Here is a 144,179-nt window from a genome sequence, read left to right as displayed (position 1 = left end):
AGCACTGTTGGGTTTTAATGATTTGAAATTGGGTGGAGGGAAACGCTCTTTCCGCCAGGGAAAATAGTCCTCAGGGAACTTTTGCTTTCTACAGCCAATTCTCAGTTCTGTGGTTTATGAATGGCAAAAACTTTGTTAGCTGCAGACGCAGAACATTATGAGGTGGCTGTTTCAACTGAATTTAGTATCGAGGGATTATGATTATATGTGGTGAAATGTTTAGCAGCCCCACATAATTTACAGAATGGCTTGTGGCAAAGTAAAATGTGGGGAAATATGTAGGAAACGGGCCAAACATTCAAAACCACTGCTGCGGTCCTTTTAAAGAGGCACCTGGAAAAGTATTTACTGACTCATTAGAATCAACAAAACAACCTGCAATTATATTATAGTCATTTTATGATGCAGGAACGTCTCCTGACTGGTAAGACATGGATAAGGTAAGGAGCATGCGCGATTCATCAGTGAGCCACGCCATGCAGGATTAATGCTGAAAGGTCACAAAGAGACGACATGTGATGTGTGAAAATGCACACGCTGTAATTCAACATCGATCCATTAGTTCTGCCTCCCCTGTGGATTCTCCCGAAGACGCTAAATACAAAGCTGCTTCTTTTGACAAGCCACTTCAACGGCATAAAACCCTCCCTTTCAAAATTGATGTGTCTCTTGTGATACAGAACGCCCACAGCTTAAGTTCCTCTCGCCAGAGGGTGGAGAAGCAGCAAGCCCCACTGCCTCCTGCAATTTGCCCTAATGGTTTTACATACCTCATTCGCTGAAACAGTCACTTTGATTTACCTGAGCGGCGCAGGCAGCTGGGAGGACATTGAAATTCCAGCGGATGGGTCCCGCGTACAACACCAATAAATAATCTAGAGGGTGTGTTTAACAGATAAATGGCTTTTTGCTTGAGTGCCATCCGTCCTGTGTAGACGGAGTGAGCGTGGTGGGCCTGAAGTTGTACCATCCTGTTCTGTCTACTGTTTATCTCACGCCTCACGCAGCTGAGCCTTAATGCTCAGCTGCTTTCCTCTATAGATCTTATAAGACTCTTACAACAAGCTCCTCATATCATCCTGTATTATGAAAGTCTGATTGCATCTCATAACAAAGCTCCTTTATTAGACAGGGGTGAGATCTATTACACAGTTTTCACAAATCTCAAAGCTGGAGTTTTCACTAGTTGCTGCTGTTTGGAAGTGTTTATTAAGGTTATTATATGTGATATTTTCATATAAATGCTTATTTTGCTACTACCGTATTATCTCCAACTATAATCATCCATTGATTCTGCAAGGAAGTTGTCATACACTAGTTTATACATTAGTCTACTTGTCATTTATTAAGCACATTTCCCCTCAAAGTAATTTCCTCAGGGATACAAATTTTGGCAAAGCACTGGAAGACAGGAAGTGATATGTGTTCCATTCTGGCAGCAGCAAAAGCACTTTGCTTGGAAAAAATACAAGAAGAAGTGTGTGGTTAGCATGGGCTGTCATATCCACAGCGGCTGAGCAGACGAATAAAACAGCGCCGCCTTCGGAAACTCAAACTTCATCGACAAAGAAGGAAAGGAAACAGACTTTCCCACACTGTTTGATTGGCAGGTGATCTCTCGGTGCTGCGGTGCAGAAACACCGAGGCCAGCCCGGTCACCAGGAAAAAAAAAACAGCCGGCATTTCATAATCAACAGGACTTTGCTTCTGCAGACCGGGGCCTGAGCTCTGCAGGAGCCATGTTCAGCTGACATTGTAACATTAACCATGACCTTTTCCTAAACTTAACCATGACCATTAACCTTTTCCCAACTTTACCCTACTTGTTTTGGTGGCTAACAATGACAACAAAGCACACAAAATGGGCTTAAGTACAGTGGTTCACCTTTCGCGGCCTTGCAGTTTCGCGTTTTTTTTAGTGCAATTTTGCATGTTTTTTTTTTTTTTTTTTACTGGACTTATTTTTCTACGAAGGTTTGAACTTTGAGAGTGTTTAAACAAGAGAGAAAAGTGAGAAAATGTTAACGCCTGTCTGAGAAAAGTGTATAAAGTGTGTAGTGAGGGGTTTTACAGCCTTAAAACATCTAGAATAATTGTAAAAAATAAAGCTGACTACTTTGCGGATTTTGCCTGTTGCGGGTTATTTTTAGAACGTAACTCCCACGATAAACGAGGGACCACTGTACACCAAACATGAAGAAATAAAATAAACAAAAAAATTGTTGAAGCTACAGATAGATTTGACCTGTTTGCCATGATTAATTTCTTGTGATACTGGCGGATAAAATCCACAGAAAGGAAGTGATGACTCAAAAGTTATGAGCAAAATATAAAACTCTCTCTTCAACAACAGCAAGCCAGCAGCCAAGCACTCCATCCAGACAGAGCTGGGCTCACCAGAGACGGCCCAGAGGACACTATTAGTTTCCCATACAGGGGTGAGGCGGGCAATGAGCTTCTTCAAACTTTCAGAAATTTAAACAGTTGACTTCCTGCCCTGTCGCCAAAAAATGACATTCTCCTGCAGCTAAACTGCATTCTCAGCTGCGTTTTTAGGGGAACGTATTTTGTTGCAGATTATGTTTGTAATTTATCAGAAGAACATTTGTGATCTCTTAATCTGAAGTGTGTGTGAGTTTGAGTCTTGTGCAAAGTGACAGTGGTGTTGTTGCAAACATGACATTATGTTACGTTATATTACTGTAAGCAGATCAAGAAGAGTCAAAGTCAGTCAACGTTTCTCTAACCTTAACCAAGTGCTTTTTACGGCTAAACCTAACCTTCCTCTAACTTTAACCAAGTGGCTTTGGTGGCTGAGGGTAATGAAACCTGCTAAAATACCACCTGACATGATATAAATGTTATGGTGATTAGAAATGTGTTTGTGATACATCAGAAACAAATGTAATCCGGGACAAAAATATGTTTCCCTGAAAACATAATTGAGAATGCAGTTTTGCTGTATAGGAACAAGATGCATCGATTAGAAACTTGTGATCAGGGGCGGATCTAGACAAATATTCATGGGGTGGCAAGAGGGTGGCATGGAGACTTTAAGGGGTGGCAGAAATATATATGCTGATTTAATACCAAACGATCACATATATCAGTATTTGCTTGGAAAACCCCCAAATGAGGATATTTTAACTCAAAAACATTCTATTATCGTGGTACATGAGTAAAGCATTGAATAGAAAACCAAAAGGTGGCATTAGAAATATTTATTTATTTATTTATTTATATATTTATTTATTTATCTATCTAACAACCCCTTAAATAGTGGGAGTGTCATCTTTTGCTGCATTTACTTGCACTTGGACATTTGAGTCTCGTAACAGCGAGTTTCCGAACAGCCACAATTAAAAAATAAATAAATAAACTGTCTGAAATTGGGGTGGCAACTAGGGTGGCAAGGCATTTTTCTAGGGTGGCAGCTGCCACCCCCTGCCACCTCCTAGAACCGCCTATGCTTGTGATACATCAGAAACAAATGGAATCTGGGATCAAAATGCGTTCCCCCTAATCATGATTAAGAATGCAGTTTATTTTAATGGGAATGTCATTTTTAGACGGGCTTGCACTTGGAGTGTTCAGTTAGCTGGTGGAGCTTTAAAGCAAAATTGATCTTTGGTAGAGTGTTGAGTATTATACTTACCTGGGCGTAATATGAGTCGTACCACGGTGAAATATCTCATGAGTTGCTGTTTGCTCTCCTGGACTGGTAATCCCTGTTCAGCAATCTCAAGCTGAGTGTTTATTCTGTGATGCTGAAGTGGGTGGAGAGATGCACCTGTCAGTGCACTGGGGAGGGGCTTTAATGGCTGTGTGTGTTCTGTTGAGATGCTTTTGTTTGAGCCATGCTGCCTCACCAGTGAGTTTGTTTGTACTGTTTCTGCCATTTATGCAGGTGATTTAGTTTATGGGCTTATATGTTACATGTTTTTTGAGTTTTACATGCCCCGAATCCTAATTCAATGTTGTTTTTGATTTCAGACCATGATTCCTTTTCTTTGGTGCTGTAATATCCTTGTTAAGAGTGAGCAGATTATATACTGAGCAGGAGCCATTTAGTCCAGCCCATGCCCATGGAAGAGTTGAAAACCTGTAAGTAAGGCTTCCTATTGAGATCTAAAGGTTAAGTGACTGTGTTTTGTTATATTATATTTACTGTTGTTTCCATAAATAGGATCCTGAAGACCTGAACTGATCTGAACCATTCCTAACTTTGTGGATGCATTAATAATGTAAGCTGAATTAGTTAGGCTATATTTAATTATCTTCTCAACATGTTTGGCAATGTATTGATTTCTCTATTTGTTTATTGTACAGAAATCATCCATCCATCCTTCCATTCATCTGCTCCACTTAATATATGTTTAAACGGCTCTTGGATCCTTGTGTTTAAATGTGCACACCAGTCAAAAGGTCTATGATTCAGCAGATATTACGGGTTTATTTTGCAGCACACACCAAGTTTAAGTTCTAAAGTCTTTTTTAACCCCAAATTATTGGATTCATATCTCTCCATTCACTTCCATAGTATAGCCAAACAGATCTCAAAGCAAAGTAAGACTTTTAGCACATAAATGAACACAAACAAAGCAGATTATTCCAATATATGCACCATTATATTGGCATTTATTTTATAAGTGTTACTTTTGGAGCTGTTTTGCTGTGGAAGTGAAAGTAGAAACAGAAATGCAGTATTATGGATTAGCAGACAAGGGAAGCACAGAGCAACTAATGAGGATAGTTCAGGTAACTATACAAGCCAGCATTGTACTGAAGTTCAAATTAGCTTTAAAGCTTAATTTTTTACTCTCATTTATTACATCCCACCATAAATGCTTGTAAAAATTTCAGGAAAGTTAGATGGGAGCAACAAAACAACACCAGAGGAGATAATTAATGTCAGTCTGACTGATGAGTGAGGCTGCGTATAGCCTGCAGGGGAAAGGTGATTGACATATTTAACTGATAATCGATGTATGAGAGATAGGATGAACATGAAAACATTAACGTGGCAGTCTTTTTGTGCTGCCTATGTGATTGACTTCATAAAAAAAAAAACTGTTGGAATCAGACTAACAGCGATAAATGGATTCTTGGGTCTTTTAATCACAGTCTCTTAAGAGTCCTAGGAATTAGGCCTGTGCTTTTCCAGACACAGTCTGGTCTTCTAAGCTATTAGGTTTCTCCTCTTTTAAGCAAAGCTCTGTCTAAACATATGAAATAATGCTCAGTGGATTTGCTTATTAAATGTTTCACAATGATTAGTTACATCTCTTGGTCTATGCGGAGGTAATCAATCCAAAGTAAAAAATAAACAGTCAAAGTCTAATGAGTGACTGCCGGGATAAAACAGATGATGCTGGAATGACATGTCCAAGTTTATCGGGGGTTTAAAGCCATAAAAAGCATTTATTGCAAGTGAGTGCTCGTTATTCTCCTACAAGTATGCTTGTGCTGTTTGGGCTCAGCTGCTGCAGAGGTTTTCCTCCGGAGAGCATAATAATGTCTCAGCAGGGTGGCACAGAGAGAAGGGAGAACCAGATTTGCAGAAGTGCAAGATAAAGTTATTACAAACTAATGAGGAAATGATTTGCGGCCATTTTTTTTTCATAAGAATATATAAAAAAATCATAATTTGGTCTGCCCTATTAGTGTTATGTGTTGAAGCCCAGTGAGAAGACACATCATCGTGCTAAAGCAGTTCAGTGAAGTTGTGCTGTTTGTGATTCTAAATGATGCCAGACAATGTTTTAATGAGCTCTGGGTTCAAGAATTTCAAACCTTATATTGTATTGTACTATACTGCCTTAAATTGGAATTGGAACTGTTAACCGGCAAATGACTAAGTATGCAAACACAGTTACTTCATTTCAGCCTTCATTTAATATGTAATATAGAAGTTTTCATGAGTGTTCATACGGAGCTTTTGTAAGCTTTGTTGATTTTGCAGTCAGCGGTTTTCCCCGACTACCAAAGCAATGCTTAAGATTAATTTGTTTTGCCTCTGGTAACAAGAGACCACAAAAGTAGATTGGACTTAAGAGCTGGAAAACCACTGAATATCAATACCTCTATTTCATACTTTTTCTAGGCTGTTCAATTTATATTAACATTCACTACTTTCCCTTGCAGTCAGTAATCAAGAGAAAAGAGGTCCTGCAGCACAGCTCCATATGAATCAGAAAAGATGGAAAAGGTGATTGCAGGAGCACCTCAAAATTTTGTGGGGCATAATGGGTCTTTTTTTCTGTCTATAAAAGTGGAGCTCATTTCAGTGTAAATGCAGCAACAAAAATAGTCAACAAAATTAGACACCCAGTCATTGTCAATGGCACAGCTCCAGGTTGTAAACATCACAAGATAAAGCTTTGGTTCTGTGATTTCATACCGCGGGGAAGAGTTGCTCATGTTTGATTGTTGTTCCATTGCATTTTTGCAGCACCTAATCAGACAAATACCATTTCTCAAGTTTGCCCGGTAGTCTTTGCAAGCAATTACCACAGTGGAACTATCTATGTTTTGAATAAGAAAAGAAAACAATCAGCAGCTCCCAGTGAAGCCTTGTGATGAGGCCAAAACACGCTGATGGAGAAACCATGTTCCATTCCAGAATGGCTTTATTAATATGTAAAGCCCGTGCAAATGCATGATCTGTCATTTGTCACTTGAGGGGGAGCGAGAGCACCTCAGCGGAGAGGCTTCTGCATCTGAGCTGCAGGAGCTCCTCTGCTGTGAGGGCTTTAGTTGGAGGGAACGAGACAGACAGAATTTTCCTGTTATCTGCTGGCACTGATATTATTTATTCCCCTCATTTAATTCTCACCTTCCCACTCATTATGAAAAAAACTAACACCCACGCATACAGAGTCCAAATGGATATAAACCAACCTTCAACCAAATTTAAGCAATTTGTGGCAAAACTGTAAGCACCAACAATTAGTTTTACTACACCAACTTTTTTTTCTGACCTAAGCCAAGACAATTTGCTCTTCCTATGACACAGCACAAGATTTATTTCCATCCAAAGCCACCAGCTGCCGATTAGCATTTAGGAAAGCACCACTGCTGGAACCCAGGCACCTATTGTGGGGAACAGTGACACTCACAACAGCAATTGTGCCTCCCAGCTTTGTCACCCGAACAACATAATGTTAATGCATAATGGAAAGGTATTATTCAGTCCTTCTGTATGGCTTATAAAGAGTAGTATGGTGGGTTTCCAGTATCATCTAAATTTATCGGGGAAGGACCATCAAAATTTAGCAAACAGAATGAAACATTAACCTGAGGCTGTTTTCACACCCGCCCTGTTTAGTCTGGTTGAATCAAGCTCCCTTGGTGCAGTTCATTTGAACAGATATGAAACCAGTCACACTCCAGTTTGGGCCAAGACCCTGATGAGGTGGTGGTCTTGGTGGTCTGGATTAGCCAAATGTGTTTGTACGATCAGGTGAGGGAGGGAAAACATCCTGGGAGTAAACCCTTCCTTTCTCTGCTTTTCAACTTAATGATATCTGTCTGCCTCTAACCAATCAGCAGGCTGACAGATCCACATGCCTTGTATTAATACATTTAGGTTCATTTTAAAGAGCCCATGAAATGGACTCTTACTTCCTTGATTTGATGTATTTCCTGTTGAAACAGGATGTTTCAACAGGACATAGTGCAGGGAAGAATCCTTCACAAGTGCAAACCAATAGGACATCAGTTTGGGAGAGAAACACTTTTATTGAAGGGACAGGTGAGTGAGAGATGTTTAAAGATTTGTGAAGGTTTTATTGGTTGAAATTTTAATTCACACCCCCTACTGCAGGATGATGTCACTATTTAGGATACTCTGTGTTACAAGAGGTTATGTGAGGTTGTTTCATGGAGACTTCAATTCTTTGCCTTATGATATGAAACCAAACCAAATGAACAATGCGACAAAGTATCACCTATTCCACTGATTCTAACCACAGTTAGTGGATTATGTGTGTGAAAATGCCCTGAGATATCTTTTGTCAGGAGCTGAGCCTTTATTGGATGGAAGTGGGCAAATCCCATGAAATCATTTGGGGAATCTAGCTATATAAGAAAGCACACAAAAAGTTAGTTATACTTTTTCATATCACCAACTCAAACGTGAATGTGGCAAGGAGGGGCAGGGAGTAGGGATTGGTTTGGAGGTAATGAAAGCCCAGGGCAGCCCCTCAGGGAAACAATGTTCTTCTGCCCCTGATAAACCTACATTCTATGTACTGTATGTATTTTTCCCAGTAGATGCTGGTTGACGAGTTTCTGGACTGACCCACAAACAGCCAATGGCCAGCGAAACGCCCACATGCAAGCATGGAAAGGTTAAGCGAAGGAGTTATTCCCAAATGGGCCAACATTAATTAAGGCACGAACTGGTGGGGTGTTATTTATGTTTTTATTTATTTATTTATTTATTTATTTTCCAGTTCTGGTGTCAGCTGCATGGCCGAACCAGAGGGCTGTTTCCTTCTTCTCACTGCCTGTTGAGTTGCCACAGGCATTATATATTTAACTTCATCCCAAGAGATTTACAGTTTCAATACACCCACAGTTGAAGGTTGCCACACATTGTGCATGTTAATGAAGGTTTTTGTTTTTTTTTATGTTTATTTTTTCCTTTTTTTTTTTTTTTTTACTGACATACTAAAAAAAAAAACAAAAAACATGAATTTCCACCCTTAAATCGAGCTCAGTTAAACTGAAAACCTGGTGTATGAAGTAGGCTATTTATGTGCATCATCTCACAGACTGAAAAACACTCTGATTGCATGCCCTCAAACATTATTCAAGAATAATTAAAAAACAAAAACAAAAACAAAACAAACAAAAACAAAAAAACAACAAAAAAAAAAACAAGATTCACAGCTTGAATATTCAAAAATGATCCAATGATTTGCAACACTTTGAGGGTAAAATGAAAATTGGACTCCAGAGAACTCTCAAGACCATTAGAACTTGCACAAAACCATGGCTGAATGGTTCTGCTCTTTCATAATGTCAAAGTTTCAGTCATGTGAAGGTTCTGAAGAGTCATTTTCCAATCTTAATGCCATAATGGTAAGTGTGAGAAATGGATGGTTAAATACAGATTATAGAGGAGCGGTGATAAATCCTGGAGCACCATTCACCTGGGAAGCTCTCACCTCCATGTGACCTGCACCTAAGTGTAGAACATTGATTCGCTATAAAGGGATCACATACTCACTGTGATTCTCTTTTCCCCTTGACCAGACTGCAACATGTGTAAGAAATTCTTTTTTCAGGTTCAGTGGAAACATTCACAGACATTTGACGGAGTCTGACTGCTCTTTATCTTGGAGGACAAAGAGGGAGACTTACTGCAGGTACCCTTTTTCTTTTTCTTTTTTCTTTTTTAAGATCCACTAGGTAACTTCACATATTGGCAGCCTCTAATTGCAGCAAGAGGCAACTGTTTGAATTCTGAGGACTTCAATACCCAGAAATCTGAGCCAGCCTTAAAGGAAATTTTAACTTCGGTCAAATGTTAGGGTCATAGTTAACTTTTTGAGTCCACATGGCGGTGAAATATCCTCATAAGCTGCTCCGTGCTCTTCTGAGCTGCTAATCCACAATACTGGATTTCTATTTCTCTATTCATTTCAACAGTGTAGCAAAACTGGCCAACTCAACACTTTTAGCTCATAAATGAACGTAAAGAAAAAAAAAAAACATGTTGAGTAGTATACCATATTATACCATATTATACCATTTTTTATTTTACTATCTGAGTTGGAAAGTAGATTCGGCAGGTAGCATCTGTGGAAAACGTCCACATAATAGCTTTGCACCAGGAAGGAACAACCTGATAGTTTTATAAGAAATAACTGTAATCACATGAGAAAAAAAAGTAGCAGGACATGCTGGTTTTTCTTTGCCGTAATCCACTTTGTTGCTGTTTGTTTCTGTGCTAATAGTGTTATTTTGGGGTCTGTTTTGCTATGGAAGTGAATGGAGTATCCATTCCAGTATCTAGTATTGTGGATTAGCAGCACAGGGTAGCACGGAGCAACTAATGAGGAGATTTCACCACCATGTGGACTCATATAGCACCCAGGGAACTACATAACCCAGCACTCTACCAAAAATCAATTTTGCGTTATTACGGCTGTTAATTTCATTATGTGGATTTTCTTAGTAATTGTGAAATATGACTACTGCAGCTTTAAGGGTCACGATAAAAACTAGTAAAAAACATGATCCAAACAAAAATGATTCAAACACACAAATGTCAGTGCTTTGTTTCAGTATACAGAATGAGAATTAGAAAAGTTTCTCCAAGTTGTGTCCTTTGAATATTTAATAGATCAGAACACTGCACCATGATTTGCTGGAACTTATGGTCAATGTGAGACACGTATTTGTGCAGATAGTATCTCCCTAAATACCTTCAACCTGTGGAAAACTGTAGCCCCTAAACTGCCCTAGAGAAGTTTCTTTTAGTGCTGTTCACTCTGAAACTCGTTTATGTGTTGTGTGCAATCAAATTGAACAATTTAATTGTGTCTTAAATAATGCAGATAAACTGCAGCCCATTCCTGTGTCGAGTAACATAACCCTTGGCTGTGGATAAAATGATTTGTTCAATTCTTTATGAGGGATGGGAGGGAAACAGGAGACATTGCTGGAGACTAGGCTTATGATAAATGAAGTAAGCTGAATGCATTTCCATTTAGAGTAGACAATATGTGCAAGGTTTCATACAGGCGATTCAATAAAACTGACCCTCAGAGACTGGACACACTCAAAATGAGTTCCCCATTAATAGCACAGGATAATATCCTTGAAGCAATTATAAGGAAACACAATTACAGCTGTCACGCCTAAGCATCATAATGCGATAAGGAGATGTGAAATATGCTGATATGATAGGAAATATATTTTCAAGGTTACCAGACAACATTAGGTGAAAGATTGAAGTGAGCATGAAAGGAGAATGTACCAAGTGGACTTCAAAGCAACCAAAGATTATCAAAGTAAGTCACTGCGCGGGGAGCAAAATATAATTGAATGTCATTAACATATACATTAGAGCCACGAAATAATCAAGCAACGTTGATATCTGAACTCTTCAGATATCGTGGGCCTTGTTTAATGGATCTTGTGGTACTGATAAAAATGTGTGTTTGTCTTGAAGAATTAATTACCACACACAGCTGAGAAAAGCATGCTGGATAACACTTCAGGAGGCTGCCGAACAAATGTATCCTCCATTATAGGAGGGTGTTGAGGATGCTTTCAAACAGCCACAGTTGAAACTCCCATCTAGGCATTGTCACATCAGTACTAAGTGCCTTACACAGGGAAGTAAGGTTCTTCACACATTAAGACAGTGGTTCTACATGGACCAGCTGCTGCCTCAAAAGAAACCTCCCACTGGTTAAAATACAGATATTGACATATCATAATAAAGAACCCAGCACTCCCTTCCAGGATACCTTCTGGCAGTCACCTATCAGCTCATCTGCCTGTCAGAGTCCATCATCCAGAGAACCAATCAGAGTATGTGCTTCCCACTCAGCTCGTTGTCTTTCTGTATTCTGTATGTTTATATATTTGTATTATATCTCATTCAGTTTGTTGTCAATGTTGTCATTCAGCTTTGGTTCATTCATATGCCCCAACACCTCCCCACCACCACCAATGTAAAGGCTCCAGCTGGGGGAATGTGAGGGGGTTGAATCCTAATTGCCACCCCCATGGGAGTCCTTCTCTCCACTTCTTTGAACAGCGTCAACGTCCAAAAAAATCTCTTCATGTCAATAAATGTTCATTTTATTCAGCAAACTCTAATTTTGTCACTTCATATAAGTCTCCCCTGATTGAACTGTTATTGTGCAACGCAACAGAACCGCATCGGGTTCTCTAGCATTTTCATGTCATGGCTCCCCGTAAATGACCATGAGCCCTCATTTGGTAAGATATGAGAAGGCTTTAAATTTGGGGAAATATATAACAGTGTGGAGAGTGAGATTGAGTTGAAAGTGAATCCTAGGATTAGAATAGCTATTCTTATGCAGTCTCTAATTGGCGTTTCTGGTGAAGAAAGTTACAGTGAAATTAAACGAGTTGCCGGAGGAACCTCCCCAAGGACCCGTAGAGGTCCCGGATTCAACTTCGAAAACCCCTGCTAGAGTGTGCAGAGCCAGAGTGCATCTTCATTTTTTATTTATTCACTTATTTATTATTTTACTGCAGCCAACGTCCGTCTGAATCGAACAGCAAGGTACATTACGGCCTCTCTGTAGAATAGTGATTAAAACATACGGTAAAAGCAAGTTGGTTATAGAGACACAGTCACCAGAGCAGCAGCAAACAAGGACACGGCAGCACAGAGGGCAAATCCCATTTGGCTGTTCCATAGCTCTGGGCCCAGGCGAACATCTGTTGAATGTATTAAGATCTAAAACTCAGCCAATTATCAGTGAGAAACACAGCCCCTGGTCAGTCTGTCCGCAGCCCATTTCTGGTTAGCTGCTGATGTCTGTAGTTTGCCTCCATCTTCCCCTCTCCTGCAGGCGTGGATGGCTGAGCCCGGGCCAAGGACAGGGATGTAGAAAGCTACAGTAGCAATAAAAAGACGACCTGGTTGACTCATGTTGTTTATAAAAGAATCTATGCGCCAGCACACAAGTGGGCGTGAGGAGGTGGACCTCTTTGTGTGTGTGTGTATATGTGTGTGTGTGTGTGCTTTTTGTTTAGTCTCTGGCAGCTATTTAACATAGATATATTCAAATTCAGATATGTGCTTTCCACCGCTGGGCTGTTTTTATGCTCTGTGCTCTGTATAGGTGGCTGGATCTGGAGAGGAGGATGCAATTATTTTTGATTGGACACAGATAAAAGGCTTTGCTAAATGGGTATCTAGCAGGTCTGTTCTGCACTGTAGCTGATGGTTCATTGGTGTTAACACTGGATTAAAATGACAACAGGACTTAATAACAGACCAGTCACATAGATGAGGAATATGCCAGTCACCAGATTTCAAAATGTGACATGGTTGCATTTGGTAATATATAAAAAAAAAATAAAGCAGCGGTCTGCATATATTTCCATACCACGGCCTCCAAATAGATAACATTTAATCCCAGGAACCTCTGTGGGTAGATTTTAGTTTCTGATAATTATACTAAAAGCATATGATTTGAAAAGTCAACCATACCCACTCCCTAGGAAAACGTCCTGTGAATAATAGTGAAATTAATCTATTCTAAAGTCAAATCTCCCAAGGAGTTTACCTTGAGAGCCTCTGAGGTGGAGCTCTTGAAAATCACAGGCAAATGCTTCAAAATTGCGCCCTGCACATTAATATTATTTTTCAGTATTATTTTTCAACCCAGGTGCTATTAAATGTCAATTCCTGTTGTCTATAATGGCACATAGCACAACCTCACCACTAGCTCACCACTTTGCCCCAGCTTCTTGCTAGCTCTCAGCACAGTCCAACAGAGCGCTTGTGTTCAGCCACTCAAAAATCACCAGAAATCAGAACACAATCATGTGCTGTTTTGAATTTTGCATTTATTGAGAACAAGTTTTGAACCATTTCTGTTCATTACAATTGGAAATACTTTTTACAACAGCCACACTACATCCAAAACATAGGTAAACTTCCACAGAGCACTACAGAGTTCACACAGTTCAGAAAGTTGTAGCAAACGTTAGCGTAACGTTAGCCGAGCCAATAGCACAATGCTATGGATTTCCTATTATAAATGCTGACTAAAACCTGTTAGAAGACACAGTTTGCAAATGTTTTTTCTCAGCGGACAATTTAAAAGACGTATTTGAATGTAGTGTGCATTTCCTATTTTAAAAAGTGACATTTAAAATGTTTTTTTTTTTTTTGAGAGACACAAAATGACTGAACTGTGTGGACAGTTAGCAAGAAGCTGCTCGTGGTACGTGTCGGGTCACTAAAGCTAGCACCGAGGCTGTGCTTTCAACAGGTACAAATGGCAGGAGTGTATGATTAAAAGTGCCGTCGGGGGGCCATATTGGAGGTGTGCATTTGGCCTTCTGGGCTGGGTGGTTCACTACCGCTGCTGCAGGGTTTTCTCTTCCAATTAGACTTGTTCTAAGCAGTGATAGTGTTTCCCTGCATCTACAACCCAGCAGACCTCCAGTCGTCTTCCCTCAGCGCCTCGCTCTATTTTAGGCTCCACAGGCTATTGTTCTGACACCTTGGGTTTCTGAAATGACAACATTGTCTCAGTTTGGCTCCAAAATTGGAAGAGTTTAAAAAAAAACAAAAAAAAAAACAGCAACCATGAAACATGTACTGTAGCCATTAGGAATACATGACCTGGCAGATGGTGGTTCCCTTGGTTTTCCATTACTGCCCAGCAAGGGTGGAGGCAACAAATTACATTTACTGTGTTGCTCTGCTTGGTGAGTGATGAGTTTTTTTTTTTTTTTTTTTTGTTATTTTTTTAAGTTGGTAATCTTATTTTTACTTGAGCGTGCTCTGCTTATTTTCCTTCCTTGTTTTAATGATATGCATATCAACCTACACCAGTATTTTTAACCTGCTAACCGAGCTGTCATTAAACTTGCACGACAAATCATAAGATTTGTGTTCTTCAGCTTGGACACCTCTGCCGTGCTGTTTGACTGCCAAAAAATTGCCAATTTCTCTCTCAAGTTGATTAATTTCCATCTTGCAGCTCAGTGCCCCAGTGTAATAATAACTCACTGTGGGCTGCAGCAAATAAATAATAGCAAAAGCGGTCCAGGGAAAGAGCCACATCTGCATCGCTCCTCCTCGTCCACTCTCACCGTGTGGCTTTTCATCTTTAGAAAGCAGCACTGGTGTTTGCTCCAGTTTTGGCTCAGAGATGGTCACGTTCCTTCTTAGCAACTTGCCCTCGTCTGAGCTGTTCAGGTGTTTTTCTTTGCTGGGTTTTTTTTGGATTAATGAAGCTTGACTTTTCCTTGGTACTGCTCTTTTCTGCTGCTCAACTTCCCAGTTTTATTTATTCCATACTGTTCCAAACAAACTGTGCGGCCGGGTCCCGCCTAGTACTGGGCATCTAAAACAGCAAATGTAAACGCTTTCATGTGCAATACAGTCACATTTTCCTCAGTGGAGAGCTTGCTAATTAAAGCAGAGATCCAATAGAAGTGGCAAGTGAACAGGCCAAATGTCACCGTGCAAAATAATAGAATAACACAATAACACAATCCTGCTTTGATACTTGCTTTTCTGGCAGCTGAAAACAACGCGCCCCCTCTGTCACCGCGCCGTTGAAACTCCAGTGGGTGGGGAGTATTTGTTCCAAAGTACAGGCAAGAAAGTGAAATTTAAAAGCCTAAAATCTCAGCAGCTGGCAAAGTAATCATTGTCACTGGCATTCATCAGCGACTGTATCAACCCCCATGTCCTGTGGGACAGTTAAGTGTCAGTTATTGCACACAGCACTCTAAAACCTGGGTAATATTATTTATACTTATGAATGTCTTCCGCAGAGTGGTTACTTAAACCAAAACTGACCTTTGAACTTGAACTTTGTTGGTTTGTATAGTTCCCTGGGTGTTATGTGAGTCCACATGGTAGCAAAATATCCTTATCAGCTGCTCTGTGCTGCCCTGGGCTGCTAATCCACAATACTGGATTTGTGTCTCTCCATTCCCCTCCATAGCAAAACAGTCCCAAAACAACACTTTTATCACATAAACAAAGTCAAACAAAGCAGATTATGCCAATATTAAAAACAACAGTTCCAGTACCCCTTTTTTTAAAATTTGTAATTATAATTATTTGATACATTTGATTTGATTTTTTTTTTTTTTTTTTTTTTTTTTTTTAATTTTGGTGCGGATTATGTTTGTTTGTAACGTATCACTAGATTGTCTGTTATCCTTTAGTCTGTGGAGTGGTGGATGGGTCAAACAAACAACTATAGTGGAATATGTTTTTTGCTAATGTTACTTATGTCATCATAACCAAGTGATTTTTTTTATGCCTAAACCTACTTTCTCTAACTTTAATCAAGTGGCTTTGGTGGCTAAAGGCAATGAAACGGGCTAAAATGCCACCTGACATGATAAACAAGTTATGATGATTAGAAATGTATTTGTGATTCATGAAAAAAAAAAAAAAAAAATCCTGAACAAAAATGCTTTTCCTACAAAGCGTAATAAAGAATGCAGTTTAGTAGTATTGGAGGATAACTTTTAGGAGACAGGGTTGGACCGGACCAAATCAAACTAGTGTTTGACTGATTTATTGATTTGGTAGGTCACTAATTCCAGTGCCTGCTTGTAGTTCACCAAAAATAAAGTGATACACCTTCAAGGAGATATAAAGTCAAACTCAGTCAGCGCACAGGCAGGGAAAGGTCAGCATATGCCTTTTTCTCTTTGTATTCATTACCAACCCAAGACAGCCATCTTTAGCCATCTCCCTGATCTCATTATGGAACTATACTTACTCAACGGCGCGGTGATTTTTATGTGACGCGGTGACACTTACAAATGCTGTAATCAAACAGTTGGAGGGAATTCTGCCCTCGCCATTCTCCCACAGCAGCCAGAAATGCCATTGCACATAACAGGAGAACATGTAATCAAGTATTTATGGCTGCACAGACAAGTCTGCTGGGTCTGGCTCATTAGCCACACATGTAATTGGACATAGTAGGCTGTAACTGCTCAGCTGGGTGTGCAACGGCTGCCCCATTTCCTTGTGGCACCATTGCTGGGAACCGTTGACATTTCTTTGTTTATACCGGGCCGACGCCACTGTCAAGCAGCGCACAAGTTTCACGGGATGTCTGTCAACCATATCAAACTCAATTATAGCCAGTGAAGTCAGCTACTTATGCCTCCACCCAAAAAGTAATTTCACACCAATTAAAAGCTGCAACAACAGAATCTGCAATCCTGTATCGCGGACCCCTTCAATCCTGCCTGCAGCCCTGACAATGTGATACAATGAGGTCAGTCACAAGCTGAGCGTGGGGAACAAAATGGCTCCGTCTATTTTTCAGCCTAAACGAACAAAATCTTAATGAGAGGAAAAGAAGCTGTGCCATGTGAGTGTGTGGAGCCGCAGTATCTGGACTGAGACCCCGGGTTTCCTTTGAGGTGGGGGTCAAAGGGTGAAAGCGGGAGAGCAGAGAGTATTCTATTAAGGGAAGAGAGATAAACACACAGCAGCTGTTGAAGGCTATCCGTGAGATAATTAAAACCTGCACAATACCTGTCTCTGCCCCATTGGGTTTTATAGCGAGTGTTAAACTGCCAGATTATATTTAATGGAAATTGGGTTGTCACAGTGGCTTGAAGTACTGAGGAAAAAAAATTAGCGTATCACCTCATCGGCGTGGTGTCATCAGCAAGCACACCATCATAAAGAAATGGATTTGGAAAGAGAGAAGGCAAGATCTTCTGCATCCATCGTGGCCTCGGGACACTGATGACACTGCACCATTCCAGCTCCCAAAAACCCTTTCAACACGTTGTGCCAGCGGGACAGCGCCTCTTATCAAATCTCTGGTCCCACTGGACCTGTTAAGGGGGATTTTCTCCGTGGGAATCTTGTTACCGACGCTTTTCTCATTTGAATAATTGTGCAATAACAAGAAAATGAATTTCCTGTGTCCTAGTCTACTAGCATTCATGAAGCTAAATAGTGTATCAGTGTTTTAATAGCTTGCCTGTGGTTGTTGTCACATCGCTTCGAACGCAGTCCGTGAGAGTTGTATTTGAATCGTGTCTGCTTGAAGATAATCTTCGGCTAATAAGGGGATTTGTATTCCCTCATTCACAATGGTTTTTCTTGCTCATTATTAAAAGGATCAGAAACACTAAAATATGTTTTTTTGTGGTGTTAACTGATATCTGGGTGTTATTTGAGATAAAAGACTATAATACTATGCAAGTAAGTGCATATGTTTATCTGTGAATATTTTAGGCACTAAATTCACAGTTCTCCTTTAGTCTAGGATGAAAAATACAGAGCAGGTGAATGCCATTGTGCTTGTACTCCATGTTTGATCCAAAACATGGAGTGCATGGATAACAAACAGAGAAAATATATCGCAAACGTAAATGTGGCTACGCAAGATGCATGTTGTCTGGTACAGTAAAAGCACTATGAACTCTGGACATCCCTTCCCCTCAATAAGGTGAGCGTTTTTCTGTTTTTTACATAAATATTTCCCTCAACTTTTGCAAACTGATTCCATGACCTCATAAATAACAACCAATTTTATAATCACCAATTACTGCTGTAGCAAAATCCCTGTTTGGACCTTTCCCCTCTCTGCATTATGTGTCAACGCATCTCCATAGCTGAGCTATTTGAAAAAAACAACCTTATTTCCCTAATTAACAAGACAAGAAAAGAGGGCTTTAAAGTGCAATAGCTGTTTGATCAGAAGCAGGTAGCAACTGCAGTTTCTATGAATTTGTGCTGGCTAATTAGACCCCCACCCCACCCCACCCTGCCCACTCTATAACACAAGCGAGTTGTTAGCACATGCAGGATGTCCTGGGAGATTTCTCCCCGACATTTTATGACATTGTATTAACGATTTTTGTTTTCTGTGATAACAATGGGGGGAAAAAAAATCCTCCAAATAGCCACAAAGCGGGCACAAACTAATTTCCAGGCCTGTCAACAAGCCAAGTTGCCGCAAACAACAGTGGGTATCACGTCAGCAGAAAATAAGGGATAAAGCATGAGGTGTATTATCATGACCTTTTTTTCCTCTAACACTCAGCTGGCATTGGAAAACAATGTGTACACAAGAGTTTTGTTGTCTGAGTGCTTGTGCGGACTATTGACAAAGCTGAGGATGAAGAAGGTGTCCATTAAAACACCCCGGGCCCAGCTTGTCCCATTGTTGATGGGTATCAAATAATTTATCTTTGTGATGTGAAAAGAGGACAAAATCAATGTGGACAGAACGGCCAACGTCGATAAGCTGGGAGAATTACTATTGCGCAAGCGATATGATATGCAGCAAGAGCAGAATAGAAATGTGGCTTTAGTGTGCTTTCAGCAGAGACGGAGCAAAGTCTCACATGAGGGAAAGCAAAGACAGCTCTTCTGGTTTGTCCCAGTGCATTTAAAGAGCGCTAGACAAAACAGCTGCGAGTGCTGGAAAACAAGTCGTATATACTGCTGCATGTTGTCCCCAATAATACATGTATTCAGAAATGACCCAGCCAGTTCAAATCAGCGGAGGCTCTCACTGATTCTAGTCGTCGAACTTGATAATCCAAGTACCAGTTCTGTGATTAACACACAGAAAACACTACTGAAATTACCAAAAAAAAACAAAACAAAACAAAACAAAAAAAAAAAACATAATTTACATGCTATAACTGCTTTCTTAAGATTCCTAGAAAGCACTTGATGGGCAGTACTTTGTAGGTTAGGGATGGGATGTTTACCACTTTTATCATAAACCATGATAAAATGTACAATGGTTAGCTATGCTGTTTCAAATCTTAATCATCATCACAACCTTTTTGATTAGCCCACCTTTAAAAAGTCATGGTTTTTGACATACATGTGGTGTGGAATAAACTAAACTCATCAACTAGTCAAATCTCCTTAAAGAGATAGTTCGCCCATTTTGAAAAATGTGATATTATACCCCCTAACACTTTAATCCACTGAAAGAATCATTTTTACAGCCCTAAATGGCCATGAAAAAAGCTCTCAGTGCTGGTCCTCAGTTACAGTGGTGGCTGGTAGGTGCCTGAATGCTGTGTGCAATAAAGGGAAATATCAGACATATATCAAATATCAGATATTTCAAAATGGGTGAACTATCCCTTTAATGCTACTACATAGCATACAGTGTATTTGGTTTACTTTTGAATAAACCATGACAACAGATTTTTAACGTTTTGTCAAGGACTAAGTCCAATTTCTTGTCATATTCTTGAAAAATGTCTCTCTGGTTGCTGTCATGCAGTCACATATGGCACTGTTTGTTTCATGATGTCAGTGCAACGTCCATCGTGCTAACTGAAGGAGTGATTCTCAACACAGAACACAGAGAAATTACGTCAGTGGGTTAGTGCTGAACATTTTCAGCACATTTTAACAATGCAGTGATACTACCAGAAAATGTTAATTTTGGAATTTTAAATTTTTATATAATCCCATCTCTAGACTTGGTCTACATGATGTCCAGGTTCAATGTCAGCTCAAACAAGCGGAACATTTTCATTCCATCAGTTTCAAGCAATTCATATTAAAACAGCTTTGCAAGCTACTTTAAACTGACATCAGGAAGTAATTTAGGTCCTGATCTCACAAAATAGGTCTCAACTGTAACTATTTATTTCAGGGGGGAAATATACAAGGGGAAAGATATACAAGCCATGTAGTGGATGTCCTGATCAAGTCTTCTTCATGGGAATTTTGAGCTTCTTATTATCTACTTGTATGCTCATAAGGGTCATTTGAAGCTTTCCAAAAGGGTTTGGTTCAGGTGTCACTGTGGCCGAGCCTGTTAAAGGCATGTGAATATTACTAATATTACATGGCAGCACTGCACAAGGAATTACCTCCTGTCTCATTAATATTCCAGCAGGGTGAGCCAGACGTTTTGGAGATACCAACTCCGGGATCTGACTGCATCACCCAGACCTGCTGCAAAGATTATGCAGAACATCAGAGGCTCTGGGAAGAAAAGGTGACCAAGACAGGAATAAAACCTCCGAGACATTTCAGAGAATTCTTCAGCCTGCTAAGGATATCAACAGCACACAGTGAAAAAATGTTTGAAGCCTTTCTGTTTTTAGTTTCATTATAGCGTTGGCTTTTTTCACAGTAGATATACAACACAAGTTTAAGACACTCTAGACAGCCTTTGTGAGATGCAGACAGATGGAGCCATGACAAAAAAATCAGACAAAATGACTTTCTTTTGATGGCTCCAAGCATTTGTAAACATTTCAGCGCAATCTTTTGACACACGTTGGATACATAAAATGAGGTACTCGTCAAGATATACGATCAAAAAAAAGTTTTATCTGTATGCAAGTGTTGACGGATAATAAAACAGCCATGAATAAAAGCCAGTAAATTAAATAACAAACAGTAAAAATTATTACAGACGATTTAAAAAGACACTGCAATGATCAATATATCAAGCATATTAAGAAAACCTGTCAACAGAAATGGGCTTTAGGAGGTGAGGATACTAAACTTAAACATTAGAATACTATCCTAATGCTGCTTTCAAGTGCAGTTGGAAATGTCATTATTAAGAGTTGACTTCACATGGAAGATCTGGCAATAATTAGTAATGTTTGCAAGTCTTGGGATATCAGCTTTAAACATTTTTGTAATGAGAGAGAGAGAGAGTATTTTGATTCAGTCAAATGCTTGCACTGTGAGTTGTTAATTACAATGACAAACAAAACAATGCCAAAAATATGAGCGAGATGTAACACAATTCATCAATTAGGGCATGGTGAGAGAAGAAAACAGGAAGAAAAGAAAAAGAAAAAAATGGTGAAAAAGATAAACAATAATCATAACAATGATGATGATGATGTTGATAATAATAAAAATGATAACAAATAAGGAAAAATGTTCAGACTAACAGGCTAGATGAGGTAAACTTGGACAGGGGTTTTCTAATTTTTTCATGTTCTGGACCCCCAAGTTGACATTCAATAGGCTGCAGACCCTGGAGGATGTTGCACTGACATACAAGTGAGCAGTACCACTAACATTAGTATACACTGTTAAGTGTGTGTGTGTGTGTGAGAGAGAAAGAGGTATCTACGCATCTGTGTGTGTGTGTGTGTGTGTGTGTGTGTGTGTGTGTGTGGGTGTGTGTGTGTGTGTGAATGTCAGCGAATGTGCATACAGTAGGCTGCCTCTCTTGCAAACACACAGTACTCTGTGTGTGTGTGTGTGTGTGTGTGTGTGTGCTGAGCTCATTTTAATTCTTGCTCTGCATCACTGTGTGGATTAATTCTGCCGAATACAGTTAATTATGATGACTATGCAAGTACAAATACAGCACTTAATACAGCACGAGTGAGTGACGGTGCAGCCAGTGTGTGTGATCAGGGGTCCAGTTGCAGGGTTCATATCGAGTTGCAGGATGGGTCCAGATTCGATGTGGAGATTACTGCAGCTAATGGGTTGGGTCTGGTACTGAGCTTTGCAGGTGCAGGTGGGTGCAGGTTTGCAAAATTAATTAGTCCATGCAGAACTCTGGTAGACCCCCATTTCAAGTGATTTTGACCTATAGGGACTCTTATCACAAAGATCCCATGAAACGGACTCTTAGTCTCTTGATGTACTTCCTGTTGAAACAGGATGTTTGGGTCAGACATGGTGCAGGGAAGGATCACTCACAAGCATAAACCAACAGGATCTCCATTTGGGAGAGAAACACACTTTTATTTGAAGGGAGAGGTGGATAAAGACAAAGATAAAGATTTGTGAGGGTTTTATTGGTTGAAAGTTTAATTTACAGCCACTAGTGCAGGATGATGTCACTATGTAAGATCCTCTGTTTTACAGGAAGTAGAGGTCATAGGAGGTCATTTCATGGGGACCTTAAAAGATGTATATTTGGCACATTTTGGTTTTTTATTAAATGCTTGTGAACATTCAAGCATTTAAATCTGACATCAGTCCACCAACACTGACATGACCTTTAAATATATTATTTTAATAATCATAAATAGAGAGAAATATTTTTGTGCTATTATTTATTTATTTCGTCTGATGTTTTTTGAAAGAAATTAATTAAATGAAGTGAATTCAAGTGACTAACAGTGAAAATAAACTCGCCCTCATTTTGCTGAGGATGCCCTGGAAGACTGTCAAGGACCTCTGGGGGTCCCAGGACCCTACTTTGAAAAGCGCTGGACTAGTAAATGAAAGAAGTGCTGTACGCTGTATGTGTCAGCTTGAGTGTTCATGAAAAAGAGGAAATCAGCACTGAAGGCACTACAAAAACAGGGACCAGTGGTCATGAAAACATTTGATATTGTCTTTCAAAGGTGCTGTTTGTTGTGGTAAATGATATTAGTCTAAATGGTTTGAGCTGTTTGGTTAACTGTGATGTGCAGCAATGATGGGACACACAGGGAGGCTGAGGCCACGGATCCTTGGTAGTTTGCTCATGACCTCTGACTAGAAGTTTTGGATGCAATGCTGCGTTCATGTCCTCATCAGATTCATGGGATCATTCAGAAGCTCCCACTTGGTGGTTTGTGAAACAACAGCATTGCATTCATGTGCTTTGTAACTCAGATGCAGAGAGGCTCTTGTCGTTATCTTAATATTCTCTGCGGCTTGTATGACTTGGTGCGTTCATGTGCACTTCCTGCTGGGAAACTGGAACAACCCCGACACTGCAGGAATGTCAGCATGGCATATGGGCATTGTATGAAACCTATGTGGTGCAGTTTGTGGGTGGTGATATGAGTTTTATGGGGAATTTTATATAGTATTAGTTGGGTTTTAGACATGTGTTAGGAAATTAGTTTAGTTTTTTTTTTTTTTTTTTTTTTTTTCACGCCTGTGGTCCATTTTTCCATCGGGACTGACTCTGTTTTATCTTCGGAAGTTACAAGTTGGTATGTTTTGCATAACCTTGTTTTTTTTTTTAGCTTTAAGGTCTGATATGAAACAATCAAATAAAATCCACACATCCTCATGAATTTTAGTGTTTTCAGTACCACTGCTCCTGCAATAACATGTTTTTTTCACTCTCGCCTAAGGAGAGGTGCCCGTGTGTGTGGTCAGATTTATGAATTCAACAGTGGGTCAGTGGGTTTACAAGCGGATTTTGAAATGATATGGCATTTATTTCTGTCCCAGTGTACACTATATAGCAGACAATAACCTCGGCGTTGCGGCATCAATGATCAAACCAGCCGTTTCACTGATTCGCCGAAGGTTTCCGTGGCTCTCGTTTATGATCCAGTGGAGCCAAACAGGTTTTTCTAAATGTGGGAATGCCCCCCTGCTACCAGCCAGAAACCTGCTATTCCACTGATCCAGGTGCTTTCAGCCGCACACCAGACCAGTTTATTCTGTCAGCATAGCAGCAGAACATCCAGTAACTCCAAGTGAGACCAACACGCCTCTCACCCTGATAACATTTGAGATTGATTACTTAACCAAGCTCATACCACATACCTCACTCTACAGGACAGCGTACATTTCCTGCTGATGGCTTTCACCCCCATGTCAGCAGCCGAGTGAGAGAGGGAGACGGGGTTAAATAGAGAGGAGGAATGAAGCGAGCGATTACTGTATATGGATTAGAATTTAGTTGAGGGTGTTACGGCAGCGAGAGTGAAAGTGGAGCGTCCCCCTCAGCGCAGGTCTAGCAGGGGATCCGTGCGGCACATAGTAAATCTAATGACCTCTGTCGTGATGAAATATCCCGGTGTCACCTCCACAACCTCAGCACTGTTGATTTGCAGCGCGACAAGGTCTCGGCAGTGATATATCTGCGAGCCTGCTTCACTCTTACTGCCTGAAGGCTCTTGTCCATGGCATTAGTCAGAGTTTAACTACCCCACAGTTTAAAGACAGGTTCTTTCATAAAGGTGCTGTATCTGTGGGTGGAAAGAAGTTTCAAACACAGGTGTGTGTACAGGTAAATGAGGACTGAAGACAGCAACCTGTGTCCTCTGTATCCTGCTTTTGACTCGTCCATCTGATGGTGGGGGAAAGAAAAAAAAGAAGTCTTTTGGTTTGTCCAAGTGACTTTAAGGTGATAGTTTGGCTTCTTATACCGCTATAGTGTCTCCTATTAGGTTAGACTGATTGATTTGATTGATTTATTTACACGCAATTAAAAGAAAAAACGGAGACTGTATCTATACGTATAAAAGAAAATACTTATATGGGCAGCAGAGGTAAGAAGTCAAAGGCTTATACAATAATTTCCCATAAAATCCATACATTTTCAACATATAAGACTAAGAAAAAAAATGATTCGAGCAAAACAATTACAATTTGAAAGTATGAAATAACAATTGAGACAGTTCACAGAAATACATAATTAATAATAAATTCATGAGTGTAAGCAGTAACTGAGGTTATGATTTGTTTTATCTTCAACGATTTATGTGTCTGCACATGTGTGTTTTTAACATTGGTACTAATCCATTATAGCATTGCAGACTTTTCATGTAAGTAGTCAGTGATGCTGACGTGTTAGCAGTATTTAAATAGGAATAAGACCATTCAGGTACATTTCAAGGTAATTATTGGTATATAAAGGAAGACAAGGATGATTAGACTGCCTGCTGAAGTAAAAATGAATGTTTGCGTTTAAAAAAAAAAAAAAAAAAAGTCTTAGATACAGAGGAGTCACTGCAGAGGAATACAGAGGAATCGGTATCACTACGCTCAGTGTGTTTGTTTACCCAATCTGTTGGTGAAGCGCTTGTGGAGTGATACAGCAACAAAGTATTTCCAAAAGTTAGCAAGCAAGAGGGCTGGAAGAGAGCGCTGATAATGACTCCCAAACAAACCTGTGTCGTTGTGCATCTTTCCAAACACGTTTTCCAGCTCAAAGTGCTGCCGTGTGCTGCTCTAGATCTACTTCATTTATTTTAAAGAACCGTCCTGGTGAAAAACTCCTGACAGGAAAAGAGTGGACGGATCAAACTCGGAGGATCTGTTACACTGGTATGGAGTGAATATTGATAGGAGCCCGAACCATCACTTTAAACTAACATCAATAAAAATATTCTGCCAGATTATTCTTTCAGGGAGCCAGGCTTCCACCAATGTCATCCCGCTGATATCCATTTATAGCTCGTGTGGCCATTACTTAAAAGGTTGGCGCTGGCAGTGTTCTTGTTAATATGCTTTTGATCCTGCACCCCTCAAGAAAGTCTTTACAATTCTAAAAGTGGGCAAACGGTGATGTCTGTCCTCCTCTTAATGAGTGCACCACCGACATTATTCTCTTATGAATATTGCTCTCAGGCTGCCTGACCTGTGCAAAATAATGTGGTTGCACTCAGTTGTAGAGTGATGGTAATGAGCGAATTTAATCACAGCTTTCAGCCTTTCGGAAAGGCTGGACCCCCCCCACCCCCACCCCCACCAAAAAAAAAAAAAAAAAAAAAAAAAATTAAAAGAACTGTTGCTGTAGCTTTGGATGCACTTTAACCGGAATGCTGCAAAATCTGAGCGTGGCTTGAACAACTCCCCCAGAAGATATAGAGACAATATCTCAGTTGCTATGTCATGCTAATGAACAGTCTGGAGCAGCTGCATAAGGAATGAATAGAGATATCATATTTAAAAACTGACACAAAATCAGATTTCTGGCAGCTCTGATGTGGTTAAAACTGCAAAGGCACTGTATCAGAGACGGATCCGCAGTGGAAAATCACTACCACCACTGCTCAGAAGGCAATATACTCTCTGATCAAAAACAATTGGAAAATGCCCTGAGAGCCACAGTCATACCGCCTGCACAAAAATAAAACCTCACACCTACTGTAGGCCCTGTGATTAATGATTTATGATTAAATGTTGAAAATTCAATGGGCCTAATGTCAACGTGTAACTGACATGTAGATTTATGAACAAGAAAGGTTTGATGCTTTAATCTTAATTGGTCATTAAATCAAAGGCCTAATGAAAACAGTGCTGCAAATATAGGGGACAGAAAACTAAAAACAATTCAACAGCCAAGATGGAGGAAACAATAAATTACCGCCGTAAAAATGGCAGAAAACAGCAAGGCTCAGAATAAACCCATGTGAATGATGGTAATGACAAATGTGGGAAAGGACTGTTAGAGCCAGTCGGCAGCGTGCAGTTGTTTTTGCCTGACAGCATCACATATTAGGATCATTTTCTCTCCTGCCCTCGCCAGCCCACTTCAGCCCATCAAGCTGTGTGTCTGACGGCGAAACTTCAGCATCCAGCTACAACCTTCTTTCCAACAACACTGTGTTGGTTGGATTGGAAAACATGTCATTTTTTCTAACTTTTGGCCTTCCATCCACCCTAACATGGCATATCCAGCCAGCGAGAGTAGATTTTTTTCCAAATACAACCTCCAAAGTGGATAAAATCGAACACAGTGATCAAGCATCGTTGTGTGGAAAGCTTTTGTCTGACCGTGTGAGTGACTATGTTCAAATGACCCTTTTAAAAAATGTATTCAACCTTTGTTTCACCAGACTGAGATTCAAAAGCTCTTCTCCAAGGTGTTTCAGAAAACATCTGACCAAAATGTTAGTGTAGCACAAAGAGTATGGACAACATGGGCAATACACAGAGAGTGACAGTCATACAGAACATCTGGCACAATTTTGTTCAACTTAGAAAATGCAACTTTTAAAGTGACATCCACAATTAAAAAGCAAAGTCACTGACCATGTTTTTGACCGATGCTGGTGTTTCATGCATGCACTTTTTTTTGCGTATTTTGTCATATTAAGAAATGCTTGATGGAAATTGCATATGTCAAATAAAATCAAATAAAAAAATCAAAGTAAACTAAATGTTTGGATGCTCGTTTAAAGTGGATGAACTTTTTATTCCATAGGAAGAAATGCACTAATTTGAGATGGAGAGAGCTGCTGTTAACATCAAAAGGTACAGCTGAAATATGAAAAAATCAACATTTTCCTTTGTCTCATATCTGAAAGGAATGGAATGGCTATGTTTGCTGGGAAACAGCAGTGCAGTACAGCAGTTTATAAAGATTTTCAAGTACAAATGCACAAAGCATGTAAAAGTAGGCATAGCCATGCAGCTAGAAAACAAAGTGGTTTCCTGTACCAATAGTCACACGATAATGACATAGTAGGATACATCCTCGTTATTGATGGTTTTATATGGTGCATATAGCTAATGCAATTTCGTTGGAACTACTTGTAGTACAATGACAATAAAGGCTATTCTATTCTATTCTATTCTATTCTATTCATTCAGCACCCACACAAGACAATGTTTTATTCACTTAAACAGATATTATGCAAATGAATCTTAATTCACTTCAGTTTTTTGTGGCATTTAATTAGCCGCTTGCACCTAATAATTGGATATTGGCAGCCAATATCCAAAATAACTTGTGCTTGTTAGTTTCTTCTAAAAGCAGCTCATACATACAATTAACTAACCTGCCTTATTTTATTACTGGCACTATCTTCTAAGGGACTAAAGTAGCTGTGACAGTACTGTAAACAGTGGAGATGTCATATAGGTCACGGGGTCAGGGGTGTACACTGCTTTTGTGTCTTGTCAAGTGTATCAGTGTGAAAGGTAAACTGGACAAAGCCTATTTCTGTGGTGAAACATCTTTAAGCAAAGCAAATGTCTGATTGACCCATGCCATACTTGCCAAATGCAAAAAAGCAAGACTGAACTTTACTGGTATTGAGTTGGGTTGTATATGAGTCCACATTAAAAATTTCCCATGCTCCACAATACTGGATTTGTATCTCAGTAAAAACAGTAGTGCAGTAAAAACAGTCCCAAAATAACTCTTAGCACATATACAAATGTGAGCAAAGTTGATTATTCGAATACAAAAGACAACAAGTCCCGGTACCCTTTTTTTTTTTTTTTTTTTTTTTTTTTTTTTTTTTTGAGGAAATTTAATGGCTCAGTTCTTGCCATTTTCTTATTTGAATTGGAAAGTAGATCCGGCAGGTAGCGTCTGCAGGAAACTTCCACATAGTAATCTTATGCCACGAAGAAGAACCTGATGATACTTTCACAAATAATTTTACACATATATGAAAATGGGTTGCTTTTTATATTGGCATAATCCACTTTGTTTGCATTTGTGTACGTGCTAAAAGTGATATTTTGGGAGCTGTTTTGCTATGGAGAGTGGGGAGATACAAATCCAGTATTGTGGATTAGCAGCCCAGGGGAGCACAGAGCAACTAATGAGGAGATTTCACCATCATGTGGACTGGTGTAACACCCAGGGAACAATATAACCCAACAAAGTTCATTTTTGCTTGAAGACATTCACAAAGTTTCCTTTATAAAGTGAGCTTTGTGCAGGGGGTGAACAGATGAGCTACCTCTCATTTAGAGTGGCTTATAACCATATGAGGTTAGATTTTTAGCGCTGAAAGTTGTCAGGTTCCAAAAATACTCAGCAAATGAGTGGAATTATGATATCTAATTAATATTAATAGTACCTACTACATAGTTTATGGGAATCCCCCCTGCAAGATTCCCAGACTCCCAGATAAGTGTGTGCTGTTCTGCATTTGAAATCTGAGAAACACTGGAAAATTCAAGTGTGAATTTCTGAGTTTCAAACGTTCTAACACAATATCTGAGGAGGATGAATCTCACTGCAAAGTTATAAAGATTGATCCAAGGCTCAGCACCTACTAGACAAAATTAGAAAATTTCACAGACCATATAAGTCACACTGTAAACTCAACTGACATGAGCCATAACACTGATGTTTGGTGTGTATCAAGATAAGCAACACATTTGCCTCCAAGACCATCGATCGACCATTACAAATTTCTCAAAACAGTTTTACCCCAAAGGTCTTTAAAGGCCCAAACCAGTCATTTTGTTATATTTTACTACAGTTTACCCTCATTTTTCGTGGCAATCATACAGGGGTCCTAAGAGTTTCCACAATATATGATCAAAATTTCAAATCTGAATTTTGGTTGAAACACCTGTCTGATAATGTTCTGCTTCTGCGGCTGACAAAGTCATCAACATTGATGAAACATGGAACTGATAACTGACTGTGTTGAGCAAATGTTTCCCTGGAAACTATTTCCTGTAGAGGGACCATTTCACTCCGCCCAGTTTCAAGTCATCAAAACACAACAGTGCTGCTGCTTTTAGCAAAACTAATGTGGAGGACTTTGTTATGGTGATGGAATACTGAGGAAAGTTTAAAGTCTCTGAAAGTTCATTTTCATGTCATAGTGGAATGAATGGAAACCAGGGGCTGGATAGAAAGGAGGAAAAGTGATATCGGAGTTCTAAAATATGACTGCTTACTTTGGGAAACAACTAGCGGAAACATGAAATTATACACATTTTGTAGATATTACACTAAACATGCAAAACCACTTATATTATCCTTTAGTTTTTTGGTGGTTCAACCCCAGAACTGGCAGGGCGATGGATATACATCTACATATTCTATACTTTACTATACTGCATACTAGCAGAGAGAGTTATTGCTGGCTCCCTGTAATTGTGACTGATGGTCCCCAGGTGTAACAGCATCATTCATGGGGGGTCGACATGTTCACTGTCACCTTGTTTCATCTATAAAATACATGGCACAGAGACGCTAGCTGACACTCAAATTTAGGTTCACTGCAGTACTGCAACTTAAGCAAATGATACTCATGGCGCCATCAACGGGGTATCATGGGGGCTTGAGGAATCATGTATTTCCTCCAATATTTCACTTTCCTGCTGCACTCAATCAACACTCTCTCGCTGCGCTGGGGGAAAGAGTGAGTGAGGAAATTGAAGGCATGGACTGTTATATGTAAGAATCCCCACACCACACTTCCTGATTTATTTTGTTTTCTCTCCCTGGGCCCTTTTCCCTCGCTTACCTCTCCTTCCTCTCTCTGCCGCCCTCTCTCTCTATCTTGCTCTCTCTCCCCTCACAATTATCTCTTACAGCCTGTGAGGTGATTAATGGGTTTCATTTGATGTCCTCTCCTACCCTTCGCCGAGCACCAACAAATAAAGCCAGGGCCCAACACACAAATTGTCCCTCAGAAGAGCTGTAAAACTGGGGGAAATACGGGGGCTGCGAAGGACAATGAAGCAGAGAGATCTGGCCTATGGAAAGAAAAACATTTGCCAAGGAACGGCCTGGAACGCTTTCCTCTGTAGCCTTTCTCCCCAGAGAAATCCCCCTACCGCTAATCTACAGTTATTGCTACTGCCGACGGCAGTCTCCAAATTAAAGAAGGGAGGGGGATAAAAAACACTTAGACCTTATCGTCTCTCCACAACTCATTGTTATAAACACTTTTCCTGCATTTCAGAGAGCCCTTGCAGGTGACACTAGACTGGAAAACCCCTGGCTAAAGCTTTTAAAATGAGGAAATGGTCATCTCTTAAACTCAGCAGAAGATTTTTGGAGGGTTGTTTTAGGAGCAAAACTGAAATGGAACAACGGTTAAACACACAGAGCCAGGCATTCGGACTGAAATGTGCTATTCACTGTGATGTGATTTTTAAAAAAGACTCAAATCAGCTCAAATGAATTTGGCAGGATGGTCTAGATCAGTGGTACTTTTTAATTGTCTTAGAGGAGCCACTCAAACACGAGCACTCCAGGGGCCACAAATAGTTTTGTAACTGTCAGCTTTAACAATTGCATTACAATCACAGAAAAAATGTTTTCATTATCAAAACTCCTTTGACTTTGACCGTACACAAAGCAAACCACGTCTTAGTTTTCACACTGCAATCTTGTGCTTGTACTTTATCCAGTCTGACAGGGTTTCCTATTATTTAACTGTGGCAGTCCTCCACAGTTTCATGTTGCTCAGATAAGAATGAAGCCATTATTATTATTATTTAGTATTATTATTATTATTATTATCATCATCGTTTCCTCTTGCATGCGCCAGGCTGCCTCTCCTCTGTGCTTTGCTGCTACACACACTTTATAAAAATGATCCAAAACAACATGTTCCAGGTTCCCTTCACATTATGTTCTGTCAGACACTGATATGCTCTCAGCCATGAAAACAAAAATCAAAGTTAGAATTCTTCAGTTTGCACCAAATTCTGTTAGCGATGTCGTCTGTCGACGGTGGCTGGACACTTTGAGGTTTTCTGTTTAAAAGTGTCCAACAAGCCAGCAGACATGGTTGTGATGCAAATTTCCCTGTTGAACATTAGCCTCATTTGGAAACTGCTGTCACTGTGGGTAAGGCCAGCTGATTCATTCACAAAGAGCCACATGCTTGAGTATCCGGGGCCTGGTGGTTAGTGATGGTGTCCCCCAGCTGTAAAGCCAGATTTGATCCCGCTGCAGCACAAGTGCCCTTTAAACAAGATACTTAAAGCAAAAATTAACTTGAACTAATGAGGATGTTTCACCAGCATGTGGACTCATGGCATCCAGGTAACCATTCAGCCCACCGCTCCATTTTTCTTTCAGCCCTTCCCGCTCCAGGGCCACTGAGAGAGCTGGCTGGCGTTGCACTCCAACCAGAGGGATAAAGTCTACAAAACAGATGTGAGGAATCATCTGCACCAGCCTCACAGCAGCACTTCATTTAGTCATGTCGCGGAACAGCCCTCCAGATTCTGGCAAAATTGGTTTCATCTGTTAAAAGTGATTGAAAAACTTCATTCTCTTAGACTTGCTTTTAGTTGATTTTAACTGAAGAACTCTTTTATTACTATTTATCGTTCCAATATGTTGTGTTGTTTTTATTATCATGACTTTATTTTTATGTTTATTTCTGTTTTTATCTTGCTTTTCCTTGGCTTATCTTGTCTTTGCACCGCACTTGGTAATTTTGGGTTGCGAAAAGCACTGAATAAAACACAAAGATTGTGTTGTTATTATGTTGGATCGATATCAATGAGGAGAGACTGAGCCTTCAGTGTACAGTCTAGCTGTGAGGCAAAACAAAGCGAGCTTCCTTCCCCGGCACATCCAACGTCTTTATTCCAAATGAAAGGGTAAGGAGGAATGTCGGATGTAACGGATCTAAAGTTCAGACACTCCTCTATGGAAAGCCTGATCAGAAGCCCAGCATTTCTTCGCCTCTACAGCTTCACTGAGAGATAGGCCTCTCTTTGCTCCTCTAGGCCAGTTCAGCTTATCCAGGAGGCATGGGGGAAATGCCAGCCAATGACATTCAGCTTTGTAAAGGGTACATCAGTCCATCTGCTTTGCAGTTCGCAGCTGTCTGACCACTTACCAAACCCTGTCTGGGCATCATTACCGTATGTTTGCTGCCCTTCCGACAAGTGGACTCTATGTGAGGCAAATACAAAGGCAGCCCCGAGGTCATCCAGGAGTGGGCGTACCACCGCGAGAAAGGACATCACTAATGTTACTTATCTGCCAGACACTGCCTGCTACTGTAGCCTGTAAGTGTCACGGCATGTAATAACAGTGTCATTTCACATAATACAGTATGACATTCAAGCTTTCACAATGGTAATGCCATAACCGACGGCTTTTCTAAATCCCATGTCCTTTTTTGCTGCACTTTTTCTCAATTTGATCAGTGATCAAATGCCACCGCTACACAACCAGGGCGCCGGCGCAGCCAAGCAGCCCGCTAGACTTTGTAGAAACAGTCAGCTTCCAATTAGCAAATGGTAAAAAATATAACTCGCACAAACCCAGCAACAGCAAAGGTATTCAGCAGAAGTGGATCTCCAATCAGCAGAGTGCCAGCCAACACCACCGTGTTTTACTTTAACAGGGAAGCTAAAGCTATGTGTGCGTTACGGGAGATAAATCATTCAAATCGCCTGTCTCAAAGCCCCCTGGGAATTTATCGCTCGGTGGGGAAAGGGGGAGGGGGCGGTCTGAGAGAGCTTTGCAAGCCTCTCAATAAACATATGAATAATTTTGAGAGAGTCGTTAAGAGCAGCCTGCACTCTGATCTTAAATTGATGCATTGAGGATAAATTAAAAGCCAGAGAGGAGAAGCAAAGGATGAAGTGAACTGAGGCAGCATTACAAGGTGATTAAAACAATGTCTCTGTCAGCTGCTAAAATGGGAGGTTGCTGCACAAGGAAAACATGGGTGTGGAACAAAAAAAGGACAAATACTATATTTTAGTCCTGATTTGTTGAGAAAGCAGGATTTTTGGTGTTTGTGTGTGTGTGTGCGTGTGTGAGTGTGTGTGTGCAGATGTCAGCCTTTGCATTTTAGCACTTGTAAAGCATTTGATAAAAATTTTAGGACGTGCAGGTGGACTTTCGTCAGCATAATCTCAACACTAACTGGCTCTGTTGAACCTGATACTCTAACACTTTCTCCATATTGTGTGTTTAGATAAAGTGTCGTACGGTCATCCATATTTTGAGCCCATGAGAAACACGAGTTTAAAACTTCCCTGATGATTAGTGAAGAGAGGATTAAAGTCCCCATGAAATGTCCTCACCTTGACCTCTACTTCCTGTAAAATAGCATCTTAAATAGTGACATCATCCTGTGCTAGTGGGTGTAAATTAAAATTTTATCCACCTGTCCCTTCAAATAAAAGCGTGGTTCTCTCCCAAACTGATGTCCTATTGGTTTACACTTTTGAACGATCCCTCCCTGTACCATGTCTTACCCAAACATCCTGTTTCAACAAGAACCTAGAATTACAGACAAATAAGAATATTGTTCTTTAGAGAAATAAACTTCACAGACAGGTTAAACAGGCAATATTGATTAGAGCGCGTAACACAAGCAACAGGCGTTTGCTTTCCTTCATTCACTCAATACCTGGACTGTAACAAACTGGAACACACTGGATGATGGAAGAATACTAGGGAATATGAATCGCCACAGGCAAGTAAATCTAAACTATGGCCTGTTGTGGAGCATGTTCAACTTAAGTGGCCACTCTTTTTTTCCACGCAGCATAACAACATACATCGTCCCTGATAAGCCTTGTCCTAATGGGGCTGTCGGTGTAGCTGGGCGCTGTGGAGAACACTGAACTCCTGGCCAGAGGCTGACGCTGCTCTGTTAGCTGCTGTGGAGAGAGAGAGCTGCAGGCTGCACGGCAGGGTGTGCAACATGTCACCACGCTGCCATGGTGCTGATATCTTGAGAAGACACATATAGTTTAGGATGTTGTGCATCCCTGGGAACAATCACTTTGGATCTTATATAAACTCTTTGAGAAATATAACTTTCGAAAAAAAAAAGTGGTTTTGTGGCACAACTTGCCCCTGGTGCGGGGTAAATTGTGCCATTGGAGAGAATACACTGGGGTAAATTGTGCCATTGATAATTGAAGTAAAACAGATCATTTTAATCTCACAAATGATAATGCTATATAAAAGCAAAACAAATTCAATACAAAATTATTTATTCAACATTTATTTATTATTTTAACGAGATCACAGGCCACTTTTCTATAACAAGGCCTAGCGCCACATGAACACATACCCAGAACAAAATAAAAATTCAGAAATGAGCACCTGCAAATCATCTGAATCTGAATCTGAATAGTTTTAGTGATCAAAGGTAAGAAGACAATGTACAATAACAATAAAATACAATAAAGTTATATATAGTATATAATCACAAGTTGTGCTACTGGCACAATTTACCCCAGGCCCTTTGGCACAAATTACCCCAAGCCCACCATTTTGAAAAAAATGCATCCCCCAGCTGTTTTGAGCTAACATCATGCTAACTGTGTAGACTCATGGTGTAGCTTACTAAAGTACTAAAACCTGTGTGAACTGTTTTCAAAGTTTTCTATAATTGTTCAAACACAACAATCAAAAAACCTTGATCATGGAAATTTTACTTTGGAGGGCAAAAAAATGTTTTTTGAACTGAAATGTGCTTTCCTCTCAAGCCATGTGTCTCCCTTCTTTGCAGGATGAGTGAAATGGATGCCTCTTCAAAAATATGTGGTCACATGACCAACTTCTTCTATGGTTTTCTAGATAACAGGGGTGGCACTACTTGCCCCTTGGCACAAATTACCCCACTCTCCCCTATTATGTGAATGATGATATGGCACAGCCCTATGCCAAATGCTAACTGTTAGCCTCCTGCCAATGAGGTGGACCCTCAGCTAACGCTCTGAAAAATAATCGCCTTAATCCACTCAAAGGTTAAACATCACTTACAAGCATTGCTTTCCCAAACTGAAATGAGCATACGACTACTGAGTGTGCACAGTGTGTAATTCTGCTGAAATGGCTGAACGTTTTTTTCCTGCTATCAACATCCAAAAAAGAGCCGGTAACCTCAGAACGTCCTGGATCACTCCGAAATAATATAATATAATAAATAATACAATATTATATTTTTCAAAGTGGGTGAACTATCTCTTTAACGCTACATGTTACGTCAGGACACAGCAGATGTTGGTTGCAGACTCATACATTGTGTGTAATCCTGCAGTCTTCCCCACAGCAAACTGTCGTGAAGCGCTGTCACTGTTGTGTCAGCCTCACGCTGGTGGAAAGGCTCTGCCGCTATGCAGAGTGATAGGAAGTGGTTTTAGCTCCTGTCCCTCATTGGATTAAACTAATCTGATTTTCGCCAGTGATGAATCTGATTGGGTTTGTGACCCTCATTTTACAAGAGTGACACAGCCGAGGAGGCAGCCGTCGAGAGTGAAAGAGTGGAGATGAGGTACCGGTGAGGATCAGACAATACAACGCAACCTCAAATGCCCTCGAAAGGCAGGGTAACTGGGTGTGAGCTGAATCTACATTTGCTCACGAGACGGAACGTGGGCATTTGAGCAGAAGAAAAAAAATGCAAATTATTATGTTCATAAAATCCTTTGAATTGCAGATGAAAGCGAGTAAAACCTATTAACTGCCTCATAATATGCTGGTGGTGCACAAGCTCTTATCGTAACGTGCCTATTCTTCAGCCCCTAGCAGACAATGGCGGTGGTATGGTATGGCCGGATATGTTACAACGATGATTACCGCTTTTCCTTCGAGGGCCTTGTTCTTTCCAAATGCCAACTTTGCGTAACTTGAGAGGAGAAAAGTTCATAGCCAGAGTGTCTTAAATCTGTTGGTTGACATTTTTTATTTCTCAGCAGCAGGTGATTTAAGCCGTCCCAGTGGTGCTACATGACAAGTATTACCATCAATATGCTCTAACTCAGTTTCAGTGACATCGCTCCCATGCTGGGTAAACAACCCATTCCATCTAATGCCCAGTGTCCCAAACTGATATCAGTCTTGATAATGTGAAAAGCTTTTCAGTCAGTAACCGCCGAAAACATTCTTGCATTGTTGAATTCTTGCAGCCATATATTTACCTGTAAACCAGTCCCTTATGCAGCACCTGGCAGCTTCATAGGAGCATATAGTCCCAAAAGGCAGAGAGAGGTTGTTTGAATTTGGAGACCCTCAACACTCAGAAATCATGTAAGACAGCATCAGTACGCTACAACCCTCCTTCATAGTGGCTGGTAGGTTGTCCTGGGTTTGAATCCAGCCAATTCTCTCCCAGTATCTCTCCACTTTCATCTGTTTCCTAAAGGCAAAAAAAAAAGGTCCAAAAAATAATCTTCAAAAGGCAGAAACTTTTTCTAGTAGCCACACATCTATTTATCCCCATGTAGGTAATATCTCTCTATAGTCCATACCATTTTCTGTCTGAGTGAGTTAATGCTAGTCCTTTATCGGTTTTTCTTCCCTGCATGGTAACAGCTAGTCGTCTTTGGTCTGTCCACTGTTGCCCTCTCCCTCTATCCCTATCTCATCCCACTTAATCCCACAGTCAACCATGTGTGATATTGGCTATGGCCACAATCCAGCCACTGCTCTCCAGCTTCACAAATAGTCATGAAATCATGGTTATTCTGCCATTTCATTGCTCAAATTTCCTAACAAGGACAGCACTGTCTAGGTGACAGGGGCACAATTGTTTGAGAACAGATTTGAAATAAAGCAATTCAGCCTCTTGAACATTATGTACTGTACCCTGAGATGGAGGTGAAAAGCTTGTCTGCCCCCACTTTTGCTGTCTGGCTGAAATGTCTCACCAAATGTAGAACAGTTCAGGATGGATTCTACTCAGATATTCAAAAAAAAAAAGCAATGTACAGCAGGGGCTTAGCAGACACAGGGGATTGAGGGAGGACACGTCCACCTAACAAGTGGAACCTGGCCCCTCTGTCCCCCTCATTCCCCACATCATTCTACCAACAGATTTCCAGTGTGGCCTTTCACAGTCATTTAAGTCTTTGAAATCTAAGCAGATTCACCTGATTTCTTTCAGAAACATGGGGAAATAGATGAACAAATTAGCAAAAAAAAAACAAGGGAAAAAACTGTCATAAAATGTGGGAAGAGAATCTACCAGAAAATAAGTAAATAAATAAATGAAATACACAGATACATATTACACACATATACACATTAGACCGAGGACTGGTGAGCCACTGTAAAGGATGAAACAACAAAGATCCAACCAAGATCCTGTGGGACTTCCAGGTCCAGACGGATAAGCTGGAGGTGGTTGATCAACTAGACATTGTGGTGGTCGACAAACAGCAGAAGAAGACAGTAGCGATAGATATAGCGATCCCGAGTGACAGCAGCATCTGGAAGAAGGAACACGAGAAGCTCAGAAACATACCAAGGGCTGAGAGAGGAGCTAGAGGACATGTGGGGAGTGAAGGCAGCAGTGGTGCTGATGGTAATCAGAGCTCCCGGGGCTGTGACCCCCAAACTGGGAGAGTGGCTCCAGCAGATTCCAGGAACAACATGTGAGATCTCTGTCCAGAAGAGTGCAGTCCTCAGAACAGCCAAGATACTGAGCAGAACCCTCAGGCTCCCAGGCCACATTTATTACATTTATTTATTATTTATGCAATATTACAATACAGAAGTATTTCTGATTCTGATGTACATAGTAAAAGTTACTCAGTTGATTTATTTTTAAGAAAAAAAAAAAAAAGCCTTTGTTGTTGCATTATTTTTGAAGTGATGGCTCCGGCCCTGATGTTGAGGCTCTTCTCTTCTGCTCTCATATATCCTGGAAAACCTAGAAATTTATAGGCTAGTTTCCAGTCAAGGAAAGCACCTGGAAAATTACAAAACTGATAAAATGTCTAGGAAATATTGGTAAGATCTTGGAAAATTATGAAGCTTGGCTTGAATTGAGATTTCATTTTCAATCATTTCCTTCAGCTTATATTACACATCTCAGCTCTCATTCAACACCGGTTTTTAGCATGTCGCTGTCATGTCATGTCAGTTCTTTTTTTTGGAAAGGTGGAAAATGTTAATCGAACTAAGGACTAGTGCATGAAGGTCCTGTGGCTTCCATGCCCATCATCCACCTCCCTTTGTGAACCTTGTTGCTCTTTATGCTTGTCAACCCTCTGCGTCTCATACAGACAACAAAGGGTTTTCTGCTGCCTATCCAGAACCGGGTCATGGTGGCAGCAGGCTGAGGAGGTCTGCCCAGATGGTCTTTTCCCTGGCCACATCCACCAGCTCTTCTCGGGAATCCCAAGGTGTTCCCAGGCTAGCTGGGAGACATAGTGCCCCCAGTGTGTCCTGGGTGTGTTCTGGGGCTTCGGCCTAGGTGGACGTGCCCGGAACACCTCCACTGGAAGGTGGCCAAGAGCCATCCTGACTAGAATCCCAAACCACCTCAGCTGGCTCCTTTCAATGCGGAGGAGCAGCGATTCTACTCCGAGCTCCTCACGGATGTCCAAGCTCCTCACCCTATCCTTAAGGGTGCTCCTGGCCACCCTGCAGAGGAAACCACCGCTTGTGTCCATGACCTCATTCTTTTGCGCACTACTCAGAGCTTGTGACCATTGGTGGGGGTTGGAACAAAGATTGAACGGTAAATCGAAAGCCTCGCCTTCTTCACCACAATGGTCCAGTACAGCGACGGCATAACCGCTGCCGCTGCCCAATCCACCTGTCCTTTGACTCCAAGCAGCAGAAAGCAGATAGGTACAGACAGGTACTTAAGTCACTGAATACATCACTGAGTACATTACTGGAAAACGATTTCCTTGAAAAAGCAGGAAACCTGACCAATCAGCTGGTTTGATGTGCAAGACCAGTCCACATGTTGTAGAAATTTGGGAGGTGTGACTTCCGGTTACCAGTAAAACCCATCTCTGTGCAGCTCAGCAGAGATGTTTATGTGTATCTTTGCACAAGTATAATCCCATCTTGACACATGAGATATGCTGTCATACTCCTCCAGGTTATGTAACTGCATCCATCAACAAAGAAAGAAAAAAAAACCCTGTCTGGGCTGAATTCATGGCGGACATCCAGACTGCGACTAGAAGCTACCATACAGATGGCGCTCCAACCTCTGGGGTTTCATGTATTGTCTCTACGCTTGCTGCTGTTGCCATTAGTTACAACAACTTTTATATATATATATTTCTGTCTCGGTACACATGTGTGACCTGGGAAAGTGGAACATGGTATTCTTATGCACTGCTGTTGGCAATATCGACCAATCAATTACAGCATTCTTTCCTCCATGGCACAGTTTCTCCTTTAAGTTATGCCTCGTCTACACCTCTTTTTTTCCTGCCGGTGTTGTGCTTGTTTCCATAGCGATGACTTCTCCTGTGCTCCCACACTCTCTGCTTTCAGGTAGGCACTGCCAGGGTGACAATGCTTTATGGAGGAATTTCTCATCATTAAAGCTCCTCCGTTAGATTAAAGTGAGATCTTCCAGCAACAAGTCAAGTGTCCTTGAGCATGCTCCAATAAATTTCCATTGATGCCTATTTGAAAGGCTCAGATTCAGGCTTTAACATTTGACATACTATAATAGATCTATACATATATTACATCTGTGTTTGCAGCTAAATCATAAAGGTCAGTGTTGGAAATAGATTACAGTGGCCTTTTATGGACAATAAATATCAGTATAAAGACAAATACAAACATTGATCTGAGTTTGGGTTAAGGCATCAATAATGCATTTCTGTATGAGGGAACCCTGTTGCGTTATAACATCACATAAAGGCATTATAATTATGCTTCCATTTGACATTCTGAAATAATCACCAGTGACATTTCACTTTCAGGTTAAACAGATCTATTGGGCTAATACTGGCCTTTTATTAAAAACTGAAATACCAGTCATTGTTGGCCACTTCTGATATGATGAGTCATGATGATGATGATGATGATGATGAATACCTTGGCTGTCAATGCAAGATCTGAAACTCTAATTGATTTTTTAGCAACATTTTGACTGGAAAACGTACACATATACTCAGCTGTAATTACTATTGTCCTCATGATGTTATTATGGTAGTTCAGAGCATTGTTTTAGTGTTCTGAGGTCTAAATGCTGTTTTAGAGGCTTTTCAACCCTAATGAGAACAGAAAGTTAGGGTTGGATGATGAATACTTTTACAGTGCTAATACAATTTGGAGGATTTCCTTGCCTTTAAATATGATTAAATGTAAAATCTGCCTTAAGCAGCCTTGAGAAACCCCTATCAATTGAAACCTTTTTTCTCTCATGTGAACATCATATGATTCAGTGGCATTCTCAGGATTCTAAGAACACTCAGTTTTAAAAGAATTTAGACCCTGTCGGTATTAAAAAAAAAAAAAAAAAAAAGAAGGAACATTTCCTCAAGGTCAGCTCCCCCATATTTCACATACGCTGCACCCCCTTTCACCGGTTCTGCTGATGTTGCTCAAACTCTAACTGAATTATCTGCGCTGCCTTTGTATGATTCAACAAAATGACAAAATATAAGAGGCAGCCCAGAGTTAGAGCAGGGGAGATGTGCTGCAGCATGTTTGAACCTTTAAAAATGACAACCACGCACTACCTTCAAGTATGATTTCTTACACCAAAATTGGACTGATAGGGACTCTCTGATAGCAGCCTTATTGCAACGTGCCTTACTGCCATGGGCAAAAGCATCATTAGCGGCAATCATACATGAAGCAGTTCAAACCAATCTGAACATTCACAGCTTGATCCAGATTAGCTAAAACTTGACTCCATTAGTGTTTCCTCATGGCCATCAGGTTTTGTTGCTTTATTTACCTGGCCTATTAATACTGTTATGACTCACTGACATTTTCCTCCACAATGCTTTTTGATCTTTTAGACAAAATAAACCATATCAAATGATGCAACAACTTGTGTACTAGCTCGTCGTTGTGATTGGTTTACTGTGATGCACTTCTACAGTATATAGTGGTATGCAGTGCCGTATGTAGCTGAATCTTTTATGATCACAACATACTTGTATACCATACTCCGGCTATTTATTTATAATAAATCACACTGTTGAATATGGTATGCGTCTGTGTATGTTTACTCTTTATGTAATATTTTATATGCTTCATTTGCTACTGCATTCTCCTTAGAAGAGATGAAGGCAGCAGCTCGCCTAGGGAGCCTGGGAGCTGAGATCAAATTCAAATAAACTGCTAAATGATGAATTTCAATAGTTGTGGTCATGCTACGGTTTTAGACAATGATTTTTATTCAAAAAAAAAAAAAAAAAAAAAAAAAGTGGGCAGTCAGAATGCAAGGAGAGAGAAGGGTGCAGCTAGTCAATTGCAAATCAAGTTTGATTTTATGTTCCCTCCAACATCTGATCATGTAGAACACTTAAACAAGGTGGTGATTTGCTGCCTGCCAGTCACTTCCCAACTCCACTGTGAATTAGACTGTCAGGAATTGGTTATTCCTCTTTTGTTTTAACCTGTTTATCCAAGACCTGTGTTTGTTTTTCGGTGTGTTAAATGGAAAATGAATGAACCCTCCTCAGTTTCCTGTAAAAACACAACATATTTTCATCATTGCATACTCAGTTTCACAGTGTTCTCAATCCTAACTTGGCAGCCTTTGTCAAATGAAACTAAAAACCCAGCTCGTGGTTGTTTGCTCTCATTTAAATGAGGTCTATTCCATCCGAGTACCCAGATCTCTGAAATTTTGCTTGCTGCAACAGAGTTGCAACTCAGGCTCTTCAATCAGAGCTTGTTTGCCTTCGTTTGGCTCTGATGATCAGGACACCGCACTGCTTTGTGTGAACAGGATGACAAGTGAAAGATGTGCTAGACGTTTTGTGTAGCTGTCTGAAAAGTAGTCTAGCAAGTCGAAAGTAGTGTATCAAATAGATAGCAGTTGTAAAGTAAAGCACAAAAGTAGCAGGTGAATAGGAGCATTTTATAAGCACACTATTTCTCGTGTCCTCTGTATTGTTTTCACCATTCATCTTTGTAAGCTATCTGTCACGACATAACGTTGCCAGTTCTATGTGTTTTACAGACATCCCTTCCTCCAGACTTATGCAGCACAATAAAAATGCCATTTTGCTTTCCCTTCGGGCCAAATACTGTACGTACACTAAGGTGAATATGAGTTGAAACTTCATTGAAAAGAATCTGTTGCTTGTCATTGAACTGAGAAGATATGACATTTCCCTGAAAATAGTTGAACACCCGTGGGCACTGGCCCAGTGTGCTGACAGGACAGCTTTGTGTGTGTGTGTGTGTGTGTGTGTAGGCCTGTGTGTGAGAGGAGAGAAAAAGTGCATGCAGTAGATGTCCAGCTTGATGGCAGCCTCGGTGGGGAGTGTCTAGTATCATAGACCGGGATGGCAGGAGATCAATGAAGGGGGTTCATCCACACACACTAATAGCTTCCTAGCTTATACTTACTCTCATACTTTCATCCTTGCTAATACCTATACACAATGCAAAAATATGCATGCATACCCACCCACATATGTAAGTGAATAGTTGCATGGCCACATGTGCATGAACACAGATTTATATAAGCATGCATGCATGCATGAGTGCACTCCAAAGTAAGAGAAAAGTCATGCTCCGCCTATAGAAGCTTTGCAATTGCATGAGCAATCTCATATTAACAATGTCTACCTTATTATTAATGGAAGTCCAGTGAGGAAATGACATATAAATAATGCCTTTATATATAACAAGCGGGACTAGAGAATGAGACATAGTGTACCTGAAAAACAAATAATGTATAATGTATGTATAATGAGGGTAGGCCTATAGATACATTCCACAGTGTTACAAGTGAATAATCTATTAAGATAGATTTGTGTTTACGCTGTGACACAATGAACTGTCTTGTATGGTGATGCATGGCTTGAGAAGACTTAACTAAGCTAATCTGAACAACTGGTTTTTAGCTTTGTTAGCTACGTAGCTAACCTGGCTACAGGAACATTTAGAAAAACAAGTCAAGCAAATGTAAAAAATGAGATGTAAAATAAAAAAAAAATGTGACTAGCTACGCAATAATGCACACTCCCCTCATCTTAATGTACTTGACTGAGTTGTCACATAGATGTGTTTACCATGCTATGTCATTTCAAAAGAAATAGAAAAGGTCTATGCCAGGATCTTCAATATTTTCAATATGGCCACCAGAGAATATTATACAGTGAGAAGCCTGTTGTAATTTTTCATGCCAAAGGGTGTGTATTTATACATTCTTCTTTTTCCTGTGTTGTTCACAATGGTTCTTCCATTGCCATAAGCAGGGCTGGGGAGTCACAGGTTACATCCAATGATGTCATGTAATTAAATCAAATACAAGAAACAACATAACGTGACTCCCTGTTTATAGTATACATTGACCTGTAGCATTAGAAGAGTCAGCTAAGCTAACCTGAATGACTGCTTTTGTCTTTGTTAACTAGTTAACTTGCCAGCAGGCACAAAAACCAGCTAATATAAAGCTGGGACTAGCTACACAAGCACTAGCTATTCACAAAATGCACTCTCCTGTTCTTTGATGTAGCGGACTAAGTCAACAAACACCACTGCCATTTTATGTTTATAAAAAAAAAAAAAAAAAGCCTGCAAATACAGAAGTGAAAGAATCTACTCTCTGGGGTCGACCCACAACCAACAGACCTTTTATACACAGCAGCCATTTTGACATGAATAGCAGGGAAGGAACATTTATTAAGGTTTTGTTCCTGTGTTTACCCTGCTATTTCATTTCAAAATGGCTGCTGTGAAAAAGTCTATAGCTGGGAGGAAAAGGGCTATAGCCAGGCGCTTAGGACTTCCAATGTGGACACTTGGCCACAGTGCTTGGTTATACTATACCTGTAGTATAATCAAGAAATAGTCTTGGCACTAGGATGATGATATTTTTCAGTAAACATGATTAGTTTTGTAGAACGTTCTGAACCCACACTAAATGCTCAAATTAAGCTAAAACATGATAACTGCCAAAACTGGAGATACACAGTTTTCACCCGTCAGCAACAGTATCTTTTGTTGGTAAAAGTAAATATGTAGAATATTACATTCATTCTGTTGCCTGACATATCTTAGCTATGCAGACATGCTTGGCTTTTTCAGATTTCCAGACAATGCAGGTCAGAATAGCTACTGAGGGAACACATGTTAGTACCTCATGGCTAACCCGGCTAACACCAGGCAGTGCACGACAACAAGGAGCCGTGCAGGCTCAGAAAAACTTTTCACATCTTCTCCCTGGTAGTATTTACTACTTGGGATTTGCTACGTTCTCCTTCTTTGCCACACAATTTCAGAAACACAGGGGATTTCAACAAACACCAGTAAAAGCACTTGTAATAGAGAAGGCAGTGTTTGCTAGCACCACACAACAACACACACAACAGTAAGCTTTGCCTGGTCAAAAAGTCATCACATGTAGTGAGTTACATTACTTTAGTGAAGCAAGGTTAGCTGGAGATCTGTAAGTGACATTTTAAAAGTAACCCTCCCAACACTGCAGTTAAACAAGTGGGAGGACCATGCTGTGTGAAGCCAGCTCCAGCGTGCGGCCCTGCCTGTGCTCCCTGTTAAGTCTTCAGGCTCTACAAGTCAACACACATCAGTAAGTGCTCATTATGCAGCTGGCATCTTGTATTAAACAATACACTAAATCAAACTCAGATGAAACCTAGAAAGGTCGTTTGTTTCTCTTGCACCAACTTTTCCCCCCTTTGATATATTTATTTTCATCAGCACTTTGCTTTGGAGAAACACAGTGGTAAGCACAAAATGCAAAGGAATTACACAGACCACCACTCCACTGGAAGCATAATAAGAACAAACAATATTCCCAAGCAAACAGAAGTAGATTTTTTTTTAATATTCACACCAGTACACCAGTTTTGTTTTTTTTTGTTTTTTTTTTTTAATTTCCGTGTATCCTGTGCGATCAGGTCTCATCTGGCCCCCACTGATGTTCTTGAACAGGGACTAAAGCTGCACAGTATGAACAAATTGTTTTGTGATTATTTTGGCTGCTGTGCTGCTTTTGCAGTTTCACTTAAGACACTTATCCACTACAGTATTAACATGCTACCATGCCAAAGACCTTTCCTCATGGTAATGTAACTGAGCAGCTTTTTGTGTCATTATTTGAGAGCTTTTTTAAGTCAATATTTTTATTTTCACTTGAGTGTGTTCCTACTGAACTATTGTACTTTGTAACATTTAAAATCCCAACACAGAGTTCAGTTTGTAGCCTCTCACAGTCCAAAACTGTGCAAATATTAGAAAGATTAAATTAAGTCCTTGTGTCATTAAGTATAGAATTAATATTAAATACTCAAACTCACTAATAATAGCTCAGCATCCACCCAGCTATGGTATTATTAGTCAATACTGGCCTGGTTGTTCAGCTAGTTTGCCAGCTGTGCTAGCTAGTAGGATATTGTAATGGTAATAGTGATACTTTTTTTCACTGTTTTATTTGGACCACATTGCGCATGATGATGTGAATGTTAGAACCTTACCTAGTGAACACCCTCCATAGACCAGCAACATCCACAGGGTGTTTACAGGTTTACAGGTTTCTTGTGTAAAGGTTTGATTAAAACAACCTTGAAATGAAAGCGCCTGGTAAGTAACCTCAAAAACGAAATCCCTTTGGAATCTGCCCTCTAAAGGTGAAAAGTAGTGCCTGGTCTGAGGTGGCAGGTGATGTCGCCACCTGGTGTACTCTGTGGTGATGACATCAGTTACCACCAAAGATCAGGCACCTGACTTTTGACCATTAGAGGTCAGGCTTCACTCAGGTTTGGGGTTGGGGGACTGCTACTGTTTAAATGAAGGACAAATAGCTTTACAGAGGAGATGATGAGGCAAACTAGTACCTAGGGAAAGTTAGGTATTTTTTGGGCCAATCTGCAAAAAAATTTCTTAACAATAGCTTTTTTTTTACCATGTGTTCCTATAGGTGTTTTCTAACACCTCCCAATTTATCCAAGGCCAAATCCTCGGGGAAATGTCTGGAGAGCCAATCAAAGTTATGGAGTGCCCAGAGGGCCTGGGTGAAAATAGTGAAAATATTTTTTTTTTTTTTTTACCAATATTAGCTTTTGAGATGTCTAACTAGGGGTTTTTAGGGGTGCTGAATCTATTCCAACCATTAGTTTTGAGTAAAAATGACTCCTTAACCATGAAATATTGATCTGTCATATTTAGACTATGGGTTTTGGGTGTCAAATGGATTCTAAACATTCCATTTGAGATAAACTCACTCTGGTGATGGTAAGTAGGCTAAATCCTTTTGCTGTCTAAAGTTTAGATGACTATAAATTTAAACACACATCAATGTTATCTCTTAGTTATTGCCTAAAATGAACAACTGACCAACATAAAAATTGGTGTTGCTAGCTAGCATCCATCTTAAGTTAGCTAATGTTAATGTTCACTCTAGCCGCCTAGCTACATCAACCACTGTAAATACTCTCTGTGTTGTTGATCAACTTTAACTGTGTTTTGTTAATTGTATCATTTTATAGTGGGCTCATTATATATAATTCAAAGTGAAATTATTGTTCCTCAAACCCATAGACATCATTTCACACTCTTTCACTGTTGAAAAATGCAACAATTTTCTATCATTTTTCCATGACAAAATTGACAGTATTCACAACCAACTGGCCTCTCTATAGGTAATGCAACTAGAATACATTTGTGGAAGAAGAGTCCCATTCATTCCGATGTCATGTTCAGCAGGAGTCAAATTCAGGTTAGTCAGTCTGTCAAACTGCACTCTCTCACCTCATACTTTGATGCTCTTTTCACTGGTTTTAGGAGCAGCTTTGCAGCTGCCGTGACTAATATATGTGTGCTAAGAAAAACATTTTTAATGGTGAATATATTCAGCCCAGTCTAGAAAAAAATGATAATATTTTACATTTCTGTAAAACCAGGAACCAGGAGCGGAAATGTCATGACTCAAGTTTTATGATGTAGTACAAAACAAACCTAAAACACCATGTTAGGAGGTAGGTGGGACAGCAGGTGGTACAAACAGGACTTAGGCTTCTGCAGACCAGGATTTGAGTCCTGTGTCGAGTGAGAGTGTTTGTTTTTAGTTAATATTACTCAACCTTAGCTAATCTTACATTTCATCAACCAAGACCTTTTCTTGACCTTAACCATGTCAACAAACCTCTTCCTAACATTAACCATGACCTTTTCCTAACATTAACCATGACCTCTTCCTAACATTAACCATGATAACAAACCTCTTCCTAACGTTAACCATGACTAGGGTTGCCAATCGTCCCTTGAAATACGGAATCGTCCCGTATTTGGCAACCAAAAGACACGTCCAGTATTGATCCAATAAGGGACGCACTTTGTGCCTTATTTTTGAGAGTCTGCCCCCTCACTCGCTGTTTGACCAGTGAGCGGAGTCAGTGAGTGTGCACGCCGTTCATTGGTCAAAGCACTGTCACTCAGTGTTGCTAAGCTACACTGTGCCCGCCCCACCATAGCAACAGCTGCAGGTAACCCGGAGCCAGGAGGCAAAGGCGCACCAGTCTGCGCCGAGCTGAGCGCAACGCGAGGCTGGTGCCGGTACCTGTGCACGCAGTGCCCAAATTTAATTTTTTTTTAACTTGGGCACAGCACCCTTTGATGTCACCTCGGCGTGTCCAATAGGAGAGAATAGTGGAATCAGAAAAAAATCTGGCGGATTTTGGCAGCAAGGCAAAACAACAATGGAGGAAAGCCTTATTGTTGCTGTCTGTCTTTGTGCAGAGCTGTGGGACACCAGACTACAGTCCTACCGTGATCTCATTAAAAAAGCCCAATCATGGAGATTGAGATCCGACAATTTGGGAATACCAGGTGTCCCTTATTTGTCTGCGTGAAAGTTGGCAACTCTAACCATGACCTCTTCCTAACATTAACCATGACCTCTTCCTAACATGAAGCTAACAAAGCAAATGAAAGTAGCTAATGAGCTAATGTTAGCTAGCACTGTTTAGCTATAAGTCTAAATGTTGATTTGCAGTGTATTTTTGGTTCAGAAACGTCGACATTTCAACATATTTGTTAGTTTGCAAAGCACAAAAGCAGGAAACGCACACCCAGACTGGTGAGGTTCTGGCCAGGGAAAAGACGTCAAAAGTTCTGACAGCCACGGTGTTTTGTCAGATTGTTGGTTCTTGAGTTGGGTCAGGAAATAACATTACATTGGATCTACAAGTGTACAGCCTGCTCTTTTTAATGGGGGATGGAATGTACCGGAGTGTAGCTGCACAGTAGAGTGACATTACACTGGAGGAGCATGTGGCTATTCTGGTTATCCCAGGATTGTAGTAACTTCAGCCACAGCATGATGCTATGAACTAGGTGAAGAGGGACTGGACGGCATCTAGACTTGGTGTATTTGTTTGATATAAATAAGCAGAATAATTCAGAGTATGCTGCTTGAGGCTCTGTCTTTGTGAACTTGCAGTGCAGTGTAGTTTATATACAGCTTCCCCCTTGGGACTTCCCACTGATGACCTTTGTCCTCATATCTCTGAATTTCTGGGCTTAAGGAACACATGTCTGCCAGCCATTCACTTCATTCACTGTACTGTGAAAAGCCTTCCAAATGATCATTTGGAAGCCGTGCTTTAAATATTTCATTCCTATTTATGTCATCAACCTGAGTTTGATTTATTGTTCAGTCCTAACAGCAACAACCTCTAAAATGAGAAATCAGTGAACCAGTTCTAATCTGTGATCCATTCAAAACCTGTCCAGCAACAATGAAATATAGTGCTGCTGTGAAAGATCATACGCCCCTTGAGCTTTTATATCTGATTTTACTTTATTTTGTTGTAATATTTTCAAGTGGAACATGTTTTGTTGTTGTTGTTGTTGTTGTTGTTGTTTCTTTCAGTACAGCACTGCCATGATTTGGAATCCAGATATACTCTTAAAGTAGTGTTGGTGTTGGCATTAATTTTGCATATCCTTGCATATGTGCTTTGGAGTAGTTTTTATATAGTACAAATATAGCACACAAGTATTCAGCCTGATTTGAGGAAAAGCGTATGAATTGTGCTACAGCTGAGCCCAACTACAGTGTTACCCTAAAGTTTTTAAGATTATTTTTTTGACCATTTCTTCTGTATCAGACAGTCACAGTGGAGAGACACAGGAAAGACAGGGCAGAGAGAGGGGGCGACATGCACTGAAGGGTCTGGGCCAAACCCAAACCCAGGACACTGTGGCTTCGCCTCAGTCCCACACGGCACACACTCTACACAGAGAGCCACCGGCATGCCCATGTAACTGTATACTATTATGCATGCTCAGTATATAATTGCTGAATGCATGGTCTGGCAGAAAAAAAAAAAAAAAAAAACAACTCAAAATTGACTCCCATAGTTTTGGTAAATTGATTATTCTAGCAAGTGATTAACAAAAGTTCTTTAAACCCAAATTAGGCCACAGTATAGCACAAAGTAAAAAAAAAAAAAAAAAAAAAGAAAGAAAGAAAGAAAGAAAAACAAAGGAATACAGTTTATATAATACTGGATCATTTAGTATTGAGAAATATTTAAAAATATTTTTGGGGGATGTGCAATCATGAAGTTGCCACTAATGTTTTCTAGTTGGTAAATGTTGGCTTCTAAAGCATGAATGCCCTCCTCTGGCTGCTACTAAATGGTTTGTAAATGCACAAAATATTAACTATTTGGGTGCCTTTAGATCTGATTCTGAATTTTATAATCACATTGCATACATTCATGAACAAACTGTGGTGAGCACGTGGCTTTCCATTCTATTGCTGTGTTTTTTTCCATCTTAACAAAAGAGAGAGCTCCTGTTTCAGTCCAGGAGGCAGACAAAGTGCATGTTACCAGTGGAACTGTGGCTCTCCATCAGAGAAACCCAAAGGCATTTCCAGTTACCAAGGCTTCTGTCCGACCTTGACTCTTGTGGCTTTTGAATTCTTTCCACTTCAGGATGATTAAGCATTAAAACAAACACCATGTTAAACCAAGCGTAGCGACCACAACAGTAAGCACGATAACATAAATCACTCCAGCTGAGAAACAGTAGCACGCTACCCTGGAACACAGACTCAACAAATGAAATGAAAAGATTCAAGGTACTTCCTGCTTTCTGTTTACTTAGCCTAATCAAATGTTACAATTTACTCAGTTAATCTGTAAAGAACAATGAGAGTAGATAACCCTCTTTTATGCTTCATTGTGTTAAATTGCTTCTTGGACAGTAAATCTGCCTCTGTCCTGACCTTTTCCCATTGTGTGAAGTATACCATGGCTTTTTTTTTTTTTTTTGGGGGGGGGTTCCTCTCGCAACACACACATTCACACTGTTTCCTGTAATATTTCTGTAATATTCCTATAGTAACTCAGCTGCATCCAGGGAAAAAGGACTGAATTTAGCCTTATGTGGGTTTAAGGAGTTTGATCATTAGCCCAGTGCAAATTGTGGCAATGCATTTTTTTTTTTTTTTTTTTTTTTTTTTTTTAATTGCAGAGGACCTTTAAATCAAAATAATAACACTAATAATATCCCAATAAAGTACAGCCTTACCTCCCTCCAGCTTACTTTGCACTGTAAGATGAAATGTCAGTCAGGAGTAGGAGCTGACACTTCACTTATTACATGTAAGTTTAGCAGGTTAACACAAACCCAGAGCTTCTCTTTTTCTGTGATAACACCTCTCTGGACACATTGTCTTGATTACAGAATAGCGCCACAGTGAGCTGTGCTGGTATTGCTGTCAAACACTGAAGAAAACACTGTAGCCTACAGAATGGTGCTTATTACTGGTAGCACAAAAAGAATGTGTTTAATCATGCTGAGGCATGAAATTTAAGAAGGAAAGCCCCCTCTGAAATTTTACAGACCCCCCCACCACCACTAAAAAAAAAAAAAAAAAAAAAAAAATCTCAAATCATGTTTCATGTTGTGCTCATGTTTTTTTAAGGGGAACTAGCTCCCCTGTAGTTCACAGGCTGCCTTTCTCCCCTGTAACATCAAAAGTTCTTTTGCAGTAACACAGCAAACTGAGCAGCCTGAAGCAGCCAGGGGCCATGTTGAAAAAGCAGGGGCACCAAGCCAGATAACTGAAGAATCTGATGTCAGCTCCGAGATTTTATATGCCAAATAGTTATTGGGTTGTAATTGCAATCAAAAATCCGCTTATTGATGTTTCAAAGATCAGTTATTATCCTTAACATCAAATTTGACTTCATAATAACAACCCTAAATATTTATTAAAGCCACAACCCTCAAAATTGGAGAGAACAAGAACCATTTAGACTCAAATTCAACTGTTAAATTATCTTATCCCATGGTTTGGTCAATTCACTCTAAATGGTCTTCAGCTACCTTTTAATATTCTAAGAAATATTTGCTAATTGTTAGCCAACACTTCATTTAGTATTCAATTAAAAAAAAAAAAAAAAAAACAAGCAAACAAACCAAAAAAATAGACAATAACTGGTAATACAACATCAGCTAATCAGAGAGCTATTATTATCATGTCTTATCAGTCATACTACAGTGTATAAAGTGTTCATTTTATCAGTCAATGTTCAGATAACACTACTGACAGATCCTTAAAGGTGCAGTATGTAGTTTAAAGAGAGAGAAAGAGAGCGGAATTTTACACTCAGAGAAGTAAAATACAGTATATAACAAATATATTGCATTGTTTATAGAAACAAACATACAAACTGCAGTTTGTCTATATACCAAATTACCAAGGATGCTATTATGATATTATGATATTATTGCAGATTATATAATGTGCAATATGGTAAGTTATATGATCTAACATTGCTATATGATGATGCTGGTAATGATTAACACTGACAGCAGGTCAGTTAATCCTCCCTGTACCATCAAAGCCAGGCTGCTATGCAAATGTATAACAGCAGCAGGGACATTCTGCATGACACCCTGCCTGTGCTGGAACCAGACTCTGCATGCCTGGTCGATGAGCAACATGTGAACTCGCCTCTCTCTTTGACAGCACAAACCCCAGCCAGACGACTGCTGTATGGGGAAAAAAATGAAAAATAAAAAATCAACATCCGGTTCAAACTGTACCCACCAACTGCTGTTGTGGGGGGCCCAATCCAGCTTAGCAGATACACAGCAATGCTCAAATCTCTCTTCCTTTTAATTCGAGCTCTCCTGGCAGGGTGTTAATGGCTTACACAACAGATGTTTGCTATGCTGCGTTTAGGTCCGTGTGAACCGGAGCCACCCGCAGTTCTAGACACGCGTGACAACCTGGGATTGTGTCTCACAGGCAAAATGGCTACACAAACACAAATGCACACACACTTACACAGTGTGCCCACACACGGGCACAAAAAATAAAGAGTTTACTGTGCATACAGCCTGACAAGTCAAACATGCAAGAAAGGAACAAAGCATGCAGACAGAGAGGTGACAGCTTCCATCTGCTGGGGAGCTACCAACAGTTTCCTTTGGCATAGTTATCCATGTGGATCAGAGTGCCTGTACCTACTAATGCAGTAATGAGGCAACTGGAAAGAGGCTGCTTGATGGAAACAATTACTGGAATAGTGGATAGTGTAGTCGACTGTACAAACAGCTGCAATTCATCTGATCAGAGGAAGAGGAACTGTGTTCATTTCCAAATGCTGATTAAAATGATCCGTAAAAAACAGCAGCAGGGGACACAGTGGATGTCAACAAACCTAGAATCCAGCAAATAGTTGTGTCCTGCCGTCTCCACATCAACTAGTATATACTAGGGGTTACCAAACGTTTTCATGTTGCGGACCCCCAAGTTGAGCCTCATTAAGCCCCAGACCCCCACTTGAAGTGATTTAGCCCTCGGGACTCTGATATGACAAGAGATTTTGGTTTGTGCTCATTATGGAATTGTCAAGGTGTCATACTTGTCAAATAAATTCAAAGTAGTGAGATTAAAACATAATGTTAAAATAATCACTTGTCTGTACTGTATTTTTGTATCTTAGCAATGTCTAGTGGATTAACCCTGTGAAGCCTCAGCAAATCCTCTTGATTTATTTCAAAAACATGGGAAAATGGGGATTAGCAGATCAGCAAGGAAAATTAGCAATACATGAGCAAATACTTACAAGAGAATTATTCCAAAATGTGCAACATTACTAGAAAATTCACCAAAAATTTGAAAAAATAAGTGAGAAATGAGAAAACTATTTATAATTATCATAAATATATATTTAAAGTTAAATCACAAGAAAATTAACATAATTTAAAAAATTGTTACACACAAAAAAGACGAGAAAATAACAAGAAAACTAGCGAGAAATATTGTCAGAAATGACATTGACAATGACTGACATCAAGGACCTATATTTCCATCTATGTGTCTATCAGTCAATCAATCAATCAATCAATCACTCAATCAATCAATCTATATATCTATCTATAGATAGATACACACACACAAACACACACACACACACACATATATACACGCATACATAGTTATATGTATATATTTAAAGCATTTAAAAATATATAAAGACAAAACAATAAAAAAATTAAAAATTAAAATGCTATATATATATATATATATTGATTTTGTTTCTTTGTTGGATATAGGGTGAAGTATTCAGTTTGAGTTTTTGTGCAATTGCTATATAGTACTAACATCTATGTGTGTGTGTGTGTGTGTGTGTGTGTGTGTGTGTGTGTGTGTGTGTGTGCGTGTGTGTAGGCCTCTGTGCGAGAGGAGGGAAACAGTGCATGTCCAGCTTGATGCCAGCCTCGAACATGCATATATCTATATATAGATATATACATGCTTGTTATAATTATATTATTATGATTGTTTTGTGTTTTTGGGAATTTTGTAGGTTCAAAATATTCATTTGTCTTGTATGCATTCACAATCTGTGCACCACCGAGGCCTGATGCTGCGAGCATAAACAGATCGGCCCTGTAGTGGTTGGCCAGGCGAGGCCAGAGCAGTCGCAAAGGCTAAAACAGGTGTGATTTCACCAACTGGGTTCATCAGGCTGACACCTTGACCCCTGGGTGCAAAACAAAGGCCGCCACATTCTCTTGCATTCTCACGCAAGAGTTGATCTTGTCATAGGTAATATTTTCACCTATCTCACTGTGCGGTCACATTGGCTTTTTCAAATCCATTGTGATGGGATTTTGCCTCCCTCTGACATGTTGTAGTGCAGGTGTGGAAAAAGCCGGCAGGATTGATGGTTTCAGCGCTGCGTTCAGGTGATATGGGAGAGATGGTAGAGATGAACTTTCTAGGAGAAGCTACCGTTCACCTCAGTTTTCACATGATAAATGCTTCTAGAAAACACTGTTTACCTCAGCTCTCACATGGTATTTACCAGTGGTTTCCAAAGCAGGCTCTGGGGTCCTCACAGCAAAATGGGCAGTAGTTTAAATGCTGGTGAATGAGTATGGCTATAGTTTCTTGTCATTTAAAAAAAAATATTTTGTTGCTAATTTTGGATGATATTTTGTATTTTCATTTATTTATTTATTTGCTCTTTTACTTTTATTGGGCTGATTCTCTTGTCATTTACTTGTAGGATTTTACAAATTTGTTGCTAATTTTCAGTGTCATTTCTTGCTAACCAGCCTTTTTCCCAGCAAGTTTTTGAGGGAACATCAATTGAACTTGCTCAAGTGATTATTTTAATTTAATTATGTTTTAATCTTGCCACTTTGAATTTATTTGACAGGTATGACACCTAGACAATTCCTTAATGAACACAAACCAAAATCTCTTGTCATATCAGAGTCCTGAGGGCTAAATCACTTCAAGTGGGGGTCCGGGGCTTAATGAGGGTCAATTTGTGGGTCCGGAACATCAAGTCTGAATCCTCCTGTTGTATACCAGCTGATTTGGAGACGGCAGGACACACTAGCTTTGTGCACATCTACTTTGTCCCCAGAAATTTAGAAAATTCATGTCAATATATTTGAGAAATCTGGTTTTCAAATTAGTAGCGGCGTCAAGGATCAGTGACTTAGTGCCCCCGATGGCAAAGCCCATGCATTTAATGCCATTTCCCAGCAAAACACCCCACCCTGCTCATAAAAGCTCAAGTTCTGGGTGACTAAGTCGAGCACTCAGCTGTTCCCACACTTTTTCATGCTAAGAGCTACATGCAGAGGTACTGTTTGTCTCAATACCCGCCAAGATCATTAATTCTACATTTGCTCTATATTTACTTGTTAAACACTGTCTTACATTCAGTGTGATGTTACCACAGAGCCACTTTGCAAGGCAAAGAACACACCACCATGTCCTTCACAGGCTACAAAGCCATCATCAGTTTATGAATCATCCTCCTATCTATGAGATGTTTTTTGGAGACTGATCCTTACTATTGTTTGTAGACAAAACGTCCATGTTGGCTGCTACTATCCTGCAGCCATCATGGCGTACACAGGACATTGTGGTCAGGGAGGTGGTTTCCAAACTATGGGTCCTGACCCATAGGCGGAAATCTGGGGAATGTCCCCGCCAATCCCGGCAAAAGGGAAGGCAGGACATCTGTGCTCAGTTAAAACCACAACTCCTTCAATTCTTGACCCATTTTCAGGCCGTTTTGTTACAAAGGTCAGATGTTTATTTCTGTTAATGATTCCTCACTTTTGGTGTCTCCCGCCAAGAATTGCAGAAGGGAAATTTTTCTGTCTCTCGCCAACCACCCCGCGCCCCCTCCCCAGCAACGAATTGGAATAAGCGCCCTTGTCCTGACCCACTAGTCGGTCCCAGTGTGCATTCAGGTGGGCCATGGAAATATTACGCAAATGCATTCTATTCTCAATAGTGGCAGATAGAGAGGACTAAATCATGCAGTTCAGGCCTATAATGACAGGTGGCACAATGTCTACATCCATCAGAGCCACTACAGCTCCACTGACCGTGCTGCCCTGGGAAACTGACGCTGACTGGAGACAAGAAGCAGCTTTCAGCTTTCTAGCATGGACACATTTTTAAAACCTAAAGCGACCAAAAAATATCATGCCCTCCAATATCAAAAAGGCACCACCTAGAAAGTGTAAATATAACAATTTTGATGACTAATTATAATATTTTTTATATTCAGAACCAACTAATGCTGATGCTTTTCAGTTGAATGAGCTGAAATGAGACTGCAAACCAGTAATTTGTGAAGTTTCACATCTTTCTAAAATGTTGTCACAGAAGCCTCCTAACCTATACTGCATGTTTGCCTGCTATATGATTTTATTTTTATTTTTTTTCAGATATCTGAAAAAAATGGCTTCTAGAAATAAATACAACTGGATCTATTTTTTCTTCAAATATGGGATCAGGATTTGCCTTAATGATGGATATCAGTGCACTGAAGGCTTTGCAATTTTTTACCAACTTTATTTCACTTCACTGAATATGAAAAAATAGCATATCCATAAAGAATGTGTAAATTGTGCCTGCGTTGTATGATTTAAAAATTTCCTCGATCATTAAGAGAAGAATGGGTTGATGCAGCCCTCCCACCGCCCACCTGGCTATGCCGGGACCCACCATGGACCTCCACTTAGAGATTCACTGGCTCTGACTCCTTTAAGTCCCACTATTTTAGATAGGATTGATTTCTTGCAATTTTGGCTCACTTTTGGATTTTGCTTTTCCCCTCTGCCGCGTTGAAGCATGGAGGATGTGCATACCCATCCTTGCAACGGGCACCCATGCAATATGACGCGCGTGACACCCCGGCATATGATATATTTGACTTTAAAATGACGTCATGGCAGCGCGAGGCTCGGCAGTCAGGTCGCTCGTCAGTCTGAGAGAAGAGGAGCAGCAGGAGGAGACGGATAAGCCTCCTCTCTTCTCTCTAATGACAAGCGCTCATTCTCCTCTCTCTCTCTCTCTCTCTCTCTCTCTCTCTCTCTCTCTCTCTCTCTCTCTCCCTCTCTCTCTCTCCAACTCCACTGAAACAACTCGCAACCTTCCGGCTCCTCTTTTCTTCGCTTCTCCCCTTTCCTTTTTTTCAGTTCAACCTCATTTTTTTTTTTTTTTTTTTTACTTTGTAACCCCCTCCTCCTCCTCCTCCCCACACATAGCCCAACACCTCCAGAGATGTGAGTAGATAATGAGGACTGTTGGCCAGCGGTGACTTGTCTCCTCCGTGCTTCAGAGAGAGCCAAACATCCTCCACCTACCTGTCGTTTTTGTTATTTTTGTATGATTGCTTTTTTTTTTTTTTTTTTTTTGGACGCTTCCTTTCAACAATGTAGGAGAAAAGTGCGCTGTCATTTGAGCACCTATAGGATGCGAGCGACATACCTTGCCTTGTTTTTCTCTCAACAGCTTTTTTCCCCCCATGACTTTCCAGCGGAGGAAAATAAATGATTTGCGTAAAGGCAAAGTTTGAGGACAGCTCTTTCCCCCCCTTCCCGCTCACCTGGCCGCTCGCACGCGCGTACCTCTCGCTCTCTGTCTGAACTGATTAGCTGGAAGATTATCGGCCAAATTCTTCCGACTGACGAGCAACTTGACAGAGACCTGCCACACTCTCCGGGCTGATTTGTGCTGTGGTGGGATTTTTGGCAGCGGTGCTGGAGGAATTTCATGTGCGCAACGTTGAAGGATATGGCTTAAATGATGCTCGCGTTAATGACAGTTGGAGTAAGGTCCGTCACTTGAGTGTTTGTACATCAGCCATCATCGACTTTTGTGGAAACCCAGCTAAATGGGAGGATACCTGGAGGACTGACTCGGATTCGGTAGTCGAGAGAAAAATGTGGATAAATCGGTGTGTTGCGCGCAGGTAAGACTCATTTGAGCAATTTAATTCCATGTAATAATAAGGTGGTAATTAGTTCGGAGGGTAATTGGGCAAGGTCCTGTTGATATTGTTTTGTACTGTTTCGCATTTGATGCCTTGATTGCAAAACCTGATTCTGCTTTTCAGTCTACGCCACTGCAAGTTATGAGTGTCTGTTGGAACTGATTATTGGATTGCATTTATCAATATAGGTTAATAATAAAAAAAATCATGAAAAACATGCATATGTGGCACAAACAGATTCCATCGCGTTATATAAAGCAGCAGCCCCTCAAATGTGCACAGAGACTGTTTAGCTTTGGAGTGCCAGTGTTGAGGAATCTTTAGGCGGAGGCTGTGTGGGGATTCATTTTCATGTTTTATGAAGAAAATGATCAAAAGTTTCACGTCCTGTACGCTGGGGGTCGCCAAATGTACGGCGCAAGCAACACATCCACATATACGCACGTGCGCGCGAACGCACGCGCATACGCGCGCGCACTCCCAGCCCCGGGGCTAGGTCTGTCAGCTCCTCCCTGCTTGTGAGCACAAACACACGCGCACACACTCTCTAACACGGACACACGCGATTAATTAAGTAATTAGTCTGTGCACACTGTCAAGTTAATATAGGTAGAAAAATCAAAGAAAGGTGGGCTTTTTACTGCATGTTAATTTGAATAGAAGTCTTTATGTGTTCCTTGCCAGATTAAAAAGCTTTCAGAGTTTGCTGCTGAAATTTAAAGACATGCATCAAACAGGGAAGTTGTTGCCAGTCGCTCATGACAAAAACAGAGCAGAGAAAGCCATGTAGACTGTAGTGGGTGGAGGGCTACCTCATTCATCAGAGCAACTTATCCCCTCATCTCCTGCTGGAAGATGCTCTGATCAGCATTACAAAGATATCCATCAGTTAAAATATTCAGTGGATATCTACTTTCTTGACGTGGCAATAAGGAAGACTGTCTACTGACTGACAAAATTAGAAAGTCTTCAAACAGAAGCTGACACCAGGCTGGTTACTTAAGGAAAGTAGGTAATGCTTTAAAAGGAGGCAAAAAGCTGTCAGTGGTGTGAGATTGTCTTGCCACCTGCTGGATCTCATTCTGACCAGTGGCTCTTTTAATTCCTGCTCTTACATTTATTATGCATGACACACACTGTTCGTCTTAAGGCTGACCTCGCAGGGTAATGGTAATGTGCGTCGACAGAGCAGTTGTGCAGACGACGAAATGAAATGCATTTAGGTCCCATATCTCTAGATGGATCGGTCAGAGCATAGAGAAAACCAATTTCCATGTTCAGGAATTTCTCTGTCACTTCTTGACATGATGTGGGATGTCGTCGGCCGGAATGGCTGCCATGGATTGGAAGCTCTCTCTCTCCCCCTCTCCCTCTCTTCAGATTCACCATGTTCCCAATTGTGCTTCCTAATGCAGGCTAAAGCTTGTATTGTTTGTCATTGTGACTCATTGCCATGACACTGATGGGAATGACTGTTAGACGTAATAATCCACAACATTTTCATTCAAATTGACAGCCAGTATGTTTTCTTACTCTGTATCATCAACTGATAGAATACAGTGGTGATTCAGCTTATATCCGGGTCACAAAACTTTTTACATTTGCTCTTGTAAATGCTCAAGTCCTTCCCAGGAAAAATCCTCTGGGGGCAGAGGAAATTATGTGTTCGTGTTTTTTCTTTGGAATTCACAGAAGAAATGGGTAGCAAAAGCAAAACACCACCTATAGAAACCCAAACTACATTTAAAGAAAATTAAAAGAAAATTGTGCCACGTTGTGCAGTGCAGAAACCACAGCACAGTGCACCTAGCACCATGATTAAGACAAAAACAAATGTAAAAACACACAAGAATCTTTGAGGATTACCATCTTATTGATGCTGTATGCCCTTTATCTTTTTAAGAGACTTTGCAGAGGTAGTTCTTCAGCCTCTGCCACAGTGACTTTGGGGTTAATGTTTAAGAGCAGCACAGTTATCTGCTCTATCTGCACTGTAGTCAGTTTGACCATACACCAAGACTACTGTAGCATTTTGGACTACGGTCAAAAAAAAACTGGTGTGACTCGTGTTGCTTCTGAGTCGCCAGCAGTCCTGGAAAGGGCATTCATTGTAAATATAACACCCAACACTGCAACTGTGGTAATAGCAAGAGACTTGTTCACTGGCTCGGAAAGTGTCTGGGCTTAATTGCTCCATATAGTACTGACTAGCCAAGCACAAAAGTATTGCTCGTTATGCAAATGGGAAAAAAATTGTGCCTATAGGGAGATTCGACAACATGCTCTTTTGGCTCGGGTGCAAGGACAGAATAGGACGTACCATGTCGCCGCTGAAATGTAACACAGCACAGACAAAGCAGTGAACAGTAATGCTGAAACGGTGTGGGTTTGTCAAGCTTTATATAAGGTATCTTTTGGTTTTGTTCCCAGACGCTTCTTGAGGCGCTAATGGACAGAATGTGTGCTGAGTGCTCAGAGAATAGCAGCATTTCCTGAAGTGGCTTGCTCTGTTTTGCCCCTGCCCTTGTTCTACATCTGTGACTGGAACTGTACAGAATAGTAAACACACAAAATCCAGAGTGCGGGCGACTTCAGTGTTAAACAGTAGGGATTCGTCTCCTTGGGGCTCGGTGTCTCAATATTTCATGGGTGTCACACAGTTTTTGGGTCCCTGCAGCGAGCTCTCAAACCACTGATGTACTGGAGATGCTATCGGGCCTCCACTGAGACTGCAGCTGGCAAAAAAAAAAAAAAAAAAAAAAAAAAAAAATTGACACTACTTACCTTTGAGATGGACTTCAGGTGTTTGCCGTCCCTTGTTTAAAGGAAGTTTCAACCCTTGAAGCTTTGCAGACTTAGGCGGATGTTACCATAGTGACTGACTGAACTTTAATTAATCCCCATGGGGGAAACTTGATGAGCCACCTCACAGCAAATGAGAACAAACAGAGGTGACAACATAAGTAGATAAACACAAAAAACAAACATCACATTCGACACACCCATGAAGTCGCTGCAGAAGGGTGTCATGGTAAAAACAAAGCAACGTAGTTCAGCAGCTACTGGCACAAAAAAAAAAAAAAAAAAAAAAAAAGATTTTCATATGTTCTGTGGAACATCTTATTCACAAATCTCTCACTAAGGCCACTAAAGAAACCATGGAGTGGGTGGTCATTGTGCTGAAGAGTTGCCTGCAGCTTTGATAAAGTTCTGCATTCCAGGATGACTTTTAAAGATTCTAGGGTAAAATAATTAATCCGATGCTTTTAAATCTGTTTGTCCAACCTGTTTTTTTTTTTTTTTCATAAAGTGTTATTCTTTTTCCCCAAGCAGACCCAATCATAGAATAGCACTCTAGCCGCAATACTCTTCTAGATATAGAAGTTACATGTCCACATCAAATGACTGAAGTTTATGCAGAGTGCTGTCATACTGATTGCAGTTAGTAATTAAGGAATGCAAAAAATTCTTTTCTTAGATTTTCCTCACAATTGTGCCATGATAAAAAAAAAAAAAAAATCTTATGCTGTGAGGAATGCAAACTACAAAACAACAAGACAGTACTACAGCCGGGAAGTAAAATGGGCATATTTGTGTGTGAACAGTGTTAATGTGTTTGACGGTTCAGGCTTCCTTTAGTGGTATAGATCATTGTTGATGCGTGTGTCTAGTTTTTTCATAGCCAGGTATGTCACAAGTGCGCTTAATCGCCATATGCCAGGTAAAACAAAGAAAAGTGGCTTAAGTGGATCGTGGTCTATAAGAGCTCAGCAGTTATCTTCTCACACACAGATATTCCTGGTGATCTCGTACTTAGTATTCCGTATGTTCTCCCTGAAGAAAAAAAAGGGGTTTTGAATCTGAATAATGTTCTTATTCTGATTAATATCATAGGCTTAATGAAGCAGAGCTCTTAACATATTATACACGGAGGTATTTTCCTCAGTGAGAAACACATGTGGAGCATAAGGCTGCTTGGGGTTTATATGGCCAGTCGTAGTCCCCTCAGCTAGCTTACTATTGACTCCAGTGCTAAACGAGGCATTACTGTGTAAGGGGCCATCAGATATTCAGATATTCCTGTGATTTAGGTGCCATCTTAATAGCCTCTACGAGGGTTATTAACTGAGCCTCTCTGGAGCGTGATTAACCTAATTTGCAGTGAAATAGGCTGTGTTGCTTCTGTGAGATCCCATCCTCTGGAGATGTGTGAGTGTGACTCTGTGTGTGTGTGTGTGTGTGTGTGTGTGTGTGTGTGTGTGTGTCTGTGTGCATACGTGGGCACGTGCATGTATATGAGGGTACATGCTGTAAACACCCCGCATCAGAAGTCTTAGAAATCCAGGAGGACGAGGACAGGTTGTCCCTGTGAAACGGCACAGCAGACAGCACAGACGTGGACGCTGACCGTTCTATTAACACCAGCAAGGAAGAAATCTCATCTGGCCGACTTGTACAGCCTGATCCCATAGGCTAACCAGCGCATGCATTATAAATGAGCCGTCAGCAGTCGGTCCAAAACAGACATATTTGTGTCATAGTAAGAAATAACTGGATACTGCCTGTTTGAAAAGAGAGGATTAAGGTTCATCTGATAGATGACTAATACTGATATTTTTGGACAGAAGCTGCTGATAGCTGTGATTTGGTGCTGTCATTGAATATCTCTGAATATGACCACTTTCTTACCAAAAAATAAACAAACAAACAGAAAAAAGTGTTTGGGTGGACAAGCCTCTGAAACAGCATAGAGACCTGCAGGGAACACCAGACCTCTCCAGTAAAAGCCTGAGACTTTGTGTGATGTCGGTGAGTGGCTCTTTAAAGCAGAGCGAGGCAAGTTTCATTGCAGGTTTTACAGACTAGACGAAGCAACCTCCATTATGAGGTGGACAGCGATGAACCGGTACACAATTGCTGTATCATAAAAAAACAATATTGGCCCTGTACGGTCAACAAATTTGTACAGTGCTCTAACCTTAGTGAGGATGGCTTGGTAGTAGAGACTAGTAAGTCTTCTCAGTCATATTTTAAAGGACCATACAAGTGATTTTGAATGTTACATTGCAGCAAACCACTTTGTAAAGAATGCAATCTCTATTTTCAAATTATAATTTTTAGTTGTAATCAGCCACCTTATAATGTTCTGCTTCTGCAGCTAACAAAGTCATCAACCTTCATAAACCACACAACTGAGAATTGGCTGTGGAAAGTGAATGGTTTCCGGTGGACAGACTGTTTCAAGTCATCAAAACACACCAGTGCTGCTGCTTTTAGGAAAACTACTGTGGACGACTTTATTACGGTGATGGAATACTGCTGTGAAGAAAGTTTGAAGTCTCTGAAAGTTCATGTTCATATCATTGTGGAATGAATAGAAACCAATGGCTGGATAAAAGGCAGGAAAAGTCATATAAGAGTTCAAAAATATGACTGCTTGCTTTGGGAGAAGATTCACGGAAATGTGAATTTACACATTTTGCAAAATCACTGGCCTGGTCCTTTAAAGCTGCCGTCACATGTGCAACAGCAAGATGACTCAGAAAAATACAAGGATGTTTTTGATTGATTGGATTGATTCTATACATTTAACAAGATACTTGCAACCCTGCAGCATTATAACCTGTTTTGCAGTCAGCCAGCCGAAGGTACTTACTGATCCTCAGTGCACAATACACAGCGCACACAGATATGAATCAAAATACATGATCCATCATAATACAGAGGGAAACCACTATGTTCTTACTGTATTTTGCTCAGTGTGATTTTTTTTTTCTCCAAGTGTAATCCTCAAAACTTGCAAGCCCTTCTTGGTATTGTAATGAAATTCAGCTAAAAATGTCCACTGTGGAGGCAGCAGCCCTCAGCCTCATTGGGTTTAATGACCAGCTTGTCCAGTATGGGCTACATGAGAGAGCGTGTGTTCTATTTCCACTGAAGCGCGGCCGCCCCACAGAGCGAAGGAACCAACAGCACAGAGCTCATACTTGATTCATGTAGTGAGCTTTGGCTGGATCAATACTGCCTCTACAAAGGATCAGATTTATCCGTCATGGCCCTCCCCACTAACTGGCCCGCTCTAGGCCAGTTAGTGGCCTCTCAGCGGGCCACTTTTTTACCAAAATACTTCATAAATGAACAACAGGATTTTCTTAGAATTGCCGAATAGAATTTATTTTTTGTTTTGTTTCCAAGCACTCAGTGGTAATTGAGGTGGATCGAGGCGTAGGCCTAAATGAAACCTTTGACAGTGAGGGTCGGGCTGATTGGGGTGTTGTCCCGTTGCTCCGATCCAGAGGCTTCCCTTCTTCTTTTTCTTTTTCTAATGTTTTTTCAGCCTATTCCATGCTCCTTAGAGCCCTGCTTATCTTTCTCAGCATGTGGGTCATGTACACTGTAGTGGAGGACATTGTGCAATGGGAGTAATTAATGGGATGATGCAACACCCTTGGCTGTTGCACCCCCCCATCGCCACCACACACACACACACACACACACACACTCAAGCACGCAAACTCAACCACAACACACTCTTTCTTTTTTGTTTTTCTATGAAATGTGTTCCCACAGCCATAATGCAACAGTGCTTCTTACAGTATAGCTGTAGTAGCAGCTGCTGCCACTTGGCCTCACAGGCATAGATGGACTGTGTGTGTGTGTGTGTGTGTGCGCGTGCGTGCGTGTTGCGTGCTACCAAAACAATTCCAACATTTCATAGAATATTTCTCTCCCAGAGGCCTGCTGCACTCGGGCAATCCATAAATCTCTGGAACCCTTTGGAGAGCCAACAGTGGTCTTTATCTCGCTAATACTGGATATCTACCAAAGAAAGCACAAAAACATGTAGCCGATATGGGAAAAAACAAATAATAAAAAAACAACCTTGATAATTCCAAATACTGTGTTTTGATTTTCAATGAAAAGATGTGTAGAGATACAATTTACTGTAGGAATTCAGTTGGAAGGCTGGCACTTGCCAACACACTGGTGCTTCTCCTCCAAGGCAAAAGATCAAAACAGAAGATACTATATCTACAAAAGATGGCGGTGGTTCTTAGCATCTTGTCTCCAATGGATTTGACCTCTCGAAACATCACTGTTAGTTTGTGTACACGCGCAAAGTATTCCAGATAACAAATCAGGTCCTGGTCAAATGTAGAAAAAAATATATAGCTTCATACCCTGATCACTAATATCCCTGTACATAGAGATAAATCGGATATTGAGTATGTTGTCATGGAAACTAGCCTAAGCCTTAAAAAATCAGTAAATAGAATAAGGTGCCCTAAAGGTCAAACCATACAATTTCATTTTGGTTTCTCAGAAAGAATGAGAGCTTATCGTAAATAGGATTGGCCATAACACTTTTCATTTGTGTTGTTTTCGTGATGCTGATCAATGGGAAAGGGGGATGTTTGGATGAAGCGGTCTTCATCATGACCACAGGTATCCAAAATTGTCAACACCTGCCCCCTGTCAGTGCTCATCAGTTGAAATTTGTGGCATGGTGCGTAGATGTTAAAGGATCCAGCAGGATTTAGACTCTATAACTAACAAATTAGAAACGCAAAATTGAGGGAATATGCAATTTGATATCTGTGTATCTTGGCAACAATGCTTAGTATCACAAAGTGATCTGTGTGTATGTGTGTGTGTGTGTGTGTGTGTGTGTGTGTGTGTGTGTGTGTGTGTGTGTGTGTGTACATACATGCTGGGTTATATTTGCCCTATCGCTTAGTCTAAGAGCTTGAGCACACAGTCCTCTTCAGTTTCAACAAAAGGCTGATTGCATATTCAGCAGGCTTCAAATGGAGATTCAGAGGTTTCACAGCTCTTCCTTTTACTGGACGTTGGATAAACTGCCCTTGCTGTGCCCCATGGAAAGCAAATAGGCCTACCTCCACCTCTGGAATTGTACAGCAAATAAGTAACATTTGGGGACATATTTACCTTCTCTTGAGTACCTGTTGCATGCTTTGAAATGGCTATGGTGAAAAAAAAATGCAGCGATTACAATTCTTATGTCAGTGATACGGCAATATAAGGCCACCATAAGCCATTATTTGCACTAAATATTTTTGTTCTTAAAGCAAAATTGAGTTTTAGTAGTGTTGGATTGTTTAGCTCCCTGGGCGTGAAGTCCACATGGTGGTGAAATATCCTCATCAGTTGCTCTGTGCCCTCCCTGGGCTGATAATCCACAATACTGGATTTCTATCTCTCCAGACGCTTCAATAGCAAAACAGCTCCAAAAATAACACTTTTACCACATAAACAAATGCAAACAAAGCATGTTATGTCAGCATAAAGAAGAACATATCCCAGAACCCAGTGTTTTTTTTCCCAAGTAATTACAATTAATTTTGAAAGTACTATCAGATTGTTTATTTCTGGTTACTCTGCTTCCTGTTTCCTGCAGACAGTATCTGCTGGGTCTACTTTTCAATTCAAATAGGAAAATAATAAGAAAAGAGATGCCTAATAATAATAATAAAAAAAAAAAATAGGGCACCGGGTATTGTTTTTTTTGTTTGTTTGTTTTTGTTTTTGTTTTTTTAATATACTGGCACAATCTGCTTTGTTCACGTTCATTTATGTGCTGAGAGTGTTATTTTGGCCACTGTTTTGTCACACTGTAGAAGTGAATGGAGAGACACAAATCCAGTATTGTGGATTAGCAGCTCAGAAGAGCATGGAGCAACTAATGAGGAGATTTCACCACCATGTGGACTCATATAGCACCCAGGGAACTAGACAACCCAACACTCGACCAAAGATCAATTTTGCTTTAAGGAAATTTGTCATGGAGACTCACCGTCTGCTGTATTAAACATGCAGTGACATCATAATCATATCCATATCCGATGTTAAATGCTGTAAGGCATCATAAATCACTATACTTCCTGTGTGAAACCAATAATGAGATTCACCCCTGAAGACTGTGTCATGCAGAAAGGTTACATAATGTATTATGACATTTTCTGATGTGATTAGTATTTATGTGATTATGATGGCTTCTATGATAAACATTTAGCCATCATAACTGTGTCATCCCATAATCATTAAGCATGTACTTTTATTGCAGTGATGAATGAATGAATTGTTATATGAGTATGATATATGATGCCTCATGAGCAACATTATGTTTACTGAAAAAGGAATTCTGATCATTGTGTCACATACAAAATGGCAAGGCATGGTTGAAAAGCTAATTATCAAATGAGCAATGAAAAGTTCATGATTTTGTAATGATAAAAAAAGATCTTTAACCCTTACCAGCCACACAGTTTTAACCCACACAGTCTCCCATCACCCTGATGTTCCTTCAGAAAGGGACTTCCAGCTGTAGGCCATTAAAACTGTTGTGCACTAAGGGAGAGATAATAGAGTGAAAAAAAGTGTGAAAAAGAAAAAAAAAAAAAACATTAGCGCAAGTGGATTAAAATAACGATAGACTGTTTTGCTAATGGCCCATTATGAATCACTGCCTCAATATGATACTCTCTGTAGGAAACATGGGAGATAAGCACAGCACTAATCTCTCCAGCGAACTGAATGTGTTAATGGTAGTATCTGATAGCTTCTTACAACAGGGCAATGCTAACAGTGTCTTGTCCCTCACCCATATAGGGCTATAGGAAACACATGAACTCATTGTCCATGCAGGCGGTAGTGGTGAATTAATACGCAAAGAATATACTGTAAAGGGTTTGATAGCATGTCGAAAACTATTTTAACACTGCATTAAAATGTGCATTCCAAGTCACAAACGATTTTTTCGTCACCAAACTCTCAAGGATTGTGGGCCAGGTGCCAGATAAAGAGTTTTAAATGGAATAATGGAATGAGCCATGTACCCTCATAATTCATAAATATCCATTGCAGCAGCATTCATCAGCCTTGCACAGAATTCCTCTTAGCATTTTGTATACCTTCTGACATTTTCAATTTGCTTTATCATTAACAGTTTATTGAGTTTATTGGACTGGAAAGGCAGCGCTGCCATATTTTTCATATGAATAACACATTCCTCTGAGAAGTTCAGCCTTTGTAAATGGCTGTATATTTCCCCAGTAAATGACAGTGAGGTGCTTTTTTTTTTTCAAATCGTACGCATGATTATCTCCTTTGTATGGATTTCATTTCCTTGTGAAAGTAGAGATGATTCCAGTCAATTTAGGTATTTTATCTTGAGAGACACTTGGATTACACTAGACTGCAGCACCCATCATACTGTCAGGTTTCAGTGATCAGTCTTTTAAAATGGGGAAGGGTAAGATTCAGCACAACAGCTTATGCTGCATGGCATCACTAATTATTTTTGACCACTGTGGAAAAAAATAGTTCTTTGTGGAATTGTATCATAGCTCTTTATATAAATGCTGGTGGCCCTGATCCTCACACCTTATTCAGTAAAAAAAAAAAAAAAAAAAAAAAAAGTGTTATTTTTTCCCTCTCATTTTCTTTTTCTTTCTTTCTTTCTTTCTTTCTTTCTTTCTTTCTTTCTTTCTTTCTTTCTGCCATTGAGGTGCACTTCCCCCCAGCTAATACTCTGAAAAATAACCTCCTTAATCCACTCAAATTGTTAAATAAACAAAGTTTGAGTTTGATGACATGTAAAAATTTTACAGTTAGTCATGACATCAATGGTAGAACTATTTTCTTGTGTGGTCTAAGCTGTCCTGGTGCTCAGGTACACATGGTGGCTGGCAGGTGTGTAAAAGCTAAATGAAATGTGTGCGACAGAGTGGAGCAGAGGCAAAGAATAAGCCAGCCACAACATAGCTAGCCTCAGGTAGCTACTTTAATGAAGAAAACAAAAAATAGCCAGATCTTTCTGGATGCTGCTAACGAGAAAAACACAGTTTTAAACAGTTCTATGCAAACTAGCAAAACTATCATGTGTGAACTCGGTAGTTGTATGTGAATTTTAGCTTCGGGAAGCGATGCTTGTGAAGTGATGTTTAACCCTCTTTGAGTCGATGAAGACGATTAGTTGTTGTAGCCTTATGTTAGTCTGAGGTGGTCCATCTCAGCATCAGTTTAGCATTTGCAGCATCCAGCCAGTATCCACCATTGAGTAATAATGAGAGGAAGATGGCACCACTACTGGCCTACAGAACAGCTAGGGGGGAAGTGAAATAATTTTCAAAATGGGTGAACTATCACATTAAGTTTAGCCCGTGCCTTCAAAGTGTATTTTATTATCTCAAACAGAAACAGGCATAAAAACAGCAACAAATAGGCAGGCATACTTGACATAATAGACATTCATAGCTGTAGAAATGCTCAATAAAGAAATGCAGCGTGTAGAGTTAGACTTCTATGAATTGGAAATGTTTTAATTATTTTTTAAAATATTTTATGTGTAAGTAAAAAGAAAAACACACACTGCAGCTCAGCTTTCAGAGTCCTGCATCATTATGATTATAGTTTAGCAGAGTAATTGCAGTGGGTATGAATTAGTGCTTGAACTATCATCCCATCTCCTGGGGAGTCTGTGGCCAGAGCCTGGTGGCAGCAATTGGAAACTAGTGTACAGAGGGTGGTTACTATCAGTGAGAATGGATCTGGCTGTGTGACAGATTTGCCTGTGATACAATGCAGAGGGACAGGCTTGCTGTTGCCCTGTGAAATTGCCGTTGATTTTCATACACTGAGTTTGTGTTCCTCACATTGTGATTACCAAACCAACAAATGAATAAAAATCTTACTATGTTCTTAATAAAAGATTTATGAAATAGAAAAATGCTCCTGTTGATTCAGCATGTGCAGGATAAAGCTGCTATAGCCTTTTCTTAGAAATCTGTTGATGTCAAAATTGATTGATTATTGTCCTGAAGAATATGTAATTGTCAGCCTGCTGCACAGCCTGGTTTCTGATGATAGCAAATTTGCAGCAGTTAAGCACCATATTTTTGTGAAGTTCAGGCCCATGGTTGTCCCTTCCTGATGACTATATCATACAAAAACTGTAGTATATGCCTATTGTAGGAGTAGCAACAATTACTAGTGAATGACTGTATGTAGAGGAAGGTGGGACAAGACATGTCCTTGGGGGGATCTGGTAGAGGACACAAGCTTGTTAGACAGAGGTCCATTCATTCATACCCTCTGTGTTCTGTCAGCTATACAAATCAATAATCTAGCCCTCAATATTAAAATCCAGTGAAGTTTGTCACCAGCCCCTCACTTGGGATCTGGGCCTGAGCGGTGTTAAATGGTGAGGAGAAATCAATGAACAACAGTCTGGTGTGTGTTTTACTTCCTTCCAGATGGTTATATAGAGTGTGTGGCAGGGTCATAGTGACGCCAAGCACACTTCACTGAGCAAACCTCATTGGATCCGGGTGACCCTGGATCCTGTCAAGCAGCTCCTTCTTGACCAGCTTCTCAAACGCTTTCATAAGCAGAGGAGGTCAACTTGCCCAAAGTCACTGAGCTCTTTCGGGTGGGAAGTCTTTGCTTCAGGGACCACAGTGCAGGATTGTTTCCACAGCTTTGGCACCCACTGCAGACTGAGGGACATTTGCACTTAGCTGCCCTGCACAATGGCAGAGGAGGTGGCTACTTATCCCAACAAGGCCCAGGGTTCTTTTTTCGCTTTAGTTTTGCTTCATTGGACTTCCATCTAACGGTAATTAGCCAGAAAAACGGAGGTTCTTTGGGTCCACCCATTGAGGGTTTAGCTCAGCCACTGAGATTATTTCAGCCTCCAGAGTAACTCTGCTTCTGAGAGAAGTTTGCATAAAGAAAACGCAGGGATGTAACAACACACTATTAACTACACAAATGACTTAATTATTAATAGATGTACAACAAATAAATGAATGAAAAAAAGTATTGCTACTTTTGAATGGGGAATATTTTGAACTGGAACATTTGGTTGCTGACACATTGTAAATGATAGAACCTTGTGTATTGTGTTAAAATCCTATAATGCAAAGCTTGGAGTGTATTATCCCGTTCTTGCCAAGTAACGTCTGAGTGTTAGAGATCGTCATGGATCTGTGAGGTCATGCCTTGACCCGAAAAGAACCGGAACCGAAGTGCTCAAATCTGCCATTATTCATTAGTTGAAAATTTTCTGATCATATGCACCATTTTTGTCTTCAGCGCCATGAAGCACTGCTGTCAGTTGCTCTAACTTAATTATCTCATCGAAAAAATTGGTCTCATCTAGCTGGTTTAGTAAACTAGCCATTTATTAGCTTTCTTACCTCCATATCCTCATCCTTACAAAATTACAGCCTACGCGCAAACAGTATTGCCGCTAAGTCCGTTTATTGTCATGTCATTATTACCCCTCAAATCTTGGAACAATACTGTCCAATTACAGGAGGCAACATGTCTGCGGAGTGTGATCTGGGCTGGAAATCTGGTGTTTTGCCAGAACACTGTACATGATTTATTATTATGGTGTTTTATAACAATATATGAATGAAAATAATAGTGACTGAAAAAAATCCTTTTAATTTCGTAGGGTAAATAAAAAGTGGAAACTATAAATAGGGTGACTGCAGCTTTCTGTAAGCTAAATGTTAGACTTTTAAAGACCAATTTAATTGCACCTCAAATAAAATTAAAAAGAAAAGAAAGGTACACATCTATGTAACCACCAAAGTTTCTTAGTAGAAATGTAGTTCTATGTTTTCAATACAAACAGTCTTGACAGTCATCTCTGGCTGTAAACAAACTTGATGCACCACCCTCAGTTTGGCCCGAGCCCATCTTGTCTCTTACCACCAGGGGTGTAAAACCATGTGCCAGGGAGGGCTGATAGTCTGCACACTTATATTTCAATCAAAGCCTACACCAGGTGATTTCGCCGATTAACACATCTTCCGCCAGAGGAGAGGATCTAATCAGTGAAATCACCCGCTGTAGTGGTTGGTTGGAACAAAAACCTGCAGACTCTCGGCGATCCACGACTCATGGTTTCACACCTCCTGCTCTACACAGTAGTGAGTTCAGCTGGGCTCACTGGAAGTGTGATGACACAAGCTAAAACTCGCTAGCCTTGCAATTCTCCAGTGTTCAAACAATATAAAAGACAAAACACCATTCTGAATGTCACTTCCCAGATAACAAATGACTTTCGTTCCATCCCTACAGCTCCAATCTGCAGTTTTCCAGTGCAACATCCTATCAAGTGAGACAATGGCACCTTCTTGTAATACCCTTTTATTGTTTTTCAACACCTATAAGACACTCTGAGTGTTAAACAAAAACCCCTTTTCCTACATCAGAGGCTTGAAAGAGCGACTGATGGATCCACTGAGCAGGAATTCAAAGGAGCAACTTGGACCTGGTTTTGTCCCGAGTCTTCAGAGAATGACATGCCGCCTCAGGGCTGCCTGGGTGTTTTTTAGGGCCTGGAGCATTTGCTGGCTCAAAGTATCCTGTTTTGTGTGGCTGGATGGAGGGACCCAGATAGCACGCTCTGTTCAGCTCTCCATCTACCCAACATCAAACTGATGAATGATTAGATTGTGTTGACGTGACCCTGATGTAGTTTGCTCATTGGCATGCCCAACCTATGTATCTGTCTCTGATGTCCTCCTTATGTTGTTGATGTTGTCTGATGAGTTTTTAACACCGGGCATCTGACGTAAAACTCAGATGCAGTGCCTGCATCAGACCGATGTTGGCAAGATTCTTTTCCCACCATTCAGATGATCTCCAGACAATCTTAGATCTACAACCGACGTTGGCCCACTGAGCTATCTGCAGAGTGTTGAGGTTTATATGCTCACTGACATTTGGAATTTCAAGACCAATCCTGTACTTTAACCTTTACTCTTACCCTAATCTTAATTCACAGTGTTCACCCCCAAGCTGACACTGAACCAGTCTTTGATCAAGAAGTCATTAGGGAAGGGTAGGAGTAGGAGGGGAAGAAATGTGTGGATACATTGGACTAACTCTATACAATGCATCACCAAACAGGCTTGCTGTATGGTTGTGACATGCAAAAGCCCAAACAAAACAATTTTGAAAGCATATAGTAAATTTCCTTGTTGTCCTTTCTCCGTTTTTTAAAGAAAGCAGTTGTTAAGTTCAATTGTTTGGAGCTTAACTACTTGAGGCTATCTCAGCTTTACAGTACATCTCTGCTGACCTCCTCTTGAAAACACTGATTATTCTGGGTCAGACTCTCTTAAAGCTACACGCTTGTATTAATGGAACTGGGAAGGGCAGAGAAGGACTGTTATCTTGCCCTCGTTTTCTCTGCACCTATCCGTTTGAGCAAAAAAAAAACTGTCCACAAGATGGGTTTCCCTTCCCGTTATCTCATCAGGGTCAAAGTCATATCCATAAGATGTTGAAACCAAGGCAAAGTGCAACTACCAATACATCACAAGCGTTGCCAGCAAATGATGGTGTTGCGGTGACTTACTGTGACCATTACTGACAATTTACAGGTTGGTGATGTGACGCTTGTTTATGTTTTAAGAGGCCGGATTGATTTTTTAGAGAGAATCACTGCCATTTCAGCTGCCTGTGAGCGCACATCTCTTGTCAACTCACTGCGATGTTAATTCCATAACCCCTCTGCTGCTATGAAAACAGCTCAGGCCTATTATGATGGTGTGACAGTGTGTGATGGCATCTATGTACTGTATGTTCATCACTCTCCAGCTGACCAGGCAGTGATCTCTGGAGCAGAAGATTGATGCTTTTTACTGGACAGGCTCATGCAAAGAGGCGCACTTCCATATGAATATTTTTTTCTGTGCTCAGCAGTAACATAATGTCAGGTTGTAATACCTCATTGAGACCCTGCTGCACCAAAACAATAGCAGTAGACTGCGCGGCGCTATGAATAGACCCCCTCTTACTCGGTTACTCTCTCTCTCTCTCTTTCTTCTTAACTACACTCGTGGGGCCATTGTTGTAATTTGATGAAGCAGTCAAATGTAGCTAGCTTTGCCAGTGGGTACAATCTGCACTCCTGTCTAGGCTGCCCCCACAGTGAGTCATTTGAAAGGGGAAGTGTCCTTGTTCTACGGCCTGGATGTTATCACAGAGTTTTTACCCCCCCCAGAGGGGCAAGACTGCCACACGGCTGCTTCCCTGCTCCCTGTTCTCTCGTCCCTTTCTCCATCTCTGTCGCTCTCTTAAGGTAATGCAAATGCATACTCCCCACCAACCCCCATCTATTTTAAGTATCTTCTCCCCAGTGTAAGCAGGCAGTGCTCGGGGCTGGCAGATTCGGGGGAAGGAAAGGAAAGGAGAGGTGGAATGAATGGAGACACATTGTATGAGCTCTTGCCAGCGCGCCACCCTCTTTAGTTTATTCTCAATCCATAATCTTTTAGTGCTTTCTCCGTCCAGCAACGAAGCCAGCTTTTTAATAGCATGCATCAAAGTGTATGATTTCAAGTAGCCAACCCACGCATCCCCTGGAGGCTTTTGGGGAATGCGTGACAATGCTGTGTCTTTGTGGGGGGAAAAAAATAGGCAACTCCGCTATAAATAACAGTCATATGCCATGGCCCACACAGACACAGAATGACAGAGGTTACATCCCTCGCTAGCAAAGTGGAAACAGATCTGATTGCACAAAGATTATTTAAAAAAAAAAAAAAAAAAAAAAAAAAAAAAAGGATAAACATATTCTCGCAGACTAAGGAGCTCACATAGCTTACTTATCCTGCTGTCAGTGTACTGCTGCCTATAAAACATGAACTATTGATTTGTTTAATGTGATGATGATGATGACAATTTTAGCTCAAATATATCTCGTCTATTGCATGACAGTAAACAAGACGTTAATTAACACACAGGACAACATAAGCATTGCAGCACTGGTATCACAAGAGATGTGCAAGTTCAAACGGGCTAATAGATTCAGTGGCTACATTTACATGCAGAGATATCTTCACTTTTCATCCAGTTCCTTCAGTAGCCTGGTTTTGGTCTGGATGCATGTATACAGAAGTGGGTTACAATAACCTGGTGAACTCACACTCTGATAATAAGATGGCTGTCTCATTCCCATATTAAACAGCTCACTGTGGCATGGAAACATTTTACTACTTTCACTTTTGATTTCTGCCATCTGCAGACTAGCACAGCATTATGGGTACATTTTGATGTCAGTAAAGATCAGGTGGCACTTTCTATGATCATTACTTCTATCATGATTTCTTCCTGCTCTAAGTAGTAAGGAACTAGGGCTGAATGATATAACATGATCATATCATTATCTAGAGATAAACATGCATGATATTAATATCTCAAAAGGCAGCAATATGGACAATATCAAATTAGGGTTAGGGTTAGCCTACAATGTGATCAATTTGTTCTGATCAAAAAATATTTTGTTAAGTAACTGCGTTTTCTGTATCCAGTTTGTTTTATTGTTTTTTGAAGAATGCTCAATTTCCACTGTTACACTTAAATTTTTGTTGAAGCATTGTGTCGAAGCAGAGGTTGCAACAAAATGTTTGATTTTAATTTTTTAAAATTTATTTTAATGCAGCTTAAGAGAGTGATTGGTCTGTTCTGATTGATACAATAAAATAAAATACTCTCTGAAGTAACTGCATTTTCTATGTTCACTGGTATTATGCTGTTTTCGAAGAATGCTTGATTTTAACTGTTGTTGTAAGATTTCATGTAAGTGTGAACCCATAGTCATGTTGTATATCATATCGCTATCGAGATTTTTGGCATAATATCGAGGTGTGAAATTTTGTGCAGCCCTATAACTCACTATTGCCCAGTCGAAGTGAGGGAATTGAATATTCTGTTAAGTGGTTTATACTGTGTCAGAGGTTCTGAGTAACACCTAAACCAGAGTGTGGACTGGGTGTCTCTGTGCATGAAGATGAAGCCGGTGACTACAGGCCTGCAGCACTGACTTGAAGCAAAACTCAACTTGGGCTGCTCTGTGCTGCCCTGGGCTGCTATTCCAGAATATTGTTTGTGTTTTGCCATTCACTTCAATAGTAAAACAGCTCTCAAAATAGCGCTTTTAGCACAACAACAAACCCATTTTGTTTTGTGTAATTCCAACTATTTGTGACTATCAGCTTGTTTCCTTATGGCACAAGGTTACTACGTAGAGGATTCCTGCAGAGGCTACCTGCTTGATCTAATTTCCAGTTTAAATAGGGAAATAGCAAGAGAAGAGGAAAACAATGCTTACTGAGACTTTATATATATATATATATATATATATATCAGAATTATCTTCTTTTTTTGCATTTGTTCAGTGCTAAAAGTGTTATTCTGACACCTGTTTTGAGATAGAAATCCAGTATTGTGGATAAGCAGCCCAGGTGAGCACCAAGCAGCTAATGAGGAGATTTCACCACCATGTGGACTCGTATCACACTCAGGGAACTATACAACCCACACTCCAACAAAGTTCATTTTACTTCAGGTAATCCTCATGAACTACACCCTCATCTAATAATGAGGGTGTAGTTGGGCTCCTTTCCTGGGAGTTAATATGATACTCAGTATATTTCAATAAAAGAATGCTAATCCCCGGTGGATAACATTTGGGACCATGTCACCAAATTCCAGACCCATCTGCAAACTGAACACTGTTTCTTTGTATTCAGCGAGGCATATCTGGATTGACAGCTGGTACCAGTGTACTACAGCATCACCATCATAAACAGAATACTGACTGTTTGTTTTTGCCAAATCATGGATCAACAGTTGCACAGAAAGAAGTGTTAGTGTTTTCTTTTCTTTTCTTTTTCTTTTTCTTTTTTCTTTTTTCTTTTTTTTTGCAGCCAGCGATGCCATTTTGGATTTATTACAGAATACACTCATCTTTGTGATTCCACTTTTCAGACACCTTTATTTGAATTCAGCAAGTCTTATTCCCAGTCTCTTCACTCAACCACCCACCTGCCTACTAATACATCCATCTTTACAGTGTCTCCCACACGTATGTCATTCTTGGGTGCCCTGCCCAGGAATCTATCTATCTATCTATCTATCTATCAAATAATCTCTGATATTGCTCTCAGTTTATTAAAAGAATTTCCATGAACTGATGCCATTGCAATCAGCTCATCTTCCTGGGGTCTATACATAACATCACATTACATAAATGAAAGAAATCAAGTAAATTAAAAATAGAAAGGAAAACCATGATTTGATGTTCCCTTGTGCACTGCTTGGGATTTTCTGTTGCAAATTAGAGTTGGTGCAAAGAAGTTTGCCACTGAGAAACAAAATGTATAGAAATCGACTATCCCCATGCAGGCTCATAAAGTCTCAATTTAACCTCTTGCTGTGTCTGTTATGGCCCATCAGAGAAAACCGCCCACTCCTGAAGAAAAGTTCAGTGAGTGTAGATGGCGATCCTTTTCCCCAGTGATTTCTGCTGTTTCTTTCTGGGGTGCCATTTTTAGAACTGTGTGGGAGAGACACGGATACCACAGATCAGTCTGTAAATGCTCTGTCAATTGGTAGCGCTAACCTGAATAAAAACAAAAATAAAAGAAGGAGAAGAAAAAAACAACGGTTATTTTTCCATACTTTAAAATTGTTAACATAAGCCTGAACAGCATCGCCTCTCTCAGGGCAGGAACCCCACCCGCTGAGAGGACAAAAAGAGAAAAAAACAGATTCAGTGTAAATCCTGCCTGGCAGATAGTGGCTGCCGTTGCACCCGGCTTTTCAGCCAAGGTGGAGTCACCTTCAACAAGGCACCTTTCAATTGCTGTGTCTGGAAGAAAATTATGTGTACTCAGTGGCAGGGCTGTTGAGGCCATGCTGATAAAATTTCTATTGATGGCAGCCTGGGGACAGAGGGGCCGGGGGTGAACTAGATTGAATAAGGCACGGCTTTTTCACCTCCCTCAGGTGGAAAGCCCATCTGCCAAGGCTTCACTTCTGCAAACTCCCAGAAAGTTCTAATTAAGACCTAGTTTGCACAAGTGATCACAGTGTGACGACACAGAAACTGGGCCAGAGACACAGAAGACAATAATTAGGTAGAATATCTGATTAGCTGCAGCGATATCATTTTGTTTTACCGGTTTTAACGTGACACAAAAAATGAGTTCAAAGAGTCAGACAATCCATCCTTGTAATCTCATGACGATAATTTACATAATATAAGGTAAGAACCTCATTCTAAGTTTAGACTCTTTAGTAGTCTCTACATGTTGTGCTACTCAGCTGTCTTGCCACTATTTTGTAAAGCACACTTTATTATGATTAGTAAAACATTGTGGCTGTGCGAAGTTTTTTTTTTTTTTTTTTACAGACTTCAGAGCGTTTATAGCTGGCCTCATTTACACAGACTGTATCCTGCTCTTTGTTTCTTTGCTATCTATGCCCCCGCTGGCACATGGTTTGCAGAATCGCTGCACATAATATCCCACACAGCATTCAACTACCTTGATCTTTTCTGGGGGGAAGGGTGGAATCGCAGCACATTTGCTATTGCTTGCCTATTTCAAGATGTTCCCTCTAAACCTCTAGGTGTTTGGCATGCGTTTGTGTCTTTAGCCTTTATGTCCCACTGATGTCACAGCTGAGTTTATTTTTAGAAACGTTTGGAAGACCAGAGAGGACAACAGTGTATTAGAAGAAAATCATGTGTACACACGCATACATATGCGTGTGTACACACACACACACACACGTACATATATACACAGGTATATATATGTGTGTGTGTATGAATCAAGCCTGCAGCTGATGACCTCATCAAATTCTACTTTTCAGTGGCATTTAGTAACAAGGGAATCCTGGAGATTTGAGCCCAGAATCACAAGATTGTTTTCTTCTGAATCGGCCCAAGTCACCACAATGTCTCTTCGAAGTCCACATGTTGATGACAATATTGTGATTCTGGCCTCAATTCACCAGGATTTCCTTCTGACTAAATCTGATAAACTACTTTTCTGAGTTTTTTCCTTGCAAATTTGTGACTTTGTAATCTCAGTATTTTGGAGTTTTTTTCTCGTGAATTTTAGTTTTTTTTCTCAACAAATTTGTGAGTTTATAATCAGTTTTTTTCCCCCATAAGTGTGAATTTTTTCTTGTAATTTTCATCTCAGAGTATACCCAAGTTTTTCTCTCATAAAACCACCACCACCTTCCCGGCTCTGTAATTTTCTTTTTTCCTACAATGGAACTTATAACGCTGTCATATTTACTGGATCTAGACGCTCCTTTTTTTTTTTTTTTTTTTTTTTTTTTTAATTTGGAATGGAAGCTGAAAGGTCCTAAACTGGAGTTAATTTGCAGTTTATTTGGGCATATGATGCTAGCATGTGTCACCATGCTTGTATCACACATATACAGTTCCTCAAGGATATTCTTGGACAGACGGATAAAAAAACACTTTTTGTTACAATTTGATGTTGAAACTCTCCAACAGGATGTGGCGGTGTGCTGGTTTTGACCCGTGCTTTAAACTCCCATTCAAAAATGGCACATGCCAGGGGACACTGGGGATGCTGTACGAAGGCTCGGCGAGAACGGTGAGGACATGTTGCGACCGTTTGTTTACTCAGCTGTTCAGTGTGCTGACAATAACGTGTTTGTTGCCGCCAGCTGACAGATTGCACTCCATTTAAGTGGTTTTCTCTGCCCTTAGTGCTGCACAATGAGCACGGCGCACCGGCAAACTCCAGCCTGCACAAAATGTGAGGGGATGGTGAGCGTGTCAGGTTCATCATGAAAGGCTCCGCTTTTCTTTGCTATTTTTACTATTTTTTTTTTTTTTTTATCAAGCTTACATAGCCAGATTTTCGTGAGAAAGGAACAACTCTTGAATATGCACCAAGTGAGCATCTTTTGATTTGCTATCCTGGTCTTATTACATGTGTGTGTTGCAGCGATCCTGACCTCTGGAAAGATAAATGCTCCTTTTTCAAACCTTGGCGCTCTCTATTAGATCTCAAAAGGTAACAAAACTGAAACTGAGGAGAAATGGCAGATTTCAATGTGTCATAAAGGATGTGTTGAATGTCCCCCTCTTGAGAATATAATGGTGACTCAAATTAGAACAATCAAAAGCAAAAACAGCTACATTCACTGCCGGAGGAAAAAAAAATCTCCATTTAACATGTCAATTAGGCTCATCTTGCCTCTTAAAATCATGATAAAAAGTGTCATTTTCTTGATCGTAATGGGCTCATCTGCCTTACTCTGCCTTGTTTCAACATAGTTCTTCTTTGTCACAGAAAAAACAAAAAACACTGACACAAGTGACACTGCATTTGAAATTAGGATTATCAGATTTTTTCCTTGTTTGAAGATTTTGCAACTCAATGTGGGACAAAATGACATGTTAAAATGGATATTTATTTCAGTGTATTGCTATTGGGTAATACATTTACATTACATTTAATATTTACATTTACATTGTGGTGACAGGCTGTTACTGTCATAGCTGCTGGTTAGCTGGACTGTTGTGCACAAGTTTGTCGTCATGTGCAGGATTGATGTGTGGCTTGATTGTGTTAGCATTACACTCCTGATCAAAATCTTAAGACCTGTTGAGAAATTGCAAGAATTTACATTTTGCACTGTTGGATCTTAAAAAAGGTTCTAAGTAGAGCTTCAAAATGCAAAAAGAAGACATGGGAGTGAGACAAAAAAAAAACTTATTACAACTTGTTACAAAGTCACTTATTAAATTTATTGCAAACAACCATTAAACTGAAATAGGCTGTTCATCAGCTGATCAAAACTTTAAGACCACTGCCTGTAAAAGCCCAAATCTTCACAAAAATGTGGATTCAGTGTCATTTTCTGTCAGGTATCCACACTGTCATGACCTCCTGATGGCAAAGGCAAAAAAGCTTTCTGTCTTTGAAAGCGGTCGGATTGTTGAGCTGCATAAGCAAGGCCCAACAACAAGGCCCTCACAGCGTGCCATTGCTGCTGAGGTTGGACGCAGTAAGACATTCATTTTAAACTTCTTAAAAGATCCTGAGGGTTGTGGAACAAAAAGTCAAGTGGTAGACCCCAAAAAATTTCACTGGCCCTGAGCCAGAGGATCCAATTGGCTGTCCGTCCAGACACGGGACGATCCTCGGCCCAAATTAAGCTTGATACTTGTGCCAACTGCAGTCCCATAACTATCAGACGGCATCTGTGAGAGAAGGGTTTTAAGAACAAAAAACGTCTTCAAAGGCCTTGTCTCCTTCAACGGCACAAAATTGCCCGTTTGGAGTTTGCACGAGAGCACCAAACATGGGCCATTGAAAGGTGGAAGAAAGTTTGATTCTCTGATGAGAAAAAATGTAACCTTGACGGTCCTGATGGCTTCCAATGTTACTGGCATGACAAGGAGATCCCACCTGAGATGTTTTCTACACGGCACAGTGGAGGGGGCGCCATCATGCTCTGGGGGGCTTTTTCCTTCAATGGAACAATGGAGCTTCAGGTTGTGCAGAGGCGCCAAACGGCAGCTGGCTATGTGGAGATGTTGCAGGGGGCATCCCTCATGACTGAAGGCCATCGTCTGTGTGGTAATGACTGGGTTTTTCAACAGGACAACACTGCAGTTCACAATGCCCGCCTGACAAAGGACTTCTTCCAGAGAAATAACATCACTCTTTTGAACCATCCTGCATGTTCCCCTGATCTAAATCCAATTGAGAATATTTGGGGTTGGATGGCAAGGGAAGTTTACAGAAATGGACACCAGTTCCAGACAGTGGACGACCTCCGTGAAGCCATCTTCACCACTTGGAGAAACATTCCCACTAGCCTCCTGGAAACACTAGCATCAAGCATGCCGAAACGAATTTTTGAGGTGATTAAAAAGAAAGCTTTTTTTTGCCTTTGCCATCAGGAGGTCATATCAGTGTGGATACCTGACAGAAAATGACACTGAATCCACATTTTTGTGAAGATTTGGGCTTTTAAAGGCCGTGGTCTTAAACTTTTGATCAGCTGATGAACAGCCTATTTCAGTTTAATGGTTGTTTGCAATAAATTGCTTACTGAATTTTTTTTTTTTTTTTTTTGTCTCACTCCCATTTCTTCTTTTTGCATTTTGAAGCTCTACATAGAACCTTTTTAAGATCCAACAGTGCAAAATGTAAATTCTTGCAATTTCTCAACTGGTCTTAAGATTTTGATCAGGAGTGTATATGCCTGTGTGGTAGTATGTGGTTGCATAGACACCCAGCACCACTGACTGTGAAAGTGTGTACGTTCACTTTCTGTTATCTGACATATTTTTGTTTGCATGTCCCACCAGTCTAGTCTGACTATCTGATTTATCCTTTATCTGACTGAAGTCTGTGCAGATTTTTGGCGAAACCCGTGGCACCGGCCATGGTTCTTAAATATTCTCTACGCCCCTCTGTCCCCATTCTTTGTGGATCTGTCCCTGCTTGTATGAGGGCCCACTACAGGTCCTTGCCCCCTCTGCAGTGAGCCATCGACTTCATGCCTGAGTGCAGCACTGTGGCTTCAGGTGACAAATGCATCTTCACTGAGTGAAAATTTCAACACAACTTTGTGTCTAAATCGGGAGAGGAAAAGAACATCAAAGTCCAGTGGCTTACACTTCTGCTGTCACTATCAAACGACTCCACGTCTAATTTACGCTGGGTTATGGTTGTCCTTTCTGAGGTTACATTATTCTGTTGTCTTACAAAATGAACCATGTCTGTTTTCAGAATTGGCATTGACATAATCCAAAAGGAACTGAAAGTAATCAGATTACATTACTTAAATACTGTGGTACTTGTAGTAAGTTACTGAATACATTTTTCAACAGGTAAATGTTAACTGTAATAAAATACATTTATAAAGTAAACCTCCCAACCCAAACATCCTGACAATTAGCCAGTCTTGAGGAACACACAGAAAAATAAAGAGCCATTTCTGTAGATGGCTCTTTAAAGAACCCCCAAAGGTGACTTTAAGAACCATCAAAAATGGTTCCTTCAAGAACCATAAATGGTTCTTCAAAGAATTTTAGAAAAGAAAAATAGGTTCTTTAAAGAACCATTTTTAAGAAAGTTCTTTGTGCAACCACCTGGTTCAGTAAAGAACCTTTTGTTTTAAATGGTTCTTTTGTAATTTTTCATAATAAATGGTTCTTTGAGCATTTTAAATCAAATTATTATGGGTATGTTATAAAACAACATGAACATGTTGTTGGTGGTTTGTTGACGTTCCTTTTTCCTTCATTCAGTTACAGACAAGGTATTAAATTTTTTTTCTGATGTCTTATAGACATGGACATTAACACATTCACTGAGAAAATAATCTGCAGATTAATGCATAATGAAAGTAATTTTCTGGCACCACCACCAAATAACTAAATAATAAATGAAGAACCTTTAGTATTTTAAAGAACCACATACAGTGTGTGAGGAACTAGCCCCTAAATAAAGCGGTTTTTCATCTGGTTGGTTTTCTTTGTAGAACCAGAGAGCATTCTGAAGAACCATTAAAGAACCATTATTTTACTGAGAGAAGGTGATTCTTTTCAATCAACCATTACATACGTACATACATATATACAAGCAAAAAATATGACTGCCAAAAATACAGTAAATTGCTGAAGAAAATTGTTAATGTATAATTATCCCTGTTCCATCATTAAAGCAGTAGTATGAAACCTTTACACACACACACACACACACACACACACACACATACAGTACAGGCCAAAAGTTTGGACACACCTTCTCATTCAATGTGTTTTCTTTATTTTCATGACTATTTACATTGTAGATTCTCACTGAAGGAATCAAAACTATGAATGAACACATGTGGAGTTATCTACTTAACAAGAAAAGGTGAAATAACTGAAAACATGTTTTATATTCTAGTTTCTTCAAAATAGCCACCCTTTGCTCTGATTACTGCTTTGCACACTCTTGGCATTCTCTCGATGAGCTTCAAGAGGTAGTCACCTGAAATGGTTTTCCAACAGTCTTGAAGGAGTTCCTAGAGGTGTTTAGCACTTGTTGGCCCCTTTGCCTTCACTCTGCGGTCCAGCTCACCCCAAACCATCTCGATTGGGTTCAGGTCCGGTGACTGTGGAGGCCAGGTCATCTGCCGCAGCACTCCATCACTCTACTTCTTGGTCAAATAGCCCTTATACAGCCTGGAGGTGTGTTTGGGGTCATTGTCCTGTTGAAAAATAAATGATGGTCCAACTAAACGCAAACCGGATGGGATGGCATGTTGCTGCAGGATGCTGTGGTAGCCATGCTGGTTCAGTGTGCCTTCAATTTTGAATAAATCTCCAACAGTGTCACCAGCAAAACACCCCCACACCATCACACCTCCTCCTCCATGCTTCACAGTGGGAACCAGGCATGTGGAATCCATCCGTTAACCTTTTCTGCGTCTCACAAAGACACGGTGGTTGGAACCAAAGATCTCAAATTTGGACTCATCAGACCAAAGCACAGATTTCCACTGGTCTAATGTCCATTTCTGGTGTTTCTTGGCCCAAACAAATCTCTTCTGCTTGTTGCCTCTCCTTAGCAGTGGTTTCCTAGCAGCTATTTGACCATGAAGGCCTGATTCGCTCAGTCTCCTCTTAACAGTTGTTCTAGAGATGGGTCTGCTGCTAGAACTCTGTGTGGCATTTATCTGGTCTCTGATCTGAGCTGCTGTTAACTTGTGATTTATGAGGCTGGTGACTCGGATGAACTTGTCCTCAGAAGCAGAGGTGACTCTTGGTCTTCCTTTCCTGGGTCGGTCCTCATGTGTGCCAGTTTCGTTGTAGCGCTTGATGGTTTTTGCGACTCCACTTGGGGACACATTTAAAGTTTTTGCAATTTTCCGGACTGACTGACCTTCATTTCTTAAAGTAATGATGGCCACTCGTTTTTCTTTAGTTAGCTGATTGGTTCTTGCCATAATATGAATTTTAACAGTTGTCCAATAGGGCTGTCGGCTGTGTAGTAACCTGACTTCTGCACAACACAACTGATGGTCCCAACCCCATTGATAAAGCAAGAAATTCCACTAATTAACCCTGATAAGGCACACCTGTGAAGTGAAAACCATTTCAGGTGCCTACCTCTTGAAGCTCATCGAGAGAATACCAAGAGTGTGCAAAGCAGTAATCAGAGCAAAGGGTGGCTATTTTGAAGAAACTAGAATTTAAAACATGTTTTCAGTTATTTCACCTTTTTTTTGTTAAGTACATAACTCCACGTGTTCATTCATAGTTTTGATTCCTTCAGTGAGAATCTACAATGTAAATAGTCATGAAAATAAAGAAAACACATTGAATGAGAAGGTGTGTCCAAACCTTTGGCCTGTACTGTATGTGTATATATATATATATATATATATATATATATATACATATAAGTTCATTGTTCACCTGCAACTTGATAGATGTGACCGTTTATTTGATTACATATTTATTGCACTATTGATGTACTACATTTATTATGCAATATTGTACCACTGATAATATAATAATGGTTATAGTCACTAAAACATGTATGACTTAGAACAATATATACATTAAATTCCACCATTTATGGTTACAGCGTTTCTGTATACAAATACTGAATACCAGGGAAATGGTCAAGAGGAACACATTACTTCACAATGGCCCCAGTATATTAACTTGTGAAACTGAGAAGTATTGTAAGTGGATAAAATTACAGTTCTACGTGTTCAAAGAGGGTAAAGATAGTGAATACTGACACAAAATGATTGATGACTTATAGTGTGAGTGGGCCCGGTGTGTGTTGTGTGTCTCAGTGTGTGTATTCAGCTGTCCTAATTTGTGGATGTATGTTTAGTGAATGCTGATACCAACACAGCTGTGATTGTGTTTAACTTAGGATATGCTATATATGTAAAAAGATGATAAGGAAAGCAGCCAACATCGCAAATGGAATGGTTTACACAAACTTACTGCTTCTGTGATTTGATACATATACATGATATGAGTCATTCCAAGGAGCCGATACACAGAATGCTGTTGATTCTGGGTTATGAGTAAATACTGCAAAGTGATATAGCCTACAGAAAATAATTTAAACTCTAAAATATGAGTAAAATTATGAATAAGGTTTGAATCATCATGGTATTTTTATATCAATAAGCTGTGTCTTGAAGCAGAGCTGAACTTTAGCAGAATGTTGAGTTGTATAGTCCAGGTATTATTTGAGTCCACATGGTGGTGAAATATCCTTATTAGTTGCTCCCTGCTCCTTGGGGCTGCTAATCCACAATACTGGATGTCTGTCTTTCCATTCACCCCAATAGCGCGGCCTAGTGGTTACTAAATTGCATCTTGAAGTCTTTAACATTTCTTTCTTCTAGGCTAACGTTTTTTTTATTATTTTGTAAGGCTGAATAAAACACATAGCCTAGCTTATTATGCTTTGCGGGTCACTGTTTATGTAAACAAGCATGTATAAAGTGAATTGTGCCACTATAAAAAATGACAAGTTCCAGTTCCCATTTTTTTTAGGAAACAGCTGTTTTCTTGTTATTTTCCTATTGGAATTAGAAAGTAGATCTGGCAGGTAGTGTCTGCGGGGAATGTAATAACCTTATTTTACTTTCACAAATAATTGTAATTACAAGAAAAAAATGGGTACCGGGACTTGCTGTGTCCCTCCCAAACCACTAAGCTCCTGACAACATTTTCTGGGATCACTAAAATATACAAAACCCCTCCACCACAGTAAGGTTGCAAATCTAGGAAGGAGACAGAAATTTCACTTTCCTCCACATTCAGAAGCGGCAGATTCGGTGTTTTGGGGGTTGAAGGGGTTAAGGATGCCTCCTAGGCACCCCCCCTTTGGTGTTTCAGGCATGACCGACTTAGAAGAGAACCCAGGGTAGACTAAGGACACAACATCTCTTAGGTGGCCCAGGAGCACTTCCTAGTAATCCACTAGTAAAAAATGGATGAGGCTGCCGGGAATAAGAATGTCTGGGCTGCTCTTGCTGTGTTTCCAGTCACTATAAGTGATTGCAAACTGGCTGGATGCACTATTGGACTTCTAATGTCTCCATGACTAAAATTGGAACTGTTTGATACAGACAAAATCAAATATCACTATCTGTGACCGAAAACCTTGATACTGATATTGTAATATTATTGGGAGACTACTGGTGCTTTCATAAGACATTTTTTAATAAACAGTCATTAGAAATGAGATTGATGACAAGCAGGTAGAGGCAAATAACAGACCTGCTATATCAGTCTAATAAGTTCAGAAAATTGCATCCCTTTACTGTCATGCAGCCTTATAAATGAGGTAGAGAAATCACTTCTGCCAGATCACAATTTTCTGATATGCAAAACATCAGATGATATTTAGTGTCCTACGATGATATTGATATGATATATTGCCTGACCACAACCAAAATATGGCTGAAAGGATTGTAAGCATTATCACAAAACTAGGAATCACATAGATTCACTCACCAAAAATCCTTGTCATCCTTTCGGTTACCCAAAACTGAGAGCATGTTGTGACCATTCTCCTCACAATTGCTGAAATGTTGTTAGAGGAAGTGGTGTCATGCTACATACGAAGCAGAAGGATTGAATTTAATGACTTTGCCACACATGTCTTAGTCATTGTGCTGTTCAGTACAAGCGCCCTCAAACCCTTTTGCTCCCTGGCAGAATTCATAGATGGAGTAAAAAGAGAAGAGGCCACTAACCAAAGCATACAAGGCTAACCACAGTAGAGCACTTAACATGTCAACAATCTGACATGTGGGATGTAGGGAACATCCTCTTATGCAAACCAACCTGTATCTTCAAGGCATAGCAGACCGTTTGAATGGCCTTTTTCATTAACCGCTCTCACCTTTTACTCAAACATTTGATTCAGCATTATGCTGCAAATCTTTTTCACAGACTTCAAAGGCTTCTCAGTATTCATTTTGGCCTTTTGATGGCATTATGTTGGTTATTTCAGGTACCCAGTTTCAAGGGCATGTAAATGGTAGGCTACTGTGCATGATGGATAACTAATTCTAATGGCTTCTTTTTCTTTTTCTTTTTTTCCCTATGCAGTGTGGATGTTGTAGTGAAAATTACTTCAAATAAAAAATGCCCAAGTAGGTTTTCAGCCACTCTGAAGTGTTGTATTTTTGCTGGCAAAATCTTCAGTACTACTTTGTAAACCTGATTTTCAAGATTTACTTCATGAGCAAGGATGCTGCTTTTTGGACAGGCTTTTTGGCCATGGGCATGTGTTAAACATAGTTGCAGAACATTATTTATTCATGACTTACTCAAAAATGCAATTTAGCTGTATAAATCAAAGCTTGAGTCATATGCCAATGATATTTTCATGAAACAGGAAACATCTAATTATGTGCTGCAGACTGTCATTCTCAAGCATGCAGATGCATGTGCTTAATTTAGAGTGCCTGTCAAGGCCTAATCCTAACCCCCCTGACACTGGCATTTGTAGTAAGCTGCAGAATAAGTTGGAAGTAGATTTACTGAATATAGTACAGCTTAAACAAGCACCAGAGGGTGGAAATCAAGCTTGGTGAACACTTCTACAGTACTGTTTAGTGTCTGGCCTGGTCCACCCAGAAGCATAATCCATATGTATTTCTCTGAAATATCTCAGATAACTTTTACTGTTACTTTGCTGGCATTTTGTTAAAATTCCCTATTGCTTCTGTTTGATGAAAGACAACAGGAGTTGGAGACACACAAAACCCCAGCATACATATATCTCTGCTTTGGCTACCCGGCATCATTGAACATAGCAGGCATCATGTTGGCTGGAGCAATAGGTACAGGGAACAATGAGGGATTACAGTAATGATGTATGCTAAGAATCTTCCTGTTGGCTTGTGGGCAATTCTTGAGACAGAATGTGTAGAGATTATATTATCCTGGTGTCTCCATGTGCTGAAGACAAGGCTGCCATCGGTTGCCCGTCAAACATAAAATCACTGTTCAGGCACGTCTTTAGCTGACCTTCAAACCGAAGTTCTCCAGGCCAACAGACACGCTAATTAATGGGGCCGCTCCATGACTTTAATAATTTCATTCTCTGTATATCTTTAGCTCCAAGATGGGCTTGGCAAACTGAGATCCAGGGTCTAGAAATTAGCCTGTTGGACCTCTGCAAACTGCCTGAATAATACATATAAACTTGTTTACAACAAACTTTAACTGATCTCACTCCTGCATAGAAATGTAACCCCTCACCCACTCAGAGTTTTGGCCAAAATGTATTGTTTTCCATTTTTGCCTGTAGATTAATTTGGTTGCACTTAATAATATAAGACTTATGCCCTACAGGGATGCTGTGCACAATCACAATGCTTTATTGTAATTAGAAAAATAGGGGAGTGGGTTAATGTTAGTGTCAACCCTGAAAGGCAGTACTAGCTCAGAATAAGGAGACTTCACAATCTCCATTGAAGGGATTTGAAGGGATTTCCCTCCATTCTGTACTTGCAGCTATTGCTGCTATTGTTAATATTGTGCTATTGTAAAATTAGTAACAATGTTGTACGGAGTCCAATGGAGTATGTGTATATGCACAATGGGGCACAAAAGTCTGGGTGCACTACTGTTATCTACTACTGCTTATCAGAAATTAATCTTTTTTATTTGAAACTTCTTATGGAAGAGTACATTATTTAGAACTGATAGAAATCAGAGTTTTTAGATTGATGCAGATACTGGTATGTAACTGAAAGATGTCTGAATATCTCATTTGCTAATCAGGTTTTAACATTTTTAAGGTTGCTAATATAAAAAAAACATTCAGATATTAACACATATAATCCTAACATACAGTAATAATAATATAATAGCAGATACCAATACTAATACCAGATATTGACTGAATTAGTATTTTCTCCCAAGCATTACTGCTCATGCTTAGTTTTGAAAAAGGATTAGTAGAAAAAATATTTTGCAGTTATTACAAGGCCAAAAGACCTATAGTAAAGCAGCTGGGGCCAAAATGTTCTGAGAGCTGAACTCCAGCTACCAATTTCAGCTAGACTGAAAGTGAAAGTGACTGTAAGTCAATGTAAATCAATGCTTAAATCCAAATCCATTGCATTTCCTAGTATTTAAAGGCACACAGCAATATTTTGATTGTTCAAAATGCAAATGACCATTACAAAGCACTGGGGGTTCACGAGTGTTGTTGATTGATACCACTTAATCCACTGTTACTGTGATGGTGGCTGAGATTTTCAGCTCCGAAAACAGCCAGTCAGGCTAGTCCCCTTTGTTTTGCTTAGGGCTGTGTGTAGCTAAGTTACCCTTAGCAATTAGCAAGACACTGCTACTGCTTTCACTTTCAACCTCCCTGACCATTTTGACTTGTTGCATATACAGTATGTATATGCCTGAAGTGTATGTTTGCCTTGTTTCCTATGGCTGTTGCTTGTCTTGGTGTTTCTTTAAGCTCATTTAAAAATGTCTTACTATGTGCTGATATAAGTTGTGTTGTGGTACAAAATACTGTCTCTATGATAAAGTAAATACCATTAAGTGTGTAACTGAGTCTCTATACAGACATTGTCAGCAATAATCGATAGATGGTACTAAAATATCATAAAATATCATAAAATTGCACAGTGTTTAAGTATAGATATCATTTCATAGTCATTTGATGATCTGTGTACAAGGACTTGGAAAGTGGATTGGCACCTCTCAACTACGATTGACTTTATGCCCCCTGCCCATTTTCGCTGTTGTCTTTGTATTTTCAGTTGCTGGACTTCAAAGCAAAGATACTAGCTAGCATGGATAAATCCTAAACCAAATAAGTAATGCATATATGGCTTGTAGTACACTTGGAAGGCGTACAGATAAGTTGCTACACCTTATGCTGGAAGTAGAAACACAAAAGCAGCAAGAAGGTAGCATACATGTTTCCTAGAAACATATTGTATATAAAACATTGTGGATAAAACTTGAAATTTAAATTATTTGTAGATAATTTGGGCAGTATTTGTGAACATAAGCAACAAGGTAGTCTGAATCCTACAGAATCAAAGCTGTTTTTGTAATGTCCACAAGAGAGACTTTTACCTGCTCTGTTGAAAACGGGATGATTGCATTACTGTGTTATATCTAAATGAGCTTTATTCTGTACAAATGGAAACAATTTGAAATGCACCTGTTTCCTGACAAATCAGTATCAGCATATCTGCAGTGTCCATGAATTTGGTCTCATTATGAAGTAAGCAGCTTTGCATCACAGTCCACATAAGTTTAAGCTCTCTTCAAAACATGTTCATGCACACGAAAATAAACTGACATTTGAATAATTTGTAGGTTATTCTGTATTTCTATCCCGTATTACTGTGGGCTTTTTCTGTGTTTAGCCAGCCTGAGCGGTTGGTGTTTATCCTTAGGCCGTACTTCTGGGCCCCTGTGAAACTTGTCCTCATTGCTGCGGCCACACTTAAACCCAGCAAAGTTGAAAGCTTGGTGCTTAACAAAGCTTATCATTGAACATTTCACGACACTTTTTTCAAGGGCCAAGGTGTCATCCTGCTATCTCCCTGCTCCAAACCATATTATTCATGACGGGTAACAACTGCTGTCCTTATCAGAGATTGCATTAATTTGGTCTTGAGAGTGAAAATTGAGTCACCTCAAGTGTGCTGTTTGGGGAAGTGCCAACATCACAGTCTGAGGCCAGGACTAAAGCAATCACCGGCCAAATTATTAACCATATTTTTAACTGTCAATAATAATCTGACCTTGTCAGCGCTTTTTCATGACCACATCCATCACCATTTATGGCTCAATTAAAATGCCATTCTAAATGATCATTTATTATTCAGGGGTTTGTTGGTCCCTTACAACAAATATCAAATGAAGGGTTAGGTGAATAATTAAGTGTGGTTCAGATTTCTTCTTTTCCAAGGAGGGTATGAAAGAATGGATCTGCAGAAAGGTTGACTTAACATAATTGCCATAAATGCCTAATGAGTCCAATGCCCTCTTCTTAGTTACCTATTATTATATGACCTCTTTCTCAAAGTTGAAAATTACTCTTAAACTTGAAGTTTGCCATGATGACATGTTGTTGATGCTCCACAGCACAATTCAACATGTAGTTATCTGTCAATTTATACTTTGGTAGAACTGACAACACCAACAAAGTCAATTCTAGGAAGATATCAGGATGAACATGACACTGTGTGTATACCGCAATTTTAGTAAAGAAGTATAAAATTACCACTACAATCTTGCAAACCATCTTTTAAAGTAAATAAGCATGTCATATGCGTTATGTGCTGCAAACTATTTGGCTCCATGAAACCAAATACAAAAACCTAATACAATGTATTGGTTATTTAAAACAAAACATTCTGCTCCAGAGTGAAGTCTTGCATAGTGGATTAATCATTACTATCAATTCATGGAAGGGGGAGGTGCTTCAGTGACAGCACCAATAGACCAATAGACAGTATCAAATCCACTGAGTTGTCACATGTGGTTTAAAAATCAGTACATAGAAATAACAAAATAGCCAATCAGAAAAGAGGGAGGGGCATAAATGACATTACAGTTCAATGGGAGACTCTCAAGTCCAGTGACTTGTGGCACATATTATTGTCAAGTCAATTAACATCTAATTGGGAAAGGGGAAAGGGGTTTAAATGAAATCTCCAATAGACAGGAAACTCTGTCCTAAGTCCAACAAGCTGTTGCTTTGCCAGTGCAGCTTTGGGATCAACAGATGTAAACAACTGAACATGTAAATATGACGTGAATGATGATCAAAATAAAGCCAGTTAACATCCAGCTAGTTTAACATCACCAAGTAACAGGAAACTCCTTCGTGAATAAGATGAACGATCACTCGAGTTAATGTAACATTTGAATCAGTTGCTAAATGAAAAAAAGAACTCATAATTCAAATTGCTCAGATGGATTGGGGTACAATGACAAAAACAGACAATGTACAATGTATTGCTCACGTTAATGCAACTTTGAGATCAATGAGATCAATACAAATTGTATAAAGAAACTGATAAGAAACTCTATCACATAATCATCTATGTAAATGTAAGTTCAGAATCAATAGTTATAGGTGTTAAAGAGCAGCACCAATTTTTTAAATGATGAACCGACAAACCAACTTATACTAGCTGTACCTAAAAGATTCAATGGCTGATCTATTGTCGACCCATTAAAATTCATCAAACCAGTGATCTGTCTTTGCCAAAAAATGTTGAGTAATTTAAAATTTACAATGGGTCTAGAGTCACCTGTGATCTATGCAATTACCAAATACCAAAGATCCGCAGACTGTACTTGTAAAAACATAACTTGGTGATGATATCAGCAGACGTCATAGTATTACTGTTGCCCCTGTGGGTTAATGGACCTGTGCACATCAGTTCATCTTCCATCACTTCTGTGCTGCCTGCAGATCGAGCCCTCGCTGCAGGTTTGAATTGGTCAAGGATGGCAGAGATGAGAGATAGCCTAAAATGAGGTTTTTCCCTTAGGAATCAATGTGTAGCTTTGTCCCAGGGGCCACTGAAGGTTGTCTGTAAAATCAATCCACTGCTGAACAGCCTATTACCTTGGCATCTTGTTGATGAACAGGACTGAGGTTTATAAATGAGGAGATTTTGGACACTAATACAATAATGGGATTGTCGTATGAATGCAGGTTTTTCTATCGTATTTGTGTCATGCTGTATCTACTGTTGGCATTATGTCACCTCCCCGATCATCACACTGCATAATCAAATCGCCCTTTGGGAATCAAGATGACTTTGTGTCTGGGGGAGATAATGCAGAATATGATGATCAGCTAAACCAGGCCTGACCTTGTGTCTCAGTGTAATCATCCCTGGATTGATATGAATCTGTAACATCAAGAATAAGTCCTCACTGCTCTTGACAGCAGAGAGCAACAGAGGGCAAATCCATAATCTTTAAAATGTTTTACAACATTTACTTTGTGTCTGACCTTTATAATTCAAGAGGGTCTCTGCGAAACTAATTATTATTGAAGTACTCAATTGACTGGGAGTTTAAGAAGTTGTGGAGCAGAACTTTTCCAAGAGTGCAAGTTGAGGTTGAATACAGATGTGAATCTGCACGATAGGCCATTAACGTCCTAGGAGATGGAGAAAACTTAATTTGTATGGTTTTGAATTTGCAGTGGACTATGTCTGAATCTAAAATGTCCCCCCTCCCTTTTATCCTTCCCTTTTCTCTCCAGTCCGACATCTACTGTGAGGACGGGCAACTCTGTGAGGCACCGGGTGTGGATCCTGTTGGCGATGACGCACCTCACCCTGGACTTCTCCGTCTGCAGCCCCCTCAGTCAGGGTCTGGGGATCAAACTCACGCCTAAATCGGTGCCTCGCTCCCGGCCTCGCTGGCAGCCCCTCTGGGACACTCCCAACATGCTTCACTGGAGGACTGTGAGCCCACTGGCCCGACGGCTGCTCAGCCCTGTCCCTCCACCCCAAGACAGCCGGTCAGGGGTAGGGCCAAAGGTCAAGGGCCAAAAGCATAGGAAACCAGCACATAAAGGACAAGCAGTGTGTAAGGAGTGCCGGTTGAGATACACTCAGACAGAGACGGGTGATGTGTCGGCTCTGGTAGCCGAAGCCCCAGCAGCTCTATCCGATGGGAGCAAAGGGGACACGGTGAGGTTGTTACTGAGAGCAAGGAGGCAGCTCAAATGGGACAACTATGACAAGTCTCAGGAGGGCCGGACTACCACCGTGGCCGGATTTATTGACTGGGGACCCACAGGGACAGAGGACAGCATAGATGAGGAAGTCAAACCAGGGCCTAATGTTACACTGTCCACCAAGGCCTTGACTACCACAGTGGCCACGACCACTAGCACTACCACCAAGGTCCCTGAAAGGACGTTCGCTGTGGTGACAACGCCACAGCCCAAGAGGCTAAGCACCACCAAGGCCACTGTCAGCTTGGGGGAGACTGCCAAACCACCAAAGCCATATGGGGACACACCAGGTAAGCCAGAGCTTTTGGACTGAGACAGCAGCTGCCTTTTATTGAGCTTTTTGTGGTTAGCTTAAAGGGTTACTTCAGCTGTAATGCATGATATTTGTATCAAGTACTCACCCTGTGCTTCCTTGAATCCTTGAAGTTGTAGTCACAAGCTTTCATCTTCATCTTCTTCAACTTGTATTAAAAAAAAAACCCCTAGCCATCTCTGATCCACTGGAAAAAAGAGGATCCATGATTTTACAACAGCACAACGACATCAAAGGTTCACTTTTGAAAGCTTACACTCGTCATGCAGTATCATCTGAGTCTCCTCTATCCAGTCATACACTAATTGCTTCTCGAACACACATATTTTCGTGAAAATGTCATACATAGACCACTTCCGGAAAATAACCTCATGCATGGCCAGGTAGCGTGCATTGGAATTAGCATAAGACTAGATACTGTGGACGAGTGTGAGCCTTTTAAGCTTTTGATATCATTTTGCTGTTGTAAAAGCGTGGACCCTCTTTTTTCCACTGGATCAGAGATAATAGTCATAATGAATGACCTTTATCTAGCGCCTTGCCTAGATACTCAAAGTGCTTTACAGTGAAGATGACTAATTCTTTTTTTATATATAAGTTTCCTATGAAGGCTTGCAAATAAAACTTTCTTTGTCAGTAGTTCACGGTGAGAACTTGATACAAATATCATTGCATTGTGGGTGAAGCAGCTCTTTTTTCTTTGAGGACATTATTCCAGTTGCCATTGTTGTTAGGTGTTTAAAATGGTTGCTTTAGCCACAAACTCCATTTCCTCAATGCAGTTCGAATAGGACTTTGAAGATAGATCATTTCCAGTGTTCCCTCAGATCCAGTAATGGCCACTCCCATGCAGAATAAGTATTTGCAAGTCCAAACATTACTGAATCTTTTTTCACTCATTAATGCCTTTAACTACAGAGGAGTAACTAATTAGTCAGCTTCTGTAGCGTTCAGTGGGAATGACCAGTCGGCTCTTGCTTTGCACAGTGCAGATGCCAGACACCACAGGTTACTAGTGTTACCAGTCAGCTCTCTGTCTGTATTTCTCATGCAAGAGAAGAAGATAAGCTATCGCTGCAAGTCTAGGGGTTGCAGTTTTCACTCACATCTGTTAAGACTGATGTTGAAAAGAAGCATAATGTCTGTAAAGTTTGGGGAAAAAAACAATGAAGAAATTCATTTTCAATGCATTGTATCTAACAAACTCTTGATTTAAAAAATTAAATGGTGAAATCAGTTCTGGAATGGACCTTTAAGCTGCTCCATGCCAATGGACCATGTGCATCCACAGAGAAATGTACCCAGAACAAAAGCGCTCTATCAGAAATGCTGGGTGGTGCCTTGGATGAGCTGTGAGGATTAAATTATGTCAGTTTATTTATGCCAAAATAGCACAAGCTGAATTCATGCCTATTGTGATGGCTGGACAAGCAAAAAAGGGCAATGCTGGGATATAATCAAATGAAAACTAGATGCAAGGGGAAGCTTGCATTAAAATGTATCCAATGTCTAAATACAAAGTTTCCATTTTACTATACACATGATCAATAAAATATCATGTGCTGAAGTGAAAAAAGTTTAGGATAACTTTTCAGACTTTTTCCCTTTGTTTGTTTTTAACTTATTTTATATTGTGGCATGTGAAAGATATGAGTCACATAATCCAGAGAGAATATACTTAACTATATTGAGGCTTTCAGTGTTATCCCTGCAAGTGCCCCACCTGCTTGAAATACACGGGCATATGTGGTTTTTATGGGCAGTTCATCTGTGCTGTGAACACACAAGCCTCTCAGCCAAAGATATTAGATTTGCCATTCCATTAAGTCCATGAGAAAGACAGCTACTTAAATGGACCATACAAGTAGTCATAAAACTTAAGTCATATTTAACGACTTATGAGCAAGCACTATGCTAATTGACTCCTTCCCATTGGGTGCGTTAATATAAATGTCATACAATTAGGCACTGAGCACTGAGGGTGATCAAAGTCCTTGGTCATTGACCACTCAGCCATTACAGTGAAAAATGTCTCTACAATGTCTCTGACATTGAAGTGTCTGAATAGTCACCAGATGCCTGAAAAATATATACAATTCCTGTGCCCCTGCACTGCTGCTGGAAAATAGTCCACACTGCTCCAAGAGTGTAAAAACGACAAAAATATATAATCTGTCCCTTTGACTCAGTCTAAACAAATAAGGAAGAACAGAATTCATATGCGTTGCTGATTGAAGAGCAGTTCACCCCGAAGGGAAAATTCAAGTCATGAACAACATAACCCCATGTCAGTTTACAGCTCCAAAAAAGCCAAAGAAGTGCCTTGTTGCTACACAGTAGCAAATGTTTGCTTTGGTTTGCATGTAAGCTGAGTTTATAGGGTTAGTGTGGATTTAGCTGCCTTGGGAGATTTGATGGATGTTCTATAAACTTTATTCAAACAGCTCCAGCAGCACAACTGAAGGGTTTCAAGGCCAAACAATTGCACCATGGTTCTAAAAGTCAAATGTCAGCTCTTCATCTTCTTGGACAAATTTGATGGTCATTTTATAGTTTTGGGAAATTGCAAAAAACATGGCCTATTATTTTAAGTGGTTCAGGAGAAGGCTGACAAGAAACTACATGGCTTCACGTGCTTTGTGTTTGGTGGTTCCATAAACCTCAGTGAGGCTTGGACTGAAGTAACATAGGATTTGCTAATGGCTGGATTATCTCTTTGTGATGACCTAGTCCTTTAAAGCAATAGTTCACCCATTTTGAAAAAAAAAAAAAAAAGCTATTATTTCACTTCCCCCCAGCTGTTCTGTAGGACAATAGTGGTGCTATCTTCCTCTCATTGTTACTGAGTGCTGGATACTGGCTGGATGCTCCAAATGCTAACTGTTAGCCTCCTGCCATTGAGGTGGACTTCCCCCAAGCTAACATTCTGAAAAATAACCGCCTTCCTCCACTAAAATTACTAAACAAATAAAGCTCGATGATGCGTAAAAAAACAAACATAAGAAAAAAAAAAATCTTCAGTGGAACTATTTTCTTGTGTGGTATGTGAAGTATGTGGAGTATGTGGAATGTGTATGATAGATGGACCATGGGAAAAGAAGAAGCTAGCCACAACATTTTTAAAAATGTTAGCTGGGGGGAAGTCCACCTCAATGGCAGGAGGCTAACAGTTAGCATTTGGAACATCAAGCCAGTATCCAGCACTCAGTAACAATGAGAGGAAGAGAGCACCACTACTGGCTCCATTATAGCTTGGTTGTAAGTAAAATAATGTCAAATTTCTTGAAATTATTCAACAATCCCTTTAAAAATTGCATATATTATAATACCCAGCATCTGAATAAGAAATACTAACTGCACTGAGTAGTGGAACCAGGATGGGAAGCAAACCTGAATCCTAGAAATATTCCCATTATAAGACGGAAACACTTAAATCAGATAAAGGAACAAAATGTATCAGCACTTTTAAAAGTCACCACTGTTCATTAGGTCTTAATGGTGATCACATAAAAAGTATGAGTAAAATATATCTACCGTTCATGAAATGGTGGCACATAATTGATTTGGCAATGATAATTGTGATCTCTTAATTTTCTTTTGACTGGGACTGAATGTGAGGCCACCTATGATTCAAAAATGTTCATTTGATATTATGTCCTGGAGGAAATCACTCATCATTGTGAATCACACTGCTGAACTCAAAGCTGATGAGTAAAAAAGGTCTGATTTTTTTTAATACCACTGTAGGTGCAGGCAGTTGTACCAGTAAGTTGACTGTGTTTCATCAGAGTAGATGAATAGAAGCCTTTTCCAAAGGCAAGCCCCGTTGTTTAAATGTTGGAGGAAACTTTCCTTTGCTTTCACAACACATTAACCCATGTCTTTCTCACACCGGCCTCTAGGCAAGATATAATTACCACACACAGGCACCGCACTGGATTGTTGATGAAATGCAGCCAGTGCTGAACGGGAGGCGCTTCTTTTCCATCCGTCTCTCACTCACTATCTCCTGCTCTTGTTTTGATTTACATGCACACAAAAATCCGATCACAACTCAATTAAGGCAACACTCCAATTATAGAAATTGTCATCTACACTACTTTATCCATTTATCTTAATCGGAGTTAGGCCATCAAGTAGAAATACGCGTAACACGATTTACATACTGATTTCTCTTAGTCTTTTAAGTTATTAATCCGATTTTTTTTTAAACTGTGCATGTGATGAGTTTTACTAGATATAATAATCTGGATGTTGTATTTATGAGAAACAGGGGATCACACTTGAAAAGACACTTTGTACATTGGTGTCTTTAGACTCTGAGCTTCTCAATTCTTTTCTGTTGCTGATCACTGAAATTCTCAGATGTAACCCACAACTGACACCAAGATGAACAAACCCTGATGTCAGAGAGATGTATGGTTGCCATAAAAACCAACAACAGACGTAACATGCAGTTTGTTTTTCAGTTTTTCAGTTTGTTTATCCACACCAGTGATTTTGAGGGTGAAGAAAGTTTGAAGTTTCTGCGAACTCTTTTTCATATCGTAGTGGAATGAAATACGACTGCTTGCTTTGGGAAAATATCAGAAATGTGAGATGGACTATATACATTTTGCAGATATTGTAATAAACATGCAAAATCACTGATATGGTCCTTCAAGATATCCTTTTTTTAGGTTGTAAACGAAGTGAAGTGCTCAAATTTCACTCAAGGTCCCTCTTTGACTTTCCTTGCAATTCTTGTCTCTTGTTGTCCTCCATGCTAACCCTCAGCTAAGCTACGATGGCATCAAAATTATGACAAATCCCTCAAGAGAATGATGTAAGCTTTTCATACCGTCATGACAAACTCCAATTTGAGTGTCATAATTATTATATAGGAAACCAGCTTGTAAAATTGTGTGTCTTCCAACAGTGTAAATATTGCTTTAGGCTGATTACTTTCCGTAATTGCAGGATCGGTGTGCATATCCACATCCCTTTCTATGTCGATCTCTCTCTGCTACGTTCTCATCCACCCTCTCCAGCAGACACATGTCAGGTCTGTGTGAACCCCTGCGGGAAACAAACCCATTCACCCTTGACATCCCCAGGTACTTGCAGCAGCCAATTGTAATTTAAGAGCGACTGATATAGAAATAGCAGTTTGCTCATAACATGTCTGTGTTGACTCGGGTCCCCTGAGATACTTACTACTCCATTCTTCAGTATCCCATATTTTTGATGTGAAGTTTTCTTCCAAAACTGAATTAGAAATGGCATTTTTTTTTTTTTTTTTAGCTGAGATGCCCAATTAATTTTTTAAAACTAAGAATCATTGTTGTACCATTGCTTTGAAGCAGACATGTTTTTTTTTTGAACCCCTAATTTAAGTAATGCTACAGTTTTGTGCATTCTTTATATTGCAACATTTAATTTGAAATAAATGCTTTTGCTTCTGTGGCTGTGCAGATCTAATTATCATTGCTACTTGGGCTCTCTGTAAATGTATGGATGTGAGCATTCGCCCCAGCAAGAAAAGGGATTTATGGCTGTTATTCACTGTGACTCACAAATACAGTGATTTTTTTTTTTTTTTTTTTTTGCTACTGTAGGCAATCAGCACAAATATAAGCCTTTTGTGGACTTTATTTCAGCCTGGTATGGCATGTTGTGCAACATGATCATCATCATGGTGCATGTGGGAGTGCATGCACATCACCGTGTCAAACACGGATATAAGTGGTTGTTTGTACAGGCGGGGAATGAGTACCAAAATATCCTACGCAAAAGTGCTGTTAGTTTGCTAAAAGTTAGGCTTTGGGAACTGTTTTGAACTGATATCAAAAAGATATTATGGTCCTGATTTTACAAAACGGTGTAGGTGGCAGCCATGGATGACTACAGGTTTTCATTTTGGTGCACTGGTACATTTACACTGGTGCCTTTTTGTATCAACATCTATTCAGTCCAATCTATTCAGTGTGAACAGACACAATCAACTCAATATGATTATGACTGACTGCTACATTGAGCCTTAAAGACCCATACCAGTGATTTTGCCTGTTTAGTGTAATATCCGCAAATTGTCTCTACTTTACATTTCTGTTAATCTTTTGTCAAAGCAAGCAGTCATATTTTAGAACTCCAGTATCATTTTACCTCCCTTTTCTCCAGCCATTGGTTCCTATTCATTCCACTACGATATAAAAATGAACTTTCAAAAACTTCAAACTTTCTTCACAACAGTATTCCATCACCGGAGTAAAGTCGTCCACTTTAGTTTTCCTAAAAGCAGCAGCACTGTTGTGTTTTGATGACTTGAAATTGGGCGGAGTGAAATGGTCCCTCCACCAGAAAATAGTTCACACTTGCCTCACAAAGACAATTATCAGTTGTGTGGTTTATGAATACTGATGATTTGTTAGCTGCAGAAGCGGAACATTATAAGGTGCTGGTTTCAAAAATTGTGATTTAAAAATTGAGTGGTTTTGATTATATGTTGTGAAATCTTTAGTACCCCTGTATGATTTGCAAAATGTTTTTTGGCAATGTAAAATTACAGTGACAGAACACACAAAAAAGCTAAATGTGGGTTGTTGCCGGCTCTCTTGGTTGATAACTACAGTTGATGGTGTTCTCACAGGGCTCCCATGGCCGTCGTACAGGAGGCGGGAGGTGGTAGTGAGGGGAGTTTACGGCCGTGGAGCCTCCAGATGCTCGCTGATTGTTCCCAGTGATTGTGCTGCTGGTAGCTACGACCCCCCTCTACACCACGCAGATGGAGCTGTCAACTCCATTATGGATATGAGATGATTAAAACCGCAGTCAGAAGAGTCGCCACTGATAACTCAGGCCCTTGTTAGAGGAGCTGAAAGTCACAGGGTTAAACATAATGTGGTGTTAGAAAAAGGCTCTGTTCCTTCCTTCTCTCGCCAGAATGACTGCATTCAAAATGGAGGCTTAGGACAAAAAAAAAAAAAAAAAAACTCTCCCGCTGAAATGAAGTGGTTAAATTCGTATTGGGCGAGTAAGTGAAGGGTGAAATTCTGCCTAGAAGCACATCTAAAATGAATGGACCCATCTGGTGATAATTGGTCTGATGTTCTGGAGTTCAGGAGGGGAGTGAAGGGTTAAACGAGTGGCTGAGAAGATAAGTCAAGCCGGCTTCCGCAACAGTGCAAAGTGAGTGTATGTAAAATGTATGTTAAGTGCTCAAGTGTCTCAGGAATCTATTTTTAAAGAAGCAAGTGAGTTCAATGAACAATGTGATGCTAAGTGTTGACCTATGGCAGACCTGTAGAGGCGTACAGCACAGCCTCCTCAACAGTTTGAGAGACACAGAGAGACAGCGAGAAAGCACTTTTTCCCAGCGGTTACCATGGCAATCCAATAAGCTCGCTATTACTCTCTATATTGACTCTCAATAAAGTGGGTAAAAATGAATCTCCTTTTCTCGAGCGTTAAATCTGGACTTAAATGCTGATGCCCGGTGACAGGCATGCAGAGTCAAGCCCCCCTTTTCCCTGATTTACAGAAAACTCAGCCAAGAGGAGATGAAGGGGCCAGACTGAGCAGATGCTGCCTCACTTTATGTTTCTCAGCTCTTTCTTCATGCCTTGACATATCCGCCTAAAGGAAGAAATGTGCAGATGTAGGCTGAGCCGCCATTATGGGTACGGGAGATTGTTCTGTCGATCAAGGGTGGAATTTTAATATGACCCTTCTTTAACTTTTAAGCATTGCCTTGTTTTGTTTTTGTTTTTAATTTTTTTTTTTTTTTTAATTTATTCTTGCTTGAGGGCCTCTACCTGAGCTAGAGTTACAATATTTTCATGTGCACACACGTGCCCTACAAAACCAAACTATAATTTCATCACACCGACCAACACATCTGATGTTAAGTTGGCGGTAGCAAATTAACAGTGGCAATTGTTGAAACGGACCACAAAGCGGTTTAGATATCCGTATTTCTTGCATATTCCTCTCATTCACAACACAACTGATGAGCACATGATCATGTTTGATTTTGATTTTTTGTTTTTGTTTTTGTTACATTACAAAATTTTCCCCGTTTTTGATGAAAATCCAGTGAATTTGCTCAGGTTTCAAAGTTAATTCATTAGATGTCGCTATGACACAAAAATGTAGTACAGGTGAATATTTTAAGTTATGATTAATGTCTTAAGGTCTTAATGTCAAGCCCTGTTCACAATGAGTAGTTAATGTTTTATTAGGTTAGGTTGTAGCTAATTGAAACTTGGGTTTAGTCTCATTTTCAGGACAAACAGGACAGTGTTTAGGATTCAGGACACCTACTTGAAATTCAGGACTGACTAGTCTTGTTCCTTACATCTGGTCCCCCAAAGTGGGCGTGCGGGACTTAAATGAAAGTCAACGTGGGGGTTCAAGTTTGACAACCCTTTTATAGCCCATTCACCCACTGCTCAGTCCAGCTCAGCTTTGTTTGGTAAAAACTGCCCCGAGTGACATGGCATTGTACAGTTTTCAAGTTGGTTACGTTAATAGCAATGCCATTTTACACCCTCCTGAACTCATTTCCATTTGTCTGTTGTTAACAAGATGAGCCACTAAGTCTTCCCCGCTGCACCTAATACAGACAGGCACACAAGACAAGTGTATCCTCCAGTAAACGAAGCCATCATGGCAGCAATATAGTCTGGCCACCTCTCCTTCTCTGTCAGCCATCTAGGCTGATTGAATTATGCGGTGATGCCTTTGACATTGGCAGAAAAAGCTTGTCGAATAATTGTTTCTGATCCCCCTCTTCGATGTTCCCCTTCTCTCTCTCTCTCTCTCTCTCTCTCTCTCTCTCTCTCTCTCCCTCTCTCAGCGTCCTCCTCTTCACTAAGTGTTTTAGATTGCTTGGTGACTCAGTGGAAATCAGCCTAGATTGACACTTTGACACCACCATTAATTGGCAATAGCTAACCATCAGCAGGCCACCATGGACAGAAGCCCCCCCCCCCCCCCCCCCCCCCCCCCCCCCCCAGTCTGACCCGCTCAGGTGGCTGGGCGTGGGAGAGACAATCGTGCGATGGGGTGACAGAGTGTTTTGTCTCACTGATGGTCTCATAAACGTACGTTTTGGTGTGTGGGCGTGGAGTTGGCTTGGCCTCACTGAAACTCCGTTTTACAAATGAGGGGTTGTTCCTACATTTTTCTGGGGCTTTTAAGCCGACACTGTGTGGGCTGTAAGGCGTCATTAGCCCTAAACGGCCATTTGCAATGAATGTCTGATAGCGCTTCCCCATCTTATAGATGGTCACATGCACGCGCGCACGCACAAGTGCTCACACAACGAAAGACTCTTGTCCTCAGAAATGAGTTGTACATAATTCTGTCCTCCTCATATTCCTCATTTGTCCAGCACCATCTTGTTAGGGTTTTGTTATTGTGGCTATTTTAAGAGGACCAACTGCCTGATTGAAATTTAAGCTCCAGTGGCTCTAATACTGGTTCATCATATGATTGCACATAGACAATTCAGATATCAAGGTTACAAAACTAACATTCTCATATCGTTGGAAGGGCATTCAGAACTACTAAACATCAGTGCCACTGCCCTGGCTTATTTTAAAGGGATAATTCACACATTTTCACCAGTATCCAGCACTTAGTAACAATGGCCCTCATTCACATACAGTGCAGATGCACAAATCTGTGCTTAAACCATTTGCATGAACGTTTTAAGCAGAAAACTGGTATTCACCAAAATGTTGTCACCTGAATTTGTTCTTACTCTGTGTACAAATTAAGAAGTGGCTCAGACTGTGCATACGCATGAATCATAAAGATCCCAGACTCTCAGAAAATGTGCTAGTCTTTATCGCATGTACACTGTATTAGAACCACAAGTCTAAATATACATTTAAAAACATGAATAGGCCTACCACTGCTACAGCTGATTCTACTACTACTACTAATAAAAATATGAATAAAATAGTGATAATAATAATACACCATTTATTTAGTAATATAAAAGCAATGCCTACAACTTTATCATCAATGAATGACCATCATCACAAACATATTTAAATGATTAATATATAAGAATTGTTGTGTTTCCACTTGAAGCTGACTATATAGTGTGTTGAGTTGTAGCAGAGGGGAGGAGCGTCTTCCTTTCGGTGTAACTTGTAACAGACAGAGCAGGTAGCGTGCTCCACTCCTGACATAGCTAACTCTACAGCTACACACTGACCAGCTTCTTCTTTGGTAGTGGATGTACCAATATGCTGGTGGGGTGTGACAGCCTTTTTTTTTTTTTTTTTTTTAGAAAAAAACAAACAAACTGTTTTTTTGTCTTTTCTTTTTTCAGCAATGTGTTTCTGTAGTGGTAAAAACATTTTTTAATACATTAATTTGAATCTCTGCGTATGCAGCCTGTATACAGGATTCACAAAAGCTCCCCAAGCAATTGTGCTAGTTGCATATATAAGCTACTCTATATGGAAATCTGCTTTCACCATTAGGGAGAGTTTCTTGTTTCATTTGGTTTTCACTACTTTTTACCATCCTTTCATTTGGCAGCTCTCTCCAATACTGCACCTCTATAAAACAGCTCTCCTTATGTAGACAAATGAAAGATAGATAGATAGATAGATAGATAGATAGATAGATAGATAGATTACTTTATTAATCCCCGAAAGGAAATTAAAATGTCATAGTAGCTGATTAAAATACATGACACAAGGACAAAAAACATAAATCACAAGATACATAAAATACGTAATACATACATAAATATGTACCCCCACCCCATGAAAGTGCACAGTATAAAAGACAATAAAAGCACAATAAATACGCGGTAAAAAGTGCATGTAAAATGAGTAAATGGGGGTGTGGTGGCATGCTAATGACTGCAGGCACACAGCTGTCAGTCTAGAATGATTCTGATTTGACTGACATATTCACAGGGGTCTGAACAAAACTGACTGGTAATCCAGCAGAACGTTTGTGTGAGCACTTATTCTGCACACAAAGTAAGAACATTTCTACACACATATTAGTGAATTGGGCCCAATGAGACAAAGATAGCACCACTACTGTCCTACATAAGAGCTAGAGAGGGAGGGAAATATTATCACATTTAGCATTTTAATGGGTGAACTATTCCTTTAATAAGTGACAGTGTGATGAAAGAAATGAGTGCCCTCATTCACATTAAGTTAGTGAAGTCATTTCATTCAAACCAGGAATTCCCTCCTGTGGAAGTTTATTAATCCCACATTGTGTATTTAAAATACTTGCTTGCTCCAAGCCAGGGATTTTATATTAAAAGTAGGTAGCAAACGGAGATTTCATTAAACTTCCATGCTTTTTCTATGACATGTTCATCAAACTGTCATGTCCAAGGAAGCGAAAAAACTCATCTAATTCCCTCTGGGAGCTTTGATGGCGCTCGAGCCCTGCTGGCACAGAGGTCACAAGCTATGTAACCCTTCCTTCCTCTCTGTATCCCTTTCTGTCCCCTTCTTTCTGTCCTTTTCCCTCTATTTATTACCCCCTCGGCTTCTGTTTGTTTGTCAGTGATTTGACCAAACAGAACCTAACCTGCTACCTCTAAAGCAAGGTGACTGCCAAAGGTGATTTTTCAACCTGACTGCCAGGGCACAATGAGATTTAGATAGCCAAGCCAAATTTTCCTCCCTCCAACTGGCAGTTCTGGATGAAAATAGAACCGGCCTCAGCTCTCAGATTTGTCAGCCTTGTCATTATCTCCCCTATTATCTCCCCGAACCTTTTAATGCACGGCCCCCGGAAATTAAGGAATAATGGACTTGACAATGGTGGTGCGTATTGCTTGGGCCTCCCATTCTGGTGTTTATTTTTCCCATTTTCGCATGGCGAGAGGCAACTGTTTGAAAAGTAGACTTGACTTAAATACCCAGAAAACATGTAAGAATGAGTCAGTAAACTGCACACAGCGCACTCATGTTTACCAGCTCGGCTGGTCTGTGATTCCTTTGGTGTAGAATGATCACAGTCTGGCTGGGCCGGTAAACAAGAGCGTGCTGTGTGCAGTTTACTGATATCACCTTATAGCATCTCACCACTCGCTGCTGGTTAGGATGGTGGATTGCACTGTTAAAGGACCATTCCAGTGATGTGACTTTTTTAGCGTAATATCTATAAAATGTATATACGTCATGTTTCTGTTAATCTCTTCCCAAGGTAAGCAGTCATATATATTATGAATTATTACATTTTAATTCTTATATTAACTCTTAGATTTTTCAGACCTTTTATCCAGCTATTGGTTTCCATTCATTCCACTACGATATGAAAATAAAAGGACTGCATCAGTGATTTTGAATGTTTGACCTCTTTACTACAGTTTAGCCACATTTTACATTGCAACAAACCATTTTACAAATCATGTGGGGCTACTAAAGATTTCACAACATATCATCAAAATCCCTCGCTTTTCAAATTTAAATGTTTGGTCGTCAGCCACAAAAGCAGAACATTATATGCTGGGTGTTTCAAAATCATCACCATTCATAAACCATGGAAGTGACTGAGATTTTTCCTTCAAAACTGGTGGACTTAGAAGTGTGATTGATCCATCGGGCCAGAAGTGGAGAGACAAAAAAGGAAGACGATGGTGGTGAATGTGTTGCCGAGAAGCACACTGTGGTTTGTGGTGATGGAACACTGGTGTGAAGAAAGTCTGAAGTCTCACACCTTAATGCAATGAATGGAAACTAATGGCTGGGAGAAAGAGAGGAAAAATATGTTGCAGTTCGATAACACCACTGCTGAACATGAAGTTTATTCATTTGGTAGATCTTATGCCAAACATGCAAACTCCATCACCATAATAAAGGTGTCCACATTAGTTTTCCCTAAAAGCAGCAGCACTGTTGAGTTTTGATGACTTGAAATTGGCTGGAGGGAAATGGTCTCTCTGTTAGCAGCACATTGTAAGGTGGATGTTTCAACCAGAGTTCAAATTTGAAAATCAAAGTATGATTTGCAAAATGGTTTGATGTCATATCAAATGGGGAGAAATTTTAGTAAGTGGGCCACACTGGGATGGTCTCACAAACTCCAACTTGTCACCTCCTCAGGGTGTACATGTGTACACGCTTTACAGCAGAATTATACCTGGCCCAATAGTTGAAATGAGAGTGTCTCTGGTAATGGGGATGGGATGCTCTCCTGTGTTGCAGCTGCATTGTGTGATCATGGCTAATAAGACGTGTTGGTTTTTTTTATATACAAATTTTTTCTTATTATAGCTTTCAAGTCGAAATCTCCTCCTTAAGAAGTCTAATCCTTCCACGCAGACATAAATGTAAAATGAAACAATTCTCAGTGGAGACTTAAGCTATTGATCAAGGTCAAGGGCAAGTTCCACTACCCTTGAACCTGGGTAGATGCTCATTTATTAGTGAACACTTAAAACTTAAAGCCTTGATGTCAGCCAGAGCAAGGCAGAGAGAGAGAGAGAGATACAGAGAGAGAAAGAGGGAGAGAAAGAGAGAGAGGGAGAGGGAGAGGGAGGATATGAAGGAAATGCAAATGACTTGCCAGATAAGTTAATGTGCCTCTGCGGTGGCGAGGGACTCTGATTGGGAGAGGAAGGTGAGGCTTCCCTGAGCCAGCCGGAGATATCATTAATCCAAGGTTGACCTGGCTCGCCTTTCGCGGGGCCCTGCCCACAGAAGTTCATTATCCGAGTGCATATGCACAACGAGAGTGAAGGGAGGCCGGCCAGGCATTAGGCAGGCGGGAGGAGAGAGCGCATGATTTCCAAAAAAAATGACGGAGGAGCAGTTCCTTTTGAGCCTTCCCGAAGACAAATTGACTTGGATCAGCGGCGAGGCAGCTGGCTGATGGAGGGGTGAGATGTATGGGGCTCGCATCAGCTTTTTCTTCATGACGCTTTTCTCTTTTTTTTTTTTCTTCTCTTTTCCTCCTGCAGCATGTCACCTGCCGTAGTCTCCCCGAGTCACTCACCCAGATCACACAGCCCAGGCAGCACACCATACATACTTAGTGTGGTATATTGTGCAGTAATCCTCACTTTGACATGTTGTGCGCAATGTGGCCGATGGTGGATTATTCTCCTCTGGCAATAGTGAGAGATCAGCACTCAGGGGAGCCTTGAGAGTGTACATAAAAACAATGCAGTGGTTTGTAGTTTAGCAACACAGGATAAATCAAGTGGGAAACGTTCGGCCCTGTGCAAGGAGGCTGCGACGCGGTGCAAAAGCAAAGGCCTGTATAAGGCCACTATTCTCAAGGACGACCAGTGATTATGCATGTTTAGCCTAATATCTACAAAATGTAAATACCTGAACTTTCTGCTAATGTTTTCACGAAGCAAACAGTGGTGTTTTTCTTACCTGTTAACCAGCCATTGGTTTCCATTCATTCCTCTACGATATGAAAATGAGCTTTCAGAGACTTAAGACTTTCTTGACGCCAGTACACTGCAAAAACGCAAAATCTTACCAAGATTATTTGTCTTATTTCAAGTCAAAAATGTCTTATTTCTAGTCAAAATATCTCATTACACTTAAAATAGGACATGATCACCTCAGAAGTAAATTGTTTTTAGACAATTTTCACTTGTTTCAAGTGAAAATTCGCTTGAAACAAGTGAAAATTTACTTGTTTCATCGGCAAAATTTGCCAGTGGAAAAAGTGAAAATTCACTGGAAATAAGTGAAAATTAGCTAGAAACAAGAAACAAATTTTGCCAATGAAACAAGCAAATTTTCACTTGAAACAAGTGAAAATTGTCTAAAAACAAGTTACTTCTGAGGTGATCATGTCTTATTTTAAGTGTAATGAGATATTTTGACTAGGAATAAGACATTTTTGACTTGAAATAAGACAAATAATCTTGGTAAGATTTTGAGTTTTTGCAGTGTAGACCACAGTATGTTTTTTAGGCAGCACGTTTGCCTCAGTCTTCCTGATTTGTCTTTACACTTCTGGTGCAGTGTCTGGTGATGGATCAATGAGCCATCCGACTATGCCAGTTTGAATGAAAAAAAAAATGCAAGTCGTTTGGTTTTTTTTCTTTTTTTTTGTCTCTTTCTTTTTTCTTCACAGTTAATTGATGTTAATGACGAATGGTGACCAAGTTGTTAGCTGCAGAAGCAGAACATTATAAGTTGGCTCTTTCAACCAAAAATTCAAATTTGAGCATCAAAGGATTTTGATTACGTGCTGTGAAATCTTAAGTGCCCTCATATGTTTTGCAAAATGATTTGTTGCCGTGTAAAATGGGTAAATGTAGTAAATGGGCCAAACATTCAAATTTGTTGTTATGGTCCTTTACATAATTTTTATAATTTTATGGCTAAGGACGCTCGGATTGATATTCATGGCCGCGCACAGCTCAACAGCGCAGAGCTGTTAACCAGCAACCTCTGGGACTTCACCAAAAAATGTGGCCTCAAGATTGCATGGTGTTCACTGGCTTTGCTTTGGTTTCAGCTGTGATTATAAAGAACTGAGCGGATTTTGTAACACATCTTTGATCAAACAATCTTTGATCAAAATCAGTAACATGCACCAGTCTTGACACTATAGCCAAGCACATGCATATTTTGAGAGTTCATTAACAGTCGCTGCATGAAGCCGATCTTTCAGGATTTGTAAAAAATGGGAGATCCAGTCTAAAAGTAAAAATGTCTCAATATGTTGTTATCTGCTGTCATTTTAAAAGCACAGTAACTATACTACAAATAGATATAATACCAATAGGGGAATAAGTAGTTGGCAGTGGGCTGGTGGAACACTTAGAGAATGGACTTGTGAACTAAAAGTTTGCAGTTCAACTCCCCAGACTGGCTAGAAAAGCCCTGGCAGGGCAAGTGAATGACTTATCCTCTTCCCTCCCTCAACAAGCTACCGTTAAAGTGCTCTTGGGAAAAGCACTTAACACCCAGCTCTGCCAGTGGAAATGTTTAGTGGCCGATTGTAGAAGACTGTTGTCTTTATGAGAAGACTGAGCTGCTGAATTGAGTCAGGTTAACAATAATGGTTTAATGCAAGGCTGTCAAACTCAATCACTAAAAAATCAAAAAAACAATTCAAAGGCTAAACAGGGCCTATATTTAATGAATGCTTTTGACCCAAAGTGGTCATTCTTTTGATCAAAACATGTCCTGTGCAAAAATAATGATTCATCCGCAAATATGAACTTTTCATGAAACATTCCTACTCAAAGCATCTTTCTGTAAAACAAAACAATGATATCTAAAGCCAAACTGATTACAGAGTGGAGAATAATATGAAAGGTTCCCATCAGCATGTTGTATCTGAATTCTTCTGAATGAACAGTTTCATGACATGAAATCAAAAATGACCAGATAACTGATGTTTTGCTGAAGATATCTATACTTATCATGTGTTTACTCATACATGCACATCACTGACACACAAATCCAGCTAGAACTAAACAAATATGATTGTGTTAAACCCCATGATTTGGTTGAAATCTGCCAAAGTATTACAAAAGTCAAACATTAAAATATAGACATTGCCGTGTGATTATAAAAAAAACAACAATATAACTATCCATAACAGTAACTGTCTCATGGTTCCTAAGGTTACATTCTGTCATTACAACATCGGCTCCACATATGAGACACAGGGTTCATCCTTATTGCAAGCAAACAGGTACTCCACTTCCCGACTGCCTTCACCTGTGTTCCCCTTTCCATTTTGATACTCCTTTCGAGCTAATTAGCAAATAATTGCTAATAGCTAATAACTGTCTTGATGCAAGTGATCCTCTGGGCTGCTGAGGAGCTCGTCAGGAGGAGGAGGGGGCGGGTCCACACAGGTGTTGATAGTGTTGATAGGACGTTGCAGTGCATGTCTGGGTTTGTAGTATCCACACTGTGGGTGATACTGAACCAGGCCAGTGTTAATAGAAAATAAAAAGTCGTCTCATGGGCCAGTTATAATTATGCCACGGGTCTGATTTGGCCTGTGGGCATTTAGTTTGACATATTTGGTTTCATGCAATATGTCAAACAGGTTGGACCTGATGTCCCTAAGCATGTACTTTCATGTTTTCCCTTTTCTTACCCTGCCCATTTATAGTTTCAGACTTTTCATTAGCCTCTCTTAAGCAGACGGAAATTGTTCTCACAGATTGTGTCCTTTAGTTTGATGGTTACATAAAATTGAATTCCAGTTAACACTATAAAAGCTTTGAAAGGTGTTTCATTTGTATGGCTCAACCTGCAGATATCCTGAAGTACAGTGAAGAAAAGTAGATATGAACAGCGAGACACGTCTTTTTCCCTCAATGTCACCAGTCTAGCTGTTTGTGTAGTATGTGTATGTCCTCTACTCAACATTTAGCCTGCCTTTTTCACTCACTTCAGACTGTATGTTTGGATCGTCTTTTGATCAAATATTTTATTTGATATACCATATGCTGCATCAATAGATTGTTCAAAAACTTCTGATGTTTAATTCAAAGCCTCAAGCAAAAGGTACAGAGGAACTGAGGATAGCAAAGGCATAGAGACATTCATGAGTGCTGAGAGTGTGACAGTGGTATTTTATTCAGACTCAAAGTGATAATGCACAGATTGTAGTTGATTCTTCCAGACCACCAGAGGCATTTAAGGCTTAGAACACTAGATAATAGCAGTTGATGCATAGGTCTACAAATCATACCTCTATTTATGCAGGTGATATATTTTTTTTAATCTCATTATCTCTTGCAGATAGTATCATACAGTTTCACCAGCTCAGCTGACGTGTAGCTACAAGAGCAGTCACCTATAGTTTCACGGTGCACTATTGGTTGGAGATTCATTTTTTCTGTATTTTTTTCTTTCTTTGCCCGCCTCTTCCTACATTTCTGCCTACTTTGTGGTCTGGACATTTAGCTAATGTTATGGCTGCAAAGGTACACCTCATATTTCTCTTTGCCTTGTTTTGTTTGTGTTAGCCTGTCTCATTTCTCATTGGACTTAAATGTAGTCCTCCAACAGTGGCCCCCATGTCACTTTTTAGCCAGGATAGTGGCCCCTGGGTTCAGTGGCGGAGCCAGAAATTTTTTATTGGGGTGGCCAGTTGCAGTTCATACAAGAGGCGGTTTCAATCACAGCTCCTCCAGACAATAGGCAGCTCTGCTCATTCTCAGGGTTGCCAGATCCGACTGACAGTTTCCAGCCCAATCACAACTTAAAACCTGCCCAAGTCAACAAAAACAAGCCCAAATCATAACCTCGCCAGAAACCCATGCAAAACCGGAAAACCATTACATACGCAACAGAAAACCCATCATAAGCATGCAAAGCTTCATATCTGCATCAAATAACCAAATAAAAGAGTGCTTTGAGAAAACCAAATACACAAACTGTGAAACGCACCTCTGGCATCGTAGCTTAACCACAATCAAGTAATCAAAATACTAAACAAAAAATCTGGTAGGCTCTCTCTTTCTCGCATGCACACATCAGGCCCACATTAACAGTGTGGTGCCGTTGGGTGACCACACTTTTTAGATCCCCTCCTCTCACTTCCACTTCCTCACACAGAAAAAAAGTGAAATTTACTATGGGTAAAGACCATAGATTTACATGAACTTATTGCTAAAGTACAGTTCTGTTATTGTTCTTTTGTTTTCAGAAACAGAAAGTAAAGGAATGAAAACGTAATAGTGATTTGATATTCAATTAAAAAACACAAACGAAAAGGCATTTTGGTTTTACTGGTCTGAAACGGCAGGCACAAAAATCTAAAGGATTTTTCCTTTTCCTTCCTCAGTAAAATGGTCTTTGAAAATATTTTCCATCAGAAATAAACTACCATTATTACTCAAATAAACACCATCTCTCTCTCTCCTCGCCGCTCTACACACATCCCTGATACTCAAAGACACGCGGTGGTTATGTCTACACAGCACTGATTATTTGACTAGTGTGATGCTCCATTCCGTGCTTGAATACAGTACACTTCCCCCACTCTGGCACGGTTGGAGGACGTGTGCTCCAGTAGGCCTACGGTACGGGCGCTCATGCATGAGCACATGCACGATACAACGTAAATCATGTCGTCCTCCTGCCTCCGCACAATCGGCTGTCAGTTGGACGAAGACGGAGGAAGTTACCTCTGAAACTGTCAAGGTAAATTAACACCCCTTAAAAGAAACAAAACGTCTATTAGTTAAAAGGAAGACATGATGAATGTATTTGAACTTTATCGATTTATAATGAAGTCGGGCCATACGTGTGTTTCAATGTGATGACGTGCATACCAGGGGCAGTTGCGCTTGAGCACGTTGGGGCTTTAGGTGATGTGAGTGCAGGCCAGCCGGGGACTGGGGAGGGGGGCATTTTTGCTTTAGCACGATAAATGGCCCTAATATGAGCAGGCCCTAAGACAAAGGCCCTAAATAAAGTAAGTAGTTACTATTTAGGAGCAGCAACATGCTAAAGTAACTTTTTAACAGCTACTAACTAGTTAATGTTGTGTGGATGTGTGTCTATTACACAGACTGTGGCTGCTTTAACACTGGCTTGGAGTGCTCCTCCTCCTCTATCTCCACAAAGGCATCCATTTCTGTGTGCTTGCTTGACGCCGGGGCCAGTTGGTTCCCCCGGGCTGCTCTTGCTGTCTGATGCTTGGCGTTTCATCAGTTTGGGGCTGGCAAGCTAATCCACTGTCTGTGGCTCAGAGTGTCACTGCTCAGTGTCGCTGCTCTTTTGCCTCCTTGTAGCGGTGTAGCCTAAGCATTCCCACTCATTGTGTTTACTACTATTATTGACTCATTGTGTCTTTCTTATTGGTCCAGGTGCAGGATAGGCATGAACTTTGCCCTGGTAGATACCGCCTACATGAATACCAGATCACTGCATACAAAAGGTCTTCACACAGATGCCACTCAAAGGGCTCTATTGTTTCAATTTTAATTTTTAGTTTTTGCAGAGCAAAAGATGCATATTGCTTCTTCAGGTTTGTTCTCTTTGCAACTACAGGTATCAGGTGCGCTAAAAAACATTCAGCACATCACGTCACACAAGCTCAATTACAATTAGTCATACCAAGCCGTTCACAAAGCCATCAATATCCCATTTCCTTACAGATGCTGTCACAGAAAGAGAAAAAGAAAAAGAAAAACATATATACATTATATGTACAAATATATATTTTCATACTCTTAGAAAGGTGTCGGTAATGATAATGTGACGGTTGCTTCTTGTTTTCCTGTGGAAGAGTACCTCTTCACACACACGTCTTTGTTTCATCATGGCTGACTCAGCTTGCAGCCTGAAAGGAATACTGAGTACCGCTGTGCTTCATCCATCACCTTTTCAGCTGTTAGTTATTTCTTGGCTAACTAGTTTTGCCGAAGTCAAAGCAAAAAAAAAAAAAACACAATTTAAGCTAAATCAATTATAAACATTCTCATTTCATATCGTTTTAATTCAGATACTGCCTCTGAGGCTGTTTCTAGTTGAAACATTTTTATAGAGTCGACTCTAGCATGTACAAGTCATTACTGAAAGTAAAAATACAAATTCATTGGTGAATATATAAACGCAATATAAATATGATCAGTGACAGAAGAAGAAAAGAAGAAAAGAAGGCAGGTGGAAATGCCCCAACCCACCACACTACCCAACCCAGGCACCCCAAATCCAAACCAAAGGATCCTACATTTTGGTTGTAACAAAAATCTGTAAACAGAAAAAAATTCTTTTTGTCTTTTCCCAGTATTGAAAGAGAGGTTGCCAGATGGCATCAAATAAGTTCACCTGATCACTTCTAATATTTCTAATCCTCTTCACCTCATGAGTATTGACAAGATCATCACGCCACCTTCTAGCATTAGGAATGTCTTTACCCTTCCACAATATCAACAAGCATTTCTTAGATGACATAAGGCTATAGTTGAGCCAGTGTGAGATTATTTAAAATCTCTGAAATATTAAAGATAATAGTTTGTGGATTAGGCTCATGAATTTTTGAAATGTAAAATGTAGAAAATGTAGCACCAGTGCACCTGAAACGCAGGACACATGATGTAGCAGTGTACTAGAGTGGCTTCTTTAGTGTGGCACAGAGAAGGAACAGAGGGGAACCATTTATTTATCTTAGATCTGGAGAGGTGCAGCCTATCTACTCTTTTAACTTGATTTCATTGTTACCTCTGAGGTTGTTCATAATGATTCTACATACAGGCAAGAAACACAGTCAAGCACCTGGTCCAGGGTGTCTACCCAGGCTCCATCCCCAAATGTCAGGAGATGGTCACTGCCTGTGGATCCTTTTCAGGATGGATAGCCATATGGCAGCAGAGATTGGTGCAGGGCCAATGGGATGCCCAGCAGAGCCTGGAACACATAAATGTCCTGCAGCTGTACTCAATGCATCTGATGCTACAACCCTTCTTGGAAAAATCAATGAAATAGCCACACACTCTTCTGTTGTTCTGATGTCTGTGATTTTCATTATCGCCACCGTTTTTACAGCAACAGATTTCTTCCTCCAGCAGCAGTGTGATCGTGGCAGAAGCCAACGACTGGATGACTAGGCTAGACCACAATGACTTGACATTAAAGACAACAACTAGACAACAACGTGTGCACGACAAGGCTAGACAACAACAACGAGACAGCAACATGGTTGCCCGGCATGCTGATGCACGAGCCTTCCATCATTTGCTGTTTGTATAGCCTTCCAGTGTTAAACACAGCTCTTGTAGGCAGGATAAAAGAAAATAAATGAATATTGCAAATGTAATTGCAGTTTTTTGAATCATTGATGAACCACCAGAGATATCTGTTATTCATTACTCTTCACTTTGTAACTCATGTTCTTTTTCATTATTCCTGAATGTCTCTTGATTCATGTTTTGTTGATTCTGGTGACACTTATGGTGTCATTGTCATATCACTGATGAGCACTTGCTGCTGTATATTCTTTGGCTTGTGAGTTGTACTCATTAATTGAGCACTGAGGAGCTGTTGCAAATATGCAAAAATTGCATATTTTATTCCCAAGCTATTAATGTTTAAAGCTATTTTGGGGTATAGCAGCCTCCTATGGTCAATTGCTGCCCAGTTTTGCACACGGCCTCAGTGAAGCATGGCAAGCATGCATACCAACTTTGGTGTCAGCTGGACTTGCCGTTTCAATCAAAATGCCCTGCAACATCATCCACACCTACAGCACTTCCTTCCCATGTTTTGTTTGCTTATGTATTATTATTAAAAAAAAAAAAAAAACAAGACAGCCAAGAGTCCCGAAAAAAGTAGTTGTGCTGAGATCAGTGGTCTTATTGATTTATTCCATTCCTGTCCTTGCAGTGAAAAATGTGCACAACAGTGATGTTAAAAACACAGAAGAGAGCTTAAGTTTCAGGCTCTCAGGACTTTCCTCAGTGCTGTTGAAGGCACTGATGCAAAGTTTTTACTTGCACTTTTTTTATGTATAATTGTTATTAGTTATTGGTAACACTTAAATACAGTATTTGCCACATCAAAGATAGTCATCATCTCCATTTTGTCTTAACCACATGTCAGACTTGAACTAACCGAGGTGCTGCGCAATGACGGATGGGTAAACTGGCTTGTCAGCTTCCAGAAAAGTGATGAACCATTGTCCAGTTCTTCCCTACATAGTTCATTTTGAACTGAGCATTTCTGTCCCATACAGTATGGAATCTTATTTATCACATCTCAATACCCCGTGCAGTCCGCATTACAGGGAACCACACAGCATTTGGAACACACCTATTGTGTATAATCATTACACCTTCTTTAATTGGCTGATTAATTTGAGTAACACTTTGTGTGGCTCGTCCCCTGTAGATATTATGATATAGAAGAGCTCAGTAGAATATCAATAAGTGTTAAACTACATTTGTCTGTACAGTGTTATTATGGAGATCTGATGAAGTGGTGTGATTGGTCATTAAATCTGTTGCTTTTCACTAAAACAGGTGTACATCAGCCCTCACCCAACCATAACTTTACCTTAACCCTGCAGGCATCCAGTAAAGTCCTCACCCAATCAGAAGCCTAATCTTGACCCTGTGGCTGTAGCTTGCCCAGAAATCTGTTGGGGCGTGGGGAGTCCAGTCATAATGTCCACTAGGCCTCCATGTCTATAATACAACAAAAACATACAGTGTCAACACATGTCAATATGTGGAGATATATTTTATGCCTTATTGATATTCTACTAAACTCTTGTTGATATTTAACTGATGCATCAATTGCCATTCCATTGAATATCTACAGGGGAGCGTCTTACGAAAGTGTGACCGCAATTTGAAGTCGCTCACTGGGGTAGTTTTGTCGAAAGACTACACTTGCAACTTTAAATGAGACCTTTGAATTTGCTGCAGCGTGTTTAGTCATGCTATATGATTAAATGTATAGGGTACACAGAAATATAAATCTTAAAATGAGTTCCAGGTTATTTTCTCCTTTTAATGAATTTGAATGAGGATGAGTTTTAAAACTACTTGAGAGAAAACTTGAACGTGCATATCCATTATCCTTGGCTGTACTGTAATGGAATAATTCATGTCACTCTTAAATTATGAATAGCAGTGGGTGATAGCATCATCAGTACTGACGGTAAAGCAAAATTTTCTAGGGTTACATAGTGCTCTGTGTGGGCACTTTTTCAATGAGCTGCTCTCAGTGCTTTGTCAACTGTGGTGGATTTGGACAGTACAGAAAATGGAAAATATATTCCAGTATATTCCATGGCTCTCTGCTGTGAAAGCCTCCCTCGGAGTAAAAGTTAAAAAGTTCATTTCCTTCATAGATTGGTGTAACTCTTGTCTCTTGTGTGTGTGTTTTTTTTTTCTCTCTTTGCAGGTTTGGCAGTTCACCAGATAATCACAATCACTGTGTCTCTCATTATGGTTATCGCAGCCTTGATCACAACACTTGTCCTTAAAAACTGGTAGGAAAGATTCCTTTACTTCACCCCATCATGGCATTATTGTAATTACTCATGTATATGAACTTGCATTAATATTGAAGTACTCGCAATTCATCTGAGATACAAGGTATGATTTTATGTTTGTTTCTTGTCTTTGGTGCGTGTTTTTGTAGCTGTGCACAGTCAGGAAATGGCCGCCACAATAGCCATCAGCGCAAGATCCACCAGCAGGAGGAAAGCTGCCAAAACCTGACAGACTTCACCCCAGCCCGGGTGCCCAGCAAGGTGGACATCTTCACTGCCTACAATGACAGCCTGCAGTGCTCCCACGAGTGCGTCCGGACTGCCGTGCCCATCTACACTGATGAGATGATCCAGCAAACACCTGTCTACAAGACTGCTTACAATGGAAATAGGTACGCTGCCTCAGGCTAATCATACGAGGGCTATAGGTGGACACACAGCGGAAGACTTCTTGAATCAGTCAGCACTGGAAAGTCCAGGCTGTCACACCTGTCCACTTCCGCCTAATGGTCTTAATGTTGTGGAGCCATATGCTGAATGAGTCAATTTCAGCCAAAAAATGAAATTCAACACTTTATGTTTCTAAAGTATCATGGTTTTGTGAAGGAACAAATGTTGCCATAATTTTTAGATTTGACAGTTGTAAAGACATAACTGATGAGGCATGCAAAGAGGGCAAAATACAAACATGACAAATGATGACTAAAAATGACAACTAAGTAAGGACCATACTCGTGATTTTGAATGTTTAGCATAATATCAACAAAATGAATATATTTCACATTTCTGCTAATCTCTTCCCAAAGCAAGCAGTCGTATAATAGAACTGCCATATCATTATTCCTCCTTTTTATCCAGCCACTGCTTTCCATTCATTCCACTTCAATAAGAAAATGAACTTTCAGAGACTTCAAACTTCACAGCAGTATTCCATCACCATAAGAAAGTCCTCCACATTAGTTTTGCTAAAAGCAGCAGCACTGTTGTGTTTTGATGACTTGAAACTGGGTGGAGTGAAATTATCCCTCCACTGGAAAGTAGTCCCCAGGGAAATGTTTACTTTACACAACCACTTATCATTCTCATGGTTTATGAATGTTGATGACTTTGTTAGCTGCAGAATCAGAATCACATTGTAAGGCGGCCGTTTCAACTAAAAATTCACATTTGAAAATGGAGGGATTTTGATTATATGTTGTGAATTATTTAATACCCGTGCATGATTTGCAAAATGGATTGTTTCGATGTAAAATGTGGGTCAATTGTTGTAAACAGAACAAACATTCAAAATCACTGAAATGGTCCTTTAAGTCAGTGTTAAAAAATAAAAATAGTCATAGTGAATCCACTGTTTCCTTCATGGAATGTATGAGAATCTGTGTTATGTGCTGCTCTCCTGCCTCGTGTTATTTCTCTAAACTGCACTCTGCAAAGGCTTCAGAGGTTTATGTGAGAACATCCACACAAATTGGCTGCATTTAATGCCATTGTTCATCTGCCTGACACTGTCTTCTCCCCGGAGTGAAGCCTGGCTGATCTATGTCAGTATATCCAAGTTGCACAGACAAAGTAAGCTGTTGAATCATCCACTGATATTAATTTTTGTGTAATGAGTCATGTCATAGTCTCCATGACAATATTATGTCAAGACAATCTACCGACTTGCATATCATCTGTCTGCAGTACTTTACTCTGCCAATTCCTGTCAGGCCCAGCTTCTTAAAGCTGTGCTAGTAAAGTTTGTAGTTCAGCCCCTAAAGGCAGTGAGAGGTAAGTGAATTCAAACTTCAGTACCCTGAAAATGCTGTAACATGACATGACAGTGGCTAAAAAGCTCAAATGTTGATGACTCCAGATTTTTCTGGATGAAGTGCTCTGTTTTTTGTGGTTTAAATTATTTAAAGGCATAGTTCACCCATTTTGAAAAATGTTATGTTGTTTCACTTCCCCCCCAGCTGTTCTGTAGGACAGTAGTGGTGCTCTCTTCCTCTCATTGTTACTGAGTGCTGGATACTGGCTGGATGCTCCAAATGCTCCTGCCATTGAGGTGGACTTCCCCCCAGCTAAAACTCTGAAAAATACCTGCCATAATCCACTCAAATAAGGTTTAACATCACTTTATAATTATTGCTCTCCAAAACTAAAATGCACATATGACTAGAGTGCACACAGATGATAGTTTTGCTGAAAATAGGCTACTGTGTAATAATACTTTTTCTGGTATCAACATCCAGAAAGATCCGGTAACTTCTGCACTTCCTGTATCACTCAATAACACCATTTCAGGTTGCAAAAAACCCTGCTACACATAATCAAACTCAAACTTTGTTTATTTAAAATTCTTAGTCAGTTAGTTAGGCAGTTATTCAGAGTGTTAGCTGGGGGGAAGTCCAGCTCAATGGCAGGAGGCTAACAGTTAGCATGTGGAGCATCCAGCCAGTATCCAGCACTCAGTAACAATGAGAGGAAGAGAACACCACAGAACAGCTGCAGGGGGAAGAGAAATCATGTAACATTTTTCAGAATGGGTGAGCTATCCTCTGAGTGTGTCTTTCCCACTTTCTGTGGGTGGAGAAGTGCCCATGACAACAGAGTCCATGGCATCTTAATTAGAAGAGACGGGACGCTTTTCCTTGTTGCTACGCCACTTTGTGATATAGACTGACAGCCGTTTTTTTGTTTTGTTTTGTTTTGTTTTGTTCTCATACAAATCTTGCCTTGTGCAGCTTTAAGTTGGTCTTCATCTTCATGACATCATTTTTGTGAAAGTAATCATATGTGTGAAAATAGTTTTGATGGTTTGAGCAACAGTCATTTAATTGCTGAATAGCAGCTGGAGGGGGGAGAAGACATTCACACTGGGATATCAAAATCCTGCAGCCATTTCATTATTCTGGCGCCACAGAGGATAATTTGTTTGGAGAAAATAGTCACTGTTTTCTGGATTTGTTTTCTTAGTTCATTTTTTTTTTAAAGCAGAGGCATTCAAAGTCTAGATCTTGAAGAAATGATTTTTATATTCCAGTGCACAGACCCTTCTAGCGTTCAGCTGAAGCATTGCTGAATCTCAAGGGCTTTTGTGTTCTAAAGAAATTCCTGCTGTGCACTGTACAGTCATTTTTTTTAGCTATGTTAACCCATTTTAACATATGAATCTCTCAACTTTACATGAGTTAATAAAAATTCAAGTTGAAAACATGATGTGGATGTGGTATCTAGTAGTTTTAGTATTTATCAGCTACTGGAAGTACACCGACTACATATCATTTCTCTCTGTGGACACAGCTCTGGCTGATATTGATATTTTGGAGTGAAAAACTGGATAACTGACAGCTGGCACAGGCATTCATTTTATTTAAATACATTTAAATATATTTGATATACGTAGAAGTTACCATATTTATGCAAAAATTCCAAAAATATTATTACTATCATTATTGTCAGTGTGGTAAAGCCTATGAAACAGCATTTAGGCCATGGGACATAAAATCTCCAATGAGACCCAAGAAGATAATCTAACTAACTTCATTATATCCATCATTTGAGAGGTAGACCCCACTGGCCGGATCTCATCCAGTCATAGTTTGAAATAAAACTCAATATTGGACCCATATTTCAACAAGCTAGCATATCAGTCTTAAGATTACAATGTAGTGATTTTTCTTACGCCTTGCATTTGATCCCACAGGCCCTCTCCCACCGAAAGGCAACTGATTCCTGTGGCCTTTGTGTCAGAGAAATGGTTTGAGATCTCCTGCTGACCGGCTCAAGGCCTTGTTCACTTCCTGTGGGCGGACCAGACTTCCTGAATTCACGCTCTGGTGGGTTCTGTGCTACTTTGTCCCTTTGCAAATCATTGCCTGAGCCTTAGCCACCTAGATCCCTGCAGCGCTGCTGCCCCAGTTTGGGAATAGAGGGGAACTTGGCATATGTTTGTTAGTTCTGACATGATTATGCTTCAGTCTGTCTTCTATGCAGTGCTGCAAATTGATTGACATCCAGTTCATTGCAATATCAAAAAATGGCGTTATTCATGATAAGGTATTTATTGTAAACACATTATTAAAAAATGCCGGCAGTTGATATGATTTCTTGCAGCATCGCCACCCTACATCTATGAAACATTTTTGTGGATATTTATGCACCATCATTATTACACCCCATAGCATACTGGTTGGAGCATTTCTACAAGTAAAAGCGGCACTTTTTCTTGACATTTGACATATTTTTATGCATGGGCGATGTATGCCAGAATGGTCCGCATTTGAAATTCAAAGCGTGGAAGTTAAACACATGCTCTGGCCCCACAGTGTGGCTGCAAGCCCGGGGGGAGGCGTAACGTCTGCAATTGACCCAGATTTGAAAAGGAATAGATTGCCTGCAGGTAGTATACTGAGAGGACAGCGCCAAGTCGTTGTCTGGACACACATTAGTCTCAGTCAGCTCCACTCGCCACAGCCTTGCTCTCTGTGCTGCAGTCTTAAAGACATGAGAATCCTTGTTATGACTTCAAACTTTATGTACTGCTCAGGCTTATCAGAGGCCAAAACAGAGTGGATTCTGATACACTGGGTGTGCACATGCTCCTCAGGTTAAACCTCGATACCAATTCAAATGAAACCAAATGTAACCAATGAAACGTTGTTACAGTGACTACATTTACATGAACTAAATAATCTGGCCTCATTCTAAACAAGACAATAATCTGTTTAATCTGTTTACATGGGTTGCTTATACATTTATTCTTTCCAATCTTAGTCCTGTTTACATGCTACAGAGAATAGCCTGATTTAGCCTGGCTTGACCACTATGCAACATATATCCATTTCACACAAAATATTGAGCATGCATGGTGGCTCCACCTCACCTCTTGCTTTACCATAGAAGTCGCTAAAAGAGAATTAGCCATCTTGCAGCTGGATCACCATATCTGTCACAGTCTGCTGCAAAAACTCAAATAGGATGTCATATTATGATTAAGGTGTATACATGTCTGAAATACCCTTCAACAACCCAACTAAGGACCATACCAGTGAATTTGCATGTTTGGCATAATATCTACTAAATGTCTAAACTTCATGTTTTGCCAATGAAGCAGTCATATTTTCAAACTGTGACATATTTATTCCTAACTTTTATTCAGCTATTGGTTTCCATTCTCTCTTCCGGAGAATAGCCCTCAGGGAAACACTTCCATTACACAGCCAATTATCGGTTCTGTGGTTTATGAATAGTGAGGACTTTGTTAGCCACAGAAGCAGAACGTTATAAGGTGGGTGTTTCAACTAAAAATTCAAATTTGTAAATCAAGGGAAATCTTGAGTACCCCCACATGGTTTGCTGCAACGTCGAATGTGGCTAAATTGTAGTAAATGGGCCAAACATTCAAAATCACTGATATGGTCCTTTAATACGAGTGTTGCTTACTATCATTATGACCTCATTGGGGTTAATGTAACATGCAGTTTGATGGACATTCCTTTTCCCAGCATTGCTTTAATGGGGTTAATATGGGTGTATTGCAGCCCATGTAAATGTAGTCAGTGATGTGTCCATCTTGAATTCAGTCGGTCATGAGGGGTAATGATGATTTTGTTCTCCACATCTCTACAGGATCCAGTTGGAAACAACACACACAAACAAAACCGCTCCTTTTGTAACATAGTGGGATCACTCTTTGGACACCGGTGAAGATATTTATTTTTCTAGAGATGATTACAAGCTGAGCAGCCACAACGCTGCCACTCCATATTTCCAGGGACTTACAGTCATTTAGATATAGATTATATATATAGATATATTTACAGGATATGTGGGACAAGACTATGGACGTCACGGATGTCTCAACAGAGGAAAAACATGGGGATATATTTGACATTTGACAAAGGAATCCAAGGAGCAGCTGTGGGGTGGAAGATGAGCTGTATTTCTGAACAATGTGCCAATAATGCCACTATGTGCCACAATCTGGATAGAAGGAACTTTCGACAACAAGTGATGGACAAAAGACAGAGCGCTATATTAACCCTGTATCAACTCCAACTCTATTGTTTTTTTTTTTTTTAAAGAAATATGAACGATAAAAAAAATGCTACAAAAGTATTTGAATAATGTTTTGAACTAGTTTTAAGGATTGTGTTGCAAAAGAGTCCAAAAACATATTTATATGGAGCACTACTCATCTTGGGTGGGCGGGGGGGAGAGAAAACGAGAACAAAAAAAGAAGAAGAAACGGTATATGCTTTATCAAACACCTGATTTTAACATAGTTTCTATAGATCCCATTTTAAAAGCAGAGGCGTTATTTCTATTTTTTTATGCAGAAAAGTCTGCCACAGCCCTAATACCTAACAGAGTTGGTCCTGAGCACTAGGGTGTCAGGACTGTTAATTAATTCTCTCATTGCAACCTGAGACTACAACAATCTGGAGACTCCGCGAGCCAATCCAAGCGCTCGGTCTTTGAAGTTCCAGACTGATTTGGCTTCATGTAAAAAGAATATCTTTCTATGACGCAGACGCCGTGCTGCCCCAAATTCCATGGCAGCACATTCATGTATGGATTGTGTGATGACAGCCACGACGAAAGGCATGGAAGTTGAGCGCAGCGTTCACACTGCCTCAGGTCTGTCTCGCTCTCTGGCAACACACAACACTCCCATTTTCCGTCTCAGTCTCAAGCAGTCGTTTTTTGGATAAGTTACAATGATTGGTTATGATTCAGATCTGAGCCGCGTTGCTAAAAGGGGTGGAACTGATTCAATTTGAAGTTCACATTCAAATAATTCATGCGATCGTTTGCATAAATGGGAAAGGGAGCTAAAAATTAATCTCTCCACCCAACTCACAGATTGTAAATGAACATCCCCACCCCGTCTCCCAGATTGCTGTGTTTCTGACAAATTATTTTTTTTTGAAACCTAACTCGGAATTATAGAATCAGGAAGTCGGGAAGAATGTGAACCAATTAGCTGAAGATAGAAAATAAATGCCCCTCTCAATTATTCAAGTGGGAGTGAAGAAGAACCTATGAAAGAAGCACTGCAAAGGGTGTCTCTCAGGATCAAAACTGTCTGCAGCTTGTGTTTTGAATACAGGAAGTAATAAAGAGAAATAAAGAGAAATTGCCCTCACAGCACAGGATGTGGTAAGGGGCATCTCAGATCATAAAAGCTATATCTTAATGTTTTTAGCATATCAAAATGTCAGCCAGGATGTTAGAGGTGGTGCACAAGCTCGATGTTGTGCCAAGGGAAGCATAATAAAAAGCTGGCATCCTTTCCCCAGTAGACCCATGAGAAAGAGGTTTTTTTTTTGTTTTGTTTTGTTCTGTCTTGTTTTTTTTTTTTTTCACTCTATTAGAAAACCTAAAATGCTCCATCAGTTGAAAGTAAGGGGATTAGGACGAGCCAGTCACGAAGCGGCCAAATTGATTTAAACTATCTCTAAAGTCAAGGTGAGGGAAGTCCATCCCGAGGAAGGACAGAAAAACGACTCACAAGAGCTTTCGAGCACCATTTTAATATCAACCTCAAGTGCTGAAAGACGGATTACCTTTGTGCTACGGAGCTTTTAAGGAAGCCACCTATTAATCTACCTTTTGTTGTGCTGTGGGTCCGTACAAAGCACAAACACAACTCTAATTGTAAATGTTTTTTGGGTGCAGACAGCAATATGTACAGACAAAAAAAAAAGATGGATTTTATCGCCTGTCGAGGGCACATCACTGCACTTAGGACTCCAATAATTCACTCGAGTGGTTGAAGGCTTGTGCTCCACTGTTCTTTATGATTTAAGAAAAGGCTGACATAAATAGTCGTCCCGGTGTGCAGTTCTGAGATCAGTATCCGTATATATATGAGCCATTCAGGAGGTGCCGAGCTAGCCTGGGACAAACACTGTGGTGCAAAACGACTGCTTTTGCCCATTTCCACGTGAAAAAAAAAAAAACACTCCTCATGAATGACCCATGCCAATTCAGCCTAACACATGTGTTGGGCTCTGGAGTTGCTTATTTGACATAACATATATTTTTTTGAATGAAGAGTGTTATCTTAATAGTCAGAGGGTTATGAAAACTACTGTATATTATACACGTGTAAATGTATTTTCTATATATTTACTTCTATTTGTGTACAGGTGTGTTCTATTTTTCAAGGCCTCTCCCATTTTTGGGAAAGGTTTCAGCTAGGTCGGGGATAGTGTCTTTGTTTACATGTGTAACTACAGTATTTCTTTCAAAACACAAAACTAACCTTGTGCCAAGCTTCCTACCTGCACTTTCAAGCAGTACTTGTATTATATCTTTAGCTAACCAGTATAATACTTTAGTAGACGCTGCAATAGTTCAGAGACTAAAGAGTGATTTCCAGGTGGAATGTACGAAAGAAGCGGTCCGTCGTGGTGCGAGGAGGTCTTTACGTTATATCCCGAGTTCCAATTTGATTCTGCTGTATTTATGGTTGGCTGGGAAACCAATGACATGCTCTTGTCAAACGTCATCTCCACATAAAGCTTACTATAGTGGTTCATCACCTTAACGAAAAATAATGTAAATCCAACAGTAGCTGCCAAGAAGTTCAGTCAACCAAGACTGGGTTGCACTTGTTATTTCTCTCACATCTCTCATTTAATATTTATAGTTTTATATTGCTACGACCACTCCAGGGGCCCCAGACAATGGATGTGTTATCATAGTCTTAAACGACAGGGAGAATTGACATACAGGAGCATATTAAGTGATCAGGGAAAGACAAGTTGTTATTTGTACTGAATTCTCCGCCTTTTCTGTTTGATGCTGTAGCTAAATTGATGAAGACGTTATCAGAGAGAGACACAAGGGTGTGGAAAAAGATTAGCAGATTTTTCCTGTTTTTTTGTTGTTTTTTTTGTTGTTTCTTTTCCCACTTGTCCACTTTTTGTGCAGACATACTGAACTTAAATTACAGCAGTTCGATCCAGCCAGTATCCAGCACTCAGTAACAATGAGAGAAAATGGGAGAACTATCCCTTAAATGAGTTGAAGTGATGGTAAGGAACTGTATCATTCGTTCGGTGTGTGCTGGAACTTGTGTGCTGTGAACAATTTGTGACAGCAGTCGGAAGTTTCTCAACTCAGATGTCTGACTTCATTTTTCCCGACTGCAGTTCACTGTTGTATGAAAGTAAATACTTGTGGTTGCCAAGTCTCTGTAGTTCAGATGGCTTACACTCGACCTTATCATTTAAAAATGTTCATGTGACCCTAGCGAAAAGCCTGTAAAAAATTTCTAACAAATCAGTGAGGATTTAATTTCTAAATCTTATGTGACTCAAGAATTGGGAATATTGAATTGTAACATTCCAACCTGAACATTTGTTTGTTTGTTTGTTTTTGTTTGTTTTTCCAAAATCCAAGGACTCCAATTGGATTCTTGAGGGGAAACCCTGGCATTTTGAATTTTAGCGTGATATCATTCTTCAAAAGACACTTTTGATACTGGAGGGGAACAAGTTTCCTAGTTTCCCTGAAAAAGCTTGTTCACTGTGTTAGCATCACTCATTAAAAGCAAGGGGCACTGTTCGCTCAAAGTGACTTCACTTTGCATTCCCAAAAGACTTTTTGACAAGGAGAACTATAATTCACTTACATAATTCATTTATTTCGAAAAGGCATGTATATCTTTAGTCCATCAGCATATATCACCCTTCCTCCTTTTATCTCTGTCTGGAGTCAGAATGATATGTAAGGAAATGCCTTACTGCTTTCTCACCTATTCAGTTTATATTTTAAGAAAATTGCTGAGTGCGGTGCATGTTGGATAAATTGGTCTTGGAGGAAAATAAATCCTCTCCGCCGGCCAGTTTTGATTCAGGGAACTGGTGGTGGTGTTGTGAGCAAGCAGGCAAGAGCAGGGTCTCCAGGAGGTGGTAGAGAAGTCTGAAACAGACACCAAAGACTCGACATGCCTTTTCCACAGCGAATGAATTTCTCACGGCTTAGAACCCCTTTTCTGTCTCTTCAGCAAACCCAGAGGCCTGTGTCCCCTTCAGCACAAACAAGCTCTCAATTAACAAGGGTTTCCTCGCCAGCATCAAGATGGATGCGCCGCACGCGTCCAGAGGGACCTTGATTGCTGTTTGCACATCTGACCCGCAGATTGAAACCTATTGACGTATTGTTCATGTGAGCTCCACGTTGACTTGGTGTCTGAGGCCAAGGATTCGTTTTCACTGTATCGTCAGATGCAACCAGAACAGAGGAGAAAGGTCAATGCGTCTTGGCTCTCTGCTTAATCATGGTCTTTGAGTGTCTCACTATTCTGGAAGCATGTTCTAGAGAGCCCAACTGGTATTGACGAATGACGATAGGAAGTAGCCCAGCAACAGCTGAAAAAAAAAAAAAAAATCGCTGGAATGATCAGAATTCAGCTGGCAAGACTCAAACGTCAAGACGAGACTCGAGCTCCGGGAAGGAAGGGTAAATTTAGCAGAGCACTGTGTAAACCTGAGAGAAGCACGATTTGACAATGAAAAACGCCAGTTGAACTCAGCAGAAAAGGACGAGGTTTATCTTGACGACATATAGACTGATACGATCTGAATCCATTTTTTTTTTTTTTTAGCAGTCAGAAAACTGTGTAGCTATCCTCTCTGCTTCTCCTCATTGTCTCAGAATTCACGTACTGTGCGCTTACTGTATCTAAAGCGGAGGGCTCCGACTCTCCACTTGGGTCATGTTTTTACTCCTCGATTCACAAGAGCTAAGGCACTGTCGGTGCTTATCAATACAGTCAAAGACTTGAAAAACCAACTCTTGGTTCACGCCATCACAATTTCCCCATAATCCCTTTGGTAAAAGGAGACAGAGTAGCTGTGTGACCCAAATCTGCCTATGTGGCATATCATGTGCCGCCGCTCAGAGGGCCTCGGAAACTGTATGATGCCTTCAAACAAAGTGGAGGCCTGCAATGATTGACATCGCTTGGATATTCGGGATAATGGGACAACATCGGCCTGTGGTTGCTTATTCCCTGACAGGTCATAAAAATTCGAGTGGACAGAGATGCATAGCCGACATGCCCCGTCTCAGAGAGGGTGTCAGATCATAAATATCGTGTGAAATTTCAATTTGTAGGGCAGAGGAAGATCTATAGGTATCAAAGTGAACAGAATCAACACCAGACACTTTTTTTTGTTTTTTAAACATTTTATTTATGTACGTTTTTATTTTCATTGTTTCACATGGGGGCACACAAAGGGTTGTTCATTGATTTTACAATCACGGTCCATACCTATCACGCAGGAACCTGACTTGAGTCGTGTTGTCGCCATAAAAATGAAGACTTTGTACTTTGTGACTCTTAAACTTTTTATATTTGTGTTTAATATATCAATGAGTACCTCTGTTACTTTTGTATAAGACTTATGAATATAGTATACACACACACATACACACACACAACACATATCCACAAAAGGGACTGCAGTCGGTCTCTGTGACGGCTAAATGTTGTACAATTTTTATTTTGTGTCTTATGAACCACATTTCTCTTCCTTTTGTAGTTATTGGTAAATGTTTCGATTTCCAGGTGACTTTAATTTGGTTACTCTTGTACTAAGCTCTGTATTTGCAAGCACTGTAAATGCGATTCTCATTGGATTCGTCCTCTGTACATTTAGTACTCTGATGTTGCTATTAATTAATAAAATGTAAAACAACATGAGCTTGTGCTGGGGAGTTTGTTAAAAATGATCATGGAAGGCAGCAACCTTGGCAAATAGCACAAAATAAAGTCTTTCAGTATGAATTGAAGCTGGGTTCTGCATGTATCTTTATCAAATCAAATTCCATGCATACATACAAGGAATTCTGGGAGTGGTTTGGCTTGGTTAAGGTTGGGGTTTGCCTGATCTCAAGACTGAACTGTCAACTTGTTGCACGTTTCCATCTTCAGCCTGACACTGTCTCCACTCTGAGTGATTTCTGTGGGCGAAGGGAATTCGATTTTCCTTCACTAGAGACTCATGTATCAGCCTGGATGCAGCGTCATTTTAGGTCAACACGGATGCGTTGCCATGCCAACATGTTGGTTTTATCAGGGTTTTAAAGAGTGGAGTGGAGCAAGGTAGAAACTGTGATGTTGGGCAATATTGAGAGGATATGTCGTCTATGTTAACCGAGGGACTATTTCATCATTTTCCCTATATCATCCATTTTCTCATGTTAGCCAGTGTTAGCTAACAGCTCTCAGTGTCTGGCACAGCTCGATTACATTAACCATGTTTGTCTTTTCATGGAAGTCACAATTGATGAAGCCAAAATCCAGCTTATTTCCCTGTTTTTAAAAATCCTTTTCATTTACATTTTAGTGCATTGACATGGTGAGGTTTGATACTACACTCATAGGGGAGAGTGGGGTAAATAGTGCCAATTTTTACTTTACTTTTTTTACTGCCTTTAAAGCGAGGGGATTATAGTAATGCCTCCAACTAAAATGTGCACATGTAGTTTAGGATGTTGTGCATCCCTGGGAGCAATCACTTTGGATGTTATATAAACTCTTTGAGAAATACAGCTTGGTACAGCAGTGGTTTTGTGGCACAACTTGCCCCCGGTGCAGGGTAAATTGTGCCATTAGAGAGAATACACTGGGGTAAATTGTGCCATTGATAATTGAAGTAAAACAGATCATTTTAATCTCACAAATGATAATGCTATATAAAAGCAAAACAAATTCAATACAAAATTATTTATTTAACATTTATTTATTATTTTAACAAGATCACAGGCCACTTTTCTATGACAAGGCCTAGCGCCACATGAACACATACCCAGAACAAAATAAAAATTCCAAAATGAGCACCTGCAAATCATCTTCATCTGAATCTGAATAGTTTTAATGATCAAAGGTAAGAAGACAATGTACAATAACAATAAAATACAAGAAAGTAATATATGGTATATAATCACAAGTTGTTTTGAGCTAACATCATGCAAACTGTATAGACTCATGGTGTAGCTTGCTAAAGTACTAAAACCTGTGTGAACTGTTTTCAAAGTTTTCTATAATTGTTCACAGCAATCAAAAAACATTGATCATAGAAATTTTACTTTGGAGGGCAAAAAAATGTTTTTTGAACTGAAATGTGCTTACCTCTCAAGCCATGTGTCTCCCTTCTTTGCAGAATGGGTGAAATGGATGCCTCTTCAAAAATATGTGGTCACATGACCAACTTCTTCTATGGTTTTCTAGATAACAGGGGTGGCACTACTTGCCCCTTGGCACAAATTACCCCACTCTCCCCTACATAAAAGACCAAGTGATATCTTGATAAGGGATTTGTACGTTGTAATCTGTGGGGTCAGATGAATGTTTTGTTTTTGCTTTTTGACAGTGATCAAATCATTTTTTTTCCCCTTCCTGTTAGTAAATAGGAAGCATCCCCGTTCCCAGGTGTGTTGAAGGCAATACAACACACATTTCGTCAGAGTGGCGTGGTGTGCTGCACTCCCTGCGGCTTGCTGTTGCACTCGGTGTCAGAATCGGTGAAAAAACAAAATGCAGTGAAGGAAACGAGCTCAGACATGGCTCACTCAACATTAAGAGTCAGTTTTGATTTGGCGTCCCCCCTCCTGGGAAATTAAAGGTGCTCTGTGCAAACAGGGTCAATCGAAGCGAGGACCCTTAAGAGTCAACTAACTAAACCTGTGGAATACGCACACGATGTGATGGTTGTGTCCACATGGACGAAGGCAAACGATTATGAATCAGTAAATTACATGCCCTTTAATCCTTGTGTGTTATGTAATTTAATGTGACCTGTGTGCTATAATTCCTTTTAAATGGGAATCTACCTTTTAAATGGGTTGTAATTGTTATGCGATGTTGTATGTTGGATGTCAGGGTCCTCACTTCAGTCAACTCACCATTCTCCACAGTGCACCTTCAAAAATGGATGGGAATGAACACTAATGTACAGTTGGCCTGCTTTCTGTTGGCCACGTAAGGCAATTAAATAGCTAGTTCCATTGCTCTTGTCATATTTAATATGTTTGGTAGTGTTTTCTGCAAGCCCATGAGTAGCGGACTGGCAACAGGATTCACTCTCAGAATGAATATCTTTGAAAATACAATGTAAGCAGTTCTTTGGAGATTCCTGAGACTAAAACTAGGGTGCTTGACCTAAGATGGGTGTATTTACGACCACGCCAATTAAATAGTTTATAACCACTGGCACTGAGGATGTCTTTACACCTCTTGTGCACCTGTATTTTATTTAATAAGACTGACACGGTCCATCTGGATGATAAACAAACAGAGAGCCAAGAAGGTGCTGTTTTTTTTTTCCCCATCTAACTGATAAATGTGTGAATGTCTTCTCGGCTTGTTTTTTGCCTGTTGAAAGCAGCCGGCCATTAATAATAGCATCGATTAAAGCTTTCTGAGCACTGCCTAAGCCCGTTTTAGTATTCACTTCACAATCGTTCGCAGATCGAGTGGAAAATCCTTTTTAACATTCGCCAAAACTTGCAAAGCCATCAAAGTAGCTCTCGTCACCCCCGCCAGGTGAGGTGGCCGCCGAGATCAGTAGCTGTTTAGTTATAATTATAAGGTCTTATTGTTGATAGGAACAAAGATGGGATGGTTTGGCAGCAGCGGAGTAGATTTGTGCTTTGAGGAATTAATAATTGACAGAAGACACAAGACAACAATAATTGCTGCCTCCGGTAAATGCCACAGTTCCAGTTTGGGCCGGTCAATACCAGAGATGTTACCTTGATGTGCCCTGCAATTGAAGGACTGAGACAATTAGTGTGATTTGGAAAAAGTTGGGATGCAGTGGTGCGCTGCATCATCTCAGAGTTTCACGAAAATAGTCCCTGAGACTTGATGTGTTTTCTCCTCCCAGTCAACTCCTCCCAGTCCATCTTCAAACTTCTCATGCGCTATTTAACATTTTATCTCGTGATCAAAGGCCTCTCTCTCATCCTCTCTCCGTCTCTAGGCCTCTACTTTTCTGTCGTTTTCTTTCCGTCCTTCTCTCTCTCGCTGTCGCTCCCTTACTCTCGGTTTCTCCATCACAGTGGGTATTTTTGGGATCACCTGGAGATACAGTTCTCCTCTCCTGTTTGACGAATCGGCATGGGCAGAACGAGTCCTCCTCTCTGCTCTGTGAGGCCGGGGCCTGTCCTTGGGGTGGCCTGCCAGGCCGCATTAGCATGAGGCCGGTTGGATCAGTCCTTACTGGCTGTGACAGGCCTCGAGCCCCCTTGCTCCTCATACATTAAACAGAATTATGCAACCGCGCGCAGACGGGCCCGATCAATGCGGGTGGACGGCACACGCCAACAGCTGCCAGGGAGATGCTTTAGTGTGGCGAGATAAAGTACCCGCCTCAAACCTGCGCCCGTCAAAGGCGCTGCCACCACCAAGGCCAGACAGCGCAGTCAAAGTTGATTAGCTCCTTGGCTGTGGGGCGCGCCGTGGAGGAGCCACGCCACCTCAGACTGGCAGATGGGACAGGTAGCAGGAGGACTGCAAGGGGACAGGGAGGCCACCAAAATACCCCTCTCAAGTACAAGTGCTATTGCTTTATACAAATTTAATTAACAGTGCTATGTATAGCCTCATTGAACAGCAGCATATGAAATCAATTGTGATAGCCTGGTATAATTACTATAAACAAATGAAATGGCGGTGGAGCCGACGGGGAGCCTCTATCTCGTGTCAGTGGTATTGACAGTGAGATTGTCTCAAAATAAAAAAGGCTGCCAGTCTCCACGGTGATGGTCTCCTGGGTTTACAGTAATTATTAGGGTGTAACGATCCATGCATTGCATTGATGGATTGATTCTAAATCCTTAATTGATTTACTGAAGGAAATAAACAGAATGAATTGCTCTGACTTTGGACTGAATCTCATCTCTCCTTGGCATCGGGAGCATTGCGTTTGCAGGCTGAGTGCTTTCCTGCAGATAAACAGTCCCTGTTTCACATCCAGACAAAACGTCGTCTGAACCTACAAAAACTATCAGTGGTGCTGGATTGTGTGGAGAAATGTTTGACTCGTTTACTCAAAGAAACAGAGATGAAAATGCAAGGCATGGTGAGAAATGAGTTGAAATGTTTCACTGTCACCGCCTAAAAAAAAAAAAAAAAAAAAAGAATATTTTAAGGAACGAGGTATACTTACATCACTGCACATGTTTATTCATGGATGTAAAATTTTGGCTAAAAGCACTGATTGAAGTGATCGAAACTGAATCCTTCCAACAAAGAAAAAAAAAAAATTATGAATTGCAAAATGAATTGATTTGAATCCATGTTAAGCACAAGATTCACAGCCCTAGGACTTACACTGGTGTGTCAAAATATTGCTTTGCTGTGATTTAATGTTAAAGCGCTTCATGAGAAGATTAAAATACTAGGGCGAAGAATATGTGCTTTAGGAAAAAGAAGTATCAATAAAACATTGCTCCGAACAATCTTCACAATGCAAAGCAAAGTGATGACTTGAGCATGAATACTGTCAATATTCTACATTCATTTGGGATGCATTCATTCAGTTTCACTGTGGAAAAAAGTGTTCACACACATCATTGAGAAATGTTATTCCATTCATACCTCTGCTAACACTACAGCGAGACACCAGCTTGGCAACAACTATGCAAACATACACCAATAATACTGGAGCTGAGGGAGATATACACTATATTACCAAAAGTATTCGCTCACCTGCCTTTACTCATACTATGAACTGAAGTGCCATCCCATTCCTAACCCATAGAGTTCAATATGATGTCGGTCCACCTTTTGCAGCTATTACAGCTTCAACTCTTCTGGGAAGACTGTCCACAAGGTTGAGGAGAGTGTTTATAGGAATTTTTGACCATTCTTCCAAAAGCGCATTGGTGAGGTCACACACTGATGTTGGTCGAGAAGGCCTGGCTCTCAGTCTCCGCTCTAATTCATCCCAAAGGTGTTCTATCGGGTTCAGGTCAGGACTCTGTGCAGGCCAGTCAAGTTCATCCACACCAGACTCTGTCATCCATGTCTTTATGGACCTTGCTTTGTGCACTGGTGCACAGTCATGTTGGAAGAGGAAGGGGCCTGCTCCAAACTGTTCCCACAAGGTTGGGAGCATGGAATTGTCCAAAATGTTTTGGTATCCTGAAGCATTCAAAGTTCCTTTCACTGGAACTAAGGGGCCGAGCCCAGCTCCTGAAAAACAACCCCACACCATAATTCCTCCTCCACCAAATTTCACAGTCGGCACAATGCAGTCTGAAATGTACCGTTCTCCTGGCAACCTCCAAACCCAGACTCGTCCATCAGATTGCCAGATGGAAAAGCGTGATTCATCACTCCAGAGAACGCGTCTCCACTGCTCTAGAGGCCAGTGGCGGCGTGCTTTACACCATTGCATCCGACGCTTTGCATTGCACTTGGTGATGTGTGGCTTGGCTGCAGCTGCTCGGCCATGGAAACCCATTCCATGAAGCTCTCTGCGTACTGTACTTGGGCTAATCTGAAGGTCACATGAAGTTTGTAGCTCTGTAGCAATTGACTGTGCAGAAAGTCGGCGACCTCTTTGCACTATGCGCTTCAGCATCCGCTGACCCCTCTCCGTCACTTTACGTGGCCTACCACTTCGTGGCTGAGTTGCTGTTGTTCCCAAACGCTTCCATTTTGTTATAATAGAGCTGACAGTTGACTGTGGAATATTTAGGAGCGAGGAAATTTCACGACTGGATTTGTTGCACAGGTGGCATCCTATGACAGTTCCACGCTGGAATTCACTGAGCTCCTGAGAGCGGCCCATTCTTTCACAAATGTCTTGTTTCACAGTCTGCATGCCTGAGTGCTTGATTTTATACACCTGTGGCCAGGCCAAGTGATTAGGACACCTGATTCTGATCATTTGAATGGGTGAGCGAATACTTTTGGTAATATAGTGTATATAGGCTATATATATATATGTGTGTGTGTGTGTGTGTGTGTGTGTGTGTATATATATATATATATATACATGTGTGTGTGTGTGTGTGTGTGTGTGTGTATATATATATACACACACACACACACACACAAACATATATATATATATATATATATATATATATACAAAAATTTTATTTTCATTTTCAATTAGAATAACAAAAAGAGCATGAGTGAATAATACAGAGGTGCAGGGAGGTAAAATAACAAAGAACAAACAAGAAAAAACATGAAGGAAATTAATAATAATAATAAAAAATAATTAATTTAAAAAAAAGCAAGGGCATTGAGAAACAATTTAAGAACACAAGGTAGAGAATTAGGAATAAAGCTAATCAATAATTAATAGGGGTGGTTAATTTTTTTTTCCCCAAAGACCCACACCACCAATTGAAGATATCAATTGAATCAATTAATTAAACAATTTTTTATTATTATTATTTTTAATATTTTAACAATTTAATTTCATCTTAATTGCCAATTAAGTTTCACATTGCAATTCAGTAAACACCAACTAATGGTTTGGGACTCAGCACACTAAGAAAAGCTGAGCTGAGGGATAAATGCTATGAAAAAGCAGGTACACACGTGATCCTAATGGAATCAGTTTGAGCTGCAGTGGAGCAGAGTGTTTGCAGTGAGCCTGCCCTGGACTCTGCCTCTGTTCCACCTGATGCCACCTAGAGACTGTGAGACTTCAGCGATCTTGTCAGTTTGTTGCGAGTTAGTTATTGCAGGAGTTATCTGCGAGTAAAATCACTGGTTTCAAAAAACAGTCCGAAAAGCAAACAAATATGGCCCTGCAGAGAGGAAGAGTGCACCAGTAACACCAGCATGTTCGTGCACCTGTCGACAGGCAGGTGGGGTGGACAGAGGGTGCACTATCTTCCTATCACACACACACATGCACACACACACAGAGTATAATTTTCAGACTCTCCAGTTTGGATGAATATGGAGGTGAGCATGGCAGTAACATGTCCAAAATCATGAGCCTGCGCAACACGCCAGAGCTTAGAGGCAGAAAAACATTGATACTGGCAACTGAGGCACTCCAACAATAACACAATTATATTTCCTGGATATTTTAATTAGTAGAATCATGATTAAATTGGACATAAATCTACAGCGCCGTAAATCTTTTAAGTCTCATTACCATGCAGACTGTGGCTTGATATGGGTTTTCAAACGCCAATATTTATTTGGATTGAAGTTGCCAGTTTTCAGTGTCATTAAATTTGATCATATTCAAGCCAAAGGATTACGGGCTGGCTGTGCAGACATGGATAAAAAACCAAGTCCTAGACAAAAAAAAAAAACAAAAAAAACAACCTTCAAATAGAGAAATAAAATGAAATCTAAGTCTAGACTTAAAGTGTGTCTGAACAAGCGGTCCTCGAAGTATTCAGTGTTTCCCCCAGAACTGTACTCTTGTCAGGCTGGAAAAGCCTCTGACACAGCATTTCCACCATGGGATGTTGAAGCTGTCCGCTGAAGGCTGTGCTAATGTAATTGTTTAAGGTGGGTTAGCAGCTCCTTATGGCACATTTTACACACCGACACCCTTGAAGCTGTCGAGGATGACACAGCTTCTGGAATATCCGCAGCAGACAACACTGATTGTTTCTCATGATCTGCTCTAAGCCCACCACCACAAACCTGCTAGACCTGTAGGGGAGACTGGGGTAAGATGAGCCATTTTTCATATTTAGGATCACTACATCAAGGCAATCATAGTTTTGTCACTAACTAATATATCTGCATATATTTCAGGATGTTGTGCATCTCTTCAAACAAACAGAATGAGTGTAAACATAACTGTTTCCATAAGATAGCATGTCGAGGTTGCAGGGGAATACAAATTGCTCGGACCTCCTTGCTGTGCCACCAACTCTGTGAGGTTTGGGGAGTTTTAGATGTTAAAACAACCTTGGCCTCGGCCCCGAACGCGCCACAGGACCCCGGAAAAAAGACTCGTGGACACTCGGGTCGTTTTGACCCTTAAGGCTTTACGAGGGTTAATATTTAATATTTTCGACACATAGGCTACAGCCAAAATACACATACGCCATACACTTAATAAGTAATTAATATTTATTATTTTATTTATTTATTATTTAACATTTATTTAATATTTAAGATATATAGGCTACAGCCAAAATACACTTATTAAGTATATGGGGTACCGGTTCAACTTACCCCTGGCCAAATGGCTCAACTTACCCCAGAGCTACCATTTTGACTTTTTTAGTCTCCACAACTAAAATGGTGCACTTTTATGCTAGGTTTATGATGGTAGACTAAATTCACTTTCAAGAGTAAAAAATGTTTTTTTGGAAATAAATGTCTAACCACTTTACCCATGTGGTTCTTACCTTCACAGACTCCATGAAATGATGCCTTCCTCCTAAATATTTGGTCACATGATCAATATTTTTTACCGTTTCCTAGCAACAGGGTGTGGCTCAACTTACCCTTTGGCTCAACTTACCCCAGTCTCCCCTACCTGTAACTGAGACACACAGGAGCATGTCCTAACAGGCCTGACCAAGCTGGAAAAGGGAACGCGGAGAAGCTGAATATTAAGCAATGCTTATGTTGAAATCCAGCGGCTGGCCTGCTGTGAAAAGACCCCGACGCTTAACGCCTCCAGCTCTGCTCTGTTAACTCTGCAAGTGGGAAAACATTTTCGGGCGACAGACTAACTAATGTCTGTCACTAAGCGGAGCTGTGAGATGCTAAAGGGTGAGAGAGAGAGAGGCACCTTTGTGAGGTGAGACTTTAACTGCTTCTTTCAACCAACTTGAAACCAGAGGACGTCACAGGAAGGCAGAGCCAAAGAAAAAAACAAAATGACAATTTCACTTCTGTTGCCACAAGGAGGAACTCTGCAAAACAGGATAAAAAACTTGAAGGCAGGTGTGATTTGTGGTGATGTCACCTGGTTAAAATAGCTCCTCATTAGCACCTTTGAAGCAAGTCATATGATTAATTGTCGCTGAAGATTTACTATCCAATTAGAGAATGTCTGGGTGTGGAACAAATGACTCACCTTTGAGAGAAACACATCAATGAAAGCCCAAATGGGTTTTTTTTTTTTTTTTTTTTTGGGACAATTTCTGCTCCCCGGGCTGATTGATGCTAAAGCGGATGAGCGATATTCCTGGGACCGTGGATGTTTGGTCACATCCGGCGGCCATCATTCAACGCGCTCGGTCACTTGTCAGAGAAACACGGTAAGCCAGTAGACTCCAAGTTTATTCTCGACATCAAACACTTTGTGAAAGCGCCTATTACGTTACATTTCTGTCACAGACCAGCAAAAAAAACAAAAAAAATCGGGCCTCGCTGTTCACACATGGAAGATTCTGTGTGTGTGAGTTTGCGCACAGGTCCACACACACACACACACACAGGCCTGTGAATGCATTTCTCTGGGAATGACTAATTTAGCAGCAAGCGCTTTGACGCTCTCCAACCTAGCCTGAAGTTTTAATCCCCACATTTGCATGGCTAAACATAGATCAGCCTCCCACATCCGCACTGGATATCGACTCGAGGAATATAAATTGTTGTTATGACTGCATGTTGAAAACGTTGATTAAACATTCATGAGCTCGCTCGTTCTCCTTCTCCGTCTCCGCGGCGGCCTTTCAAACTCCACACAGTACCTGTATATGATGCGGCGCAGCAGCATATGCACAAGTTCCCGACTGAAGTGAAACAACTTCACATATTTATGTCGGCGCCAGGCCACTCCGTGTTCCAAAAGAGCGATTCTGTTCCTTGCAAATGGCTTCTCCGAGTGCTTCTTTGCTGAATTTAAGAAGGGGTGGGTTCACAGATGCGGAACGGATGCAATAAAGCCCTGACTCGCTCGCTGATAGGATAGCTTTATCACACACTACTTGCGCTGCTGAGCTGTGGCATTCTGTCTTGCTGGAATTTTCACAGACGCCGACACATACAAATACACACACACACACACACAAAACAGAACTACACTGCAAAAAGATTATTTGTCTTATTTCAAGTCAAAAATGTCTTATTTCTAGTCAAAATATCTCATTACACTTAAAACAAGACATGATCACCTCAGAAGAAACTTGTTTTTAGACAATTTTCACTTGTTTCAAGTGAAAATTCACTTGAAATAAGTGAAAATTTGCTTGTTTCATTGGCAAAATTTGCCAGTGGAAAAAGTGAAAATTCACTAGAAATAAGTAAAAATTAGCTTGAAACAAGAAACAAATTTTGCCAATGAAACAAGCAAATTTTCACTTGTTTCAAGCAAATTTTCACTTGAAACAAGAGACAATTGTCTAAAAACAAGTTACTTCTGAGGTGATCATGTCTTATTTTAAGTGTAATGAGATATTTTGACTAGAAATAAGACATTTTTGACTTGAAATAAGACAAATAATCTTGGTAAGATTTTGAGTTTTTGCAGTGTAAAATAAGGGGTGATACGTAAAAACATGAAAATGGCATTGATTTTGCTGTCTTTTCCGTGCAGGCCAGGGTTGCCAGGTCTGTGAGACAAAAGCAGCCAAACAGCAACTCAAAACCAGTCCAAAACCCGCCCAACCTGGAGGGCCCCAAAAATCAGCCCAATACCAGAACTCAAAATATGCCCATAAAATCCATATATGTTGCTTTTAAAGTCCAACAGCATTGCTATAATTGCAAAATGCACTATAATATCTATAAAATAACACCATAAACATTAAAGGCAATTTCCCGAAACAGTTCTTTAACCTATTTAATTTACAGTATATCAGAACTTAAAATATAATATGGGATACCTTACTTCAGCTGAGTGGTGCTGATGATGTGATTGGTCATGTGCTGAGTGGCCTCACACAGCATTGGCATATTATTTGTCTGTGGAGCAGGTGACATATGTGGATAGTTTATATGCTGATCTGGCCTGGAGTCAGTTTGACAGGATTTGGGTATAAACATTGGTCATTCAAAATATGAATCTTTATTCGTGTCTGCCCAAGCCCAACCCGCGGACGAAATTTGTTACCCGCGGCAACACTTAAAAAGTAGCCCAATTTGGCGGAAAAAAACGCAGACTTGGCAACCCTGGTGCAGGCAGGCTAGGCTGAGTCGAGGTGATGTAAGCCGAAATGAGGCGGCTGTGGCTGCTAATATCAGCTGACACCAAACAGCACCACGGCAGCTGCTCGGCCCTCCTGTCTGGCACGGCCCCCCCTTCTCAAGGTGCCTCGGCGCTTGGCTACCAATAAGCCCCGCTCTACCCAAGACATTCGCTCAAATACGCTGAGTCAGCTGTTGGCTCAGCGGAATGACTGACAGCACGTGTGTTTGACGCTCAGGACGTCCGCTGGTCCGCACACGCATGTCAAGTTAACACCCGGCTTTGTTCAGCTGGTATGGAAGAATGTTGTCATCGTCGAATCAATGGCTTTTACATTTGTTGTTTGTTGCTGTGTGTGTGTGTGTGTGTGTGTGTGTGTGTGTGTGTGTGTGGTGGTGGTGGGAAGGGGTGGGTGTAAAACAGTGCAGGGGATCTGCTGGAAGAACAAGCCATGCCCCCACAATAAGCCATCTCCTGCTATTTCACATAGATTTCATATATTTTAATTTTGAGTTCTCATTGTTTACATTTCCAAAATACCATATTCTTTCTGTTTTTCTTTCTTTACTTAAAAAAATGTACAAGTAAAAATAGTGAACCTTTGTTGGTTATTATTGCACAAATCTAAGGACTACTTGCCTGTGTTTACCCTGCTGTCTCTTGCCATATATGCTATATACTGTATGTATATCTATGTATCTATATTTCTTTATGCATTAGAGCCAGTGTTTATTTGTCAAGACTGATTACTTCACTTCACTTTACAGGACAGTTTTGCCACCTCAAATTTCTAAGTGCATCTGCTTGATTTGCTTAGCTGGGTCGGCGCCAATGATACGAGTGCTGATTTTGAGGAAATACAAATGTCTTAATGCTGAAACAACCAGCTGATTAATCGATCAGTTGACTAACAAAAAATGAATCGGTTATGATTTTGATAATTGATTGATCATTTTTTGTCATTTATCAAGAAAAATAGCAAAAAATTGGCGGTAATAATTTAACAAATCTAAGAATAATTTGCCTTTCTCCATGGCATATTGTTCTAAAATGAAAACTGCTGCTTGCAAGACTAAAGATCCATGATGAACATTTGTCGGAACTTTTAACATTTTAGAGAATAATTAACTGATTAATCCCAAGATAAGTAAATAAATAAATAACTAAATAAATAATAAGAGATTCACTGACACTGAAAATAATGATTAGTTGCGACCCTAACTGTCCCTCCAGGTTCTAGCTCATCTTCTTAAGATTATTATCATCACTGAACTTTTCCCTGACTTTTCCAAAGCTCAGTTTCATCACATTACAAAACATTTCAAAGATCTGGAAGACACATTTTCAAAAGTCCATGACTTTTCCAGGAGTTTCATGCCTGTAGAAACCCTGTATATATGTAGACACACAATCCATGACATGGATCCATGGTGGACTTATCAGTCCTCAGCTCAAAAGCATATAAGTCA

At 40.2% G+C, this 144,179-nt stretch overlaps 1 protein-coding gene across 1 annotated transcript; it reads left to right on the top strand.

Moving 5' to 3' along the window:
- The first annotated feature begins 58,306 nt into the window (after positions 1-58,306).
- On the top strand, positions 58,307-126,771 carry ajap1 (adherens junctions associated protein 1). Its single transcript, XM_030055896.1, has 6 exons — positions 58,307-58,741; positions 94,909-95,678; positions 119,533-119,620; positions 119,773-120,015; positions 123,312-123,444; positions 125,237-126,771. The coding sequence occupies exons 1-5, from the start codon at positions 58,713-58,715 to the stop codon at positions 123,382-123,384; spliced, it is 1,203 nt and encodes a 400-aa protein (XP_029911756.1). The 5' UTR covers positions 58,307-58,712; the 3' UTR covers positions 123,385-123,444; positions 125,237-126,771.
- The last annotated feature ends 17,408 nt before the right edge of the window (positions 126,772-144,179 follow it).

Source organism: Myripristis murdjan, chromosome 7 (genome assembly GCF_902150065.1).
Source record: "Myripristis murdjan chromosome 7, fMyrMur1.1, whole genome shotgun sequence".
Taxonomy (NCBI): domain Eukaryota; kingdom Metazoa; phylum Chordata; class Actinopteri; order Holocentriformes; family Holocentridae; genus Myripristis; species Myripristis murdjan.
The sequence above is the reverse complement of the archived record's forward strand: the minus strand, read 5'-3'. Positions and strand labels throughout refer to the sequence as shown.

Excerpts from the sequence above, each read along its gene's own strand:
- ajap1 (XM_030055896.1), top strand. The coding sequence starts at position 58,713 with ATGTGGATAAATCGGTGTGTTGCGCGCAG. Across the intron at positions 58,742-94,908 it reads AATCGGTGTGTTGCGCGCAG|TCCGACATCTACTGTGAGGA; the intron begins GTAAGACTCATT and ends TTTTCTCTCCAG. Across the intron at positions 119,621-119,772 it reads ACACTTGTCCTTAAAAACTG|CTGTGCACAGTCAGGAAATG; the intron begins GTAGGAAAGATT and ends GTGTTTTTGTAG.